The sequence below is a fragment of the Mesoplodon bidens genome (genome assembly GCF_964165515.1).
Source record: "Mesoplodon bidens genome assembly, chromosome: 13".
NCBI lineage: Eukaryota > Metazoa > Chordata > Mammalia > Artiodactyla > Ziphiidae > Mesoplodon > Mesoplodon bidens.
Window position 1 is genome coordinate 24,578,569 of NC_138169.1, and position 128,476 is coordinate 24,707,044.

A 128,476-nucleotide genomic window follows, 5' to 3' on the forward strand; every position below is an offset into this window, starting at 1 on the left:
TTGGTTGTTAAATCTAGAGGCTTGGCCAGATTCAGGCTTGACTTTTTTTTTTTTTGTGGTAAGACTATGTCATGACTGGTAGTGTATACTTGTTGCATCATATCAGGAGACACATAATGTCTGGTAGTCCCTCTTTGTGATGTTAGCAGCCCTTACTGATCATTGTTTAGAACAGCAGTGTCCAATAGAATTTTCTGCAGTCGTGGAGATGTTCTCTGTCTGCACTGTGCAACACAGTAACCACTAGCCACGTGTGGCTATCAAGCACCTGAAATGCGGCTAGTGTACTGAAGAACTGAATTTTTTGTTTTATCTCATTTTAATTTAAATAGCCACATATGGCTAGTGGCTACCATATTGGACTGTGCAGATTTAGATTAGTTCACAGGGGTTGCAAAATGATATAATTGAAAATAACAATGTGTTAAGAGTTTAGAAACAATACTGCACTTCTGGCGGAATGGGAAAACAAAATTACAGAGAACATGGGGAGCAGTGGGGTTGTGGGGGACAGCTGGTGGTTGTAGGAATGGCAGAATGTTACAAGGGCAGAAGGTATTCAGGAAAAAGCAGTCCTGGAGCGAAGGGAGTAGGGAGAGAAGGCTGTAGGGTGAGATGTGGTTAGTTCTTGAGGGCCAGGTTTGGCTGTTATTTTGTAGGCAATAGGGAGCTATTGTAGGTTTTTGAGCACCGAGGTGACAGAAACATAATTTTGGAACATTAATCAGTCCGTTTTAGGTAGGATGATTCAGGGAGAGGAGAAATTAGAGGTCCAAGACTGGCTTGGTCTGAGGCACATGGAAGTGACACTGGGAGTGTCTGGCTGTGGACCAGTAGACCAGTTCCCTCAGGATGGCAGAGCCAGACCTTAAGGTGTTTGTCAGGGCCCAGGTCCTCATTTCTGAAGGCCCAGAGAGTTGATTGTGAGTCAGTCAGCAGGATCTGGCCTCAAGGACTGACCAAGCCATGGTCAGGTAATCAAACTGCAGACAGGAGACCTGGTACTAGAAACCCGGGAGGCTTTCTCCCTGCGCAGGCCTTTTCTGCCCTCCAGAACTCCCCTTGAGTTCACAAGTGATTTTGGAATGTTCTTTGTGTCCATGTAGAAAAGGTATCTCTGGGTTTTATCATTTCTATAGACCGCTGTTCTCTTCCTTTACATTTCAACTTTCATTTCTCAAAGTTACCTGAACTTCCCTGGGAGCAACCTGGGGGGGAGTTGTTTATCCTCCCACTCCCTGCTGGTGAAGACCATGAGGCTGGAGGTGGAAAAGAAGTGTAATGAGAGAGAGTGAGGAGGGAGAAGAGACAGACCTGGGTGCCTTGCTGTGGGGCAGAGGGAGAGGGAAGACTCCCAGGGGCCTTGGTTCCAAGGCTGCCAGTGCCTGGGTGTCTGGGAAAATACAGTGTAACCTCTTTCCATGTGCAGGGCAAATAAAAGCCTCACCCCTTTTTGCTAGCCATGAGGTGGCTTGTCAGGAGAGTCCCCTGGATCACCATCACTTTAATTCAATACACAGTTTTGTCTTTACTGTAATCAGAGCAGAGATTTCCTCAGAAAGTAAAGCCGACTGCTGAAGAAGGTTCCCAGGAATGAACAGAAGTCAGGCACATCGCCCACACTGCCCCTCAGCACTTTCTTCACACTCAGGACTTCAGGGGCCACCTGCCACACCCAGAGGAGAAAAATCTGACCTGCATCTGGTTTGGAGTGCACGGTCAGAGCAGGAAGGAAGAGGATTGTGCTCACCTTTGTGTACTTGAGTGCTAGGTTGAACTTCGTCCTTGGTGGGAGTGTCGTGATCCATTTCCTTGGGCCCCATCCCTGTCCCTTCCTGGTCATTTGTACACTTTTCTCATGACCTATATCTGATCTAAGGAAATAACAGTTGCCAAAGACCCAGCACAAGAGAATCAGATGGGAGGGACCTCAGGGACCAGCTGATGTGGCCGAACCTTAGTCACACAGAGGACCCCAATCCCCTCCCAAACCAAGTGAGGGGAAGTGGTTCTCTCAAGGCCCCTCAGCCACCTATCGGCTGCGAGAAACCAACCTGCTGTCCTAAATCCTGGTCCAGGGCTCTTCTCTACAAAGAAGAGTCCGAAGGGCAAATCCAGACCACTGGTACATTTCCTTTGACCTACATGACATTTTTAGAATTTGAATGTTACCAACATTTTTAAAAGAGGGAAATTTCACCTAAATACTTGGATTTTTGGCTTATCTTGAAAAATTGGAAGATCTGGTGTTTGGGGTTCATTTATGTACCTACTTGGCCTGCTAAGGATCTGCCACTGAGTGTCAGCTTGCTTATAGTGGCACAGACAAGTGGCTTCTCTGAGCTGGAAGCTTCTAAGAAAAGCCCACCCTCGACCCCCCCCAAAGCTATTTGTGGGTAAACCTGGTTTCTCCATATTCATATTCTTGATTCCAGACACTCTACTGAAAGAGCTTTCGACTGGGGATTAAGAGCCTGTGTTCCCATCCCAGCTCAGCTCCTAATGAGCTGAGCCATTTTGCGGTTCGAACTTGTCCCCTCTGGTCCTCAGCTGTCCCCATCGGTAAAATGGGCAGAGGGTCCTCTGTGTTGAGATCTCCAGCCTGCGCAGAATCACCCTCACCAGTTCGGGCACCCACAGAGGGCGCAGAGGCTAGGGGGCACCAGGGCCGCCGCAGAGCCCGAACCAGGGGGCGGGGCCAGGGACAGGGGGCGGGGCCTTGCGTCGGCTGGGCGGGGCGTCGGCGGGCGGGCCCCCGTGCCAGGTGCGGTTTGGTCCTCCCCGGGCGCCGTAGGCGGCACATCTCGCTCGCGCCCCGGGCAGAGGTCCTCGCGCGCCTGAGGCGGCGGCAGGAACTGAGCCGAGGCGCTGCTGTAGCGGCCTCCTATTCCCCATTTCCGCGCCTCTGGGACCATGGCCGAGCAGGCGGGTAAGGAAGGGCTGCGCCGTCCTGTCCCGGCCCCGGGGCGCCTGAGGGGAGCTGGCGGCCTCTCGGGGGTTTCGGACTGAGTGGACCCCCGTGGGTACCGGCTCCTTAGAGGGAGAATTTGGGGAGTGAGCACAGCGCTCCCCGAAGACTCGGAGGTTGTGGGGAGCGGGGATAGAGGGCTCGCGGGGAGGGCGGGCAGGCGGGGTTGGCGGCTTCCCGCGAGTTGAGGTCCTTGGGAGGAAGAGATGCTGGGGGGCCCCTTTTTTTGTGGACCTGGAGACTGCAGGTCCTCAAATTAAAACTCTTTCTAAGGAAGCTGAGGGGACCGGTTTCCTTTGGAGTCACAGTTTGGGGGAATATGGGGAGTACGGCATCCTCAGAGTTTGGGTAGGTTCTGAGGGTATGGAGTTACCCCGTGTTCTGGATTTTCTGTGGGAAATTGAGGAGAGTCTGAGTTTCCCACGGGATCCAAGGCTTCTGGAGGGTATCTTGGTGCCTGCGATTTCCTGGGTCTTGGGGTTCTTTGCAGGAAGTAGGGCATTGTGGGCTCCCTTGGGGTTTAGGACACGACTGGGGGTAGGGAGAGATTGGAGTTTCTTCCTGAGGCAGGTACGCCCCCTGGGGCTCTGGGCCCTCCCATGGCCCCTCTGAGACCAGAAAGGAATGTGACCAAACACCTGGAAGGAAGAGTGTCTAAGGGTGAAGGGTAGCTTCAGGGTTAGGTTGGCTGGGCCTGCGGTCCCCTCCCAGTCATCTCACACCACCCTGCAGCTTCCTGCCCTCCTTGCCTGTCCCCCAGTACCAGGAACTTTCTGTTTTCCAGAAAGTTGTGGGAAACACCCACCTGTGTGGGTGGCCCAGCCTCTAGGTCGACCAGGGTCAGCGTCCAGAAGCTTTCTAGAGCTGGCAGGAGGGAATAGTGGAGGAGGGAGGCTGTCCTGGATATCTGCCCCCGCTTCCTGGCTTTCAGCCTGTGGACAGTCACTTCCTCCATCCTGAATAAAAGGAGCAGGCCACCAGTGGGTCACTTCCTCACCATGGGAGCATGGGATTTTCTCCTCATTCTTAATAATAGGCTTTTAGAGAAAAAGGGCTAGGGGTAGACATTCTCCGTCCCTTCCTATTTTACTTTTTTTTTTTTAGTTTCCAGAATTCTTTGTCTCAAATGATTTCTGATTTTTTCTAACCTTTGAGTAACACAGGTTCCCTGTCTTGAACCTTGATTCTCAGAAACTTGCTAAAGATCTTAGAGTGCAATAGTGTTTATTAGATCTTTCTCTGAGTGAACCAAAAAGCTGTCTAGAGGCATCAGTGCCTCTAGATGCATTCGTTTGTACATTCTTCCATAAGAATATGTGTTGGATACTTCTGGGCCACACACTAAGCCAAGCGCTGAGGAGTATAATGATGAGCAAAACGACACAATTCTTGGCCTTTGTGGTGCTTACAGCCCTAGCGATGTACAGTAAATAATTGAGGTGACAGTTGAGATAAATGCCATAATAACTGAGATAAGCAGTTGAGATATGTGCCGTAAGATTGCACCAGGGGCAAGGGAAGTGGATAGGAAACACATTCCTTTATAAAGCAAGTTTATGCTGAGCCCTGAGGATAAGTAGAAGCTGGTCCAGCTAAGAAAGGGTGAAGAACTTTTCAGGCCGAGGGAACATAAAAAAGCCCTGAGGCAGAAAGGCATGTGGTGCCTTTGAAGACTGAGAGAAAGCCAATACGGCTTTTTTATGGATGAGGAGACTAAGGTTCAGAAATTACTTGTTCAGGGTTCCATAAGCCAAAAAAATAGCAGTGGTCAGAGTTCATATTTTCTAGCTTCAAATTTGGTGCATCATCCTCTCTGAATCACAAACACCAGAATGAGGTTGCCCATGGAGTCAGAGAAGGAAGCGGAACTTAAACTTTTACTTGTTCTTGAACACAGTCAGAGCTGTGTTCTGAGACAACTCAGATTCCTGTGTAACAGGAGAATCAACAAAGAAATCAAATATTTGCTGAGTACCGGTGATGTCTTAGGCACTGGGCTGGGCCAAGTGTTACCTGTTATAAATTTTAACAGATGCTAGAGATAATGTAACTCTCCTCATTTTACATGTTAAGAAACTGAGGACTAGGGAGGAAAATGGATTTGTCTAGGGTTACTCAGCTAGTGGTAGAGCCAGGACTAACCTAGGACTTGTCCAGTGCTCTTTCCAATATTCCAGGGTCCTTGAGGCATACAGGGTCTGGCACACAGTATTTGTGGAAATGAATAATACGTGGTTTGTGCCTTTGAGAAATTCGCTATTTAGAGTAATTGAGGAAAAAATGAACAAATCAAGGCAAGCTATTATAAGGCCTATAGGTGATAACATTAGGAAATTTCAAAGATGAGGGAGAACTTTATTCATACATTTATCCCACAAATATATATTGAGTTCCTACTGTGTGCCAAGCACTTCTAGGCCCTGGGGGATACAACAGGGAGCAAAATAGATCAAATCCCTTCCCTCGTGGAGTGTATGTTCTGGTGGCGAGAAACAGACAATAAGTAAATACATGAATATCATATGTCAGGGATAAATGCTCTGAAGAGAGATGAAGTATGATAAGGGCATAGGTGCGGTGGGAGGTCAGGGGAGCCTCTCTGGTTGATGACATCTGAGCAGAGAAATGAAGCAAGGGTGTGAGCCATTTGCATATCTGGGGGTAGAACATTCTGGACAAGGAATAAAAGAGAATGAGCAAAGACCCTGAGCCAGGAATGTGCTTGGCATGTTTGAAGAACAGCAAGGTGTCCAGGGTGGCTACCAGATTTGGTCAGGGAATGCTTGAGGGAGGTAAGATTTGAGAGGTCTCAGGTAGGTTAAAAAAAAAAGGGCAGGGGGGTTTAAGGGGTAAGGAAGAAAACTGTGGGAGTAGGATTGCAAAGGCAGGTGAGTTTCAAGATCTTCACAAGGGGTGGTGAATTAATATGTGTGGTGGAGGCAAAGATTGGGAGGTGTGGGAAGTGAAAGATAAGGCTGAGAGGGTGGGTGAAGCCATACTGCAGAGAGTTTAATGCCAGGCTTGTAGACTTTTCTGATCTGCAGCAGAGACCATAGGTTTAGAGGCAGGGAGAGTCATGATGTGGGCATTTTGTGTTTATACTATCAATCTGGCTTTGGTGGGCAGGATGGATTGGACAAGGGTGAGGAAGAGCACCAGTCTGGAGGTGGGTGCATACAACGGACCCTGAGCTGAGGTTGTTAGTGATAGGAATGGAGAAGGAGGCACTGACCAGAGGAAAATGCCTCATGTCATGGGCAGGGTTGTGTGACTTGAATTGCTCTGGATATGGGATGGAGGGAGCAAGGTAGGGTCCAAGAAGACCACAAGGTTTTAAAGCTGAATAGAAACCCATCATGTTCAAGAGGCAGTATTAGGCTTTCCACATTCCTGGTGGGTTGTCTGCCTCTTCTGGAGGCTATGCTGATTTCCAGCCCAGGACTGGCCTCTGATCAGTGCAACCTGGGATTGGGGGCTTGGGCTCAGGCATACTAGGGAGGGGTGGAGCCCACCCCCAGGTATCATTTCGGCATTTCAATGAGAGGGCGTGGAGCTGTAGCAGTCTCTTACAAGTCTATATTCTTTCCCACTCCTGACCTTCCTTTATACAGTAGCAAGAATTAGACTCTTACCTATTAATTCACATCCAACAGTAGCTAAAACACGAAACCATTGCTTGGTTCTATTAAAGTACAACTTGAGCGTCCATCCTGGGATTCTATTTTGTCAGATCTCTCTACTTGTAATTTATTTTTCCAGTAAAGAAAGTCTAAAATGTAGTGGAAGACAGACTTTGGAGTAAGCAGACCTGTGGTCTAATCCCAGCTCTAACACTTGTTAGTTGAGCAGTTCAGTTTCCTTTTCATTAAAATGGGAACAATAATAGTCCTTTGATACTAGTCCTTATTTCATGGAATCTTTATATTCAATTAGTTCATGCTTGCCTAGTGCTTAGGACACTGCCTGGCATATAATAAGGACTCAAAGTAGTTTTTTCCTGCCATTGACAATGGGTTTAGAACTGCCATCTGGAATTATGAATTGGTTAACTAGTTCTCTGATAAAGAGATTCTTTGTAGGCCTTCCCCTAGATTAGAAAATGCCTGCTCATTCACAGCTAAGTAAACTTATGGTTGGAAGTGAGAACCTGAGTGCCCGAAAGCCGAAAGTGGCAAGAACCATCTGTCTTGTTTGTTTCTCTACCAAGTGTCTTATTATTCTACCAAGCTTGCCCTGCCCCCAGTACCTGGTTTGTCCCTCTCTGACGTGTGTTATTTTTTTACGTATCCTTGCCCCTCATACCCATGAGCACTCGCCGAGGGCCCCATAAGTTCGTGGCCTAGTCTCTGTCTTGCACATGGACACATAGAAGACATTTGCTGAATTTGTTTTGAAAACATTCCCATCAGATTTTAGAGGCTAATGTATTTAATAGCTCAGAGTTTTCCCCAGCCAGTCGCCTAGATATACATGAAAGAAAGAAGAAAAGCTACTCACAATTCAGTTGCCAACTAAGTGCCAGGCACTGTGGGAGGTATTTTCAGGTAATATGTTATTTCTCTTAATCCTCTTGGTAATGCTGTAAGGTGGGTGATAACCTCTTTTTAAAGATTAAGAGACAAGGGGGTGAAATAGGTAAAGGGGATTAAGAGGTACAAACCTCCAGTTATAAATAAGCCACAGGGATATAATATACAGCGTAAGGAATAAGGTCAGTAATATTGTAATAACTTTGTATGGGGACAGGTGGTTACTAGACTTTTTGTGGTGATCATTTTATAATGTATGTAAACATCAAATCATTATGCAGTACACCTGAAACTAACATAATGTATGTCAACTATATTTCAATTATTAAAAATTACTGACAGGAACTGGGGGAGAAAGTTATTTGTTTACTTTCTTAAAAAAAATAAAGATTAAGAGTCAGGCTCAGAGAGGTTAAATAATTTGCACAAGGACACAGAGCCAGGTTTCAAACCCAGATCTAACTATGGTTCTTCTGCTTGACCCTTACAAATTTTTCCTAATAAACTAAGGAGTGGCAGAAGAGAACAACAGCAAGAATTAAAACCTCTGAGATGCCTATGTCTGTGCCTTGACCTGAAAAATGAGAGGCCCCTGTTTTAGTGTCACAGGCTCTCAGAGTTAGGAGTAATTTGATCCCTCCTTTTATGAAGGAAGAATCTAAGTTCCAGAGAAGTCCAGGAGCGCCTTTAAAAATCATCTAATCTTTCTTCCTTAGACACTCCCTTTGGTAATATTTGATGAGCTAGTGAGGAGGAAAACTCTTTGGGATACAGGGGAGAATATCTAGAGGAATGTTAATGATTACTGTTAATCTTGTTGACAGTCACTTCATTCAAATGTGATCTCTTCTCTCTTGGTTGTTCCATACCAGTTGCTGCCCTGCCCCTCTGCTTCCTGCTTTATCCTGGAACAAGTTGGATTTATATACCTGACCTGCCAGCTCCCAGGGGGCACAACAGTTACTGTACTTGTTTTGTGCTGCACTGAATTGGCTGGGTTTTGTTCCAGGTTCTCATAGTCTAGTGGAACATGAGAAGCACCAACGATTTTTTGTCTCAAGTGAAAGGATAGGATCTGTGCATGTTGGTTCAGGCCAGGCTTTATGGTCTCATGAGCTCTCAGTGCTTGGGGATTTCTCACCACTTTGAAGCTGAAAAGGACTAGTTTGCAGAAACCCAGTTCTTAGACCAAGATTAAGGTGAATGTAGTGTCTTGTGGGAAACTCACTGGCCCTGAGCTGGGGTACCAGGCTGAGCTCTTCCATGGAATAACTGAGCCCTTTCAAGTCTCAACTTGTCTGAGGCTGCCTAGGGTCATAAAAATGCAACAGGTCTGGTAGTCTCAGAACTTGGGTTTGAGCCCCTCCTGGACCAGCTTTCTGATGGTTAGACAACTCAATTCTTCTCCAAGCCCATTTTTCTTTCAGAAAAATGAAAGGCTTAGGTTTGAGTAGATGATTTTTAAAGGCCCTTCCAGCCTTACCATCCTGCTACCCTAGTGCATACCCCAGTAGAGTCACAGATTGTTTGAGGCTCATGTCACCAATTATTAAGTTGGGAGAGAGAAGGGTATAGAAGCTGAATATATTTTATACCAGCATTCAAAAGATCCTGAAGGTGAGAAACTTTGTAATGAACCATTTGTTACAATTCTCACCTTGTTTGCATCGCACACTTAGCACTTCTTAAAAGCAACAAATCCCAATAATAACCATGAAGGCATGGTTTTCTGATTATTAAACACCTGACTAGGGCTCCGTATTGTTTGAAGCTGCTGGGGACATTTACTTAGTCAAGCTCCCTTTCTAGACTCTGACAATCAGTAGCCACTGTTGATAAGTCTGCAAATAGGAGAGGTAAACACAGTTGAGGGAGAGGTGAACAGCCTGGTACAATGAGGTATTTTCCTAGAGGAAGACTTTCCCAGCCAGACTGGACCCTAGATTGGTCTTCCACTGGGCCTCACAGAAATCTCCAAGACTGTGTATTATTACATTTCTCTTACATTTCCTAGAATGGAGGTTGTAAGAGAGTTAGGATCATTGACTTTTAGGGCTGTGTAAGGGAACTGAAGAGGCCAAGAGTATTTTTGAAGAAAGTCTGGGTTTGGGAGGCTGAAGGCTCTGGGTGAATAGCCTCGCTCGGGTACAATGTGACAGACTGAGGCATGTGCGTCTACATGTAACTTTACTTGGAGGTAGTCACGGGGGAGCCAGGACACATTCCAGGTGAATCATCGCTGCTGACCATTGGAGCTTATCTTTGGAAATTACCTTTATAGCTGGCAGTTGGGTCCAGTTTTTCAGTTGGATTTGCCACACAAAGAAGTGTCAGTTCTGCACCAGACTTCATGCTAGGCCCTGGAGATCTGAAGATGATCAAGATGTAGTCTTTGCCCCTTAGAGCTGGGGGCGATGGATGGTGCAGAGAGGAAGGGAATAAAGGAGACAGAAACATAATGAACTGTAGTTATAAAACAAATGATATAAAACAGGTAATACACCAAGTGAAACAAACACTTCCTGCCTTTGGGGGACCATCAAGGAAGGATGGAAGTCTGATTAAGGGAGGAAAAGGTGGGTAAATAAATATCCTAAACACACAGAGTAGCTATAGGTGTGAATGTTAGGATACAAGACCGTGAATTTGTGTGGCAGGAATAAAAAATAAATCAAGATGTGACTAGAGCATTCGTTTGTACAGCAGGTTGAAAGATAAAGGTTCTTTGGGGCCACCTTGTGGAGGGCCATCCCTTCTTTCAATAAATGTTTCTTGAGGGACTGTAGTAGGCCAGGGACTGGTCTTAGTTCCTTAGTCCTTAGGAGCTAACAAGAGCCAGCTTTAGTGATGAGTGAGGAGTTTGTATTCCTGCCTCAGGACCTTTACACAGATCTCCCCGCCATCCCAGTCTCCAGTGTTACCCTTTCCGCCTCCTTTTGCCTGGTTAATTTCTATTCATCCTTTAGAGCTCAGCTTGGAAATTACTTCCTTAAGGAATATGTTCTTGTTTGCCCTACCCAACCCCATTTGCTTAGTTATGAACTGGATATCTTCTTCCTACCACTTGCCCCAATTATAATGAAAATAATTATGTTATTGTTTAATATCTGCTCTATGTTTAATCTCTCTTGTTTGCTGCTCTTTCCCGAGCATGGTGTTAGACACATAGTTGGCATGCAATAAATACTTGCTAAAAGAATGACTGAAGCGTGTCCATTGAATTTAGCAATAAGTGGTCACTGTTGACCTTGGTGAGAGTTTCAGAGAAATGGTGGGGGTGGAAGTCAAACTGCAGTGGATTGGGCAGTAAATAGGAAGTGAGGAAGCGAAGGCAGTGATGTGTAGACAACTTTTTTTTTTTTTTAATTGAAGTATAGTTGATTTACAATGTATCAGTTTCTGGTATACAACAAAGTGATTCAGTTATATATATATATATACATATATGTGTATTCTTCTTCATATTCTTTTCCGTTATGTTTTATTACAGGATATTGAATATAGTTCCCCATGCTGTACAGTAGCTCCTGTTGTTTATCTGTTTTATATATAGTAGTATGTATCTGTTAATCCCAAACTCCTAATTTATCCCTCCCTGCCTTTTCTCCTTTGGTAACCATAAGTTTGTTTTTTATTAGACAACTTTTTTTTTTTTTTTTTTTTTGCTGCGCCCCGTGTCTTGCGGGGTCTTAGTTCCCTGACCAGGGATTGAACTCACATCCTTGCAGGAAAAGTGCGGAGTCCTAACCACTGGACCACCAGGGAATTCCCTATTAGACAACTTTTTTTTTTGTTTGTTTGTTTGTTTGTTTGTTTTTGCGGTACGCGGGCCTCTCACTGTTGTGGCCTCTCCCGTTGCGGAGCACAGGCTCCGGACGCACAGGCTTAGCGGCCATGGCTCACGGGCCCAGCCGCTCCGCGGCATATGGGATCCTCCCAGACCGGGGCACAAACCCATGTCCCCTGCATCGGTAGGCGGACTCTCAACCGCTGCGCCACCAGGGAGGCCCTAGACAACTTTTTAATATGTGTGGCTGTGATGTGGGGAAGCAAGGGTGGTAGCTAGAGGAGAAAGTGGGGTCCAGGTTTTTTTTTTTTTAATGGGAAAGACTTGAATTTATTTAAATGACAGTTGGAAGGAGCCAGTGGAGAAGGGAGTGGTGGTGGAGACTGTCTTCTGAGAGGTGGGATGGGGTGGAGTCAACAGTTGAGTTCTGTAGACATTGAGGAGTCTGGGTGAGCCAGCTAAGACTGTGCAGCACACCAGGAAAAGAAGCCAAACAACTGTACTCGGGCTGTGCTGAAGGACAGAAGGATTGGAGGGACATTTCAAAGGTGGAACCAGGTGGCTATGAGAGGAGGGAGTAGAGGGTCTTGATTTTTGTGCCCCTAGTGCCTAGCACAGAGCACATAAGTTACATAAGTGTTGAATGGTGTTGAGTCCCTCAAGACTAGAGGGGGACTTACCTGGTGGCGCAGTGGTTAAGAATCCGCCTGCCAATGCAGGGGACATGGGTTCGAGCCCTGGTCCGGGAAGATCCCACATGCCGCAGAGCAACTAAGCCTGTGTGCCACAACTACTGAGCCTGTGCTCTAGGGCCAACAAGCCACAACTACTGAGCCCACGTGCCACAACTGCTGGCACACGGGCGCCCAGAGCCTGTGCTCCGCAACAAGATAAGCCACTCCGGGCTTCCCTGGTGGCACAGTGGTTGAGAGTCCACCTGACGATGCAGGGGACACGGGTTCGTGCCCCGGTCCGGGAAGATCCCACATGCCACGGAGTGGCAAGGCCTGGGAGAGGCCACAACAGTGAGAGGCCCGTGTACCGCACAAAAAAAAAAAAAGGAGAGAAGCCACACCGATGAGAAGCCCGTGCACCACAACGAAGAGTAGCCCCCACTCACCGCAACTAGCGAAAGCCTGTGCGCATCAACAAAGACCCAACGCAGCCTAAAATAAATAAATTTATATTAAAAAAAAAAAGACTGGAGGGCAGGGCAGGCTCTGGAGGGTGTGGCCATAACAAGTTATCTCAAATATCTTCACAGTGGAAAGTCCTGATTCTTTTTGAATTTTGGAAACAACCAGAGGTCACTCAGAGCCAAGTTGTTGAATTGTTGAGTAAGTGGGTGGTCAGGTCAGAGACTATTCCTTGCTGGTTAAAAAGTAAAAGCAAGCAACAAGATGTGGCTTAAAATAATGAGATTTGCTGGTAGCAGCCTGAAAGCCCTTTCATGTAAGAGTTCCCAAACTCTGGTACTTCCAGAATTTGGAAGATTCATTTGGATATCTGTGTTCATTAAAAACCCTCTCACTAAAGGGAACCCTCTTGCACTGTTGGTGGGAATGTAAATTGATACAGACACTATGGAAAACAGTATGGAGGTTCCTTTAAAAAACTAAAAACAGAACTACCGTATGACCCAGCAATCCCACTACTGGGCATATACCCTGAGAAAACCATAATTCAAAAAGAGACATGTACCATAGTGTTCACTGCAGTACTATTTACAACAGCCAGGACTTGAAAGCAACCTAAGTGTCCATCAACAGGTGAATGGATAAAGTAGGTGTGGCACATATATACAGTGGAATATTACTCAACCATAAAAAGAAACGAATTTGAGTTATTTGTAGTGAGGTGGATGGACCTAGAGTCTGTCAAACATAGTGAAGTAAGTCAGAAAGAGAAACAAATACCGCATGCTAACACACACATATGGAATCTAAAAAAATGGTTCTGATGAACCTAGGGGCAGGACAGGAATAAAGATGCAGACATAGAGAATGGACTTGAGGACACGGAGTGTGGGAGGGTAAGCTGGGACGAAGTGAGAGAGTAACATTCACATATGTACACTACCAAATGTAAAATAGATAGCTAGTGGGAAGTAGCTGCATAGCACAGGGAGATCAGCTCGGTGCTTTGTGACCACCTAGAGGGGTGAGATAGGGAGGGTGGGAGGGAGGCGCAAGAGGGAGGGGATATGGGGATATATGTATATGTGTAGCTGATTCACTTTGTTATACAGCAGAAACTAACACACCATTGTAAAACAATTATACTCCAATAAAGATGTAAAAATAATAATATAAAAAAGAAAACCTCACTAATTCACTGTCTCACCCATAACCCAGTTTGAATGAGTGTCTCAGACTTTTCTGCCTTGGAGTTTGTGAGGTTGATGGTGCACTGTCCGGCCACTACCACCCAAAAACCACAAAGGCCCCTCCCTCTTGAGAGTCTAGGAAGTTTAGATACAGGAGGTGATACATGTATGGGAGAGGAGCGGGTGGGTCGGGCTTTAAAGCCTTCTGCCAGCTCATTTAACTCTCCTCTGGGCTATGAGGACAGCTGTCTGTGTCCTGGCTGCCCCAGAATGCCGCCAAGCAATCCTGAAGTGCCCGAAGCCGTGCATTGTCTATTCATGGCCCCTGTGCCTGTAAAACAGGGTCCGGTGACTGTCACTGTGCCTGTGGCAGTCTGGAGTTACCCAGAGAGAACAAAGCCGCACACACGGGGCGCACAAGGGAGTCTTGTAACAACCTTGTCCCGCTTTCTAGGGCTGAGTCAGGTACCACAACTTGATCTCAGCTGCCCTTTTATTTCAACAAGTTAACATCTGAGCCACACCAGGAGTATTGTGCTCTGTCCCTTTTGGAGGGATGTGGACTGACTCTGTGCTACTGCCCATGCTATCTCTCAGCCTACACAGCTCTTCCCCATCCTTTTTCAGCCTGTAGTAAATCTTGTCCATCTTTCAAGGCTCAGCTTTCCCTGCAAAGACTTTCCTGGCTCCCCTGAGTGGAATGAGCAGGAGCTAGAAAGAGCACAGGCTTTAGAATGGGGCAGACCTGAGTTGGGATGCTAACTGCCACTTGGCCTTTCACCCCCAGCCCCAAGCTTCAGTTCCCTCATCCGTTAAATGAATATAATAATACCTGTCTCACAGGATTGTTTTGAGAATTAAATGAGATTCGGTCTGTGAAAGCATCTAGCACAGTTCTTGGCATATAGGAGGGATTAAATGTTTGTTCTTTCCCTTCTACCCTTGTAATTTCTTTCTCTGAACTAAGATAGCACTTTGCTTCTACCCCTGAAATAACATCTCAGTGAAAAAGTACAATATGGAAGAATGTTTCTTTTCCAGTGGATTTCCTCTTTGAGGAGCAGGGGTAATTTATCCAACAGCCTCCAATGTAGAGCTTGGACCCATGGGTCCAACAAGAGGACCCATGATGTTGGTTGAATGAATGATGGACCCATTGGGGTGATGGAAAATCTGCACAACCAGGGCTTTTGAAGAGTAGGGAAAGGCAGCAACACGTGTGACCTAGAGAGGAGAAATTTCTGGGTGCTGGCTGGGGACCATTGTAGGAAAGGCTGACCTGAAAAGAAAGACTTTGTTCATTTCATCTACTCAGAGCTATAAGCAAGGGCTGAAGGAAAGGAAAAGGCAGGTTTTGTTTCAGTAGAAAAAGGAACAACCAGAACCGTTTTTTAAGAAGTCTCATTTTAAAAAATGAGGCTACTTTTGAGGCCAGGAATTCCCTGTGGTGGGGAGATGAACAGCCGGATGAGCGCTCACCAGGGATCTTGTGGAGGAGGGAACTGTGCATCCAGCAGAGCATCGCCCAGCCCTTTCAGTATGAGAGTCCCGTTAACTTGGTCTTCTTCTACATGGTAGGAATCCCATCCCTGCACCCCTGCTTCTTTGGCCTCTGAACCCCCCCTTGGTTTTGTGTGCAGGTGAAGATGCCTGGAGGTGTCGGGGCTGTGGAGACCATGTCGCTCTGAACCAGAGGTTGTACAGGACTGTCAGCGAAGCCTGGCACAGCTCCTGCTTCCGGTAAGTGGGTCCACACCCCTGTCTTTGCCAGTGCACTGCGGGCCAGTCACTATTTCATCTTCTGGAAAATAAAAAACGAGCTTCCTACTAGAGAGTTTCCATTTTGGGGGAGCTCAGGGAGCAAAGGGATATGCCCAGGAAGAGCACGTGAGCAAACACCAGGTGAAAGTAGAAGAGCCACACATAGGCCAGGTGCAGCTAGAGGTGGGGGGTTTGGGATGGGAGGAGACCTTTCCGGGATGTCCCAGCACCCTCACTTTATAGGTGAGGAGACCGAGGCCGAGAAAGAGCGACTTTCCCACGCCTGCACTGCTGATTACGCAGTTGCCTCAAGGGTTGTTCGTAGTGCAGCTGGCAGAGCCAGCTCCTCTTCACCACGGGATGCCTCCCTAGTTTCCTGCTTTTTGTTATTAACTTTATTATAGCTCTTAGATTATTGTTTGGAGGCAGCTCGGTTTCTTGAAAATAACACAGACTTTAATGTCAGATTTGTTCCTCTTCTCTGAGACTCTGTTTCCTCATCAGGAAAATAAAGGTGTTAATCATCTCTGTCACAGACTTGTTGAAATTGAATGAAGTTATATATGCCAAGGATCCAGCTCATGGTAGGCACCCACTGAATGGTTGGAATCCTTGAGAGTGGGAGCTTGTCTTTGTATTCTCTAGAGCATAACACAGCGCCTGGCCTGCAGTCATTCCTTGTCGGAGGCTGGGTGGGCATTTGTGGCCCCCCGTGGTCTGAAGTGGCAGGGCTGTGCTGAGATCTGAGAATGAGACAGACTGTAGATGGGCGCCATGTGCTGTAAACTCCAGCTCCCACACACAGCTCATGTTGGAAAGCATCCCCTGTGCTGATATCAAGAAATTTAATTGACCTTTAAGCACTTGTCTCCACCCAGGGAATTACGTGGGGGGTTGGCCTGAAGAGCTCTGGCCTCTGGAAGAGTTGGAACATTTTTCTGCCCTTTCAGCTCTAACTCAGAGCTCTCCAGTCTTCTCTGTGGATCTGATTGCTTTGGTTACTCCTCCTTGGTTACCCTCAGGGAATTTGATTCTACTTTTACTTTGCCTTTTAGTAAGATAGGAGCAGAGTATCAGAGCTGCAGGGGCCTCTGACTAGTCTTTTCATTTCACAACTGAGGCAAACGAGCAGCATCAGAACCCAAAGAGTTCCCAGACTGAGGCTCTCCTTGGCCTCCAACCCGTACGGTCGTATTTGTTCCTGCCGTTTTCCCATTGGTATGAATATTTTCTAACCAAAATAAGCAGGAATGGGTAGAACAAGCTAATCTTTGGGATTTCTGGATTCTCCTATAACTAGAAGAACCGCCTACTCTATGATACAACTCCTTCATATCACAGATGCGAGGCCTGAAACCAAAAAGTCAAAAAGTTAGGCCATGGATGAAAAGAGCTGGCCCTAGAACTGAAGATGCTAGCTTCTTAGAGTGCACTGTGTGTGTGTATAAAAGAGACAGACACACAAATACATGCTCATAAAGAAGTAAGGCACGTTATCCTGGTGGGAAAGAGTTCAGGCTATGGAAGAGACTGGTTTCAAATCCTGCCTTTGCAGTTTATTAACTGACCGTAGGTGACTTCCCTGAACTTCAGGTACCTCATCTGTAAAATAGGGATAAGAATAGTACTCATCCCACAAGGTTGTTCAGGAGGATTAAATGTGATAACCTATGTAAAGTCCCTAGCATAGCATCTGACACATAGAAAACCTTTAATAATAAGCAGTTGTCACTTTATGTTATATTGTGAATGTGTGTCTACATACACCTACACGCATACGTGTATTTCTCTTAACACACTCATTGGTCATCTGATGTGGAGCCTTGGGGATTAAGGTTAACTTTGAACCACCCTGGCACAGTTAAATCAAAGATCATGCCTGTGGGGGAAGCAGGGCATCTCGGTTCAGTCTCTTATTTGCAGCTTTGCCTCAAGGATGGAGTTTTTCTGATCCAGCTCTACTGAAAGGATGCATCTCCTGACTCCTGAGCTTTCCCATGAAAACTGGATGGCATGGAGCCCTCAGATGGAGCCTGGTGATTTGCCCTGGGGAGGCTGGCTGCTTTGGAGCCAATTTGACTTTTTCCCAAATTGGAGGAATATCTTCAGGGCTGGGAAGTATTGTACTTGTCTGGCCTCAGAAACGACCTGGGTTCTGAGGAGCCTGAGGCATTAGCCTGAATAGTCTTTTAAGGTCTCTTCCACCCCAGCTTATCTGTGATTCTCTGATGAATTCAGAGTGTCTGGGTGCAGGCCTGCTAGAAGCAGGACCCTCCTTCCGTGCTACCCAAAGTAATTCATTCTTCCTGACTCCATTCCAGCCTCGCTCTTACCCAGCAGGGCTCCAGTTACAATAAAGGAAATGACTTTTCTTCTCCCCTTCCCCCATACCTTTGTTTTCCTAGTCACAGGGTGGGGCTGGATATTGAATGGAGAAGTTGCTGGGGTTTGGCTCAAACTCCTCCCCTCGCCTTCTTACACTAGCCCATCCCCTGTCTGCAGCCACATCCGTAATCTTGCCTCTTGCCTCCGATAGCCTTCCGCCAGATTCTCAGGTGCCCAGACAATAGGAAGCCACTTAAGGCTGGGACCTGGGGCTGTACTTTGGAGGCCAGCTAACGTACCTCCTGGAAGTCCGTAATTGTGCTAGTGCAGTTGGGCGCCCAGCCAGGATCTCTCTGATCTCTGGATGCTTGGCTGACCAGCCCTCCCGCTTCCTCTCCTCAGCCTTCGCAGCGGGCCTGTTTGGACTCCGTACCTCTGACCTTCCTTCTTGATCAGTGCCATTGGTTCTAGAGCTGGGGCCATTCTCTCTGAAGCTCTCAGGAACTGGCTCCCTCTCTCTGGGGGAGGCCAGGAAAGCAGCCGGACTGCACATTGTTTGTAGTTGAGGTTAAAATGAGAAGCTATGAATGGTGACCTGGTCCCTTGGCATGTTGGCAAACCAGGGAAACTTGATGAGTTTTCTGACGATTGTCCTTGATTGTCCTTTCCCCCTAGTCAGAGGTGTTTGGCCAAGGAGGAGAGATTGTGGGAGGAGGGAAAAACTGCCTCTATTAGTCTTCATGGCCCCTACCTGGAACTCTGTTGTTTGACCCAATTCCTGACAGCATTATCACAGGGGAAACTCCACCATTCTTAAGGCTCCTGGGAACTTTCAGGGCCTCCTTTCTCAGGATCGCGAACAGCTTTCTCTTTGGAGAAGTGTTTCCTAATGGCGATGCTCTGGAAAAGGGATGATGCAGATAGAAAGCTGTTGTCACTTCATCAAGCTACAGACCATTTCCTCTAAATTTGTGACTCCAGGAAAGGCCGGTGAAGAAATCACACACGTAGCGACCGAGACTGTGGTATACTGGGCTGGCTGACGACAGTGTTTTCTGCGGTGCTGAAAGCTGTGCTCATTTTCTCATGCACACCCCCATCCAAACAAGAGCAGTAAAATGATAATTACAGTAACAGGTACCATTTATTGAGTGCTTACTCTGCACCAGACACTGTCCTAAGCATATGTCATGTACATTATCTCATTTAATTCCTACAACAACCTAATAATGGTGGTACTGGTCTTACTTATTTTACAAATATAGGGAGATGGAGGTTACTTGCTACAGTCACAGAGCTAGTAACTGGCATAGTTGGGATTTGAACCCAGGCGTCCTGACTCCTTGCTTACCAGGGTCTTTTCATTCCTGACTAGGGCAGTCATTTACCCTCCCTGAGGCTCGGTTTCCTCTTCTGTACCTTCAGGGTGAAAAGAAATCACCCTCCACACACTGGTGGTATTGGTTGGTTCAAAGGCTTCATGAACTCTCTAGTGTCAATAAAAGTGCTGTTAAATTTCTCCTGGGTCTCTGGCTCCTGGCGTGGGAGTCAGTAGAGCAACCCTGCCCTCTGCTGTTGTACTGTTGGTGTTGCTGTCCCGTTTATTGACCCAAAAGCCTTTGATTCTAGTTTGTCTAGTTTATCTCTAAGGAAACAGCCAGCCAGCAGGTCATTAAGGCTGGCTTCTGGACAGGGGCCTGGGGCCTGCCCCTCAGAGAAGGGGAAGGACAAACACCTGGGCCGTCTTCTGCCCCCACAAGGGACTCCAGCATGAACAGAGTGGGACTTCTAATATGTAGCAGCAGCTTGTGACCTTCAATGTGCCTTAATCCTGCTCTGTTCTTTGGAAAAAGAAAACTAAGACCCCGTAGAAGCCCCACATTGGCTGTCCAGGGCAGAGATGGAGGGGGTGGGGGTGAGGCCAGGGATGGACGACTGATAATTTACTAAGCATTGTATTGGGAATTGCACTTAGATTATCTGATTCAACCCTCATGGTAACCCTACAACCCCATTTTACACAGGAAGGCCCAGAAAGGTAGAGTAACTTGCCCAGGGTCACACAGAGCTGACACTCGAAGTAGGTCTCTCTGGCTCCAAAGAAGGGTCTTCTTTCCACTGTGACTCCCACGAAAGAACAATAGACCTGGAGTCAGAAGACCTGGATTTGAGCCTTAGCTGAGCCAGGCCAGCTGTGTAACTGTGGGTAAGTTCCTTAGCCGTGATGAGCCTCAGTTTCCTATCTGTAAGATGTGGTGAAAGTAACCCACCTCATGAAGTCGCTGTGAGGATCACAGAGGTAACAGATCAGAGAGCACTCTGAAAACATTAGGATGGGGTGATGTAAAGGGTCAGCAGCAGCACGTAGCAACACTGTGCTCCTGAGCCGTTCTCATTTCATTTTGAGCATCATCTACTGTTTTAAAGCACCCAGTTAGCTGCTGTCGGGGACACAGATTGGACCTACTGGTCATATCTCCCAGTTGGCTCCCTCAGACAGCTGAAAAACAGGTCAAAACTTGGAGCGTTCCTAATAATGGGCTGTAGTCTGGCTTCCATTCTGTCTCTCCCTTGGAACATTCCCTTGGGGGTGTCCCAGAGGATAGACTCAGCGGTCCGTCCACTGGCCACTCTTCAGTCCTCATCTTGTATGGCCTCCCGAGCTGCCCTGAAGGTAGTCAGGTGAATCAGAGTTTGCAGTCAGGCTGCTTGAGTTTCCATCCCAGCTCCTCATGAGTCACCGCCTTAAACTTTCTTTGCCACAGTTTCCTCATCTATAAAAGAGTGAAATGGTTCCCACCTCAAAAGGTTGTTGTGCAGACTAAATTTGAACATGTATTCGAAGCCCTCAGCAGAGTGCCTGGCCGTAATTAAGACTTAATATATGTTAGCGTTTATTATTAGTGTCTCGGTCACTCTTGAAACGTTCCCTTCCCTTGGCTTCCCTGACATTCCATGCCCCCCTCGTTTCCTCCCACTTCTCTGGTCATTCCAGTTTGCTTACCCCCCTCTATCCAGCTCTGAAACATTGCCATTCCTCCAGGTGGGCTCACTGTTCCCTCCCTGGGCAGTCTTACCCACCCCCATGGCTCCTGTCCTCCACACGCTGATGACCACGTACTCCACATACTGATGGAATCGGTGTGCAATCCAGACCTCTCCACTGAGTTCTAGACTAGCTATCCTGCTGTCAACTTCACATGTCCATTCGGAGGTCTTGCAGGCATCTCAGACCCAGCTGGGCCTTCAGTCTACCCCCCAGAACTGGCTCCTTTTCCATTGTAACCTGTCCCGTTGAATGGCGTCACCATCCACCCACTGCCCAAGCCAGAACCCAGGTGTCCTTCACGATACCTCTTCTTTCTCATCCTTATATCCAAGCCTGTCAGTTTTATCTCCAGATTATACTTTGAATGCGTCCACGTCTTTCCATTTCTCCTATCACCACCATGTTCCAGGTTACCATCATCCCTCACCTGATGACCACAGTAGCCTTCTAACTGTCCATGGTCACTCTGGACCCCCAATACATTCTCCACAGAGCCGCCAGAGTGAGTGATCTTTAAAAAGAAAAAAAATCTGGGCTTCCCTGGTGGCGCAGTGGTTGAGAGTCCACCTGCCGATGCAGGGGACACGGTTTTGTGTCCGGGTCTGGGAAGATCCCACATGCCGCGGAGTGGCTGGGCCCATGAGCCATGGCCACTGAGCCTGCGTGTCCGGAGCCTGTGCTCCACAACGGGAGAGGCCACAACAGTGAGAGGCCCGCGTACCGCAAAAAAAAAAAAAAAAAAAAAAAAAAAATCTGACCACTCTCTCATCTCTCTGTCCTCATACACTTCAACGACTCTTCAGCATTCTTGGATAAAGGCCAAAGTCCTTTCTGTGGCCTGTAGAGTTCCCCATGGTCTGACCTCACCCCATAGCCTCCTGTTTCCTCTACTTCAGCCTTGCTGCTCTTCACAGGTCCAAAACTCGCCCTTCTTCCTTTTGACAAGGCCTTTGATCCTGCTGCCTCTGCCTGGAATGCTCTCTCACCCTCCTTTCGCCTAGTTAACACCTGCTCATCCTTCAGGTCTTTACCTGAATGAGGAACTGATGTCTCAGGGAAATGGTTACAGAATAGGTTGTGGCCCCTGTTTTATGCTTTCATAGACCTTCCCTTGAAGCTTTTTTTGTGGGTTTAATCTCACATTTATTCATTTGCTCATCTCCTTAGTGACGTCCTGAGGTCTCTAATATGCTAGCATAACTTGGTCAGGGACCACAGGGTTTTTTGCCCCTTATGTGTCACCCCTGAGCACATGTTGGCATGGGAGGCATATTTGTTGAATGAATTGCCTGGGGTGGCCAAGAGATGTGATGAAAGTGAGGCCTTTCCCTGCCCTTCCCCTTCCCCACATCCTTCCCTTTAGCAGCCACCGTGGCTGCAGTTACTGTAAATGGCAGGGAGAAATTGGTTCCGGACATTGGATTATTTGGGACAATTGCCTACAAGTGTCGAGTGAAAAGTGAAAGATTTGTCTTCTGCCCCCAAAGGAGCCAAAGAGGCTGACCCAGGAGTCCTCCTGTCCAGCAGCAGGTCTTGAGCTGTACTCTGTAGGTACAGTCCAGACAGGAGCAAGCCCTGGAGAAAGAGAAATGTTCAACTATGGCCCAAACTAGTTATGAACTGTCCTGAAATCTGACAAATCCCAATTATAATCGCAAGTTTTTAAATTTATTTGTTTTTCAAATTTTTAGAAATCTTTGAAGGATGGCATTAGCTAAAGATGCCCATTGAGTATAAAGTGGGGGAAAAAAAGTATCTGTTACTTGTGGGTGATTTATGACAGGGAGGCGGTGGATGGTTTGGCGATTCCCCAAGAACTTGGAAATGAAGTTTGTCCTCTGGGAGTTAAACTAGTTGGATCTGTGTGTAACAAGAGCAGTATTCTGTGGTAGTTAAGAAAGACTCTAGAAGCAGATTGCTTGGGTTAGAATCCTGGTCCTGCCATTTATTAGCTGTGCACCTTGGGTAGGTTACTTACCCTTTCTGTGCTTTGTTTCCTCATCTATGAAATGGAGAAAGTAGCCTAGTGCCTGCCTCGTCATGTTATTGTGAAGGGTGAGTGAGTGAAGCCATGTGTGGCCCTGGTGGGACCAGGGCTTGCAGAGTGAGTGCCCATGACTGTTAGCCATTTGTTAGTAGCTCCCAGGGAGCCCAGTGTCTGCCAGGGCTGAGTAGTACATGAATTGGTGATTGTTACATATCTAAAGAAGTAATGATTTTTTTTCAATTAAAAATTAGTTTAAAAACCAGTAGAATAATGAGTGGCCAACAGTGAAAGAGTAAGTGAAAAGTCAGGCAAAACTAGAAGTATGCAAAACTAGAAGTATGTCCACATAGAGATACTGAATCTGGGTTTAGTCACTAGAAGGACGTTCTTTGTTGTAGGCGGGGCTGGTTTGGCTAGCTCATGGCTGCCAGAACGAAATTTCTCTCCATGGCTCCTCATTTCCCTGTATTTTAAGTCCATGCTCACAGTGCAGCCTTCTGATGCCTAACAGCTTCCTGGGATTCTTGATGACAGGAATGATCAGGGAGCAGCACCTGTGCAGGGGATGTGATGTTCTGATTTCAAGTGCCAATTCATAAATGGACAGAGGTTAATAAATGGTTAGGATAGAAACATCCTAGAATGTCTGCACCTCTCTGGATACTATGAAGTCCTGTTCCGGGACCTAAAAGGTAAAAAATGAGGCCTGAATTAGGGTCCTGGATTCACCAAGGTGACCCTAGCCTTGGAGAGGTCTCTGGGTGTTCAGCCAGTCAGCATTTCTCTGACCACGGCCCTTCAGCATTGACCTACTGGTGTAGAATGTTTTGCTCACCTAACTCCTTGCTCACCTAACTCCTTCCTCTTTGCTCACCTCTAACTCCCTCCTCCTCCTACAGAGGAAGAAATGGAAGCCCAGAGATGTTTAATGGCTTGCCTTAGATCACACAGCAAGTTTGTTGTCAGCCAGGTTAGATTTTCAGGTCTTCTCTGCCAGACATTTCCCGGAGATTTGTCAAGGTATCGAAAGCACTCTTTCCCCGTGCAGTCAGGGGAAGAATGTGTAAACACAGCATTTGACACTGAATGTTAAACATTCAGTTTTCTAATATTAGTGTTACAGAGCAACAGTGGATAATTATCTACAAGGCGTTGCGACCCTGTTCTTTTACACCTCATGCAGGCAAATCTCAGGTGTTAAAAGGACCACCTCGGTGGAGACGTGGCCTGAGGATGAAGCCGTGGTCTGCTGTTAGTGAACACTGGTTGGCCAGCAGGCTTCAGTGGACGTACACACAGCCAGCTGTGGACTTGAGACAAATGTCTGTTCAGGGAGAGGAACTGGCAGCTAAGGACCAGCGCTCTCTTTGGTGTTTCAGACTTTGTGTTTTCTTCATTGGGAGCCTCTGCTTGCTTAAATACCTCTGATAACTCCTCACCACCTGTGGGTGACCTGGCTCTTGGTGGTCTGCCGTGCCCTCTTCCCCCATCCCAGCCTCCTCTCTGCTCGCTCTTCACATGCACCCTGGGCTGCGGCGGATGGACCTTCCCCTGTTCCGCCTCAGTGCTTTTGCACATGTTGTTCCTTCAGGTGGAATGCCTCTTGTCTGCCTGGCGATCAGCCTGTTAGACTCAGCCGATGCAGCCAGTCCTCTGTGGAGAAGCCTCCCCAAATACACCCACACTCCTCCCCACCAATCAGAGGAGGCTTTTTCTCTCTCTTTGTTACTCTCCTTGTATAACCTCAATCGTGGCCCTGTCAGTATCTGTTTACACGTCTAACATCACACTCGGAGTATGAAATTCTCTGAGTCCGGAGCCACATCCAGTTCATCTTTGTTTCCCAGAGCTCGGCAGAGTGCCAAGAACGCAGCGGGCACTCAGTGCTTGTTGGGCGAATCATGTTTTTATCGAACAACCACCTTTCTCTTTTGACACTTGGATAAAGCCCTTCCAGTGCACATCATCCCCATATCTTTGTTCTGCAGTATCCTCCCAGGCAAGAGCTCTTCTTCTGAAATGGGGGCATAGAATAAGACCTCTGTCTATAAATGTCATTCTGGAGTCTGAAACCAGCAATGCTGCAGCCTTGAGGGATGGCATGCCTTATGCACTGACCAGCCCACTGTGCTAATTTGCCTTGTAGTTTTCCCGCAAGGGCTAGAATCCCTCCTCGCTTGGGCAGTGCTGGAAGGGTGCTAACAAGCTCTCTGTCTCCACACTCCTCCCTATTACCAGGGAAAACCTCCCAGTACCTCAAGCCAGGTTTGAATCAGGGTGGTTTTCTTCTACGTGTCAGTCACCTTCTGGTCCTGCCTTGCTGAGGCGGCCTGGTGGTGATCCTGGTTAGAACAGGGTGTGCCCCACTCCATTCCCATCAGTAGCACTGACTCTTGCAGCAGCACTGGCTGTTTTTGTTGTTGTCAGCCCTTGCGTTTTGTTTTGTTAACTTGTTTCAGTTCCAAAGGCTGCCTTTTCATGAGAAGACCCTATATTCTGGAGTCACCTTTTCCCACTGTACCTTGAGCAACACTGCGGTGTCAGTGAGGAAAAGACAGAGGCAGCTACTGTGTGTTACATGTGAGTAAGAACAGCGCCAGGAGGGTGGAAGTCCCCAGCGAGCCAAGGCTGTACAGAATGTCAACCACCAAACATTTCTGTACTTAAGCTGCATCCAGAATAAGAAGATGAACAAGCTGCCTTGCAGTCATTTCCTCATTTGTAACAAGGGGATGCTAGTGATTTGTGCTGCCTGCTTCTCAGGGTTTGTGTGAGGGTAGAGTGGAATCAAGTGGAAGAGCACACAGGAAAGAGGAAAGCGGTGGTCTCAGCTTTCAGCCTGCATCAGAAACACCGGGGCTTCTATAAAATGCAATACTTGGGCTCGCTCTCAGCAATTAGTATTATATCAGCCTGGGGTAGGTCCAGGAATCATCACTTTCAACAAGCTGCCCAGGGGTGTCCGATGCCGCAGTTCTTTCGACCAAACTTAAAAACACCACTGTAAATCAAATAGCAAGTATACAATAGTTATTTGAGGCAACTTTAGTGTCTTGGACCTGGAATCCAAAGTCTTGGGTTAAATCCCAGCTCTGCCAATTCCTAGACCTGTAACCTTGAATGACCTTCTCTTTGGACTTCAGTTCTTCATACATAACAAGGAGATGACATCCCAACCTCACAGGGTTATGAGAATTAAATGAAAGTGTATGAGAACAAGCCCACCCCAGTGTGGGGCTCATAGAACTCGGTCAACGTTTTACAGAAAGGAAGCCAAGTGTCCACGACTTCTGGGACGTGGTGTCGTGTTAACAAACACGGGGCAAAAGACAGTCCTTGGCATCCAGCTTAATCAGGTATCCTGGAAATCTGGAGAGAACCTTAGAGATATAGTCCAATCCCTTGAAACTCGGAAGGGAGTGTAGAAATCCCAAGATGTATGAGGGTACCCAGGCACATGAAATGTGTTTAGATTTTCAGACTGGAAAAATTATTTCCTAATATTTTGAAGGAAGAAAAAGCGGGGAGACCTTATTGGCACAGCAACAGTTAGTTACTTTTGAGAAACCGTGGAGATGGGGTAATACCCCAAGTATAGTTTGTTCCATACCTGCCGTGTACCAGGCGTTGGGGATCTAATAGTAAAATAAGAATGGAGGTCACTAACTGGCCCAGTTTTCAAAAAGGAGGAAAAAAGGAGATCCTGGAAAAAGTGAACTTAGAATTCTTCTGACTTGACTTCTTCACAGAATTCTGAATGGGATTTTGTGGACAAATTCTGGTGGAATTCTGTGGAATTTTGCAGATGATGGAATAGGTAGACAGTGAGCATTTAGGAATGGGGCTGATCACGAGGATTCAGCAGTGGTGGATCAGTCATGACTTGTTAGACCTGACTTCATGTTTTCACTGGGTTGTTGGTCACGAGACCCTCTTGATTTCCACAAGGCAATTGCTTTCATGATATCCTGACAATAAGAATGTGGGCAGAAAATCTAGAGAAATCAGATGTAGGAGTTCAGCATACCCAGCACTTCGGGGCCCTGGGTAGGTGTTGGAGAGGCTGGATTCCTGAATGCCTCATTAGGGTTCCTGTTGAGGAAGGGGCATGGGATTGGAGGTCAGCAAACCTAGCTTTTAATCTCAGTTCTGCACTTCCCCGCAGTAACCTTGGATGGATTACCTAACATCCCTTGGCTTCCCTTGCCCTGTCTGTGCTGTACGTATTCCTTTCGAGGTTGTTGCAGGGACTAATGTGGGTGATGAGCATAAAAGCCCTTTGTAAATTGAAAACGCATTGTAAACCTTAGCTATCACCACTCTAGAAGTTGCTCGTAATGGGGGTCCTGAATCATTTACTAGGCATCTGCAAATATCAGGTGTGGGCCTGGTGTGGGCCTAGTGTATTCGATCTGGAGGTAGACAGGTACAGGCTCCGAGCCCCTCCTGTGTGTGATGTGTTGGGGATGCGTCAAGGAAACCCTTTCCAGAGGACACTGAGTGCTCTTTTGGAGGTGGGCCTGGAAAAAGGAGGAGACAGAGGCTTCCCTGGTGGCGCAGTGGATAAGAATCGCCTGCCAATACAGGGACATGAGTTTGAGCCCTGGTCCGGGAAGATCCCACATGCCGCGGAGCAACTAAGCCTATGCGCCACAACTACTGAGCCTGTGCTCTAGAGCCCGCGAGCCACAACTGCTGAGCCCATGCTCTGCAAGAAGAGAAGCTACCGCAATGAGAAGCCTGCACACCGCAACAAAGAGTAGCCCCCACTCACCGCAACTAGAGAAAGCCTGCGTGCAGCAACGAAGACCCAATGCAGCCAAAAATTAATTAATTAATTAAAAAAAAAAAAAGGAGGAGACAGTTACCAGCTGGAGATGGAGGAGGCTGCAGGAGCTAAGAGAGCAAAGGCTTGGGACTGCCCAAGGAGAGCCTACGTGGCCGGGTCAGGAAGTAGAGTGGGGCAGGAGGTGGCCAGAGTGGTGACCCCAGGAGGGAAGCCGGAGAGACAGCCCTGGGGGTCCCGAGTGCAGGGCACCCAAGCAGGCTTTGCCTCTGGACAGGAGCACTAGGAAAAACACGTGAGAAGGTGTTTATTCTAAACCATGGGACTCTTTTTTTTTGGCTGCACTGGGTCTTTGTTGTGGCACGTGGGTTTCTCTTCATTGCGGTGAGCTGACTACTCTAGTTGTGGTTCACGGGCTTCTCTAGGTATGGTGCACGGGCTCCAGAGTTCACGGGCTCAGTAGTTGCGGTGCACAGGCTTAGTTGCCCTGCAGCATGTGAGATCTTAGTTCCCTGACCAGGGATTGAACCCGTATCCCCTGCATTGGAAAGTGGATTCTTTTTGTTTGCTTTTTTTTTTTTTCTCTTCGTTGCTGTGCGCGGGCTTTCTCTAGTTGCGGTGAGCAGGGGCTACTGTTTGTTGCGATGCATGGGCTTCTTATTGTTGTGGCTTCTCTTGTTGCGGAGCACGGGCTCTAGGCACGCAGCCTTCGTAGTTATGGCAAGTGGGCTCAGTGGTTGTGGCTTGTGGGCTCCAGAGCCCAGGCTCAGTAGTTGTGGTGCATGGGCTTAGTTGCTCCGCGGCATGTGGAATCTTCCTGGGCTGGGGCTCGAACCCGTGTCCCTTGCATTGGCAGGCAGATTCTTAACCACTGCACCAGAGAAGCCCAGAAGGTGGATTCTTAATCACTGGACCACCAGGGAGGTCCCAGGACTTTTGTTTGTTTTTGTCCATTTATCATTTTAAAAAGCAGCACTTAAGTGTAAGAAAAAATGTAAGCAGTATCAAAAGGTAGAAAATGCATGCTATTTCCTCCATGCTGCTTGTCTCACTACCCTGAAGAGAAACCAACAGCCACATGGTAGAGTCTGCCAGGTGGTCTCTAAGGATTACATGCATAGACTTTGGAAACGGTGGGATCATACTGCACACTCTCTCTAATACCTGGATTTTTCACGTAACCCCTTACCCAGGACAGTTTCTGTTTCAGAACCCTAGGGTCTACCTCATTATTATTATTTTTTTTTAAATGTTAATTAATTTATTTTTTGGCTGCATTGGGTCTTAGTTGCTGAATACGGGCTTTCTCTAGTTGTGGTGAGCGGGGGCTACTCTTGTTGCAGTGTGTGGGCTTCTTATTGCAGTGACTTCTGTTGTTGCGGAGCACAGGCTCTAGGCGCGGGCTTCAGTAGTTGTGGCACATGGGCTCAGTAGTTGTGGCTCATGGGCTCTAGAGCACAGGCTCAGTAGTTGTGGCGCATGGGCTTAGTTGCTCCACAGCATGTGGGATCTTCCCGGACCAGGGCTTGAACCCGTATTCCCTGCACTGGCAGGCGGATTCTTAACCACTGCACCGCCAGGGAGGCCACTACCTCATTATTTTTAACATCTGCGTAGTATTCTGTCACATGGAAGTGAGATTGCATGTAGCCCATCGCTGCTGATGGGCACATGGATTGTTCCTCATCTTTCAGCATGAAACCATGCTGGACACAGGTCTTGGCACGTTTGTAGGAATATTTCTCTGGGCAAAATTTCTAGCAGTAGACTTGCTGGGACCCTCATCTGACTGCTGCTGTAGTATGGAAAGTGAGCTGGAATTGAGGGGGAGCAGAGGCAAGAAAAACAGCAGATGGGGAGGACGCCACTCCCCTTCCAAGGTCCCCGAGCTCCCGTCCCTGGATGGAGTCCTCCCGGCCAATAGAGGGCCCCACACGGACACAGTTCCTTGGGCTTCAGGTTATCCGACCAGAACTGCCTTCTGAGAAGAGGTTGGGGTGATTCATTCATTCACCACTGCTCCCCAGAGCACTCACTTGGGGCCGCTGGCCCTGAAGGCTGTCCTTGCCAGCCTCGCAGCCGCCTTGAAGCCCAGTGTCTCAGCTGGTTCCGAGGAGTCGGTTTGCTGGGCTCTCCGCCAGGTTTCCAACTTGTGAAATGTGCAGGAGATTAGTACCTCCCCTGCCATCTTATCCCGTCCGTCACTGCCAGTCCAAGGATCCCTGCAGTTGCCTCTGGCAGCTGCAGCCTCTGAATCCTGTGCCAGCTGCTCTGGTACCTAGAAGAGCAGCTTTCCACCCAGAACCAGTATCCAGGGGCAGGGGTTGGAAGTACAGCCTCCATTGTGACCTCCCGCCTCCCAGTTCTGGGGGGTTTGGAGCCCTTTGAAGTTGGCCCTGAGGAGCCACACTCTTGGGTCTGATCGGCCAGCGGCTTCTCACGTCTGGTGGTTTCGCATCCTTCACGGATCCTCCTGCGGTCTGGATTTATGGGGGTCAAGTGGACTCCACCTTGGAGGGGCCTCCACTTCAGGTCAGCACTGGGGGAGGCGGCCGCACCTCTTCCAGGGGGAGGCAGTTTTATGGCACTGAGAGGTCCTTACACTAGTTACCCACACACCCACCCACCCACTGAGTCCTTTGTGAGGGGAGTAGGGGGGATGGAGAGCGCCTGCAGCCTCCTGCTCGCATTCCTAGACACCGACTCACTGCACCCGCCGCCACTGGAACAGCAGAGCTGTGTGAAATGTCAAGAGGAGTTATGCTCATGGGCTCCCTGGCCCCGTCTCTTTGTGGCTTGCATTTTCTTCCATCTGCACTCTGTTCATCAGATGGAAATCAGAGGGTGCAATTAGAAGATAATTTGCTAGTTCCAGACTTAATTTGGGGCCCCCTTCTTGCCTGATCGAATTACAGGGGAACATAATAGATTTTTGGTGAGAAATAGTTGGCTCTGTCGCTGGAAGAAAGAGAGCTCCCAGCTCTCAGCTGGGCCGGCCTTTCGGTATACTGTGTGTTGTTCCCCCCACCCTTCCACTCTGCCCCACCTCCTCTGTGGCTCTTGTGTGGCCCCCAGGCAAGGATCCTGATCCCCTCAGGGCCAGCTCAAGAGGTTTAAACTCAACTTGAGGCCCAAGGAAAACAAGGAGCCCTCTGCAACCTCATAGGGCTGAAAAACATTGAAGCTGGCAGCTATTTAGAGACCTCACCAAGGCCGAGACAGAGGCAGCGACTTGCTGAAGGCCACATAGCTAGCCCATAGTGGTAGTAACAATAGTCTTAATGATATTAGCAGCTAACATTTATCAACCCTTAATGTGTTCCAGACTCTGTGCCAAGGGCTTATGTGCAGTGCCTTGTCGTATTCAAACCCAGACAGTCTGGCTTCGGGCCCAGGCTGGGCTCCAGCATAGCAATGGTAGAGCTCAGGTTTGACAGCCTGGGTTCAAATCCTGGCTTCACCTCTCACGTGTACAACTGGGTGACCTCAGGCAAGGGATTTAAACTCTCAGTACCTCTGTTCCTTCCTCTGTAAAAAGGGGGAGATCACAGGACTGCCAGCTGGTGTGGGTTAAAATTCACTTATGCTTGTAATTGCTGCATGTAGGGCTTGGGACCGGGTGAGTGAGGGTGAGCACTCATCCAGCGCTCACTGCCTGCTGGCTGCCTCTGGGGCTGGAGAGTGCGGTCTGTGTGGCAGGAGATAGACGTGGCTGAGTTCTGCAGTAATGCCAAGGGCTGGTCTTCATGATTAGAGGCCGGAAACGGTGTGGTTGAGTGTGCTGCCTGTGGAGCAGTGGTCAGCAGACTAGCCCACCGCCTGTTTTTGTATGGCCTGTGATTTTTACATTTTTAAGTGGTTGAGGGGGGAAAGCAAAAGAATATTTTGTGGCACGTGAAAGTAACATGAAATTCAAATTTCAGTGTCCATAAATAAATTTTTATTGGAACAGAGCCACATCCGTTTGTTTACATTTTATATATGGCCACTTTCATGCTGCAGTGACAGAGTCTGTATTCGTGTAGGCCTGCAAAGCCTAAAATGTTTGCTGTCTGGCCCCTTACAGAAAAAGTGTCCCAGCCCCGGCTCTTACTGGATTTGAAACCCAGCTCCCCCACTTACCAGCTGTTTGTCTTCAGGCTAGTGACACAACCATTCAAAACCTCAGTTCCATCATCTGTTAAATGGGGGTGATAACATCTACCCTGTAGATTGGCCATTTAAGTATGATAGATAACAGATGCAGAGCATTTAACACAGGGCCTGGAATGTCCTAAGTGCTTGATAAATGCTAGCTTATAACAGGGTGCAAACACCCTCTCATATCACACTATCCCTGTTCCCAGTCAGTAGAGGAATGGGAAAAGGCTCCTTTGACACCCAGCCACCACCTTCGCCACAGGCTTTCCTGTCACAGTGACAGGGTGACTTCAGTGGAGAGGAGTGTGTGCCTGGTGGGAAAGAGCTGGTGTCGCTCCCTCAAGTCCGGCAATGAGGTCTGGACGTGCCTACGTCTTCTGAGGGCTCTCCCAGTGGTGGGCCCTCGTTTGGTCAGTCCTGCAGCTGGGGCTCTTCAGGCAGGCCCCACTTCAGATCCCTGAACAATCATCCCCACAGACACCGTGGGCCTTGTCCTCCATCGTGCCCTGTTTTTCAGTTTGAGAAGCCTGGTTACCATGGACACCGTGGAAGAAGCACCACTGCCTGCTGAGGCCGACGGCTGGCATTCTAGGAATTAATGAATGAAAGAAGGAAAGAGAGAGAGAGGGGGGGGGGACAGGTGACCTGGGATACAGGCTCTGTGCTCCTCCTACTTGCAGGAGGGCTTTGAAAGAGATCTTTCCCCTTGAAGAGGCAGAATGAAGCTCAGGGCTGAGACCTTCAGCTCTAGAGTCACATAAGTCTGCATTTAAATCCCAGCCCTGCCACTGACTAGTTTTTTGGCCTCGGGTAAGTTACCTAATCTCTCTGTACCTCACTTTCTTTGTGTATACCGTTGAGATAACTCCCATGTCAGAGAAATAAGAGTGTCATAGAAATAAGAGTGTCATACGGTGCTTGCCACACGGAGAAACAGCAGGCGTCAGTTAACACCCTGGACCTTGTTTCCTCATCTGCAGTGCAGCTCTGCCCAGAAGTGGAGTGGCAGTCTCCAGGCCAGGCAGAGGGAAGGAATGAATGGGGACCCTAGTGCCAGCACCAAGTAGATGCCAGCCGAGAGCAGACAGCCCAGAGGGCAGCTCTCTGGACCTGGGTCTCTGGACCAACCTCTCCTGCCAGAGGGGCCCCCCTTTAGGAGGTGTGGCTTGGCCTGGAGCTGGTCTCCTGTGCTTTTCTTCACCTCTGAGCAGAGTTACCGCCCTTTGGGCAGCTCTTCAGGTTGGGGACACTTGGGGCAGATATGCTCACCCCCTCTCCTGCCCTGCCCTTCCCCGAGCTCAGGGACGGACACCCAGCCAGTCCTGGTTATTGTCTGCGGCGCCAGCCTGCAGTCTCCCTCCAGCTCAGCTCCACCCCTTGCCTGCAAGGTCTGTTTCCTAATAGCTGCTCCAACCACACACCTCGTTCCGCGCGGAGCCCCTCCCCTTCCTCCCTCCTTCCCCCGGCAGGGGTGGGGCTGGAGAAGAAGGCTAACTTGACAGCAGCGCCTCTTTCCTGGCTAGTCACCGGCCCCTGCCCAAGAATCCTTGTGTGTGTGTAGCCTCCGCAGAGAGGTGCTTCTCCCGAGTCCTGAGGGGCCATCCAGCCTCCAAGAACTGGGGGGCAGCATCCCAGCCATGAGTCCCTGCGGGTCTCTGCTGGGGGGCAAGGGGCCCGGAGCGCTCACACCTCTCCGGCTCCTCCAGAGGGAGAGGTGAGCCGGGCAGCCAGCCCACAGCCAGCGGTGCCGGAGCCCCGGGCCTGTCATGGTGGCCGACTGCCGGCTAGAGGCCCTGCCAGACAGGTTTGCAGCTGAGCTTGTGTATCTGATGTGGGAAGAAGATGGGGAGTTACTTGTCCGTCCAGGCTTACTTCACCTCCAGAGACCCCTTCCGGTGAGTTGGGCCCCGAGTCCCCTTCCCATCTCCTCTTTGGGCCCCTTGTCCTGAGGGGAGGGCAGATGCCTCCCTGAATCTACTTCTCAGATTTCACTTGTCCTTTGACCGTGTGTCAGGCAGAAGCCAGTGGAAGCTGCTTCCAAGCAGAACCAGGCTGGCGAAGGCTTCCCCCATGTGCTGGGAATGGGAGGTGAGGGGTGGGCCCCGAAGGCAGCTCCTGGGGAGCTCGGCCTCTCCTTCCTTCCCAGACACACCTGGAAGAGCCTCTGAAAGGTGCCGCCGACCCGGCCTGCTCTTGGTGTTACTGCTTCCAGGGGAAGAGCACAGCTAGGGTGCTGTTCTTCCAGCTCTCACACGTCTTACCTGCAGGCTGTGCCGCCTGCCCAGGAATTTGTCCCAACAAGCAGGATGGGCAGGTTTTGCCAAACAGCATGGAAGCTGGCGAGGCCTGGGTGTGGGCAGCCCAGTCCACGGTAGGCACTCTCATTATACACATTTGTTCTCTTAATGGCAGGCACTTTTGCCTCTGGCCTTTAAGGGCTCCTGTGCTCCCTATGAGTGCGGTTGCTGGGGAAAGGCCTGGGCAAGTGAGACTGGGGCAGCTGGCTTTGGAGTATCCTGAGCTGTGGGGCTGGCCCCCATGCCTGCCAGGTCCCCAGGCCTGAGCTGCTGTGGGGCTTTTCAGAGGGAGATGTGGAAACTTCCTCTCTACCTCTGACCTGCCTTTCTCTGCTCTCTGCCCTACCCCCCCTCAACAGAAACTCCCCAGGGGGGTTCTGGCCCTCTGGGTCCCTCCAGAATGGAGCCATTCCTGGCTGGGGTGGGGCTTGTTTTCATTCTTTGGGAGCAGCCTGTTGTTCCAAGGTCTGCCTCCCCCTCACCCGTGGTCCTGGTTGACTTCTCCGTCTGGCTTCCCCAACCCAGTCCCTTGCCCCTAACTCGCTGCTGGGATACGTAGTCAGGTGGCTGTGCCCTGGGCAGAAAAGCAGAACACCATGCGGTTTCTGGGAATTACTGGACCCTGGTAGAGTGGTGGGAAACCCCTGGATTTGAGGGAGGGGGGAGGGAACTGGTCCTCAGGGCTGACTCTTCCAGGCATCCTGCTATGCACTTTATCCTTTGATCTCTCAACAGCCTCAAGACGTTTTGTATCCCCATTTTACAGATGTGGCAACTGGTTTCAACACAGTTAACTTGTGGGGTCTCTCTGGCCTGCCTCATCTGTCTTCCTGAGTTTCTTCTCTCATCCTCAGGAGGCTGCACCTCCCCCTGCACGTATCCCCCACAGGATCGTTCTCAGGTTTGCTTTCCTCTTGAAGCAGAGAGAGAGCAGAAAAAGGGTCCCCGTAGTGTGCCTGGCATATGAAGGGATGGCAGAGATTCTCCTCTGCAGAGCCAGTGGGAATTGATCTTGAGTTGTACCATGTGGAATCAAGATGCCAAGTGTTTGAAGTAGCCACTGGGTTAAGCCAGGGCCTCATTAATCCCTCTTACTCTTAATCCTGGATAGGCAGCTTGGGGGAGGGGTTGTTCCCTTAGAAGCAGGAACATGTGCCCCTTTTAATCTCCAGGGACAAGACACAACTTCTGAGGAGCTAGAACAGATAATGAACTCTCATCCTGGACCTCTGAGGGCCAGGCCACTGAAACCACCCAGGTCTGCCTGTCCTTTATCTTTTTCTGCCCCAGCCCCTCTGGGCAACCTGACAGTCCTCCCCCCAACTCTGTTTGACCAGCTGGAGTGGTGCGGGGGGGACGACTGACTGACTGGCCATAGACCCTCTCTGCTGCCCCCTCCCCCAAATGGGAGGCCACATTCCTGAAGCCACTTCTGAAGAGCTAGCCACACACGGGGCTCTGTGCCCCACAGGAGGGACCACCCAGACCCTCCACTCTCCCAGGTAGCAGTCTCATCAATCACCACTGTCCCTGCCTGGTCAGAAAGATGCTTCTGCCATCAGCCCTCTCCTTTACTACAGGATGCCCTCATGGCAGCCCTCTGATGCCTCCCTGGGCCTCAGTTTCCTCCTCTGCAGAGCATAGGGACTGGACTTCCTGGGCTCCTGAACACGACCCTTGCCAGATTCATGGAACAAAGTCCTTGACCCCAGGCCTTGAACACACAGGAGTTCTGGGGCTCTGGTTGCAAGGAGAGTGACGCAACCAGATTCCACGGGGACATGATCTGGTGTGACAGTGCGCAGGGGAGGGAAGAGGGAGCTGGGGATGAAAGATGTGATTTCTGTGCCCCCAGCACCCCTGCCTGGCAGGTCGCACTCAGCAGAGGGCACTGTCTTCCGCTGCCAGTGCCACCAGCTTGGGGGGTGAGATTCAGTTACAAGTGTCCTCCCAAGTAAGAAAACACCTCAAATTGGAATTTACAAAAGAGGTAAATTAAGGAGTGACTTTTGTCTGACATCTTTAAAGGTTTTTTCTTTTTATAGCTTTTCCGTTTAATGCCCAACATTGATTTAATGGGTTTGGTTTACACATTGTCTCTTAAAGAAAACAAGTGCATCTTTGTATTCTAAAGCAACCCATGTTTAAAGGGAGAAACTATTCTTAACCCAGCCCAGCTTAGCAGTAACATTTGGCAGCCACCTTGGGACTCTTTTTCTCCTCATCTGAAAAATGAAGGACTTGGATGAGGTGAATGGTTCCCAGATCCGCAACCTATGTACCTCCTCAGAGACACACAAGCTCTTTTCCATTATTTCCAAATACCGGAGGCTCTACCCTTAACTGCAGCACGACGGCACAAATTGCTTGAAACTATTACAGCCTTCCTGGCTTTTGATTGGAACTGAATCAATGCACTCTGGCAGCACTTATTTCTTGCTGATCAGAGGCTCATTATGTGTTTGGTTAATTTTTTCAAACAGGATATCAACATATCCATAATAATTACAGCTTAATTGACAGCCTGTTTCAGTCTACAGGGTCTGCAGGAAGGAGGAGTAATAAAGGGGTCTGTGGTGGTAGAACGCTGGGCTCTGATGGACCGGAGTCTCTAGGCCCCTGTTCTCTCCGCAGCCCCTGGGCCTGGGGGAGGCGTAGCATCCCCAGTGGTGACTTTCAGGCAGGGGCAGAGGCCTGCCCGCTCTCCCATCCACTCCAGTCACAGCTCAGAGGCAGGGGCTGGAAGAAGCTTCTTCCCAACAGTTTCCTGCTCATTCAGAGGCTAAGGATGAGCATCCAACCAGGCCCTCAACCAGGACATGGGAGGGCTTGTTCTTTAACCTGTGTAAATCCACTGTAATTGTGGCTGTGTGCTGCTTTTACCACATAAGGTTGAAATTTTACCTGTAAACATTTGGTCTGGAGAATTTGCATGTGACTGAGAGCCAGGCCTCTGTCTTATCTCACTTGGCTTCTCCCAGCACCTTGCCTATTTGGTCTTGCACACCCTAGATGCACAGTAACTATTTCCTAATTGGTAGGAATTGATTATAATCAATTGATTTCTAATGGGCTAGATGAATAATTCATTTTGGGACCGTCTCTATTTCCAGAAATCTGTTTGGTTCTGGGCCAAGAAACATGTCCGTATTGCTTGGGCATTGCAGGGCAAGGGGTCTGTCTCCTTTTGCCCTTGGTGTTGTCAAATTAAAGACGGAGGTGGGAAAGTGAACTCTTTGTGGGCACCAGCTGTGGGCCAGGCTCGTGCTAGGCATTTGTTTCTCATCATCTCTAGGCATTTAATTCTCATCATCACCGGTGTGCAAATGAGGACACTGAGGCTCAAGAGTCATGAAGTAACTGACTTTATGTGACACAGATAGTAAATGGCAAAGAAGGAATATGGACCCAGATCTTGAAAAAAGTTATTTGTGAGACTCTTAAATATTATTTTTTTTAACCGGTGTGTTCCCTGCTGACTCAAAAGGCCTCAGCTTGGATCTGAGCTGCCCACTGAACTGACCATCAGGGTTTGGTCCACTTTGTACCCACCCAGGCTCTCCGTAGTGCTCGGGAAAAGTTCTGGAGGTTGTCAAGGCGTGTGGACTGGAGGGTTTCAGCTCCACTCACTGACTGGGAGAGTGTGGTGGCTGATGCCTCCACCCCAGGTCTGGGCTCCACCATCAACCCCACCACCTCTGAGATGGATGCCCTCTGGCCTGCAGCCAGGACAGATGTTAACTTTCACTTGAAACTTTAAAAAATTGAAAGCTGGGAAAAAGCCTTGGCTTTGGGGAGAGCATATTGTGGCTGTAGCCCCTGAGAACCTGAGGTGGGATTCTTTTGAGTCGCACCTTACTTTCCCAGAGTGTGTTTTGGATTCTTTTCTTAAAAGGCAGAGTCTGCTGGGGACCAGCCTGCTGGGGACTCAGCGGAGGAGGAGAGTCGCTGTGCCATTTAACTGTTGGGTCCTTTTGGCTTAAGGAGGAGTGTCAGCAGGTGTTAACACTAGAAGGAACGCGAGCTCTCAAGGCTCCAGCCTCCGTGTTTTCAAAGATGCAAACCCCGAGGCCCAGCTTAGTGCACGTGCTGCATCGTCAGGTGCAAGTGCACATTGGTTCAGATCCCAGCTCCGTCATGTGTGTACTGGGCAACTTTGCAGAAGTGACTTGACCCTGCTTTTCAGTCTCCTAGTCTGTGAAACAGGGATAATCCTATCACCTTGCAGGGTGTGGTCAGGGTTAGAGATCATGTAAGGCACCTCATAACAGCACCCAGAGTATGGTTAGCATTCCTGTAACAGGTCACCATAGCTGCTGTTAATGTCTAAGCTAGGACTCTAAGTCTACCCTGGCAACTTCCCCGGTGGCCTGGAACCACTTGTGTTCTGTGACAAAGCAGCATGGGGACCCACAACCAGTCCTCCTATCAGCTGTTCACCTTCCTGTTCTTCAGAGACACCTGTGGTGACTGACTTTGGCCATGCAGCTGGCTGTGCCCGTCAAAGGCATTCCTTGACACAGATATGTGCATCGATGGTGTTGCTCTCTGGCCAGGTGTTCTTCCCAGGAGGCTGGCGTGGCTGTCTCCTGCGTGCCTGCACTCGCTTCTCTCCCTGCCTCCTCTCCTGGGCCTGGCCAGGGCTACTTGCAGCAAACAAAAGCAGGATATTGGCAATGGAGAGAAGGACGTGTTTGGTGCTCCTGTGCCCCGCGGCACACATACCATTGCGAGGGTGTGACAGGGCCCAGGCCTGCAGTTGGGTGCAAATTCGTCTGCATCAGCTTTTCTCCCCTGCATACAGGAGAGGGGTAGGGCCTGGTGACCGTGAGCCTTGGAACTCTTGTGCTCCCACCTGGACTGCTGGTTCTTGCCACTCCCACCGTTTTCACTTTGGAAACATTTGCTAAGGGCTTACTCTGCCAGCCCTTTGCAAGGTGCTGAGCCTACTGGGAGTAAGTGGGACACTGTTCCTATCCAGTGAAGGAGGAAAGCAGATACCCAGAAACTTTACATCAGCAGGTGGCAGCAGGAAGGAAACCCCTGCTTCTGGTGCTGGCCCCGTGTGAGGCACCTCACAGCCGTCCAGAACCTAGTTTAATCCTCACTGTTACCCCGAAAGTAGGTGGTGATGTTGCCATTTCACAAATGAGGAGTAAAGCAGCTGGCCTAGGTCACTTAGGGGGAAAGTGGTGCTGAGACTTGAACCTTCGATCATCTAGGGAAAAGTCTAATCCCCTCATTTTACAGGTGGGGAAACTGAGCCCAGAGAGGGAAAGGGCATGTAGTCTCTCCTCCCAATTCAGAGCTTATCCAGTGTGCCTTTTTTTTTTTGGCTGCGTTGGGTCTCCGTTGCTGCGCATGGGCTTTCTCTAGTTGTGGCGAGTGGGGGGGCTACTTGTTGCAGTGCGCGGGCTTCAGTAGTTGCGGCACGCGGGCTCTAGAGTGCAGGCTCAGTAGTTGTGGCGCACGGGCTTAGTTGCTCCGCGGCATGTGGGATCTTTCCAGGCCAGGGATCAAATCCGTGTCCCCGGCATTGGCAGGTGGATTCTTAACCACTGCGCCACCAGGGAAGTCCCCCAGCATGCCTTTTATGTTGAGAGGAGTTGGAGCTGCAAGCCCAGGACAGGGTCTTCTCCTCTACCTCCTATAATTTGTGGTCCTCACTGAGCCCTTCTGGGCACTTCATATTCTTACTCTTCACACCAGACCCAGCTCTCAGGACCCTGAAGTTCAGCATCCAAAGGACAAGTAGGAAATGCTAAAGGTGGGAATGGCTGGTGGCAGAAGCCCCCATCGTGGCCTCTCACCCTGCATTGTTAATCAAGTTTTGATTAGAATTTCTCTTCCCCAACTCATTATAAAGCTCTTGGAAAGCAGAGTAGGGAACCTTGTATATCTATCTTTTCTATCTGCAGTGCTTGCCAATTTACTCCCAAGTTACTATAATAATACATTTGCCTTGCCCTTCACAGTTTGTAAAAGGCTTTCCTCTTGCATTAACTTATTTAGTCTTCATAGTGGGTCTTTGTAATAGATGCTGTGAGTCACGTTTTGTCAATGAGGAAAAGCTACTGAGAGAAGTTGTCCAAAAGCCACCCAGCTGATGGCAGTAAGGGGCCGATAATGTGAGCTTCCATTATCATCATCATCTTTAACAGCAGTGAACACTTACTGAGTTCCTACTGCACTAGACCTTTTATAGAAACTGTGTATACTTTATCTATTTATTTATTTATTTAATTTTTGGCCCCGCCGCGCAGCTTGCGGGATCCTAGTTCCCCGCCGGGAATTGAACCCATGCCCCCTGCAGTGGAAGCACGGAGCCCCAACCCCTGAACCTCCAGGGAAGTCCCAAACTGTCTACACTTTAATACAGATTATTTTATTTTCGCAGCAGTCTATTTTACAGATAAGGAAGCTGGGTCAGAGAAGTGAAGTCACTTGCCCAAGATGACATAACTAGTAAGCAGCAGGGTCAGGATTCAAACCAAGAGGCAGCTCCATCCTGCCTCTCAGAAAGCAAGGATGTGGCCAGTGTGGGTGGTGTGAAGCTTTGACGACAAGAACAGAGAGTCTGTTAACTAGGAAGAAAGAGGTGGGATGGGCTTGTCAGGCCGAGGGGCTCTTAGCACTGGGCGCCAGGATCAGACGTGAGGATGAGCATGTCTGTACAGACATGGCCCAAGAACACCCCCCAGCCTGACCGAAGGTGGAGCGTCACGGTGACTGGAGCAAAAAGGAGGCCTGGGGCTAACATGCATGTATTACACAGTGCCAATGGGGTTTTGGTTTTTTCCCCCAATATTTTATTTTGAAAATTCTCAAATATATAGAAAAGTTGAAAGAATAGTTCAAAGAACACTCATGTATCCGTCACCTAGGTTCATCATTTGCTAACTTTAAGCCACTTTGTACACACACACACACACACACTGTTTTATTTACTTATTTTTTACTTAATATTTAAAAGTCAGTTGAAGCTTCCCCTTAATTATTACTTTACTATTTTTTCTTCTACAAATTCTTCTATATAGCCAAAGTATCATTATCACATCTAAGAAAATTGACAGTAATTTTACAGTATAATCTAATGTATAGTCCAAATTCAGATTTCCTCTATTGTTCCAAAAATGTCACTCTCGTCTGTTTTCTTTTTCCGTCCAGATTCAAATACAAGGTTTAGGTATCGCATTTGGTTTCTGTGTCTCTAGGCTTTTTTAATCCCTGGGCCTTAACTTTTTGGAAGAGTAAAGAGCAGTTGCCTTATAGAATGACCTCCCCTTTCTGGATTTGCCTGACTGTTTCTTTATGCTTAACATATTTTTCTCAAGCATGCTACATGATAAAACTGTTATATATAGGATGGATAAACAACAAGGTCCTACTGCATAGCACAGGCAACTATATTCAATATCCCGTGACAAACCATTATGGAAAAGAATGTTTTTTTAAAAAATGTCTATATGTGTATAACTGAGTCACTTTGCTATACTGCAGAGATTGGCACAACATTGTAAATCAATTATACGTCAATTAAAAAGATTTTTTTAATTAAAAAAAGAATGCTACATCAGTGATGCTGTTGGTAATGGGTGGGTTTTTGAGCTTCTTTGATTCGTCGAGATAGCTGTCTAGACCAGAGGTTCTTAACAGGGGCCGTGAGTAGGCTTCAACCCTTGATACACATGTACCCCATACCTAAATTCTATGCACATTTTCCTCCTATGCACATTTTTCCAGGAGAGGCTTATTGGCTCTTATCAGATTCTCCAAGGGCTTCAAGACCCATAAAGGTTGAGGTCCCCCAGCGGAGGCAGGTCATACAGAGCTGGTTTCTGGGGTCCTGTTCACTCAGACTGGCTTCTGTTGGGAAGATAGCAGCAAACTGTAACATTCCCTTGTCCTGGCTCTGGATCAAAGAGGTCCCTCCATTTTGTTCTTACACCTGGGAGCCAGGGGCGGCCCGTGTAGCGTAGTTCCAAGGATCTGGGAGAGTTTCTGTTCTCATCTTGCCTTTCAGATGTTCTGAATGCCAGGATTCCCTCACCAACTGGTACTACGAGAAGGATGGGAAGCTTTACTGCCACAAGGACTACTGGGGGAAGTTTGGGGAGTTCTGCCATGGATGCTCTCTGCTGATGACGGGGCCTGTCATGGTGCGTGAATTCCTCCATCTCTGCCCCTCTTGGTCATCAGAGTCCATTGTCAGTACCTCCAGTTCCCCGTGGCCATTCATCTTCTGGTCTTCCCATCAGCTGAGGCCTCTACCTTTATTTATTCAGTCATTTAACAGATTTTTTTTTAGTACCCATTAAGTGCCAGGTAAGGTCCTTCCCTCAAAGACTTAACAGTCCAGTGTTGGGGTGGGTGGGTAGGCAGGCAGGGAGGAGACACAGTACGATGGCATGAGGGCCTTAAAGGAGAGCATGAGCCTTTCTAGTGGGGATGATTACTTCTGGGAACCTGTTCTCATGGCTGAGACCGAAAGAGTTTTTTGCAATCTCAGAAATGACAGGGAGGCACCCATCTGACCCTTTCTCTGGAAGCGTGAGGGAGGGGAGTGCCAAGGTAGATTATGACTGGGGTCTGTAGATCCTTGATGGGAGGTCCTTCACCCACCCCTACCTTCACTTCAACAGCAGTGACAACTCACTTCCTCCCCATGTGTGTCTACCCTTTTCCCCACCTACTCACAGGTAGCTGGGGAGTTCAAGTACCACCCAGAGTGCTTTGCCTGTATGAGCTGCAAGGTGATCATTGAGGATGGGGATGCATACGCCCTGGTGCAGCACGCCACCCTCTACTGGTAAGATGATGGCCCCGTGTCCATCCTTCCCTACAAGAGTGGCCAAGAGAGAGGGACAAGTGGCACTGTGAGTTGGGCAGAAAGATTACAGGGGTATCAGCATGCTGGATTCCTATCACAACAATGCTCTTAACCAGGTCTGAAAGCTGTGAGCAAGATGAGTAACGTCTCTGCCCTCTGTCCTTACCTACTGGGAGAATAACCACACTGCTCTGCAATCCTCCCAGAGGAAGAGAGTGCCTGGGAGGGCGCTCTCGGAGAAGGATTCCAGAACATTAAAGGCAAAGACCCCTTAGAACTCACACAGTCCAACTGCCTCTGTCGATAAAAAAAGTCAGTCTGAGGCCCAGTTCTTAACTTGAGGCAGAGGCAGAGTGAAGAGAGCCCAGGCCGTCTCTCCCCCAGTCCCAGCCCACCCCAGAGAACCCAGGCTGCTTATTCTTGCCAGCTGGAATCAGGCAAGGGCAGTGAACATGGGGCTATGGATACTGTTACTTGAAGCCACGTGGGGGCTTCCAGGTGGGGCTGCAGGTTCTCAGCCCCCTTTCTGCTCCTCCCGCAGTGGGAAGTGCCACAACGAGGTGGTGCTGGCACCCATGTTTGAGAGGCTCTCCACAGAGTCTGTCCAGGACCAGCTGCCCTATTCCGTCACACACATCTCCATGCCGGCCACCACCGAGGGCAGGCGGGGCTTCTCTGTGTCCGTGGAGAGTGCCTGCTCCAACTACGCCACCACCGTGCAAGTAAAAGAGTGAGTGTCTGGGGCAGGGGTTCTTGAGCAGAGCCCACAGATGGGCCTTGAGGGGATCGGAACCCCAGAGTCTTAGCAGAGCTCCCCACATCTTCATCTCGTCTCTTCCTCCTGGGCTCACTGTGCTGTCACCGCGCCTGGGCCTTGGCACTGACTGTTCTCCCTGCCTAGGCTCCTCCCCACCGGATACTTAACGCCAGAATCGCTCACCTTTCACGTGTCAAGTTTCAGATCATGTTTGCTCTTTGAAATTATCTGGCTTGGTTATGTTTGTTTATCATGTGTCCTCCTCACGAGTTCCTTCTGGAACTTAGTCTTATTCAATGCTGCGTGTCCAGGGCCTGGAACAGTGCCTGGCACATAGTGGGTGTGCATGGATTATTGTTTCGTTGGTTGAGTGAGTGAATGGAGGAAGGAGGAGAAAGAGGTTAAGACTCCATCCTAGGTCCAGGCCAGCGACCAGATGGGGGAAGAGTCTGTCTGCCTAATAACAGTAATGAGGCACTGTGGCTGCCAACCCTGCAGACGGTGACTGTGCACTTACTGTGTGCTGGGCACTGGGTGCTCACAGCAGAGGGGGGAGGTCCTGGGGTTGGGGGAGTGAGGTGAAGTCTGCTCTAAGCCTAGAACTGTGTTCAGGGCTGAGGTGGGAGTCTGTGGCTGTGTCTGGGGTAGATTGGGTGGTTGGGAGTAGCCAGAGGGGGTCTGTTAAGTCATGGAGGGCCTGAATTATGACGACTTCAGCAGGTCTATTGAGGGATTTAAACAACTAGGTGACACAACCAGGTGACCATTTTAGAAGGATGGCTGCCGTGGAAGTGGGACGGGAGAGCAGCAGGCCTAGAGGTGCAGAGACCAGTTAGGAGGCGGAGGCAAGATCCAGGCAAGGGATGTTGGTCACTGTGGTGATGGAGGATTCTTCAGGATGGTGAGGGTTGGGGGGCAGTGAGGGAACCCCACATGGGGAGGGTGCTGTCCAAGTTTCTGGCTTAGGCCTCTGGGTGAGTGGGGGTGCCCTTTACCGAGACAGGGCACCCTGTGAAAGGTGTGGCCTTTCCCTGTGAGTGGCCTGGGCCTTGGGGGCCAGTAGGGGCCTGGAGCCTGATGAGCCCTCTCTGCACAAGAGAAATTGGTCAGACACTTTTTAAAGATGCCTTCACCCCGCCTCAACTCTTGTCTGGCCCAGGGTCAACCGGATGCACATCAGTCCCAACAACCGCAATGCCATCCACCCTGGGGACCGCATCCTGGAGATCAATGGGACCCCCGTCCGCACACTCCGAGTGGAAGAGGTACAGTGTGTCCTATGGGGGTGGGACACGGAAAAGACCCTCCAGGAGATCAGGCCATGGCCTTTACCTTTTCCCACCCCCAGTCTATCTCTTTGTCTTGCCAGTGAGCCTGTGACCACTAGTGACCTCCTCTGTCAGCCTGGCACGTTACCAGAGCAGCAGGGATGGCCTGCCAGACTATCAGAGGGCACTGTGTGGCTAGTGGCAGCTGGAGGCCACACTGGGCTTGGGTCATCTGGACTGACGGTGGGTGGCCTGCAATGGGACAGCCTGTGGAGCCAACCTTACACTGCTCTTGGCCACAGGTAGAAGATGCAATTAGCCAGACGAGCCAGACGCTTCAGCTCTTGATTGAACATGACCCCGTCTCCCAGCGCCTGGACCAGCTGCGGCTGGATGCACGGCTCTCTCCCCACATGAAGAATGCCAGACACTCGGACACCCTCAGCCCCCTGGACACCAAGGAGAATCTGGAAGGGACACTGAGGAGACGCTCCCTGAGGTGCCACTTCCCGCCCCGGCTCTGCGCTGTCCCATGCCCGGCCCTCGGACGACGTGGAGCCGGCTCTCAGAGGCCAGCAGAGTTAGGAAGGGAACCAGCTGGCCAGGGACGGGCTATGAGGATTGTGCTGACCCAGTTCCCCCGCCCCAGGGATCACAGTTCATAGCCGGGACCCAGCTGTCTGCCAGGTTTCCCTAGAAACCAGAGGGTCAGGCTCTGTCCACTGAACTGAGCTGGACAGGAGGCAGCAGTGCTGGACCCCAGAGGATAGCATGGCCTGTGGGGGAAGCGTGGGGCTCAGAGGCTGGAGAAGGGGCACAGATAGGGTTAATAAGTGTAAAGACGTTGAAAACTAGAAAGCAAGAGGTGAATTAAAGTTGTTTTAGGTTTTCAAGTAGGGACAGGGAATTTCCTGGCGGTCCAGCGGTTAGGACTCCGAGCTTTCACTGCTGAGGGCCCGGGTTCAATCCCTCATTGGTGAACTAAGATCCCACAAGCTGCGAGGCATGGCCAAAAAAAAAAAAAATGTCATAAACATAGTGGCTTTATTGCTCTAAAAATCATACACACTTATTATTTTAAAATTCGGGAAATGCAGAGAGGTACTACAAAGATGTGCAAAATATCCGAAATCCCATTTGCTTGTTTGGGGTGGTACTAGGCTGTCGCTCTAAGCCAGTCAGGGCTTAAATCAGGCAGGCACGGAAGGCGGTGGATTTCCATCAACAGTGCTGTCAGCTAGTAGAGTCTAGTCCATCGTTCCAGGTGAGAGATACTCAGGGTTCCCACTTTGAGTGTGATTTTACCATGCTTAAATGGGCTGCAGATGTCTGCAGCCCCTAGATGACACATCTGTCTGATGTTAGAGTCCCCTCCCCCATCACAGCACCCTAACTACAGACATTGGAACAGACAGGGCGGACCTGAGGTTCCTGCTTCTAGGCTTTCCTGGCGGGTCTCTGAGGACTGCCCTGTCCCTACCCTCATCCTTCCTCATCATCAGGCGCAGTAACAGCATCTCCAAGTCCCCTGGCCCCAGCTCCCCAAAGGAGCCCCTCCTGCTCAGCCGTGACATCAGCCGCTCAGAATCCCTCCGCTGTTCCAGCAGCTACTCGCAGCAGATCTTCCGGCCGTGTGACCTGATCCACGGGGAGGTCCTGGGAAAGGGCTTCTTTGGGCAGGCAATCAAGGTGAGCACTGGTGGCAGCTGTACCACCTCTCTGCCCCCCAGCCCTCTCACCTTCTTTTGGGGATTTCTCATCACATGGCCTCCCTGATGCCCTGCAGGATACCAGACCTCACTCCTGGCTGCAGGTGATGGTGTGAGGGCCGCACCCCTGCCCTCCCAGGCCACCAAAGGGCAGCATTGCTGCTGAAGTGAGCTTGGTGGACCTGGAGCCCCGGGTGGGGACGAGCTCTCCCGTGGCCCTCCCGCCTCCAGTCAGTGGGTGTCTTTAGGTGCCCAGAGGCCTCGATGCTGGGAGTGGCTCCTGCCTCCCTGCTGAACAGTCTTGGGGACTAACCTCTCTTTCTCTCCTCCTCCTCTGCTGAGAGCTGGGAGGGGGGGTCAGGTAAGCCATGTGTCTCAGCCTTCGGGGCAGTGGGGCTGGAGAGCTCACTCCCGACCCACCCAGCTCCCTGGTGCATGTCTGTGGCACTGACCCTCCTGCCCCCAGACTCCTTTTCCCCTAGGGGACACGCTTCTGTGTCAGGTGACCAGAGACCCTGCTTGGCTTGGCAGCAGCGCACCCCCGCCGCCTCCTCCCTCATGTCCCTTTTCTGGATTCTTGCTTCTCCTCTGTGCATGCCCAGCTCTCTAGGGAGGAGGGTGTGCTCCCCTCTTAGTCCCCCGGGGCCCGTGCTGTGTGTTCTACACATGAGCTCTGTCAGTTTGATCCAGTTACTTCAGTGTGTCCTCCAGGGGATGGGAGGGCCAGTTACATCGATTTTCACACAGTTCCCCAGAACCACCTCTGGTCTCTGCACCAGTAACAGTCACCCTCCTTTTAGGTGACACACAAAGCCACTGGCAAAGTGATGGTCATGAAGGAGTTGATTCGGTGTGACGAGGAGACACAGAAGACTTTCCTGACTGAGGTAAGACGGGGAGTGTGGGGGTTAGGAGTTTGATGTCAGTGTTGGAAGATGGAAGTTGTTACTAAATAATGATTTCAATCCCGGCTTTTGGCACCAAAAAAAAAAAAAAAAAAAAAGATTTCAAGAGGAAACAGTTTAGAGTCACTTTCTTAAGGCAGAAAAAATCATTTAGAGGAACGTGCCTGCCCCCTCTAAATTACAGCATCATTATTTGTGCAACAAACACTAAAGACAGCATGAGCTGGGTACAGCGAGATGTGGTTCAGAGGAGCTCGTGGAGTGTGGGGTGATGGACATGAACACAGACCAGTTCAGTGCAGCTCGATGCTGTGACCCCACCTGAACGCCGTGCCGAGGGAGCCTGGCACCTTGAGTGTTGACACGGTTCTCCCACCTCTCTCCATTGCTCCACTGGGTGCTGCCCTCCAGGCCTTGGGTCCTCCTACTCCAGTTCCCCTGATGCAGCTCCTAGAAAGGAAGGGTCCCAGGGGTGAGGCCTGGGAGGCCATCCCCATCCACCTGGGGCCTTCTTCCACAGCACATGAGATAGGAGGTGGGAGATGCAGGTCACATTTGTCAAGCTGACTCCCTGGAGGGAAGGGGTGAGAAAGAAACCACCCCCCCTCCTTGGCCTCCCCTCCTGCAGGTGAAGGTGATGCGCAGCCTGGACCACCCCAACGTGCTCAAGTTCATCGGCGTGCTGTACAAGGACAAGAAGCTGAACCTGCTGACGGAGTACATCGAGGGGGGCACGCTGAAGGACTTTCTGCGCAGCGTGGTGAGCGTACCACCCCCAGAGTTCCCGAGAGCCTTGGTGGGTTGTCTGTGGGACACCTGTGTCACCACTACTCTGGAACCGTGATGGCCAGAGAGGCCCACTGCTTTGCCTACAAAGGGCTGTGCTGGGTGGGGCTGGACACAGGCAGGGAGGGTTTGCTAGCAGATCGTGTTGACCCATGGGGCCCGGACCACAAGTGGGACAGGGCCCAGAAGCCTCTGATGGGCATTCCTCCATCCTGTAGGACCCGTTCCCCTGGCAGCAGAAGGTCAGCTTTGCCAAAGGCATCGCCTCTGGAATGGTGAGTCCTGCCAACAGCCCTGCCAGCGGAGCAGGGGTATTGGGATTGGGGGGTCAGGAGAGGTGCAGGAATGGCGGGCAGGCACTGAAAGGCAGAGACCCTGTCCTGGGCAGCCTGCATGGGCTGGGTCCTTCACCTGTTTATCAAGCTTCTCTCTGTGCCAGTGAAAATTGCCCACAGCTGGCTGTTCTCAGCTTACAACTCTACTCTCAAAGAATTCCCAGTCTTCAAGAGCAAACAGGGTATGGGCAAGGCGAACTGGAGAAGCAAACTAGCACGAGACGGCCTGGCCCTGCTGTCACAGGGGCGTCCAGGTGCTGAGGGCCCTTGGAGAAAGCAGAGAACCTCACTGCCCAGGAATTCAGAGAAGCGGGAATTGTGTTCTAGTTGAGCCCTGAAGGACGGGTCAGAATTGCATGAAAGTTCCTCTTGGCAGAGAGGCCCCAAGGTTGGGGTGATGAGAGCAGCAAAGAGCTGGGAGGAGAGAGGAGGAAATAGTCTGTTTCACTGGGAAAGAATGGTGCCAGTCACAGCGATGGGGACAGTGACAACTGCCGAGTGCTTTCTCCAAGCTGGGCACTGAGCTGAGGGACTAGCACCCCTCATGACAGCCCTGGTTCCAGATGAGAAGCTGAGCTACACAGGGATGGAGCTAGGAGCTTGGGTCAGTTGGTCTGACCCCCCAAACCCGAGATTTTAATGGCTGCTGTTCCATGTGGGGTCCATGAAGACGGTATTAGACAGGGGGGACATTAAAATCCCTGCGTTTAAGCTAAGGAGTCCGGACTTTATTTAGGAAGCCAAAAAGACACACATACAAGATTTTTAAGCAAGAACATTTCGTGACCAGAGCTGTGCTGTTTTGAAGGTGACTCTGGTGTGGTCAGTAGGTTGGCAGGGAGTTGGGAGAACTCAGGGCAGGGAGACCTGGGTCGGGAGTCATGAAACCTTTCAGGTTTCTGAATTACAGTGGGGCTGTGGGACCAGGAGACTGGGAGGCAGGGTGGAGTCAGAATGGAGACTGGTTGGTAGTGAGGGAGCAGGGGTGGGGGGAGGTGGGCCCGGGGCACCTTGAGGTGCCTAGAAGAACAGTGGTGTCGTTTACCAGACTGCCGGGGGCGGGGGGGGGGGCGGCGGGAGTCATGGTCGGGAAACGGGTTTGGGAAGAGCTAGGATAGGCTAGGCATCTGCTGAGGCTGATGTGCTGGTGGTTCGTGGGGGTGAGCAGTGAAGAGAAGGTAGCTTTTGACATTGAGGAGGCCGGAAGGAATAGACAGGAGTCTCGAGGGCAGGTGTCTCAGGAGAGGCATGGGCAGCCTTGGAGGAGGGGTGGCAGGCAGGTCAGGAAGAGCTCCCTGGGCCTGTGAGCAGCTCCAGGAGCCCAGGGGCTGGAAGCAGTGCTGTGGGGGCTGCAGGGGGCTGGGGGGTGGCTCCTTCCACTCTTGCTGGAGAAGGGAAGGAAAAGGAAGTGGCTCCAGGGTGACAAGAGCCAGAGGCGGAGGCCTGGAGGGGGGAAATAGCAAGTAGAGACCAGCTTGGAAACGTTTGGATAGGAAGAGGGAGAGGTCAAAGTGAGAGCACCGATTCCTCACCACTAGACCACAGGGAGCAGGGAGGGTGCTGAGTCTCAGGGGAGGGGGATGTCGGGAGCACAGAGCCAGCTGGACCAGGAGGAGGCCACTTGCCCTTTCACAGCAGGAAGGATCCAGAGTGGCTGAAGCCAGAGACTGGGGTGAGGGTGGGGGTGTGAGGGGGCAGGAGCAATGCACCCAGGTGGGGCATCTAAGTAAAGTGGGTAGAGGGGATGGAGTCTTGCAAGGGCCAGGGCCCAGGGGAGTCGGAGACTTGAGGAGAGAGCATCCACTGGGTTGGGTCAGTGAACAGAGGATGGGCAGGAGATGGTGTCAGGGAGAGGGGAAGCCCCGGCGGCCTTTGGCTTTCTGTTGGCGTTGGGACAAGGGAGTGACAGCAGGAGGGCTCTGGAGTCCGGGTTGGTTCTGAAGCTGGGTGGGGATGACCTGGGAGAAGAGCAGGTTCTGTGGCCCCCAGTTTCAGAGTCACCATCTGGTTGATTAAACTGCCCATTGGCCTCAGCTCATACTTCTGTTCCAGGCCTATTTGCATTCCATGTGTATCATCCACCGGGATCTGAACTCGCACAACTGCCTCATCAAGCTGGTATGTCCCACCACTCTGGGCCTCCCCAGGGCAGTCCTCCTGGCCTTCTTGTCACCAGGGAGACTGTCTCCTATTGCTTTAGACCAGAGGTATCACCTAGGGCTCCTATCTTGCCCCTCCTGCTGTCTCCAATGCCCTCCTCTGTCTTCCACGGGCTTCCTAACACATGCAGACGAATCCCACCTCCTCCCAGTAGCAGCTTTGAAATCCTTTGGTTAGAAGGGACTTGAGAAGTTCCTTAACTGTACAGAGAGCCCTGTCGCTTTTCCTGGTTTTGCCCTGTGATGGTGAAAGCAATTCACTGATGACCCTGTTTTACAGCCTTGGCACCTAAAGCCTCAGCCCGAGGCCACAGAGCTAGTAAATTCACAGTGACTGGTTTGGGGCCAGCCTCCGTCCCCCTTGCTGGTCAGCTTTGGCTGTTACAATGTTACTACTCCTGTTGACTTCCAGTGTGGCTTCCTGGGTGTCCACTTACTGGCCCTGGCTGTGCCCTCTGGACTTACACCAAACAGTCTTAATCCCTTTTCCACATGACTGCCTTGTAGCTGTTTGAAGAGCTTATCTCCCCTACGTCCCCCCACTGAATGCCTCCACCTTGTCTTTTTCTGTCTTATCCTGGTTCTAGCCAGGGTCTTTCTGGGAACAAGGCAGGATGAGAAAAACACAAAACAAAAGAAATCCTCTGTCCTGCCTCTGAGTTCCACTCTCTGGGTCCCAGAACCTTACCCCTCCAGGCTCCAGCGCCTCTGCTGAGAACACCCCCAGGCCTGGGGAGCCTGCTCTGTGCAGAGAGCAGACAGTGAAAAAACAAACGCCAAGCCCCGTTCGCTAAGACACCCCTTTGCTACACTCCTTTTCTCCCCTTCCCAGTGGCTGCTTTTGAGAATGTCCCCACCAAGTGCTAACCTGGCCCTTGTCCTCCCAGGACAAGACCGTGGTGGTGGCCGACTTTGGGCTGTCACGGCTTATAGTCGAGGAGAGGAAGAAGCCCCCAGTGGAGAAGGCCACCACCAAGAAGCGTACCTTGCGCAAGAGTGACCGCAAGAAACGCTACACGGTGGTGGGAAACCCCTACTGGATGGCCCCTGAGATGCTGAATGGTGAGTCCTGAGGCCCCAGAGGGGAGGCGGGGCCGCATCTCTCCTGGGGGCTTCAGGGGAGGCCTGTGAAGTGTAAGGCCAGGTACCCAGAGCTGAGGGCTAGATGGTTTTTATCCCCTGCCAGGCTGGACCTCATAAACTCCTCCCTCCCTGAGCTCAGGCCTGCGAGCTGGCCAGTGGCGCATCCTGGGCCCACGCTGAGGTCTGACTGTGGCTTTTGTGCCCCAAGGGTAGCTGAGAGCTCAGGCTGTTTATTGCCTTTTCTTCTCTCTCTGTGCTGAGAACTGAAGTGTGGCGCCGCCTTGTGGATAATGCTCAAACCAGCCAGAGATGCTCACTGGGATTCTTGAACGGCACAGGGCTGTGAGGCCTCAGAAATGGTCTGATACACCCTTTCTGGAGTCTGCAGCCCAGAGAGGTTCAGGAATCTTCCCAGGAGCACACAGCAGGCAATGTCAGGGTCCATATGAACCCTGGTCCAATTCTCTTTCACTATCCAATGCAGTTTCATCCTGGGCAGTGTTGTTTCTCAAGATCTCTCCAAGGCAGCCCACCCAGGACTGAGGAAAGGCGATTTTCAGATGATGTCTATCCAGGGCAGCCTTGGGGCATCCCCACAGAACCTATTCTAACCCTGTTTCTTGGCTGTAGCCTGACCTGGCTCTAGACTCAGTGCAGAGCAGAGAAGGGACTAAACCTAATAGCCTGCTCTCCTGTGTTCCCCAAGGAAAGAGCTACGACGAGACCGTGGATGTCTTCTCTTTTGGGATCGTCCTCTGTGAGGTGAGCTCCGGCACGGAGGCTGGGCCTGAGGCAGCAGGCCCAGCAGCTCGGCCCCTGGTCAGAACCGGGGCTCCTCCTCCTCCTAAGATGAGTAGCTGCCATAAAATCAGCACCAGTGGAGGCTTGTGTAGTTTATCACAGATCTGTTGACACCTTCGAGTCTCACTGGTGCCGTGAGAAGGATTGGGCCGGGCTTATTCAGGTGAGGAAGCTGAGGCTCAGAAAGGGGCAGTGGCTTGCTCTTGGTCACACGGCCAGTAAGGGGGTGGGCGGGACACGAAACTTCACCAGGAAGGGCAGGAGGTTGTCCTTCTAGCTCTTGGGCCAGATGTAGCCTTTCCCTCTGTGCCACCTTCCCCAGGCACTCGTGCTTCCCCCACCCTCAGCCCAACAAGGAGAAGCAGCCACTCCAGGAAGCGCTAGCCCGTGTGGCACATCACTGGGCTCTGTGGGGTGCAGAGTGAGTCACGGAAAGAGTCCTGCCTTCAGGAGCTTAGCTCAGTCTGTCTTGAAGCACTGAGTCGAGTACGTACATTCAAAGGCTTCTGTGCTTCCTACGGAGTGAGATGTGGTAGAGGAGATAAGAGGGACGGTTGGAATAATGAAGGAAGGTTTTTAAAAATATTGTTCTCTAACAGAGATCACTTGAGCACCTACTATGTACAAAGCACTGGTCTGGCGCCAAAGGGTTTCAGACTTGAATCAGACCCAGCGCCAACCTTCTCAGGGCCTAAACTCTGACAGGGGACACAGACAGAAGGGGACAGAGCAGGGCAGGGTCGGGTGTGTAGAAGCTGCCCTTCCAGAGGCCAGTTGGGAATATTGTGCTTCTGCTGCAGTGAGACCTCTTCCAAACCCTCCTCAGTAACCACACTCTCAGTCGAGAGACAAGTCTGGATTAGCAAGATTTGGAGAAACGGGGGAGGTGGAGCCCTCCAAGCTCGGTTTTTACCTCCCTCTTCTGACCATCCTTCCTGTCCTGTCCACACACCAGCATGGCCCTCCCCTGCCATGCGGCTGCACGTCAGCAGCCCATTCCTGACCACTGTCTTCCCACCTGCAGATCATCGGGCAGGTGTATGCAGATCCTGATTGCCTGCCCCGAACACTGGACTTCGGCCTCAACGTGAAGCTCTTCTGGGAGAAGTTTGTCCCCACGGACTGCCCCCCAGCCTTCTTCCCCCTGGCCGCCATCTGCTGTAGACTGGAGCCCGAGAGCAGGTTGGTATCCGCTCCTGTCCCCCAACCCGCATGGTCCTGGGATGCTCGCCCCTGCCTTCAGCCATCCCCAAGCCCTTCCCAGGAACTGGGGTGGCAAAAGCCTTGAGTTCAAGGATGGCTGTCGACCACCAAAGCCGCCTGACAACCCTGACATGCCAGTCAAGGGGACGGGAGACGAGGGTATCATAGCAAGTGACCTGGATATAACCCAGAGACAGCTGTTAAAAGAAACTTTTAACAGCAGGAAATTCACCCAAACCTACACCATGCTAACAGCCTAAGTGTCTCCATGTTTCCATATTCCCACGTCCATGTCCAAATACATATGTTTTGTACATTTATAATGTCAAATAGAGAAAAGTTTTACATTTTGCTCTGCATTTTGTCACTACCCAGTATTCCAGATTATCATTTTTGTTGACTGTGAAATTCACTAGGAGACTATGAACACATAATATACATAATGTAGATGTTCAGGTTTTTCCAGTTTCTCCTTACAATAGGTGTTACTACTGTGAGCATCTTTATGCGTTTAGCCATTTTCTTCCTTTAAAGAAATCTTTTAAAATTACCTTTATTCTTCTCAGGTTATAGCTTTCATTATTACCAAAGTTATTCTGAGTCTTTTTAAGTTCATGCATTAGAAAACTAGAACCTTTGTGCTTCTGCTATCAAAAATTATGTTTCTTTTAAAAAACAAATTCAAACATTACCAAAATATATAGGACAGGAAGTATACGTTTTCTATAATCTCCTGAGCAGTGTGCCCCTCAGCACTCCCCACTCCCCAGCTCCATCCCCCCCGCAAGATAACCAGTTGGTACATAACCTTTATTTTTAAATGATTTCCGAAGGTCCACTTTAGACTTGGGATTTGCTGGTGGGAGGCTCTGAATCTTGTTCCTTCATGGACCAAAGGACCAAAATCCTTCAGTCACACCAGAACAAGAGGATGAGGAGAAAATGTTAAGCCACACAATATTCGTTTGCTAATATCCCTTCTCAGTCATTCTAAATGTCTGTCTTTAATTCAGACAATATTACTGAGTGCCTACCACGTGCCAGACGCTGTGCTCATAAGCTCTGGGATGCTGCAGTGAACAAAACCAAGGGGCCTGCCCTCCGGGGACTCACATTCTAACAAGGGGAAGTGATAAACAATAGATATGACAAACTGTGTTGCATATGAGGAAATGACAGATGCTATGGAAAAAGGGGTCAAGCCGAGGAAAGAGGATTGTTTAGGGTGCAAGTTATAATTTTTAACACGGTGATAGAGTAGGCCTTGCCAAGAAGGTGACAAGATATCTAAGCAGAATCAAGGAGGAGGTGGGAGAGTAAGCCTGAGGTGTCGGGTTTCAGGGCAGCTGAGCTGTCTCCAGGGCACTAGGAGCTGGGAGTTCGCTTTACTCCTTGGGAAGGGCTACCAGAGTCTATGAAGTGCCCCTCCCGGGGCAGATCCATTGATGTGGAAACAGTCTGAGGACTGGAAAGGATCTTTAAAAGGGTACTTAGTCCAGTCCCACCTGTGATGGTTGCGTTTTCTCCAAGACTTGGGATGGTCTTTTTTTCTCCTGGACTTGCTTTTTCTGAGCTGCCAGACCAGCCTTCTCCCAGTGTTATTATCTCTCACCTTTACAGCAACATCCTACGCAGTTACACGACCCCTGTTTCTCACAGAGGTACACCAAGGTTAAGGAGCTTGCCCAAGGTCAGACACCCAGGAAGCAGTGGAGCCGCAGGCCTGGGTGCCTTCTATGCCACCCTTTCTCTCCCCCCGCCACCACCCCCGTATCTCACCTGTCTCCAACTCCTTTTCTTTCTAGACCAGCATTCTCCAAACTGGAGGACTCCTTTGAGGCCCTCTCCCTGTACCTTGGGGACCTGGGCATCCCGCTGCCTGCAGAGCTGGAGGAGCTGGACCACACTGTGACCGTGCAATATGGCCTGACCCGGGACTCGCCCCCCTAGCCCCGGCCCAGCCCCCTGCGGGGGGGCGTTCCACAGCCAGCACTGCCCCCTCTGCGCCCCATCCCTGCTGTGGGCAGGGCCTTCCGTGCTTCCTGTGGATTGGCAGCTTGTTTAGAAGCAGAACCGGCCATCCCTACTACCTCCCCAGGAGGCGAGCGGGTGCAGCACCGGGGAAGCCACCTCCACAGGCTCTGGGGCCTGGTTACTGTCTGTAAATCCAACACTCGCCTGAAAGCTGTGAAGAAGAAAACAAACTAACAAACCAAAAAAAACGCCTGGTCCCCGTGCCAGGAGGAATCTGTTACTCATGACCACGCGGGAACTCCCTGGCAGTGGATTCCGGGAGGCTCTTGCTTACACTAATCATTGCAACCTGGACCTGCTGGGCAGGATCCCAGGTGCACCTGCCTGTGGGCTCTGAAGCCTCTGGTCCAGCTGGTGCAGAAGGACTTCTCATGGGAGCGTGGCGGAGTGAGCGGCCATCCAAGGATGTGAAGTGACAGCGGTGCTACCCCCTTCCACGCCACATCCCGCCCTCCCCTGGGCAGGGTCAAGGGAGTAGGTTTTGAAGGGTCCCTTAGTCGGTTTGTAGTGGGTCCGGCCAGGAGTCAGGGGAAGGGCTGGTTTCTGTTCACCTCCCGGGCCCAGGGGCCACATCAGCTTGAGGGGGAGCTTCCCCCCGTGTTCTCAAACTGAGCTGCTGGAGACTGGCTGGGAACTTCCTTTCTGCCTCCCACAAGCAGGCAGCCACAAGTGCAGGAAGAGGCTGGGGCTGGAAGGAAAGAGGCCCTGCCCACTAGAAAGCTCTAGTATCCTGGCTGCTGTCACTCACACGCTGGTGGGCACCTCAGGAGCCTGGGATTTTGCTAGGTGGGTTCTGGAGGACAGTGTGGCTGGTCGCAGGCCCAGAGTATGGGGCGGGGTGCTGGGAATCTCAGCAGTCTCCCGGCCCTGTCCTTGTGGCAGCCGATGCTCACCCCTCACTGTGCCTGATCCAGGCAGCAGCTTGGGTGGCAAGAGGTGGTGGCAGAGTCCCAGAGCGGAGGTGCTGGGGGGGACATCTCCCCGAGCCGGGCTCTCTGGCTTCTACCTCCTATGTTGGCTGGCCCAGCCCATGAGCTCCTGGCCCCAACCTCCTGAGCCACAGCTCACAGCTGTGGGTGCTGAAAAGCCCAGGGGACACCCTCTATCCTGGCTTCCAGAGCTGGGGTGGGGGTCTTGAACACAGGTAGATTTGCCTCCCCATAAGTGTGACCTTGCCCCATATTTAACAGATTAGGAGTGGGTTTGGGATCTTACTGCAATGGTGGTTATATTGGGGGTGGGGGGAGGAGGCGGGTGGGAGTGATGCAGGAGAACGGTTGCTGTTCAGACTATCTTGTTATATCTGTGGGGTGTTATGTGAAATGCTGTACATAGACCTGATGAGTTGTGGGACTAGATGTCACCTCTGGCCAGAGTTTCCTTGCTGTCTAGACCATACTTAAGTGTGGAGTGTGCAGGTTCGCTGTAGGGTTGAGCCCTGGGCTCCCGGCAGCAGGAAGGCCAGCATTGTTTGGCTGGTGGTGCCTCAGTGGTCCCCACAAGTGTGTGGGGGGGTGGGCCCAAGTGGGGCCATCGAGCAGACCAAATAAATTAAGGAGTTAACATAACCGACGATGCTGAGAGTGAGAAAGTGACTTGCGGCCTGGTTCAGGGAGATGCACGTGGAGGGTGTGCTGGCCACTTTGACCCCACGGCGGGGACTTCTCGTGCCCCCCACCTCTGATTCCCCTCCTTACACAGACACCAGCCTGCTCCAGAGAACATGCACGACCCACCTGAGGCAGCCCCGGCCTTGCAGCAGGTCTGACTCTCACCTCCTGGCTAAGTCATCCCTTCAGGGCCATATGCCGCTGCCCTCTGAAATCTGTGTGCTCCCATAGCCAGGCTATCCTGGAGTCCTCTCTGCAGGGCTGGGTGCCACCTTCATTAAGGGAAGAAATGCATGCAAGTCACCCCCACCACTGGTGTTTCCCTGCAAGTGCTCAAGGGGAGACCTGTTTCTCGCTTCTGCACATGGGGTCTGTCGTGGAGGGTGACGGCTGGGCAAGATGTTGCGATCTGGCTTGTAGGATCCCGGGCACACTAGGCATCCACATTACCCAAAGGTGATTTCTCCAAAAGCTGGACTCCAACTGAAGGGCAGGATCTGGTTCCTGGAAAAACTGATGCTCTAGGGTGCCCCTTGCTTCTAGAAATATAGAGCAGTGTCTGGGTATGGGCAGAGGTCACCCTAAGTGTTCCGAGAGGCTGAGAACCTACTGCTAAATCCCTGCTAAAAAGCCCAATGAACTCCCGTTGGTAGCTTCTTCTGGAGCCCGAGGAGTCACCCCCACAGGGACCTTCCACAGCCCAGAGCTGCTCCTGGGAGCCCGGAGACTCTTTCCCCATCTGCACACCTATCCCTCCTTCGGCTGCTACAGCACCACCACCCACCACCCCGTCTCCAGCCCCTGCCAGGGGCTGCCTGGATGTTCGTTTTAACTATCTCCACCTCGGAAAGAATGCTGACGGGGAGAGGATTTGCGGTGACCAGCCTCCTTTGGGATGCCACACACCCTCTTTCCTGCAGCTTCGACCTGAAAAGCTCCTGATGGTGACGCCCAAACACAGAGGCTGCAGTTCCCAACCATCCAGCTGCTGCCGCCTCCTAGATGCAGGGCCCGAGTGAAGGACAGAGAGCCAGAGCTTGCCGTGCAGGTGTTGACAAGGTAACCAAAAACTTCCCAACTTTTGGGAGAAGGGTCCTGATACCCCACAAAAACTTGGCAATATGGAGTCATCTTTTTTTTATTTTATAAGTCAAATGCAGAGCAATTTCCTGCACTTTATAGGCAGGTGTCAAAATGAGGTATATAAAACATGTACACAGAGAAATGCTTTTATAGAAAAGTAGAAACCAGTAATGTTCTCTTCTGCATCACTACCAACAAGGGACAACCTGAGGCCTAGGTCCCCTCAGCAGATCACTTCCAGGAACAGCCTGCCGGAGAGTCTGGGCCCCACTAACCCCTCTCCATGTGAGGCAGTGGCAGGGCTTTGGGAAGGAAGCTCTGTGGACGGGAAGCAGTGCTAAGGCCTCTGAGTGTGATATCAGGGCCTCAGGGCTGGCCGTGCTGGTAGCTTCCTCTGTGACCCTGAATGTCAGTTTCCACTTCTGGCCCCTGTCCAAAAGGCTTCGGGAACCCTAAGGTCCCTTTCAATGGTTCTATGATTATTTTACAAGTTAGGGGTTGTGGCCCTCACCCTATTGACCCCACAGGAAGGCGCTGGCCTGGAGGCTACAGAGCCACCTGCAGATTTGGGCCTAGGCAGGTGCCAAGTCCTGAAGCCCCCTCCATCACCCTGCCTCCGAGTGGGTTTCCAGGTTAACCTCTCAGAAGCAGTTCACAAGGCCTCACCCACAGTGTCATTCCCGCAGGTTAGCTGGCTGCTGTCTCACCCCTGAAGAATGAAAGGTCACTGTCCACCCCGAAGAGAGACCGTCTGGGGCACCCCAGGTCCACTTGGGTCCTGTGGCCTGAGGCAGCTGCAGATCCTTCTTTACCCTCTTCCTAAGTGGAATGTTCAGTGCGATTCTTCCCTTCCTTTCCTTTCAAAACAGGAAGAGTCCCTGGGCCCAGCCCACGGTTGTCAAGGCACATCACTGCCAGCAGCCCCCCGCCTAGATCCCGTTCTCAACCCACAGTTCTGACTTTGGTACAGACTCATTTCCATTTCTCAGAGGTCTGCAGGGAATTGCATCCCAAATATTTAAAAAACTAAGTATCTTTTTTAAACACCGCCTCTCGACCTACATGACCTGAACTGTGAATAACAGTGTGTACCACTCAAGCCCAAGGAGAACACATGGGGAGGCAGAGGCTGAGGCCATCTTGGACAATAAAGCACAGAGGAGCTGGGGGAGCTCCCTGTCCATGCCTGGTTCAGTTCCAGGGCACTGGAAGCCCCTGTTGGCAGCACTGCTGCGGGGACTGCCGCTGCCTCCATCCATGGGCAAAATCCTGCTCCATGGGATGGAGAAACAGCATTGGTAGGACCCCACCCAGCCTCACCCTCAGCCCACAGTGCCACCTGCTTGTCTTAGGATTCACCAAAAACAAACCAAAAAAATAAGTGGGGGGTTTTTAACCACAACAAAAAGTGTAGATCCTCCCAGCTGTAGGTGGGTAGGCGGTCCTGCACCAGTGTCTGCATGGGCTCCTGCCCATCATGGGGGACTCAGGCGCCTGGAGTGCCCGCCTGGCCCATGAGGGGGGCACTGCCCTCTTGAAGGTCAACTGGAGTCTGGCTGGCGTGGACCACAATGGTCTTCTCATCCACGATCTCACAGGTGGGGTTGGTGAAGGCAGACAAGGGCAGGGTGATTCGTTGCATCTCCCTCTCACACACCTTCCGTTCATGCTGCTCTTTCAGGTCCTTGCCCCTGGCAGGAGAAGAGGGAAGCGTTCAGGCTGTGCCTCCTGCACGGCTCTGCTCCTAAGGTGGCATCTTGAGGCCCAGCAGGGGCAGGGGCTGGCCATGGTCACAGCCAGTCAGTGGCTCATGGCCTAGATTTCCGTTCTGCCAGACTGCCTTAACTCAGCAAGGAGCCCCTAAACCTCATCTGCATGAACCTCACACAGCTGCGGTGGGGCTCAATGAAGATACTGTGTAGGAAAGAGACTCTTAAAGCAAGGTGGGGTTTTGCTTTTTCAGCCCAAGGTGCCACAAGACCCAGAGAATTTTCAGCCCTCACCTATAAAATTGTCCAGAAAACTGACCTGACTAGCCTGTTCTGAGACATCTTATTCAAAATTTCCAGAAGCTGTGAGCCCTGGCTAGAAACAGGGATCATGCAGGGGCCAAAAAGGACTCTGAGGGCTGCTCAGGTCAATGGGAGACAATGACCACGGGACCCTGAGTTTTCACAAGCCTTCCAATTCTCATGGTGCTCAGTGACCCAATCAGGCCCTGGTATTGCCCCATTTCACTCACATGAAGTGCTCGCTCCATGCTAAGAGCTTTACGAGTGTTATCTCACTTCATTCTGAACCCTAACGATTAGGTATTGTCATTCATTTTATAGATGAGGAAATAAGTCCAGAGAAACTGAACTCTCCGAATGACATGGTGGGCTCAAACCCAAGTCTGTCAGACTCAGGCTGATGCTCAAGAGAAGTTCTGACCCGATCAGGGTCACCCCCAAAGAAACAGTGGGGCAGGGACTCACCCACCCAGTCTTCCAGCTGCACATGTTCTGCCCACCCCATGGGACCAGGCCACCCCCACTGCAAGCCAAAGGGCTTGGTGTGTGCCTAGCACACTGCACACCAGAACCAGCTCCCAGCACACAGGTCAGCATCGTCTGACACAGCAACTAGACACGTGGGCTCAGCTGTCAGAGGAAATCTTCCCGGAAGGAGCCCACCCCAAAGAGGCCTTGAAACAAGTAGCCAATGGATGACTTGGTGCAGCAACACAGGCCTGTTTCAAACTCCCTGGGGAGACGGCCAAGATCAGATGGATTACACAGCCATCACCATGTGAGGTGCGATGACAAAAGTGTCCAGAGACTGGAGAGTAACACTGAGAAAACAGCAGGGGCTGGATAGGGAAGAGCTGGCACAGGTACCTCATAACTGTCTTTAAATAAACCAGTTGTCTGTACTTGGGGCAGCCCAGCCTTGGCTGTGTGACACTTGGCCTCAGGGAGCCTTGGTTTCCTCATCTGTGAAATGGGGATAATATCTGCCTCCAAATAAGATAATGGATGGGAAAGCATTTCAAAAACAGTGGAACTGCTGTAAAACTCATAGGAGGCTGTTATGATTTGCCCTGAATACGACTTGACTCACCAAGCAACGTTATCTTAATCTGGGTTCCCAAGGGAACTCTCCTACTGACCAGCCAAGGTGAGTATTATTTGTGTGACCTCAGCCACTCTCCTTCTCTTGGGGCCTTCATTTCATCATCTGTAAAACAGGGAGTTGGCCTTGATAACCTCCACGGACCCTAACATTCTGTGAGATCCCACACATGAGATGTGCCCTGACTCCCTATTTCTCACTGTAAGGTCACAGAAGGCAAACCTGTAAGCTCATCTCCCTGATTCACCCTGGGTGGCCAAGTTTCTGAATGTGTAAGCCTGCAGCTCCTATGCATCCTCATCAGGCTCTGTACTGGACACCACCAACCCCCGCAGCAGAGGACCTCCCAGAGCACCCAGAGGGGCCATGGAGGGCCATGAGGACAGGGCGGTCTGGACCAAGTGCATCCCCACTCACAGGCTGAGATTCACTTGCCCCTGGGCACTGCTCATTGGTTACAGCTGCGGCCGCATCAAAGAAAACGCCTACCTCTGTAATAAAACAAAATGCTAGATTCTTCAAGTCTGCCCGTGTAGGGAGAAACTTGGAAGGTCTGGGTTTAATTTTATTAAGGGAGCCCCCAAGCCAGCAGAAGACCAAAAGGCCATTTACGAAAGAAGCAGAGTATGTGCCAAGAGTCTTGGGCCAGGCCTGAATTTCAAAATCTAAGGGGCTGGAGGAAGAGGGAAAGCAGGAACTCATGCTTCCTGAGGACCCACTAAGGTGCCAGGAAATGGCCTTCCCATCATCCAGCATGAGAAGAGCTACCTATGCACCTACTGGATGCCACACACTTTATACATGTACCATCTTTTTTCAATTTCCACCCAACTTTGCAAGACTGCAAATATCACCCACATTTTATAGAAGAAAGTGAGGCTTTGGAGTCTGACTCCAAAGCCCTGTTTTCCTCAGCTACCTCCTTTATCAAGCATCCAGCTGTGGTCAGCCGAGCTGTTGATAATGGTCAGGCTGCATCATACACAAGTCTTTAGGGCAGGGGTGGGGTCCCCAACCCCCAGGCCGTGGACTGGTATGGTCTGTGGCCTGTTAGGAACTGGGCCACACAGCAGGAGGTGAGCGGCGGGCAAATGAGCAGAAGCTTCATCTGCCACTCCCCATCGCTCACATTACCGCCCGAACCATCGCCCCCCACTCCACCCCCGTCTGTGGGAAAACTGTCTTCCATGAAACCGGTCCCTGGTGCCAAAAAGGTTGGGTACTGCTGCTTTAGGGGGAAAAAATCAATTTGGATTAATGGGGCAGAGTCGGGCTGGAAGAGCAGCCAAGGGTAATGAAGGAAGCAGGTGCTGGGACTCATCTGGATGACAGTGTCTTCCATTTAGAAGCCTCAAAACACACCCAACCCCACGTGCCTCCTGTTAATGGTACCTTTGAGTCCTGGAGGTGCGGTGGCTGCCCCCAGCCCCTTCTGAGGTCTGAGAGAGGCCAGCAGGCCTGCTGCACTGACCACCAGGTGGCTCAGCCCCTTCTCACCACCTTTTAGGGGTAGGGGGGGGGCAGCCAGGCTGTTGTCTGGCAGCCAGGAAAGAACAAAAGACTCACTCACTGACTCAGCTCCTCTCTTAAGCAGGCAGAGTGGGGTTGACTTACACTTTTTCCCTTGCCTTTGTATCAGAAAATAAATACTCCATCCAGAGCCAGAGCACAGACGCTGCAGGGGCAGTGGCAGGGGCAGGAAGCTGCAGACTGGACACCTGAACCTCGTGGCCCAGACAACCAGGACAAAGACCCGCCAGACTGAGCCCTCACCGCCCCCACCAGCCGCCCTGCCTCCCCTGAGAGGAAGCCTGGTACCTGCCTGCCCCTCACGGCCAGGGGAAAGCTCTCTCCCTGGCCTTGTGGGGAGGGGGATGGGGGGCTCATGGCTTGCAGTAATTCTATCCTGACTGCTCTGGGGCCAGGACCAGGAGCTGGGCTGGCCAGAGAGAGCAGGTGTGGACGGAGCTGCTGCCTGTGTCTGACATCCTCTTCGAGGGGGTGATTGGAGGCACCCGAGACCTCCTTCAGGTAACACGGGTTCCTTCAAATTATTAACTCTGAGCCACTGCTCCCTTCTCAGTCAGAAGCGGTGCTGTGCCACACTGCTGCTCAGGACAAGTTCCTCAAGGCAGCTAAGGTTAGGAACACCAACTGTCTGCCCAAACTACACTAATTTCATCCTCACAACAAACCTATGCGGCATCTATTAGGATCTCTTTTAGAGATGGGAAGGCAGATGCAGAGAAGTTTAATCATTTATTCAAGCAAATGGTGGATTTGGGATTTGAACCCAGTATTGCCTGCAGCCACCACCAGGTAATATTGTCTTTTTTTAGGCAACGTTAGAGCTGAGAGTATCATCACTAACCTCCTGGCCCTATTTTACATATGAGGAAATCAGAGAAGGTAAATGACTTGTCCACTGTCACACCCAGAACTGGGTGTTCCAGAACTAGATCCTGGTTCTTTTAACTTTTAAACCCAGCTATTTTATTTTGAAAGTTCCAATTTTTCCTACTGTCCTATGCAATCCAATGCAAATTGGCATGAAGTTCCTGGGCCTCACTGGACTTTTGGGAGATACTGGCAATCCTTAGACACACGTTATTGGCTGTGTAGCTTGGACACAGCACTTAACTTCTCTGGCTCTCAGCTCCTCACTGTAGAACGGTGTAAAAGTGGTCCTTCTAGTATGGTCCTGAGGCTTGGGCGTGATCATCAGGGAAGGGCATTCAGTGGGGCCTTGCTTATTAAGAAAGCATGCAATAAATGCTGGCAGCTAGTGGTTAGTTAACCTGATTGGTGTTGTACTGTTTACACATAATACTTAATGGTAATCTGGGGTGTGTGTGTGTGTGTGTGTGTGTGTGTGTGTGTGTGTGTGTGTGTGTGTGTGTGTGTGTGTGTGTGTGTGTGTGTGTGTGTGTGTGTGTGTGTGTGTGTGTGTGTGTGTGTGTGTGTGTGTGTGTGTGTGTGTGTGTGTGTGTGTGTGTGTGGAGTGGGGATACAGCCCCACTGAACAGACAAGAAACAAGAAACGGAGGTGCAGGGAAGTAGCAGGACCTGCGCTCAACAGCGCTTTCCAAAACACTCTGTTTTCTGACTCTGGGGAGAGATGGGGGCTGAGAGCTTGCCTCCAGCCCACATGCGGTTTCCTATTGTACAGTCTGTGCTCAGAGCACTTTTGCCAAGGGAAGGGGTGGTCCGATGGTTAGTGACGGGGAGTCTGGTGACTTGGTGCCTCGCCCTGAGTTTACAGGAAAATAAATACAAGGCCTTGGGGCAATCCTGTGACAGCCTGAAGGAACAAATCTAGAAGAAAAAGGCTTGGCTTCCTCATTGGGCCTGAGAACTAAGCTTGCAATTAAGGACGTTTAGCAGTCAGTTCACGCACCTGGAGGCCTGGACACTGTCACGGGATTGGAGGAGAGCCAACTGCTATCCAGTGGCTGAAGAAGGAGGAAATATTTCAACAGCTAGACTCAGCCAACACAGTTTGGGTCTGACTACGAACTGTAACCAGGGCCTCCCCATCATTTCCTCTGACTCTGTGAAATGACAAGCAGGTGCCCCTGGACCTGCCACATCAACCATACCACTGAGGGCAGCAACCTTGCACTGGGAGTCAGGAGGCACTCTCAGGTCAATACTTCCCCTCTCTGAACCTGTGCTTCCTGAATCACAGACGATCAGAGAAGCATTGGGGTCCGGAGAGTGCTAGTGCAGTACCCACGTATTACAGAAAAGAAAAATAGCTATGGTTTATGGGCCAGGCAGTCGCATGCCTCAGCTACAGCAGTGCCCTGGAGTAGCAAACAGAAGCAACTTGCCCAAAGTCACACAGATCGCTAGTTAGTGGTAGGGCTAAGACTTAACTCCACCAAATGCTAGGTGTGTGACCTCAAGCAAGGTACATATCCTCTCTTGCCTCAGTTTCCTAATCTGTAAACTGGGGGTAATAACAGCATTTACCTCATAAGGGGTGATTGCGAGGATTGAGTTAAAGTGTGCGTATCATTTGAAGCAGTGCCTGGCCTCTGGTAAACGTTCGCTACTGCTGCTATTGTTGTTATTATTCTTACCCAACACTTCCCCTTTTCCATCTGTAAAATGAGGAGGCTGACTACATTGCCCTAAAGACACCTCAGTTTATTTAATGCTGGGTGACCCACTGGGGCTGTGGGCTCAGACGTGGTCTTCACCACTGGAAAATGCAGGCCACCACATCACTTCCCTTATAGGAAGCCTTCCCAGACCATAGAAAAGAAACATCACACATACTCTGGACTAGAAGTCAAATCCCCTGATTTTGCCCAAGATTTTGTAAATAATTTTCCCAGAGTTAGCCAGTGCTGTAAAAATGGGCATAACTCTGGCTTATCATCATGCATCCGTCACTGGCTTTGAGAGCCTTTTCCACATGGCATCTCAGGGGACCTCTCAAAATAAGCATTCCTCCTTCTGCCATCCCAGCCACAGGTCATGTCCCTGAGTTTCCCAGGTAGCCTCTCTGGCTTTCTCATATGTGGTGTGGAGTAGCTAACAGACTCCCTATCCTCTTACTCACTTCCTTCCTCCTGTCCTAAAGGAGATCCCACTGCTTACGGCTCAGGACATTCAAGCCCCAACTGCAAAAGCAGTGGCTGGGAACTTTTTCGAGGAGCAGAATTTTATAACTCACAGAAAGAATTCAATCTCAGGGTCCCTGCAATGAGAGGCCAGCCTGATTTCTGCAGGGCCACTCACTTCCACACCAGGCACGCTGGATTAGACAGCAGGGAATGTGGTGTCAAAAGAGCTGGGTTTGAATCCAGCCAGTCCCAGGCAGTATAACCTTGAGCAAGCTTACTTCACCTTTCTGATGAAGGCTTCCTCACCTGTAAAATGGGGAACAAGAGCCCCTACCTCAGGAGGCTTTTGGGTGAGGAGTAAAGGCACCAAAAGAAAGGGTTTGTCCAAGGTCACCTGGTAAAGACTAGAACCAAGTCTCTACATCTTGAGCTGGTTTTCCTCTTCCAACACCTCACTTCCTTTATGGGTAAGAATGCCACAAAGGAGTCTGCTTTGACTTTGTGGACCTTCCTCTCCTCTCTCAGAGAGCCCAGAAGAGAAGCTACTGACCTCTTGTAGGTGTAACCGAGGACGATGCCAGCTCCAATGCCGATGATGATCACCATCATGGTAAGGCCCAGCACATAGCCTGCCAAAGACAGGACACAAGGTATACCATTATCTCCACCCCAGATAATCAGCAAATATTTCTCAATAAATCCCACAAGAACAGGGGTGGGCAGTCATACCCAGGGTTCCCAGGTCCTTTTTCTCCTTGGAGTTCACCCGCACCCGCTGGCTGATCCCAATCACTGGCTGCACGGCAGCGGCCTCACTCTGGGCAGGCAGGGTGTTGGCAGGAGCAAACACCTGCACCTCATCTCCTCCTGGCACTTCAGACACCTCCTCGGTTTCTGTTGTAGAGGTTGGCAGGCCCTGGAAAGTGGTCTCTGGAGGTGAAGTGGGAAACAGCTCTCATCAGAAAGTGTCTTTGAGTTTGGGGGCAGACGAGGGGGCCCACCTTAGAACGCACTTATTTCAAGACCTAGGGGCAAGACCAGGCCTAAGGGCTGCACCATAGCTGCGACGAGGCCAAGGTGAGGGGAAGGCTATGAGAAAGGGCCTCTCCTGCCTCCCACGTCTTCATATGCTCAAATCCTTGCTATCTTCCAAGGCCCAGCTCAGCTGCCACCTCCTCCAGGGGTCCCCCATCTATGCCAGGAAACAATCCATGACTCCTCTGAGCAGCTCAGGTTTGTTGAGCCCAAGCTTTATGCCAACCCCTATGTTATATGTTTACATATCCCATTTAATCCTAGAGAATCGTCTTGCTGCGCCGGGAGCCACAAGTCTGCACTATGGAGTCTAAGAAACTTGGATTCAAACCTGGACCCTGCCACTGCCTTTGGTAAATCGCTGAACTTCTCTTTGAGGCTCAGATCCCCCAAACTGGTTCTTAATGATGGGGGGGGGTGCTGTGAGCAGAGTGCCTAGCACACAGCAGACGCTCCACAAGAGGTCAGTAAACGCCCAGGGTCTCAGTAAGGGCGTGGACCCGAGACGCGCGACTCTGCGGCTCCCCAGGCAATGCAAGGGGCAGGGAGCTCGGCCGAGGGGCTGGGCCTCGCCGCCCACAGTTGTTTACTAGGCGCTCGCGGAGGATGAGCTCATTCCAGGCGGCGGCGCCGGCCAATGGGCTTCGGGCCCCGCGGCCTGGAGACAGCCCTGGCCAATCGGACGGCGCGGGGCGGGGCGGGGCCGGCCGGCGTCGCGCGGTCGCACGTGTGCTGCCGGCTCTCTGGCTCCCCCGCTGGGCGCGGGGTCCCGGGCGGGTACCTGGGCAGCGCAGGTCCTTGCAAGGCCGCTTCTCGGGAGCGCCGGCCTCGCCGCTGACGTAGCACCAGGGACCACGTGGGTCCTGGTCCGGGTTCCGGCAGTAGCTATGGTTGCCGGCGCCTGGGAGGGGAAAGAAGGCGCCATGGGCCGGGGCCGGGACGCAGCCGCCGCCCGCCCGCCCGAGGCCCGCCTCCCGGGATAGGCACTCACCCGACTCGGGGACAGATACCGGGCCGCTCTGCGCGTCCAGCCAGTTGAGACAGAAGAGGCCCGGTGCGGGCGAGGGCTGGTCAGCCCGGTACAGGTGGCCGTTGTCCCAGAAGCAGCCTGTGAGGAAGAGGAGTCCCCCGGACAGGACACTGAGTGGCGGGCAGGGGAGCCCGGGCCCATCCCAACTGGGAGACGCTACCCTCATGTGGAAAACCCCGCCTGCCTCGCAGGGTTGTGAGGGGCCGTCAAGAGAAGGGAGGGAGAGCGCGTGAAGAGCCCCCAGCCTGTGCCCGGCCCCCAACGCTTAGTGTTAGCTTTTTTTCTTTTCTTTGCTTTCTGTTTCGTAAGCCGGAAAGCACTGCACAAGTGCAAGGGGTTGCTGCTCTGGAACTTGTGGCCAGTTTGCAGGAGGGTGCTGGGGAGCCCTGGGTTCAGGTCTCTCTGTGGAGACGGTGGTAGTTTTCGGTCGGTGGGCAGCCGGACCCGAAATCCATCCCTGTGTTGTCATTCCATGTTACATAAACTCTGGTGTTCCCTTCTCCGCGGATGTGGCCACACTTCCACAGGCAACACTCCCTCCCAAGAGAATTCTACAAAAGCCTTGATTCAGTCACGGAAAAGAGAGCCTCAGACAGAGGGAACCAGCCTCATCGCTGCCTGGATGTGACTCCAAACTCCCACTCCCCTCAGCAGGAGAGCCGCAGGAAGGGGCTGGGGGAGGAGGGCCTGCGCTCTGGTGACACCGTGCAAAGCCCCTGAAAAGAACAGTACTTAGGAGTAGGGGAGATGAACCCCCAAGTTCCATCCACTCATGAGCCACAGGCAAGGAAAAGGAAAGAGAAAGTGGCTACTTGCCTTTGTTCTTAATGGCAAAGATGGAGCTGCAAGCTCCTGGCAGGGTAAGGAGAAAGGGGAAGAAAAAAAAAGGCTTTCATGGGACAACAGGAACCTGCTAAAAGCTTCGTTTCCTGTCATCTTCCTTCCTGCTTGGGAAATAGGGAGCTCTACCCTTTCTGCTTCATTAAGTTGCAGACAGGAAAGATAGTAATCTCACCTCCAGATCCATAGGCTTTTGCCAGGAGCATGTTGCTGAAGACGAGGATTGTTTGCAGCCAGGCCAACAGCATCCTCACCTCCTTCGTCCTGCAGGTGACTGACCAACCAGGGTCCAACCGGGGTCCCCTTGGCGGCGGCTCTGCCTCCCGTTCCCAGCCTTGCAGTCAGACCTGCCCTTGTTATGCTCTTCTGGTAAACAGCCTCTCTTTAGAACTGGGAGCTTCCCAGCCAGCTTGCTGCAGCGAGGTGGTGTTTTTTTTTTTTTTTTTCCCTCGGCTGAAAGGCGCCCCCTGGGTCCTAAGCCTCCTATGCCAGGCTCATCACTCTACCCTGAGTCAGGAGAGGAACTCAGCCAACCGAAGAGAGGCAGAAAAGTTCAGCTTGTGCTTAGCAGTGGTTCAACTTGAGACCTGCACTGTCTGCATCCCCGGGGCCTTTCATCTCTTCTGTTTCCATTTGTGTGAGTACAGAAAGAATCATTTTGTCAAGAGGCATCACGGGGCGGGGGTGGGTGGGCAGGGAGTTTAGAATCACAGTGACTAAGGCAGAACCACTTAGGGAGAACATGCTAGCTACACAACCAGGAGGAACTTGAGACTGTGGATGGGGCACAAATCAGAGCATCCAGGTGGAAGCAGCTCTTTATACCCATTCTTGAAAAAAAAGGGCCTTTGTAGCTTATACATGTTTATAAACACTGACTCTTTTTTTTTTTTTTTTTTAAACAGTGTAACTTTGCCAGGGTCAGATCAGTCACATACCTTTGCTTATATTTGGGGTTTGGGGTGTCATATATAGTAGGAATAAGTAGGAATACAGAAGGGGTCTCTTTAGTTGGAAACACATGTCTTGCAGACACATTGGGTTATCTGCTCAGCTATATTTAATAGTCTGGCCTTCCTACCAGCCCTGAGTTCCTATAGAGGAAGTTAAGTAAAATGTTTGCCTTTCCCCCGCCACCCCCACCCTGTGGGAATTCCATCTGCAGCCGTTTATATCCGTCATTAAACCTCACCACATCCATAGGACTGAGACCTTCTGGAGTTAGGCAACACAGCTCTCTTCCTGTTTGGCTGACAGCTCCAGTTCCCAGGCAGCCTCAGTAAACTGAGAGATAGAGCAGAGTGATTTGCCAAGATTACCTTGTGACTCAGGCAAATCTCAAAATAGAAATGGGAGACTGTTTGGATCTGAGGGCTTGCATCTTGCAGGCAGTAATTTAGGGAGGAGGGAAAAGAAAACTTTACTACATAAATGTCAAAAGTTTTCTCAAGGAAGAAAGCTAATGTCAAACCAACTAATCTGAAGTGAATTTGGATTCACTACACTCAGATTTCAGACATGGAAAGGACAGAAGGATACATTTAGTTTACTCTTTGGAGATGTTTGCTGACAATGTTTGATTCCTTCCATCCATTAAATAAGACTTGCTGCTTTGTTTTTGCAATCACTCTCCTAACTCCCCACACAAGCTTGTGATCCTCTGACTCCTGACTTGGTGTCCACTGGGAATCACACCATATGGAGTCTGTAAATTTACTCTCACACCCACACATATATACACAGATACGCCAAAATCTTATAACTTAATAATTCTAACATAATATTCAGGTGTCTTTTTAACGCTTTTATTAATTTTACAAAAAAAGAACCTCCTACAACTACATGCTAGATATAGTTCTTTTTTTCCTTTTAATTTTATTTATTTATTTATTTTTGGCTGCATTGGGTCTTCGTTCTGCGTGTGGGCTTTCTCTAGTTGTGGCGAGCAGGGGCTACTCTGTTGTGGTACGCGGCCTTCTCATTGTGGTGGCTTCTCGTTGCGGAGCACGGGCTCTAGGCACGCGGGCTTCAGTAGTTGTAGCATTCAGCCTCAGTAGTTGTGGCTCGCAGGCTCTAGAGCACAGGCTCAGTAGTTGTGGCGCATGGGCTTAGTTGCTCCGTGGCATGTGGGATCTTCCCGGACCAGGACTCGAACCCATGTCCCCTGCATTGGCAAGCAGATTCTTAACCACTGCACCACCAGGGAAGCCCTAGATATAGTTCTGGATACTGAGAATATATCTACGAACAAAATATTTTGAAATCTCTGCCTTCATGAAGCTTACATTCTAGTTGAGAAAGACAGATGACAAATCTATAAAATGTCAAGTGGTCTTAAGTGTTATGAAAAAAAGTGAAACAGGGTAAGAGGGAGAGAGTAACAGGGTGGTATTTCACTTGCTAAAGAAAGCTTACACTATTTTCAGGGAACCAGTAGGATATTTCTTCAGGGAAAAGACTGAAGGGGAAGGTTCTTTGCAGTTTTCCTTGCAGATCCTGAATACTCTTACACCACTGCAAGAGATCTATGATGCATATTTTGTTTCATTACATAAAATACATTGGCTTGAGAAAATGAGAATGCAGTTCTAATTTCCGAGAAGCAGGGGGTTCTTTTGGATCCCTCAGCACCTAATCTGTTGCCTTTGTATGCAGTGAGTGCTCAATTATTGTCTGATGAAATGCTCCTCCTTAGACTTTGAATGGCTACTTCCGCTGGATTGTAATACTCTTCCTTCTGATTACAATAGAGACAGGCTGTACTCAGACCAGCACTTGTACCATTTTCAGTTTATCTACTGTGCCTATGTACGGGTACCAGGACTTCCTCCTCAGAAGCCCAAAGCTTCTTTACCTGTTGCTGTTATCATCTAATTTTTCTGTTTAAAAAACTGCTATCTTCCCTAACTTACACACTTTGATATAACAGCAAAACCATATTTTGTGCCGTGTGTCTTTTGAGGAACAGCACTGCCTGGAAGAGATATAAGACAGGCCAGAGGAGATTTTTATCAGCTTAGTCATCTCTGCTTTTTCTCCCTTATAACTAAGACATTTATCAGGATGATTTGATTTTTTTTGAGAATGACGGACTTGTTGCTCAATCCTTCAAAGACATATTCTGTTATAACCAGTTCAGTACCTTCCTTCCTCAAGGAAATCAGATCAAGTTCAGAGATGTGCCTGTCATCATCATTGGTGATGTTTTGGTCTTTTTCTTAGAATACAAATTTGAACTTTGCTTCATGTGTTAGTGCAATATGTCCATATTTTATGGCCTATAGTTATTCTAAACCTCAGATTTCTTCTGAAAATATTACTACAATAATAATGTGATACAGCACTACCCAAATAGTCACTTTGGATTGTTTATATCCTGAAGACAACGTTGTGAAATATAATCATATTTTACTATTTCAGAGATGTTTAACTGTTGGTTTCATATGAAATCAGTGCTAATCCAGAGAGACAAAGCTGTACAGTTAACTCAGGAAAGAGCCTCCAGAGCATTTCCCAAGAAAGCTGGACAGTTCATTTTGAACTTAGAAGAGCTCTAAGGAAGCCATAACGCTGTTAAAAGGCTTAAGAATCCTTTTGTCAGCAAAAGGGCCAAGGTGTTGGTAAAAAATTCTTCGTGGTAAGATCTAATGAGTTGACTCCCGATATTCTCTCCATATTATGTGCTGTGGAAGTGGCCACTGAGATTTTGCTGAGAGATATTTGGGTGTACAGTTGCAAACTGGGCAGGAGATGGTTTTATGAAGTTTGTTAAGGAAATCATAGTCCAGCCAAAAGATCTAAACTTCAAGGCCATTTCTAAAGTATGGCCTTCAGTGAGTTAGATTATGTCCATATTGGTACATAGTTAAGTGTTTAATAAACGTTTGCAATAAAGGGAAAAAGCAGAGTATGTGAGGAAAAGAGTCTAAGCCAGCAGAGAATAGTAATTTTTTAAGGGTAAGCAATAAAACAGCCAAGAAGGCTTGTGGATCACAGGCTACTTTCAGAAGCAAGACATTCCATGTTGGGGAGATGGGGGGCCACAAGAGCAGGGAACTTGGGAACATCAATCACATCACTGGTTTTGGGAAATAAAGGGAAGAGTAAATTCCTGAATGAGAGCTGATTTTGAGTTAGAGGCCAGTCTTAGAAAACATGGCTTTCACATTGAGGAAACAGCCTTCAGCGTTGAAGGGAGAGAAGTAGAGACCATAAACTTAATTGGCTGGTAAGACTAGGCTGGCGATGTTTAACGTAAATTAACTTGGTAAGCTACAATTGTGCTTCTTTTGTTTTTTTGTTTTTTTGTTTTTTTTAAATTTATTTATCTTATTTTATTTTTGGCTGCATTGGGTCTTCATTGCTGCTGCACGCGGTGCTTTCTCTAGTTGCAGTGAGGGGGGGACTACTCTTCCCTGCCATGCCCCGGGTTGCAGAGAACAGACTCTAGGTGCACAGTCTTCAGTAGCTGTGGCTCGCAGGCTCTGGAGCGCAGACTCAGTAGTTGTGGCACGCGGGCACAGCAGTTGTGGCACGCGGGCACAGCAGTTGTGGCTCACGGGCTCCGGAGCGCAGGCTCAGTAGTCGTGGCACATGGGCTCAGCTGCTCCGCAGCATGTGGGATCCTCCCGGACCAGGGCTCGAACCCGTGTCCCCTGCATTGGCAGGCGGATTCTCAACCACTGAGCCACCAGGGAAGCCCTGTGCTTCTTTTGGAAGGGAATTTAATGTCCTCCAATCTCAGTAAACTGGATCTGCAGCTTTCAAAATTTATCAACACCCAGTATGAGCTTTAGCACAGTTATTTAAGCAAAAGAAACAGTGTAATTAAGAGTGCAGGCTTTGGGAAGACCTGGGTCCCAGTCCCAGCACTACAGTATGACCTTGGGTAAATTACTTAACATCTGTAATTCCAAGTTTCCTTAGCCTCTGATTATAGGGGTTGAGAATACAGGCACAAATGTCAGGATTCAAATCCCAGCTCTGTCGCTTACTAGCTGTGTCATCTTAGGGAAGCTACTAAACTCCCTGACTCAGTTTCCTCATACGGAGGGAGAGAGAGAGAAAAATAGTACGTACATCTTTGGATTGTTGACATTCATTGAGCCCTGAATAATTGTTAGTTTTTAATAATGTGTCAGTTTTTGTGTCAGTAACCTCTGACTTAGAAGTACTGAGCACATTTGCTATCTTCCAGAAACTTGCAATCTGGTTATAAAGATCAGGCTAACACGTATGAAAATAAAAGCAATATAGGGCATTTATAAGTAGGTGTTAAAGAGTATGACACAAACAATAAAGGTTTATTGATTCACTGATTATTTATTAAATGCTGTGCACAGGCAGGCACTAAGCCGAGTACTGAGGATATAACAGTGACCCTAACCAGGTCCTTGTTCTTGAGAAGTTCACAGTCTTGTGTTAGAGCAGGTACCAGTGGACAGGCAAAACAACACAGAGAAATCAGTGCTACAGTAGGGATTACCATCGGGGGCTACAGGGGCTCACAGGAGGGGCATATAGCCTAGTTTCAGGAGGTCAGAAAAGGCTTATCAGAAAAAGTAAAATCTGAAGGGCAAAGAGTTAAGTGTTCTTTTTCGTTTTTTTTTGGCTGCGTTGGGTCTTCATTGCTGCACTCAGGCTTTTTCTAGTTGTGGCGAGCAGGAGCTACTCTTCGTTGTGGTGCGCGGGCTTCTCATTGCAGTGGCTTTTCTTGTTGCAGAGCACGGGCTCTAGGTACGCGGGCTTCAGTAGTTGCGGCACGTGGGCTCTAGAGCAGTGGCTCAGTAGTTGTGGCGCACGGGCTTAGTTGCTCTGCGTCACGTGGGGTCTTCCCGAACCAGGGATCAAACTCGTGTTCCCTGCCTTGGCAGGTGGATTCTTAACCACTGCACCACCAGGGAAGTCTGGAGTTAGTGTTCTTGGCAGGTCAGACGATGTGCAGAAGCCTGGCAGTGGAAGCTGTCACCGTGGCTAGTGGAGCTTTCAGGGTGGTGATTAAAGTGAGGCCAAGGAACAAACGCATGAAGCCAAAGAGGGAAACACTTGCTGACCAGGTTACGGAGGTCCCTGAATGTGGACTTATCCTGAAGGCCATGCAGATCTAGTAGAGAGTCAGACTGTTCTCTTAGTGAGTTGAGTCAGGCCACAGTGTGGAGGATAAGAGGAAGCCAAGTCAGAGCCAGAAGACCGCAAGGAGACCGCTGCAGTGATCTAGGTGAGAGAACAGTGGCCCTGGACCCAGAATTGAGTCAGGTCACCTGGGTTTGAATCCTGCTCTGCCACTTAGTAGCTGTGTGACCTCATGCAAGTTACTTAACCACCCTGTGTCTCTGTTTCCTAATCTGAAATGGGAGATGATAATAAAATTTACCTTAGAGACTTGTTGTGAGGATTAAAGCACTTAGAACACACCTGTCCAGCTCATAGTCTGTGCTCCGTAAATGTAGGCAGTGAGGTTGAGGAGAGGCAACGCATTGATGAAGAAGAATGAGCAGGACTCTGTGACCGAGGGGGTGTCGGGAACAAGCAGGAAGACCTAAGGAGGCTGGCTTTGGTGTGGGAGCTCGTCAGGTGGTGGTGCCACTCGCTGAGATCAGGAACCGGAAGAAAAGCAGGCTGGGGGAAGGCTGAGAAAATGTGGCCAAAGGTGCGTAACTGGCAACCAGGAGAGTGTGGGTTCGGGAAGCTGTTTCAGGAAGGAGTGAGGGGCCCACATCGCTAAACGCTGCCAGGAGGGTCAAGTAAGAGAAGAGCTAAAAAGAATACATTGGGGACTTCCCTGGTGGTCCTGTGGCTAAGACTTCCCTGGTGGTCCAGTGGCTAAGACTCCATGCTCCCAATGCAGGGGACCCCGGTTCGATCCCTGGTCAGGGAACTAGATCCCACATGCTGTAACTAAGAGTTCTCATGCCGCAACTAAATATTCCCCCATGCTGCAACGAAGATCCTGCGTGCCGCAACTAAGACCAGGCGCACCCAAACAAATAAAAAAAAAATTTTTAAAAAGAAGAAGAAGAATACATTGGTTGTAGCAGCAAGAAGGCCATCGGTGACTTTGTCAGGAAGGATTTGGGGGCTTGGGGGCTGGGGCTAAATGAATGGATTATGGAAGGAAAAGGAGATGATGAAGGGAGATGTGAGAACAGACAGCTCCTTCAGGAAGTTGAGTGAGGAGGACTGGGGGTGGCTGGAAGGGTCATGGGCAAGGCAGACGCTGGACCCAGTGAACTGTCAGGCGGGTTTCCAAGTGGTGGTGCATCCATTCTGTCAGTAGCCGTGCCAGGGAGGTTTAGAAGGGGAGCTGATTTGGGGATGTGTCAGGGGTCTGGCCTCTGTGGTTTTGAATTTGACATAGGGGCAAGGGGTGCGTGTGGAAGTGCCCAGCAAGCAGTTTGATATGGGACCTGTGTTGGCTGACTGGACAGGAAAAACCTGAGTAGGACCCAGGTGAGGGGGGATGAACTAGGAAGCTACTAGAACAAAGGCAGGCTGGCAAGAAGGCACAAAGGAGCTTTGGGTGCAGCCTTAGAATTCATGAGCATGGTGAGGGTGTGTGAACTCCATGAGGCCAGGTGCTGGAGGTGAGGAACCAGGCCTCAAATCCAGACTTCAGAGCTTATCAAGAGCATTAGCCATGAACAGGGGAGGTCAGAGGTGGAGCCCAGGAGCTGTAAGCTGTCAGGGAGAGGGAGCGGGAAAGGAAAGGCCTGGGTTTGGAGCTGGAGCCAGTGACCTTGGCCAGTTGCTAGGCATAGTCTAGGCAGTCATATGGAGTGATGGGCTCTGTGGGCTGACTTTAGGGAGGCAGCACTTTTTTTTTTTTTTTTTTTTTTTTTTCTTTTTGCGGTATGCGGGCCTCTCACTGTTGTGGCCTCTCCCGTTGCGGAGCACAGGCTCCGGACGCGCAGGCCCAGCGGCCATGGCTCACGGGCCCAGCCGCTCCGCGGCATATGGGATCCTCCCAGACCGGGGCACGAACCCGTATCCCCTGCAACGGCAGGCGGACTCTCAACCACTGCGCCACCAGGGAGGCCCGGGAGGCAGCACTTTTGCCGTAACCTTTACTGTGTCTTCAAAATGTAAAAACATTCATCTGTCTATTTCAGGTGTGCCAAGCCCTGATCGTGGTGTTTGCCATGAATTACTTTTAATTTATATGTGATTGTAGTTAGCATTACAATACGTAAATCAGGTATTTATCTGTTAAATCTATCTTGGATGTGGGAATAACAAGGTAGCTGGGAAAATATCAAAATTCAAAAGGTGGGGCACTTCCCTGGTGGTCCAGTGGCTAAGACTCCACGCTCCCAATGCAGAGGGCCCAGGTTTGATCTCTGATCAGGGAACTGGATCCCGCATGCCGCAACTAAAGATCACGCGTGCTGCAATTAAGCCCCGGTGCAGCCAAATAAATAAATAAATATTTTTTAAAAAAGACAAAATGTAGATACTACATTTAAAAAAAAATTCAGGGCTTTCCTGGTGGCGCAGTGGTTGAGAGTCCGCCTGCCGATGCAGGGGACGTGGGTTCGTGCCCCGGTCCGGGAAGATCCCACATGCCGCGGAGCAGCTGGGCCCGGGAAGATCCCACATGCTGCGGAGCAGCTGGGCCCGTGAGCCATGGCCGCCGAGCCTGTGCGTCCGGAGCCTGTGCTCTGCAACCGGAGAGGCCACAGCGGTGAGGCCCGCGTACCGCAAAAAAAAAAAAAAAATCAAAAAGTAGAACAATTTGAATCCTGGTATTTCACTCCACTGTTGCCGTTCATTCTCTCAGTCAGCAAACAGTTGTTGAGCAGCTTCTGTGTCAGGGGCCGCTCTTCCTTTTACCCTCAGTTCCCTCCTCTCCCTCTCCCGTTCTACACCATCATATGCACTGTTCTCTTCACCCACCTTTTCCCACAGGTAACTCTATCCCATCTCCTCTTAAGAAATATCCTTTAAAGAATTTTTACGTCCGGAAATATTAAAAAAAAAAGTTGTAATATATAATCTTCAGACTCTTACAGTAAAATGAACCAAGAAGAAGAAAAAATCCCAAACACGATCGTAGAGTGACTGTGGCTGGAAGGAAACGCAAGGATGAGGGGCATGAACATCTTACTACGGTGAAGCCCAGATAACAGAACCGTGCGTGTTAGGGGGGAGTCGAAAGTGGACTCGGTTTGCCCCCGTCATGGCAAGACCCTGACTTCAACGATAGGAGGTTAAGTACCAGCTTCAAACACTCAATGTGTTCTGTGAGTTTCCAGTGATATTTCTACCTGGCGCTTTCTTCTACATTTACCTTAATGGCTCAGCTGGAACTCAGCCATCACCACTTAATGATCTTGAGTTTTATGCAGTATTGGCAGCAGCTCCTTATTGTCCTGATATTAGAAGTAGAAATTCCACCCAGTTGCAGCCAGGCTGTTGCTACCCAGGCAGTGGAGGGGCATTTCCACTTTCTAGGAGCTTGTCCTTTTCAACACTGAGAGGCCTTTTGTCACCTTCACAAGTCATCAGATTTATGAGAAACCTTCCCATTCCCAGAGTGGCTCTGCCATCAGCCATTTTACTCTGCTTTTTACTCTGACTTTCTTCTCTCTTGGCTATAGTAGGAAAATCTGCTCCAATAAACATGACATTGTTAATATATGTAAAGCATTTAGAAGAATGCTTCATATGTATTAAGAGCTATTATCATTAATATTATTGTTGTTACTGCCGCCATCTTGGATTAGAAGCTGAAGCCCAGCCGAGCCTCTGATTTTTCTCTGGTTATGCTGGGTGGCTTAAGAAAATCCAAATTATCTAGAAATGGGGTAGAAAATACTTGGTTTCCTCTCCATTTTGTGGTCATGGTCAGCCCAAAGAGCCTTAAAAAGATCAAAGTATTATCACTGTAGTATATTTTCTTGCTGGAGCTTTAACATCCCCTGTCTGGATTCCTGACTTGGCAGTGGGATGGATAACCCAGAAATCTCTGCATAGAATGATGCACAGCCATCCAGTGTTTACCAAACAGTAGCTCGATGTGGGACAGTAATAAACATCATAACTCACATTATTGAGCACTTTAGTATGTGCCAAATAGTGTTCTAAGTGCTTTTATATATACTATTTCATCTATTCTTCATAAAAATCCTGTGTGTAGGACTATTATCCTCATTTTATAAATGAAGAAACAATCATAAAGAGGTTAGGTAACTTGCCTAAAGCCACAAAGATAAGTGGAAGAGCCAGGCTATGTACCCACGCAGTCTGATCCCATAGCCTTTGCTAATAACCACCTCACTGTGCTGATAAGGAGAACCCTGGATCTGAGATGGTCCAGTTCTGATCTCAGCTCCTCAACTCCATCCTTTAACAAGTCTAATGATCTTGGGGAAACTACTCAACCTTTCTGAACCTGTCTACTCATCTGTAAGATAGGGATGGTACACTACACTGGTGCTCAAGATGGAAGAGGAAAATTGTGCCTCCTTGGGGTCCTAGTCTGGGGTGGAGAAGAGGACTAACATGGGACCAAACCATTACAATATAATATAAGAAATGCCACTGTAGAGGAATGTACAGAGAAAGGAACATCTTCCAAGCTGGGGCAGGGTGAAGTCAGAGGAGCTTCAAGCTGCCAGTAACGTTTGTGTTTGGTATTGAAAGACAAGATGGGGGAGCTCCTTGGCAGTCCAGTGGTTAGGACTTGGCGCTGTCACTGCCAGGGGCTCGGGTGCTATCCCTGGTCAGGGAACTAGGATCCCGCAAGCCGCTCAGTGCGGCCAAAAAAATAAAAGAAAGACAAGATGGGATTGAATGAGGTGGACAGAGGGAACAAGTTTCCAGGCAGAAGGAATAGCATGAGTACAGGTGCTGGAACCTGGAAGAGCTTGGCAGTCTGTGTTCAGGTAACGGCTAGAGGATCGGTTTGCAGCTGGAGATTGAGGATGAGGTAGGAACTGATGGTGGAGAATACATTGCAGAGCGGGGCACACAAGCCTTCAGATGTCAGTATGTCCTGCGCCATCAAGACAGACACTTTTTTTTTTCTTTTTTTTTTTTGCGGTACACGGGCCTCTCACTGTTGTGGCCTCTCCCGTTGTGTAGCACAGGCTCCAGACGTGCAGGCTCAGCGGCCATGGCTCACGGGCCTAGCCGCTCCGCGGCATGTGGGATCTTCCTGGACCAGGGCACAAACCCATGTCCCTGCATCAGCAGGCGGACTCTCAACCACTGCGCCACCAGGGAAGCCCCAAGACAGACACATTTAAAAACAAAACTTAATGAAATTAAGTAAATTTAACAAAAAAATGCTCTACTTTTTAAATTGAATGATAATCCAGGTACCATAAAATTCACCATTTTACAGTGTACAATTCGGCAGTTTTTAGTGTGTTCACAAGGTTGTACACCTCTCTAATTCCAGAACATCTTCATCACTCCAAAAAGAAGCCTACTACCTGCTAGCAGTCACCCCCCACCCCCATCCTCCCCGGTCCTCATCCTCCGGCAACCCCTGCTCTACTTTCTGTCTCTATGGATTTGCCTATTCTGGACATTTCATATCAATCACACTAAGTTTGACCTTTTGTTTCTGGCTTCTTTTACTAGGCATAATGTTTTCGGGATTCATCTATGTTGTAGAGTGTACCAGTATTTCATTCCTTTTTACGGCTGAATAACCTCCTTTTGCATGGTTATACCGCATTCTGTTTATCCATTCATCAGTTGGTGGACATTTGGGTCGTTTCCACCTTTTGGCGGTTATGGATAATGCTGCTATGAACATTCATGCGCAGGTTTTTGTTTGATACCTGTTTTAAGTTCTTTGGGAGTGTATACCTGGGAGTGGAATTGTGGGTAACTCTGAGTTTAACCATTTGAGGAACCTACCAGACTGTTTCCACAGTGGCTGCACCTCTGCATCCCACCAGCAGCACGAGTTCCAACTTCTCCACGTCCTTGCTAACACTTGTTATCCCCCCACCCCTTTTTAAAATTATTGCCATTCTAGTGGGGAAAAGTGACATCTCATTGTGGTTTTGATTTGCATTTTCCTAATGACTAATGAAAAGATGTTGAACATCTTTTCATGTGCTTTTTGGCCATTTGTTTACCTTCTTTGGAGAAACGTTTATTGGCAGTCCTTTGCCCATTTTTTAATTGGTTTGTTTGTATTGTAATAGTTCTTTATATATTCTGGATAATAGACTTTTATCAGATATCTGAGATATTTTCTTCCCATCTGTGAGTTGTGTTTTCACTTTCTTGATAGTCCTTTGATGCACGAAAGTTTTTAATTTTGATGAAGTCTAGTTAATCTGTTTTTTCTTTGGTTGCTTGTGCTTTTAGTGTTATATTTTGTGGGGTTTTTTTTTTTTTGGTGTTATATTTTGCATGTGTATATATAGCTGTCCCACCACCATTTGTTGAAAGAATATCCTTTCCCCACTGAATGGTCTTGGTACCCCTGTCAAAAATCAAATGACCATAGATATATGAATTTATTTCTGGACTCTCAATTCTGTTCCAGTGATGTATATGTTTATCATTATGCCAGCACCATATTATTTTTATTAATATAACTTTGTGAATGCTCTCCTTTTATTACCCTAGATGTGCTTCTTTTTTTTTTTTTTTTTTGTGGTACGCGGGCCTCTCACTGTTGTGGCCTCTCCCGTTGCGGAGCACAGGCTCCGGATGCACAGGCTCAGCAGCCATGGCTCACGGGCCCAGCCGCTCCGTAGCATGTGGGATCTTCCCGGACCGGGGCACGAACCCATGTCCCCTGCATCGGCAGGCGGACTCTCAACCACTGCGCCACCAGGCAAGCCCTAGATGTGCTTCTGATATGTAGTACATTTGTGTATTGTGATTAGTATTTTGTATTTTCATTTTTTTTTGGAGCATGTACTTTTGTGTGGATCATTTATATAATTAGTACCCTTGTCATTTAAAATAATTATGAAGTGTTTGTTTTATTGTCTTACTGTGCTGGCTTGCTTTTGTCAAACTCTTATGTCACCTGTTTTCTGGGTTGGTTTTTACTCTTTTAGATAGCCTTGTTTGCACTGTTTTTTCTGGACCCAGACTCATTAGCTATCAAGCCTCACCCCCTGGATGTCAGGGAATGCTGGCTGCGTTTTTTAATTCATGCTCACAGAAACTTGGACCACTCCCACCTGCCTCAGCCCAGACCCAGTACTTCCTGCCAGTTGTGAATTGAATTTCTGACCTCTTTCTTGAACCAGAGCTCTCCAGAGGTCAGGAGTGGCACCAGCCTTAGGATCTGCTGTATACTTTTTTGTAAATTACTGTCCCTGAGATGTCATACTGATGAGGAGACACATGGGAAAAAACTATCTTTTGAACTTCTCTCATGCTGCCAAAACAAGCACCTACAGGTGCTGTTTCCATATGTAATATGTCCCTGTCTTTAGAAAGGAGGAGCTCCCAGAGAGAATAGAACTTGTTCAGGTTGCCCAGTGACCACACAGTGCTACTAGGAACAGAATTCGTCCCTCACTCCCATGGATTCTCATCTCATCATCCTAACCAAACACTCCTTTCCTATTGGGCAACAGAAGATAGAATTTACAGATCTTCCCCAGGGGAGATCTTGAGTTTCTTCTTCCCTGCTCTTGTGAATAACCAGGTAAGGAGACCCAGTGAAATGACTTGCACGCATTGTGCTGCTCTTTAACAGATCAAGGTCATTGGCTCTGGCAGCAGACCTGTGAGAGGAGGGGCAGGAGAGAAAGTCCACAGCTTCAGGGTATCCTGAGCTCTTTAGGGATTTTGGATGAGCAGAGATGCCCAGTTTTCTCCCATAACAAATAGGGTATCTTCTGTGAAACTTGGCTCTAGCAGTTATTGACCAACTTGTTGGTATATATAAACTTTTCCTATGGGAATTTTCAAACAGATGCAAAAGTCGAGAGGATAATGTAATGAATTACCAGGTACCTGTCACCCAGCTTGTGGAATTATCAATACATGGCCAATCATGTTTCATCTCTACCCCCTTTCCCTCCCTCTCCCCACTGGATTATTTTAAACCAAAATTAGTATATTGATCAAGTTTTCAGTTTCTACTTACTCTTGAAGCGGTTTCCCTCAGATGTTAGGATGTGAGCTCTCATTTAGATTGCTTTTAGCAGCTTCATTGGGCCCGTCGTTCTCTCTCTGGCAGTGTTGTTGTACTGGCAGAGTCACAGGAATTTTTTGGCCTCAAACTCTGTTCTTTTGTGCCTCCCACTCCCGGTGTCCTGGGAACCTGTCATGCCTCTTCCCTGTGATCCCAGTGCCTGGACCTCCTCTCATCAGCTCTCCCAGGTCGCTCACCCTTATGTTGGAGGCTAAGAATTTCTCTGTATGAGGGTCTAGGCTGGCATGTAGAAGGTGCTTAATAACGAATTGTTGATGACTGACTGGATGTATTCTGTTTGGCTTTCCACTCACCTGAACCTCACACTCAGCTGTTTTAACAGTGCACTTGGTTTTTGTATCTTAAATGAGGAGGAACTTACCTGAGCCTCACCACCGCTTCTGTCCAGCTGCAGAGTCTGGATTTTCCTGGCTCCCCCTGCTGGCCACTCCTGGTGCAGCTGCATGTAGGTGCCTCTGGTGGCATAAGACTGGAGCCAGAGCCAGGTTCTGCCAAGGGAAAGTAGAACATTGTTGTGAAGTGCCCAGGCTAGTCCAGGCAGGTCTCAGGAGGAGAAGAACAGCTTGAGAACCGTTCTGGGAAGGGCAGCTTTCTGGGTAAGGGACAGGGAAGGTGGGCCACTGCCCACGAAGTCAGGAGGGCAGGGTTGAGGCCTCAGCACTGGAAGACCACATGGGCCCGTAAATGAGCTGGTCGTTGTGTGGGGATTGGGGCCTATACTGACAATAGAGGTGGGCTCCTTCTCCCCTTAAGACAAAGCAGCCTGGGGTCAGACATGGTCACCAGGCAAGCAGAGGGGCTACAGAGTTTTATCTCAGCCTCCGTGAAAATTGAGGCCAGGAGGGTGGTGAACGTAGGTGGGAGCATCCCCAGAGTTCACGGTCTCATGTGGGATACATGACCCCACCTCCTAGCTCTTAAGACAAGTAATGACTCTGTGGAACTCTGGGTGCATGTTTCTGTGGGGGCTCCTCCCTCCACTGTCTGTAAATATAATAAATTCCCCACACCTGTCCACCCCTTCCATCACATTTCTTGGTTATTTACATGTATTTGTCTTTTCCACAGCACAACTTCCCAGAAAGCGGGCTGTGGCAGAATGCATCTCGCCTGACTCCAGCCAGCTGCAGGTGTCTGGAAGAGGGTTGAAGATGGTCAGATGCTAAGGGCAGAGCCCCTCTTCTTCTCTCCACCCCCAAGCCCCAAGTGCCAGGGTAATTGCACGCTGAGCTGAACATGGAAAATAGGCTTTTGTTCCCTTTCAGGGTATAGCGTTTCCCCAATACACAAGGAAGGGAACCCAATCCAGAAGAACCCCAGGGCATAAAAATTGCCATTGGACTTGGGCAGGTATAACTATGAAGCAGTCCTTATAATGAAATGTTTGGAAGGAATTGATTTCTGTGCAGAGTGGTGGGGATGGAGCGGTGGACAGTGTACTGCATTCTAATGGGGGAAGGCAGACCATACACTTATATAAGTATACAGTATGTCAGGGGTGCTAGGTACTAAGAAGGAAAAAGAATCAGGAGAAAGAGATAAGGTAGGAGTATGTCGTTTTAACTTTGGTGGTCAGGGAGAACAGCCCTGCTGGAATGAGGCAGCAAGCCCTGTGACTACCTGGAGAAAAAATATTCCAAGCAGGGGACAGCAAGTGCAGAGGCCCCGAGGCAGGCACGTGCTTGCTTGTGAGAGGAACAGCGAGGAGACCAGTGTGTCTGGAGCCAGGCGAGGGAGGGAGGGTCAGAGAGAGAACCAGGGGCCAGGTCATGAGGGACCTTGTACCCCTCGGTGAGGGATTTGGATTCGCTCTGACTGAGACGGAAAGCCGTCAGAGGGAAAGCCGTCAGATGGAGCCCAGAGTAACATGAACCAACTGATGTCTAAAAAGACTCACTCTGGCTGCTGAGACTGATCATGGGGAGGCAAAGGCGGGGAAGGGGGACCAACTGGAGGACAGAGAGAAGTGAGGTGGCCTGGATGGGGTAGTAGCAGAAGTGAAGGAGCACTTGACTTGCAGATACGGTTGAATGGACAGCCAGCAGGGCCTGCAGGTGGAGTGAATGTTGGGTGTGAGAGGAGGAGAGAGCCCGGGCTGCCTGCAGAAGCCTGGCCTGCATCCCCAGGAGTATGTGCTACCCTTTACTGAGGTGAGGGGGCTGGAGAACAGTAGGTCTGAAGGAAAATTCACCAGTTCTGTTTTTACGTTCTGCGAGTGAAGGTATCCACTTCAAATAACAGTAGATGTTTCAAAGAATAGGCTCCTCAAAGGAATAATAATAGCTAATGACATTTACATTGTGCTTTACAGTTGACAGTGTTCCCAGTCATGTTATCTTACTCTTTTTCACGTCACCCACATAAGGGAGTGCATTTTCTTTCCATTTTGCAGGTAAGAAAGCTGAGATTCAGAAGGGTTCTGCACAAGAGAGCCAATTTTTGGATGCTACCACACAGAGAGAGACAACAGCCAGTCAGTCTTGAAGAGCAGCAGCCAACCAACAGAGAGATGGCCACTTCCCCATGGCCTCCCAGTCCCTGTCCACAGCCCCGCCGCAGACAGGAGCAGGGGGGATGTGGCAGAGGACAGACCGCCTTCCGCCACCCTCCACTCAGGCCACCAGGGCCATGGCCACATCTAGCTTCCCTGGGAGTGGAGGCCGAGAGCTTTGAAGGAGAGCTTGACCTGGACATTTTTTTTTTTTTTTTTGCAGTACGCGGGCCTCTCACTGCCGTGGCCCCTCCGCCGCGGAGCACAGGCTCCGGATGCACAGGCCCAGCGGCCATGGCCCACGGGCCCATGGGCCCACGCAGCACGCGGGATCCTCCCGGACCGGGGCATGAACCCGCGCCCCCTGCACTGGCAGGTGGACCCCCAACCACTGCTCCACCAGGGAAGCCCTGACCTGGACATTTTTGAGCTTTTTTTTTTTTTTTTGCGGTACGTGGGCCTCTCACTGTTGTGGCCTCTCCCATTGCGGAGCACAAGCTCCGGATGTGCAGGCTCAGCGGCCATGGCTCACGGGCCCAGCCGCTCCGCGGCATGTGGGATCTTCCCGGACCAGGGCATGAACCCGCGTCCCCTGCATCGGCAGGCGGACTCTCAACCACTGTGCCACCAGGGAAGCCCGACCTGGACATTTTTAAGTGAGTATTTTTATTCATATAAACATTTTAAATGAACCTGAAAAACCAGAAGGAGACTATTCTAATTTCTGAAAGTAGTTGAGAATCTATGGTGTCCGTCATTAAGCTACCCAGTGAGAAAGAGGGCTTAGACATGGTGTTACTAAGGGCAGTTACTGAAAGATATAAAAAAGGATTCGCATTTATATAGGATGAGATACTCCAATAAACCAGTTGCAAGTGCATTTTCTTCCACTCTTTTTCCATGCATCTTTTTAACATTGTTCAGATCTTACCACCTAGGCAATTTTATTCTCTCATAACCTGCTGTTTTCTCATAACCACTTTTTTTTTTTTTTTTTTTTTTTTTGCGTTACGTGGGCCTCTCACTGTTGTGGCCTCTCCCGTTGCGGAGCACAGGCTCTGGACGCGCAGGCTCCGGACGCGCAGGCTCAGCAGCCATGGCTCACGGGCCCAGCCGCCCCGCGGCATGTGGGATCCTCCCAGACCGGGGCACGAACCCGTGTCCCCTGCATCGGCATGCGGACTCCCAACCACTGCGCCACCAGGGAAGCCCTCGTAACCACTTTTAATATAAACATTTCCCTCTGTGATATTGAACATTGTTGTAATCATTTTTAAGTGGCTGTATATTAACCAGCTATTTAGGCTGCTTTCACATTTTACGTACATCTTTGTGTCTTAAGCTCTTTAGTATCACTTTGTTAGATAGCTTCCTACAAGTAGAATTACTGGTTTAAAGGATATGAACATTTTTAGACTCTTGATAAATTCTAACAAATTATTTTCCAAAAAAGTTCTGCTATCAGTACAGGAAAGTAAGAGTGAGCCCTGGAGCCAAGATCTGCTGACTCTAAATCTCAGGCTTTTTATTCTGGGCTAGATATATGAACCTTGATTTTCTTATCTGTGAAATGGGGATGACTGCCCCAGTCACAGTCATGAGAATCAGAAAAACCGTGTGCTGAATAAATGGGAGGGAGTTACTATTTTAATGAGAGAAGATTTGTTATTTAAAGCTGGCTGCAGGGACTTCCCTGGTGGCGCAGTGCTTAAGAATCCACCTGCCAATGCAGGGGACATGGGTTCGAGTCCTAGTCCAGGAAGATCCCACATGCCACGGAGCAACTAAGCCCATGCACCACAACTACTGAGCCTACGCTCTAGAGCCCACAAGCCACAGCTACTGAAGCCCATGTGCCTAGAGCCCATGCACCGCAATGAAGAGTAGTCCCTGCTCGCCACAACTAGAGAAAACCCGCATGCAGCTACGAAGACCCAGTGCAGCCAAAAATAAAATTAATTAATTAATTAAAAAATAAAAGCTGGCTACAGTGGTCCTCTTAGGAAAATGTCTTTGTTCAGACATTGGAGCATGGTCTGCCCCGACCAGCTCTTCTTCACTGTCTGATTGCTGGCTGACTTTTTCTAGCAGCTCCTACACAGTCTGAAATGGCCCTTTTCTCCCTTGATGACATAAGGCACTTGTCACTTTGTCAGCTGGTATTTGGACTTCAAGAGCAAGCTTGCCCACCTCCTCCCTTCTCTGAGCACCCCCCACCCCAGTTTCCTCCACACCCATCCCTACATCTCCGAGTCCTAAGCATGCTCCAGGGTCCTGCTCTAATGCCACCACCTTCTCAGACCTTCTCCAAACCATCATAGCATTTACTTTCCCTCCCCTCTCATATCACGTTCTCTCTTGTGGTTCAGACATTTGTTTATGTGTATGTCCCATGTCCTGTCCTGCTTTGTGTGTTTAAGCTCCTTGAGAGCAGGAATTCAGTCCTTCCTGGCACAGTCGCCCACTCAGAACATCTGTCAAATAAATCAGCAGCTGCTAAGTGCCAAGCACTGTTCAAGGTTTTGGGAATACAGAGACGAATTATCTTTGCACGAACCCCGTTTGCCGCGAAACCTGGCCTCATATGGGGAGATAGATCCATAAAGCATGATGTAAAAGTAATATGTGCAGAACAGGGAGCTGGCACAGAGGAGATGGCACACAGTGATGGGGCCCTGGGACCCACAGTCAGACAGTTCAGGATTCGGGTCTTAATTCTGCCACTGCACAGCTGTGTGACATGGGCAATTACTTGGCCTCTCTGGGCCTCAGTGAGATTAAACAGTACCTACTCCACAGAGTTCTTGATGTACGTGAGGCCCTGGCACAGTTCGTGGCACAAAGCAATGATGTGAGGATGAAAGTTGCCTCCTCCTGGAGTGGGCGGGGAAAACTTTGTAGACAAGGGGCCATTTGAGCTGAATAAGATGAATAAGAGTTCTTCAGGGAGACAGGAGATAAGGACTTTACAGGTGGAGGAAAGGACATGAAAAAGCAAATAGTTTATCATCAGAGAAAAGCTTAAAAAAAAATAAACACAGGCCCTGCCACGTGTGGAGTTTGTGCTTCTCAATGTGGACACCAGGACATCCAGCAGGCTCAGGGCACAGATTCAGATTCGGAAGAGGAGAGAATCAGAAGAGAACGAATGCCCTTGAAGAAGGGAGAGGTGAGGACAGTCTCGCAGGTCCGTCCTCAGAGCCGCAGGCCTCGGCCTCTGCCCAGTGTGGACTGGCCCCGGGTGGGGCACCAGGCTGAGTGCAGGCCACAGGCTTTTCCTGAAGCAAAAGTCAGTGATTTTCCTGTTGTGGCATCCACAGCGATACAAAAAGCTTTATTCAGAGGTGCCTACCTCCGCACTGCCTTGTCTTCAAAAGAGTCTTGTTTTCTTAGGACAGATTCATCTCTTAGATGAATGTTTGGCGTTTCCTTTCACATGGTTTAGCGAGAGATGCAGGTCCAGATAGACATTCTGCCCCCCTCACTCTCCCCAGTGAGCCTCAGGGTCCAACAGGCACCTCGGGAGATCCCAGAAGGGTCAGGCTGGTGGCCACGAAGAGAAGGGCAGAGGTGGGGTGTGTAAAGACTGGAGTCCTGGAGGCCTGCTGCCAGGTGCTGGGCAGCTGGCATGGTTATGGGAACTGGAGGGAACTGGCGGGGCTCTGGGGATAACTTTAGGGCGAGTCTGGCCTCACCACTCAACATAAGAGAGGGCACGCCTGTGGAATTTCTTCCTGCAAGGCACTCAAGAGAACTGAAATTCTGAGGTCACTGCCAAAACTGGCAGCTCTCACTTCACCCCTGGTGCCTCTGAGCACAAGCCTTCGGGGAAAGCCAGGAAGAACGAGAGCAGACAAGAACAGGACTCAGTCACTGACCTCATTCCCCACTTCTCCCACTCCCACATCTGCCAGCTCCCCACCTACCCTCTTCCCTCTGTCCTGCCTCCTCTGCCTCTGAACCCAAAAGAGACATGAATGAAAACAAAATGACCAGAAAACTGGGCAGGCAGTTCTTGTTCTGGGCGCGCTAGGCTGTCCTTTGTGTGGGCTCTGTAGTTCCTTAGAACGACCTTGTTTGGGGGACGTGGCATTGCACTCTGCAGGGATCAATGGATTGATCGGCAGACCAAGAAATCACAAGCTCTGGGTGTCGGATCCATTTTACTCACATAAACCGTGAGCTTATGTCCCATAGGCTGGGACCCGAATCTGGGGGAAATCTGAGCTCTGAAGCCAGGAGAGGCCCGCCCGGAGAAGCAGAAAGAGAAGCTGGTCTTGAGTGGTGGTTGGCAGACTCGGGCTCTACAGGAGCCAGCCTGCACCTGGTTTTGTACAGCCGCTGAGCCTTATATTTTTAAATGGTTGGGAAAAAACTCAAAGGAAGAATATTTTGTAACACATAAAAAGTATATGACATTCAAATTTCAGTGTCCATCAATGAAGGTTTGTTGGAACCGAGCCGTGTCTCTGCCTGGCTACTCCTGTACAGCAGAGTGGAACAGCTGTGACAGTGGCCACACGGCTCACAAAGCTGATGATGTTCACCCTCTAGCTCTTTACAGAAGAAGTTTGCCTGTCCCTGCTCTTGTGCATTTTTGTGCGGGTGTAGTCTGGTGGAGGAGATAATAATGTGGGCAAACTAAAAGGGAGCTTTCTGAGTGTTTCCTGATTTGCTTTACAGGTACCAGCCTGTGTAATCCTCACAGCAGCTGCGAGAAGAAGAGCTGCACCTGCCAGAGCCCACCCAGTTAGAAAGAGGTGGTGCTGGGATCTGCACCCGCTGGCCATCTCTGGAGACCACCATGAGACAGGGCCCCTGGTGACGGCCCGGGGAAGGGGCAGGTGCGGCGACGTGGAAGGTCGGAGGAGGGCAGAGGCAAAGAAGGCCATGGAAACAGTAAGACTCAGATGCACAGGGCTGTGAAGGAAGAGCCTTCCAGGTGGAGGGTGTTCCAGGGTAAAGGCTCAGGGCTGGGGCCAGGTGGGACTTGCTGAGAAGGGGAGGGTCTAAGTGTGGAGCCGAGAAGCAAGGACATGCCCCAGTGCAGGGTCGCAATGAAGACGCAGCTCTGGGCCTGGGTTCAGATCCTTACTGTACCACTCAAAGCCATGTGTTTGGGGCAAGTTGCTTAATTGTAATAACAGCACGTACCTCTTTGGGAGATTGGAGGGCAAACAGATTTATAAGTGTAAAGTGTTTAGAAGGGTGCCTGGCGCTTAGTACCATTGTTATTATGCTTATTGTTGTTAAGCACAGGATGTGACTGCAGGTTGGCCCAAATAAAGGCCTGATATTTGAAAAACAAGAGCACAAGTGGGGGCTTGTGCTTGGGGCATCCCTAGTAGAAAGTGTGGGATTGGAGCAGGGAAATCCAGAGGAGGCAAGCTGCTGTGGAGAGTTTGTTTTGGGGACCCCCACAAGGCTCTGGAGAGAGAAAGGCAGAGACTAGAAACAGGGGGCCAGGGAAGGGGCCAGGGTTCCTTCACACCCAGAGGATGCACTGGATGTGTGTGATTCAGCCTTGTTACAACCTTCCAAGTCTGTGCTGTTGTCCCCACTTCACAGAGGGGAGGCCAAGGCTTGGAGAGTCGCCACAGCTGTAAAAGTATCTCAGAAGCACCTCCTGAGACTGGCCACAGGCCCACAGGCCCCGCCCACTCCCGGCTGTCAGTGGTCATGTTTCTTTGTAACCATATGTTCCGGAGTCCCTTGGTGCCATGGGACTTCCCTGTGGGTAATCACTGCCCTGGGGAGGTGAGGCCAGTGCTCCTGACTTGGCCCAGGCCATGGGGCAGTGGCTGGACAGGCTTCCTGGTGTGACAGGTCTGCCCAGAGCAAGTCGACCAGGCTGCTGGTGGTGCCAGGAACACCTTCATTCAGTGGGGGCCTAGGGTGGCTCTGGAGCCGAGAGGGTCAGTCTCAGGATGAAGAGTGTGTTCACTCACTCAGCTCTCTGGGCACTCCCTCTGGCACTGACCCTGACTTCCTCTGTGGCTTTTTTCTGCTGCCCTGTGCTGGCCCCTGTCCTGGGGGACTGGGAGAGTAGAGAGCCTGCTCTGTGCCAGCCACAGTAGTGGGCATTTTCATGGGTATAGAGACACTGTTACTGGAACTTGGGAACAGAGGTTCTGGAGTCAGAGGACAGACCTGAGTTTGAATCCTGGCTCTACCCGTTCCTATGTGATGGGGGTGGGAGTCGGGTGCGGTAGGGCTGGGGTAGGGTGAGGGTGGGGGCAGGGCAGGGATGCTTCCACCTCTCAGCCTGTTTGCTCATCTGCAGGAGGGGGAGTAATGGAACCCACCTCACAGGCTGTGCTGAGAATTAGGCACAGAGCTTAGCTCAGGCCTTAGTCTTCACAGCCTGTTTTCCCGGTGAGGAAACCGAGGCTCAGAAATTTGCCCAGGGTTGTGGGTGGGCAGATGGTGGGGGCTGGACAGCCAGAGCTTAGGGCCTTCACCTTTGACCAGGACAAGAGGAGCCACCCCGCCGTTATGCACCACGTTCTGCACAGCTTTTCTCCCCACGGCCCGAGGAGCCCGAGGAGACGCCAGGCAGGGGGCCAGGGGCCTCTGCTTGCTGCCCAGGCCTCAGTGAGTAGTGCTTGCTCTGTCGTCCCACTCCTGCCAGGTGACAGATACTGTGGATAGGTGCCTGCCTGTCCACAGACGTGACCGGGGCTTTTGTGGGGGCATGACCGAGAATGTCTCCAATGCAGACCTTGGTTCAAGGCCTGGTTCTCTGCTTTAATGCCCGCTGGGTGTCCCCAGCTGGCAGATTCTGTAGTGGTCACAAGGCTGCCCGTCCATGGGGCCTCAGCATTCTGGGCCTGCCCTTTCCTCTGACACTCACCCCAAGGGGCCCAAAGCCTCCATCCCACACGTTCCACAGAGCCCAGCAACTTACCCAAGATTTCATGTAGATGCTTAGGGTTTAAAAAAAAAAAAAAATTCAGCTGGGGGAAGTGTGGAAGGCGGGGGCAAAATAGCTGAAGGGGGATTAAGAGGTAGAAACCTCCAGTTATAAAACAAGCCACAGGGATGTAATATACAGCTCAAGAAATATGGTCAATAATGTTGTGATAACTTTTTATGGGGACAGGTGGTTATTAGACTTATCCTGGTGATAGTTTTTTTTTTAAGACTTTTAAATTTATTTATTTATTTATTTATTTTTGGCTGTGTTGGCTCTTCATTGCTGCATGCGGATTTCTCTAGTTGCAGTGAGTGGGGGCTGCTCTTTGTTGCGGTGCGCGGGCTTCTCATTGTGGTGGCTTCTCTTGTTGCGGAGCACGGGCTCTAGGCGCATGGGCTTCAGTAGTTGTGGTGTGTGGGCTCAGCAGTTGTGGCTCGCGGGCTCTAGAGCACAGGCTCAGTAGTTGTGGTGCATGGGCTTAGTTGCTCCGCGGCATGTGGGATCTTTCTGGACCAGGGCTCGAACCCACGTCCCCTGCATTGGCAGGCGGATTCTTAACCACTGTACCACCAGGGAAGCCCTGGTGATGGTTTCTTAATGTAGGCAAACCTCAAGTTATGCAGTACAGCTGAAACTGACATAATGTATGTCAACTATATTTCAATTAAAAAAAAGACATCCAGCTCAGTCTTTGCCTTTAAGCCAGAACAATGTTATTACTAATATTAATGTGGGTCTAAATCATTTTGTGCTTTGTTTGCTCCTCCCGGTCTGTTTATTTTTCTCCCCTTTGTCACTTTTTTCTTTTCTACCTGTTTGGAGCTTAAATGCTGTCTCTGTTAGTTCGGGATTTCCCTCGACACCCAGGCTGCCAACAGTCTGCCCGAGCCCTCGTGCTCTGACTCTTGCTCCCATTAGTTCTCCATTGCGCTTACTTCTTGTCTATTTGCTGTTCTCTTTCCCCTTCTCCTCGTACATTCACACGAAGGGTACAGCAGCCTTTTACTTAACCCCTGGGTAACAGGGTTAGGGGGGACTCAAGTTGCTGAGCTACTTAGAGCCGCCCTGAGAGTTTTCTCCCTGCCCACATCCCCCATTAGGTCCTAGCTTCTTTGGTCCTCTCTGGCTCCAGGTCTCCCTCCCAGAGTCCCACCCCCGCCTCTCACCAGCCTGGACCACCTACCTGCTCTCCCGCCATCACTATCCCTCCCTTGCCTGTTTCTCTCCTTGGATGTCTCCCTATCTGAACTCTGTGGTTAAATTTGCTTACTGGTTCCCTCTCTCCCTTTAAGCTCCACAAGGGTGTCCCATGCACCACTGTACCCCAGGGTCTGGGGCACAGAGCAGTGAAGACCAGGAGAGCGGGTGGGTGGATGGTGGCAGCTGAGTCTGCAGGGGAAGCACCCACCTGTCAATCCCAGTGGGACTGGTGCAGTGAAGAGGAAGAGAGGTCTCCTGGGATCCCACCTCACCTAGGTGCAGGGGCACAGACTGCCCACCCTCTGGGTCCCAGAGAAAAAACCAGACTCAGGGGAGCAGGCAGAGTAACGTACTAACATTTTTAATACAGTCTGATCAGATCAACTCACATCACAGGGTCAGCCTCGGCTTGCTCACATGTGATACAACCGAGGTGTATGATGTCCCCACCTGCCAGCTTTCCTGCCTTCCAACAGCACTGAAACCTCCTCCCTCCATGACCAGACTGGCATTTTTAAAATTTTGCATAAAACTATTTCTTCCATAGACTCCAAACAATCAACTAGCCAAGTTAATTATGGTACATCTAAACAAAGTTTAATCCTAAACCCTAACGTGTGACTGCGGTTTACAAAGAGCTCTGTATCACCTGGGATAGCTTTCAGTAGCAATTCACTACAACTGGTCCTAAAAAATAATAACAATAATAATAATAATTAGAGAATTAAAACCCAACAGCAAGTTGAATGGTTAAAATCACCTAAGAACTGAAATTTGGGGTAGGAGTGTCCTCGATTGCTAAGCTTGTCCTAGTGGCAAAATGTTAGCCTTCAAGCGGGGCTCAGGAAGGTCTGGGGCCCTCCAGGTCAAAGGTCAAGCTCAGTGGGCTCTCAGAGGACACTCACCCCATGGTCCACGGGATGCTGTAGACTTCCAGCTTCCTTAAAAACAGTTGGGCATCAGCATTGTGTAAGTGGGCGGAGACCCTATTGTGGTATCTTTTGAGGGAGATGAGAAGGGGGAATGAGGGATTAGAGAAGGGGCAGGGGACCAAAATCACCGAGGTCCCAGAATGCTGTCAGGTGCAGGTGTGGAACTGGGGTCACTAAGACTGAGCACCAGGAGCTCCAGCTTCCGCCCGTTAGAGAAACCAGCCCTGGTGTTGCCTTGGAGGCCCGTGTAGTGTTTTCTGCCCTCATCCCATACCGGATCTCGCAGATATTTCTGCCGAGTATCAGATGAGAATCTATTTCTAAAGACCATTGGGGGTTAGGGGTGGGTGACAGGGCTGGAGGGGGAGTTAAAAACGAATAAAAATCTCTCAGCTACAGAACCCAAAGACACCACTTCCCTCCGCATTCACAGCATTTCTCAGCGGTCCCCGGTGGCCGTTTCTGCGGGGACGCAGCATCTGCCTCACTTGCCCTCAGGCCCCATGGGCTGCTGGTCGACCTCGGGATCTACCAGAGATGATGCAAACGCCGACTGAACAATCTGAAACCCAAAGGACTCGAGGAGAGACATGTTCTGCTGGGGAGAGAAAGGTGAGCCAAGGGCAGGGCCCAGGTCCCCCAGGGGGCCCCCGAGGGCCCGGACATGCACCTTCTGGATGTGTTTGTTCAAGTAGGACTTGGAGCGGAAGAAGCTCCCGCACTCGGGGCAGGGGTACTTCTTCTCCCCGTCAGACTCCATTTTGTTTTTGGGGACCGCCATGTCACAGGAGAAGGATCCATTGGTGCTCTGTTTCTCGGGCGTCTTCAGGTCGCTGGCATCCGAGAGGTCACCGTAGGAGTCGGAGCTCTCAATCGGATCCTGATGTGAGCATTTCTGGCCTTCTAGGAGGAAACAGAACACAGAGGAGCGGTGAGGCCAGGCTATGGGGATGCCCCCTCGGAGGGGTCGCCAGGGGCCAGCTCACAGGCTCGTGGAGGGCAGCCGATGGCCAGCCACCGCCCAGCAGAACCCACAGAGGTTCAGCTGGTCAGTCAGGGAGCCTGGCGTGCCTACAGGGGTGAGACAGCAGGGCCTGGGGCTGCCAGCCTCCCTCGCCGCAGACTCTTCATGCAGGCGCACGTGTACTGCTCACCACCATCTCGGCCTGCTTCAAGGAAGGGTATGGAGAGGGGACCTCCTCTGTCTCCACCCAGGACAACCCAAGACCCCCAGCTCCTAGGCGCTCTCTTGGGTGCCTCTGAGGGTAAAACAGCTGTTGTGATGATGCTGAGCAGGTACGTCAGTGGCCTCACCTCTGCACCAGACTGGCTGCACCCTAGCAAGGCAGAACCAGAGCCGTGGGCTCCTCAACCCAGGCAGACCCTATCGTCGGCTGAGTCAGAGCCAGTCCTTGACCCAACGCTGCAAACACAAGCCCTGCCCTCACTGCCTCTGCCTGCCAGAAGCCTTCCAGGCCAAGTTGCCAAAGCACACAGCTTAGAAGGAACTAAACAACTCAGTCGGCCAGCTGTCCCTACGCAGGGCCGAGAACAAGCTGGTCCTCGAGACAGCCCTCACTGATCTGCCTTGCCCGGCCCACACGTGAATCCTCCACAATGAGCTCCTTCCTGCCTGGGTTCAGAGCGCCATGCCAGAAAGGGAAGTCTGTGATGGGAGCGTGGAGCATGCCATCTCTGCCATCTGCCAAGCCCCTGGCATCATCCCCAAGGCAACAACAACTTGAAAAACCACAGAACAACCCGAATCAACAAGTGGAGGTGGGGCCTAGGGAGCTCTACGCAAACCAAACTCGGAGTCGGCACCATGCATCTCACAAACGCGGCCAGAGGCTCTCCGGAAAGGGCTGGTCACAGCAACCAACTACCCCTACCAAGGGGGAAGCCAGACCTTGGCTCCACCTGCCCACAGGGTCAAAGGAGAAGAAAGCATTCAGCCACAGCTCCACGCCATCCTTAAAGGGCCACAGGCAATGGACAGGCCCAGAGGCTCATCATGCAGGGCTCCTCTTCCTGCCCTGGGCCCGGGGCGTCCCTGCAGGGCTCTGGACGTGGGGGCTGGCCAGGAGCGAGGAGGGTGCTGGGGAAGAGGAGGCGGGGGCTGGATCTCGGCAGGGCCCTAAAGCCTCACTCACCACCCTGGAGTGAGATTCCCCACTGTAACTTTTGTCCTGGAGGCCACTGCCACTCAGATCTCGAGCCTCCTTGAGGCGGCCAGCAAGCCGGCAGCCTTCACGCCTCCCCACGCCCGGCCCAGCGCCCCCACAACACAGCCTGCGCAGAGAAGCAAAGTGCAGAGCAAGGGGTCGCTTGCCTTTGTTGCCATAGGTCCTGGCGCAGTGGAACGCTGCTCCCCCATTCGGGATGGGCTCCTGGTGCCTGGAGACCTGGGGAAGGGGAACACCGTGGTGGGTTTTAACATGGACCTTTAAGTAGGAGGCAGAGGAGAAACCTAAACAAGACAAAAGGAGATGAGATCCCGCAGCCGGCACACAGACACCTCTCTGCTTCCCCCACGCCTCTCCTCTGGCCGCACTGGCTAGCACTCCTAGAAGGGGCCCCTCCTTGGCTCAAAGGCGCTGCAACCACAGGAGCCACCTGGCTCAGGAGGGAGGGTGGCACTGTCCTCGAGTCGGCTTCTCTGCAGAGCCCGCTCTGCAAGGCTGTGGAGGCTGCCTGGAGGGATGGCCTGAGATCCCACTCCGGCCAGGGCCAGAGGCCAACTGCCTTGGCTCGCTTGGCACCTCAGTAACAAGTGGTCTGAACGGATGGTCCACAGCCCCAGACCAGCTGCAGGGGCCACGGCTAGAAATGCTGTCAGGAGAGTACATGGGGCTCCAGGGCAGCCACGGGACTCCAGCCGGCAGAATGCTGCTGAACATGTGTGAAGGCAAACCATCTGCACAAGAAGCCAGACGGAGGCAAGATGAAATCCCAAAGAAATGCCTCCGGGAGTCCCCCTTCTTCTACCTGTTAAGACATGCTCTATTTTGCAAACTTTCTCACCTTCAGAATAACTGGGTTTAGTAACTGTTCAGACCTTTTGAAGAACAATGAAAATAGGAAGTTATGTTAAAGGGGGTGTGCAGTCATCTCTTATTCACGGTGGTCTTCTTGGTTCGGTTTTGGAGGATCCAACAGGTTCACTTAAGGAAGAAGAAATAGGCACAATCCTTGTCTTTATTTTGGGGGAGGGGCAATCCAACCTTCTGGGATCTGCTCCAGACCCACCCAGATGCTCCAGTCAGTTTGAGCCTCGAGATGCCTTGGGCTGGGAAGAGTGATCTCGGGCCAATTTCCACAGCAGCCACGAGTCCAAGGAGATGGAACCAGGTGGGCCAAAGGATTTCCACTTGGGTTTCCGCAGGAAGGAGCTGGGACATCAAATCCTCCCACAGTCAAGGATCCGAAAGTGCCTTCGGCAGGAACCAAAACTTTTCGGCAAAAGGCCCACTTGGGGCGCTATGCCTAGATGGTGTCCCTTTAGTCCACTCCAGATGCAGCTGACACATCCTCGGGTACTTTCGTTCCCTCGTTAAATTACAGTCACGGGGTAGCAGTGGGATCCACTACTAATGGGCTAGAGGCTGGAGAGTACTGTGTAATGTCTGCACAAGACTTGTTTGAAAAAAGTCTGAATTGGCCTGGGCTTTCAAATGCTACTGGAACTACAATAAAGGTCACCTTCAGAGAGTGACAGAGGTGTGCAGGCCCAGCGCACTGCATGCATCGCTCTGTGCTTTGCAGCCACATGTACAGCTGCTAAATGGCAGAGCCTGGACTCTAACCCCAGGACCACGTGCCACCATGTGGTCCTTCACCACTGGGCAGACTCTCTGATAGTCTCTGTGTCTTGGTCCTGGCCCTAGAAACATCCTTTCAACTTTTGCAGTAGGCTCCATTATCACCATTTACATTCCTGTATTTCTCGGCCATGTTGGTGGATTAGAATGAAAGCTGCTGGTAGACAGGCTGACCTGTGGGAATCTTATTCAACAAACATCCCCCCGATGGTAGCAGCTGGTGGTTCTGGAGGGAAATGGGGGGCTGGGTGAATCTTCCTTCTTTTCCTGACAAAGAAGACCCTCCTGGACCAGATGCTGCTGTCCTGCCCTGCCTGGTAGAGCACGATGTCCTGCACTGTGACGAAGTCGTCTGCCTGGGGCCAAGCAGGGGACAGACTGACTTATGAGGGTCCCATATAAACACTCCTCAGAGGGAGGCTGTGGTCAGGAAGGAGCAGATGAGACTCACAGGACAGAGGATCTCAGCCCTGCCCCATGGATGGCGCTACGGCCCTGGCAACCAACAGAAATATCAGGACTTTCCGACTGATGCGATGATACCACTTTAGAAGGGAATTTTTTTCTTTGTTTTTTAATCCCTTGCGGGGCCCTCTGAAGTGGTTTGAAGCACTCTCCACAGTGCACCAGGGCAGGGCCACTGCAATCAAGAGGGACGGGAAAGGAGGGAAGGAGCACCAGGAATATTTACTCCTTGTGGGAAGAGCTGTGCTGGGGAACACAGCAGATGCTCAATGAAAACTCACTGTTTTCTCCCGAAAAATGGTCTGGGGACCACGTGGCAGGGTCCCCTTGACGCTGCCCCAGCTGCAGACTACTTACTATCTATAGCAAAACCACATGGCGAGTGGTAGGCGTGGATCCACAGTTGCCACCTAAAGCCCAGAATTTAAACACAGAGCAGCTCAGCAGCCAAGTTTTGGGGTAAAACAGAAGCCGAGTTTCTGTGAATGTATCTTTGAAGCCAGACACATTTGGCCGGAATTCTAAACTCACCTGCCTGTTCACCACTGATTAACCAAGAACCAAAGAGGAAGCTTTATAGAAGCATCAGAGTGATGGGGACACTGAGCACACACGTGACTCCACCACCACCGACAGGCCACCCTCTCTCACGCTCCAGATACGGAGAACATGCTACCACGAGGCTACTGTTTCTCCACTGCATTTTCTTGCCTGGTGTGCTGTAATTCATACTCTGGAAGCAAACCCTCCTTGGCAGCTTCCACATCTGTGCAGGGGTCAGGGACGGCTTTCTTGTCCACACCTGGGTGGGGCTGTGCCCAACTGAGCCGTGCTGGAGTGGGGGCACCAAGTAGGCTTGGGTCAGCTCAGTCCAGGGGACGGCAGGCTGTCTGCGTCTACCACTGGTGCTTGCCTCTGGCTGGAGAGAAGGCTTTCTCTACCCTTTAAGCAGATATTTGAGTGCAAGTGTTGTCTCGGTCAAAGACAGATTCCCAATACGCTTTCCTGCTCCCTCCCTCACACCAGTACATACACATCTACACAAAGACCCTGCTAACAGAAACTTAAAAGAAGGGAAATCGTGGCAATCTACCAGGTCCTTCCCACTGTTCAACTCAACTGATTTCCTCAACTTGAACGTGGGAAACAGGCTTTTGTAGCCATCATACTCCTCCCACTGCAAGTTATCTTCTCTGCAGATGGGATGGTCTACATCCTGATATGTCTCCAGGACAAAGACAAGGTCATCTGTCTCCAGTGTGGGGCTGGGCCACCAGCTGCATCTCCTCTCTCCCATTCTTCACAGGCAAGAGTTGTTTGTGTGGCTGCAAGTAGGCAGATGGATGGGTGGTTAAGCTGATTGCTTAAGAATTGCTGGGACTGGAGGATCTCAGGGCACCTGGAAATTCATCTGATCCTGCCTCACCAGCTAACCGGCTGGCTGAACGTTAGCCTTTGCTTGAACCCTTGTAGAGAGAACATCCATATATTCCTGCAGCTCCTGTAGTCACAGCCTTGAAAGGACGGCCCAGAGCTCCCTGCATTCTGATTCCAGTGTCTCAGTGTCTTTGGCGGCCTATCCTCTTCCTGGAAAAACTGCCTTCCCCTTCCTCTTCTTTTTTGGAGGGGAAGGGAGGCGTCTTTTCCCATTTCTGCCGAAGAAATGAGTCCAGAGGTAGAATCCTGCTCCTTCTCTTCTGATGAAGACCAAAATTGTTTTCTCTTCCTTCTGAGGATCCAGGGTGGTTTAGACTAGAGCCCTCTTCTGTCTTCTTGGAGGAATGGGACTTCCTGCTCTGACTCTGGGACCCAAAGCTGGGTTTTTCTGTTTTAGCTTTTGGTTTTTTTTTTTTTTTGGCCATGCCACGCAGCTTGTGGGATCCTATTTCCCTGACCAGGGACTGAACCCAGGCCCTAGGCAGCGAGAGAGTGGAGTCCTAACCACTGGGCTGCCAGGGAATTCCCCCAAAGCTGTTTTGCTTACGACCCAGATCTAGCGTTGGATTTTCTGAGGAAAGGTGGGCTCTGGTTCTACTCTCCCGGCACCCCCACCCCAGCCACGTGGCCTGTGGCTGCTGTCCAAGTCCTCTTTACCAGACCAGGGAAAACAAATCCTGACGTACAATAGTTGTTGGCTTTGCCACATCAGCTGTCTCCTAACTGGGTCGACTTTCCCTGATATTCCCGGCTGCTCGCAGCTTTTCTTTCCTCCTGAGCGGGGCCCACAGGGGCTGTGGCCCTGGGTCCCCTACTCAGCTCCCCGCCACTCTGTAGTCCAGGCTTTATCTCAGTTTCCTCATTGGCGTCCTCCTCCGCCCTAACTGGTTTACCACCTCTGGTTTCTGACACCAACTCTCAGGCTGAGAACTTCAACCCTGAAACCCCGACAGTACGCCCACTGACAGCACCGTTGCAGCAGGTCTCGAGTTAGTTGGGGACGCGGTCAGGAAGCCATGGGATGAAGCGAAACAAGGAACCATCTCTTCCTAGAGCTGGGCAGCCACAGCCTGATAGCTCTCTCCACACACAGCCCCACTGCTAGCTCCCCGGAGGAAGCTCCTGCCAGAAAGGGCTCTATTGACATATCAGAAAATAGGACAGATGCTTAAGCAGCTTTTCTGACCACCTCCCTGCTCCCACAGCAGGTTTCCTGGTGGTACAAAGGTTGACATCGAATGGCCTTCAAGGCAAACCCCGGGTGTGCAGTCCCCGGGAGGAACCCAGCTCAGGGCACCAAGAGGACACCCAGCCACTCAGCAGACTCCCTCCACCAGCAACCTCAGGGCATGTGGAGATAGCACAGGACTCAAAGTTTCCAGCCAAGGACTGCAGGGGGGTTGCACCTGGTTCAAATCAGAGTGTCAGCGAGCTGTGTCTTTCCTGACAGTTACAAAGTGTAAGGAGGGCCTCCCAAGTGTGCTTCTGCTTGCAGGGTTCAGAGAACTTTCACCTACCTTGTCTCCTGGGATCCTCACAGCAACCCTGTGAGGTGGGCAACGGGGATGTTCTCAACCCCGTTCAGAGATGAAGAGACTGAGCCTTCGAGAGGGGAAGGGAGAGTTCAAGGTCACACAGGAGGGTGAGGTGGGAGGGGCCAGCTAAACCCTGGGTCCCCTGCCTCCTAGCTTAGTGCTCAATCCACTAAGCCACACTCAAGACTTCCAGAAGTGTTGCGACAAGAGTGTCCCGGGAGATAGGACTCTCCAGCCACGTCCCCGCCTGGCCAAAGCAAGCGCACCATGCAGAAGCATCCTCACGCTCACCAGACAGCTGCCCCAACTCCTTCAGCAGATAAGGCGCAGCCTCCTCCACTGACGCTGCTTGCAAAACACGAACCTCAGCCCTTCTAACAGCCAACGAGCCCTGGCAGAAGCTCAGGGACAGGCCAGACTTCATCCAACACCACACCAGGGCCACAGATGCCACCTAGGCCAACCTCAGCCGCAAGCACGCTGCCCTGCTCAGAGCACCTGCCACTTTCCGCTCTCATCAAGGCCACAATCTACCTGGGCCTGGGCTCTTCTGACCATTTGTGCTAGAAAGTTTTGGCCCTTGTCCATCTCCAGACTCAACGTCCTTACCTGGCTGCTGACTTTCACGTGCCAGTGGATCAGCCAGCAAAGCTCTTGAGCAGGACCCCTCATTCTCCCACCTCTTGAGGCCTAATGACTCCCACCAACCTCAGTAGTTCAGCGCATCCATCCTGCCCCCTGGGCAGCAGGTGTGTCATGGGCCCAAGCCTGGGAACAACACTCTCTGCTGTTCCCACTTGCTGAGCCCCTGGCAACTCCCATTCCAAGCACCCCAGGTTTCTTGGAAAGGAAAGGGTGACAAACAGCTAGCTGGGAGATAAGATGTTTATCGCTCAGTGGGAAGGGAGGGAGGGCTGGCCGTGCAGAGTGGAGCCTGAGGCAGGGTGGTCAGACACCCCCCGGCCTCCCACACGGGCTCAGGCCCATCCCCTGGACATGAGGAAGTAGCAGGAAGATTACCTCGGTTACAGATACTGCAGAAGTTGCTGGGCCCCTCGCTGTGCTTCTTCAGGTGGTCTGCCATGTACGCTGCCCTCAAGTACTTCCCGCATACCTGGCAGGGCACCTTGTCTTCATGACAGGCCAGGTGGGAGCGCAGACGGTCTCGGGTGGCAAAAGAAGCATTGCAGGTCTGAGGGCAGAAAGGAAAACGGGGTGAGGTAAAAGCTGGCGTCCACACCCGAATCCGTACCGAGCACACTGTGGCACAAAGCCATTTCCGGCCAACACAGGGACTCCCTGTATAAAGAGAACTTCAGAATGCGGCCAGGCTTCCTCCCCAGATGCCAAGTAAGCCGCTCCTACTCCCCATGGTCTTCCCCACAGGACCCCTGAGCTAGGATCACTGGTTCCCACTGGCCCCCAACATGCACATTACATGGCAGGCTGAGTTCTGCAAAACAAAAGAGCTAGGGGTTTTCATTCTTAAACATTTAAGAACTGATGTTAGTTGCATTGGCTGTAAGTGAATTTACAGAAGAGCTATTGGCATATAAACGGAACAGTCTTCACCTTCTCCACCCTGGGTTTCCCCTGGTTGCTTTATACAAAGAATCTAATTTACTCACTTTATTCAAAAGCAACATTAATCGTGGCCACAGGGAAATGGAAAGGAAAGGCAGGACAGAACACAGAGATTACTCTTCATAGTATCCGTGTGCGTTTGTATTGAGAAAGCAGCCCATAAAGTGACTGTCAATTTTGCGAATGTGAAAATTAGCAGAGAGTGAGGGCCGGAGGCTCCGGGGGCATCTGCGGAACCCCAGTGCTGGTGCCAACAAGGATGGCACCACCCTGCACTGACCAGTGCCCCCCCACCGTGCCAGGCAGGCCCCAGACTCCACCTTCAGAGGCCTTCATCGCATGCAGTGCATCCTCACGGTGGCCCTCGAGGCAGGCCGTGGTCTCACCCCACCGGCCAGGAGCTGCAGTCAGTACCACACCCTGGGAAGGCAGACCCGGGTCCCCTGACTCGGTCTCAGCCCTGGGTCTACCCCCAACATCTCTCCCCCAGCCCGGGCCTGCATGGCTTCCCAGCCTTGGAGGTCACAGAATGTCGGGAAAGCCCTCAGGAGAGTTGAATCTGGTGACCTTCACTATTTTGGATCCACGGATGTGTCTCAGGAGTTCTAGTCAAGGTTGACTCATTTCTTTTCTCTGTACCTGTGTTTACCATTTTAGAGCCACAAGAGAAAGCAACATTCACCTTTAATTGCATCACAGACCGAACGTTAACCCATTGAAGACCCGCCACCCTGTTAACTGGCTAGAATGGAGGTGTTCCTGTGGCTCCACTGAACAGAAACAGATCCCGAGATCCTGAGACCTTAAGGTAAGCGTCTGAACACTGTCACCACGTACAACGTCTATCTATTGCTTTACTGTACAATCAGAGCGAGAAACAAATGCATTCGATGCTGTGGAGGTAGAAGACACCATGGTTGCTACCCCAACCCCAAATGTCTGCATCAGGACCAGCTGAGCTCTTCTTAGTCGTTATCTTTTGAATAAATGTTACATATTTGAATAGAACAATTTATGCTAATAAAATACAGTTGACCCTTGAACAGTTTTCCACGGTTTGAACTGACCCTTGAACAGTTTTCCAGGGTTTGAATTGAACGAGTCCACTTATACGCGAATTTTTTCAACAGTAAATACTACGGTAGGTGGTACACCATCTGCAGTTTGCTGAACCCGCGGATATGGAACCGCGGACGTGGAAGAATCGCATACACAGAGGGCCGACACTAAGTTGTATGTGTATGTGTATTTTTGACTGCTCGGAGGGTCGACGCCCCTAACCTCCGTGTTGTTCAAGGGTCAAGTGTACTGCTTTCATGTTTTATAGATTGAGTTTATTCATCTGACAAATGAGGGAGCTAAGTTTAGAGAGTAATTTGCACAAAGCACAGGGCTCAGCTACTAGAGAAAGCAACACCCTGCCACAGCAGGGCCAGTGCCCTACCAATCCTCCTGGCCACCCTGGGGTATTCCCCTCCTCCCCGATTTACAGCCGGGCAGACAGAGGCCCTGAGAGGACTCGGGGCAGCTGGACTGAGAACCAGCTCCTGAGCATGTGTTCTTACCACCTCCAGCCTCAGCAGAGGTAGCTTCTGGTGAAAGGTGTGGATAGTTTTTATCAGTGTACTTGGTAGCCAGGGCTGTCCTGATAGAGGTGACAGGATCTGTGCAGGGAAACTTGAGCACTTAGGTGATTCAGAAAGCACCATGGGTGCTTGGTCTCATGGCCACAGGTGGGCCCCCCGTCAGGTACCTTGTGACCCAACCATAGGCCACAGTGGGTGGAAAACTGAGTCTTCCCCCAGCCCCACCAGACTGTAAACCAGAGTAAGGGGTGCCATGAACACCTGCGGGAGAGAGGGGTGCACCTGTCGATTTATCTGGGGACGAGAGCTGGCTTGGCCGGACAGCGACTTGAGGACCACCGCTACAGTGACGAGAGGCAGGGTGGTCTACACTGCAGAACTCAAAGGAGCCAACCACAGACCAGGTGTTAAGAAAATGCAGCTGAAAGCGCACATTCAGGATCCCACCTTCTGTGGCCCCTGGGAGAGGGTGCCACTAGAGGGATGAGATGCCTTGTTTTGCTCGCCAGCTTTCTTTTGGGATGTGTCCCTTAAAGCACTGCCTGTCATACTTTGCTAACGAAAGATAATGGACAGCCAGACTTCAATTATCCACAAGTGGATTATCCATTTGGGGGATTAGCTAAGCAAAATTAAAGCTGCAGACCAGGCTGAGTCCTCCCGCCCTGTCCTCCACTGATTATCTCTCAAGGAATGAAAGCAAACTTTAGCCTGAGCAAACATAATTAGGAATGTAAATCTGCTGCTGGGAAAACAAAACAAAACACAAATGCAACAAAAACTATTACTGTGTTACAAAGCCAAGCTGAAATGGTGGTTGGCTTCTCTGTGCCAGGATTGACCCCTTGTGGCTGGAGTACCCAAGGCTTTCTGGAGGAACTGTGAAAGTGCCCAAGTCCGAGTCTAGGCCTGCCAGAAGTTCAGACAACACCAAACATAAAAGGCCTGGTCACTTAACCCAGGAGAGAAAGGAGAGAAAGGCTGAGGAGAGAGATGGATCTCAAAGAAGGGGGTGCCCGGAACCTCCATGCTGGGGCCACTCAAGAGAAAAACACTTCCTGTCCTGGAGGCAGGGAGAAGGCAGAGGGACCCTGACGGGATCAGCATCCCCATCGATCGCCGGTGGTGCTGGGAACCGACACCTCGCCCCAGCCCTGCGCACAGGCAGCCTGCTATTGCTGGAGGCACACCTGCAGGGTCCTGGCCCAGCCCCCACAGAGGTTCATCACCACTCAACACTGAGCCCCAGCCAGGCTCCCTTCCCTCCCTGCCAGTTTCTCCCCATCCCAGACTTCCGAATGCTCTTCTTCCCAAGGGTTGAACAGCTCAGGAATGGGGCCTCAGTGGTACCAGGGACACCAGTGCACACCTACTCTTGGTGGCCTTTGAGCCTGGCAGCCTCAGGGGGTATCTTAAGTAGTCTTTTCTATAGCCTTAGAAAAGTCTGAGGGCAATGCATGTGGGCTCAGCACCATGGGCCTTGCTGGCCCCCTTCTTCTCGAGGGTGTCAGCTCCCTTATTCCCACTTCAATTCCTAATGAGTTATCCCTCCAGCCCAAACCCTCCAACTAGCCCCCGAGAAGTGGGGCCACTGGGAGCAATGGGAGAGGTCTGAGCTGTTCTAGCCTCTCGGCTTCAGGCTGAACTCCATCTGGGGTCAATGTCCCAGCCCACAGCACTCACAGATCAAGCAGCATTGGGGCATCTGAGCCATCTAAGGACACTGAGGCCAAACCCCAAGGAGACTTGCGTGTCACTGCCAAGCCTGAGCCCCCATGCCCCCACGTTCGGAGGGCCTTTCCCCTCAAGGTGTGGCACCCGTCTCTTAACTGGCCCCTACTGTCTCCTCTCTGGCATCAGGAGGGACCGAGAGGTATGGCTCATGCCCAACTCTGCCAGAGGCTAAAAGAACCAACTCCCAGAGAGCTGTCTCTTCACCTCTGATACTTTCAGCAGACACACCATGCAAAACAGATGCCCCTGCTGTTTAACAAAGCCCAGGCACACCTGGCCAGCCAGCTCAGAGCCTGAGAGGCAGCACGTCTTCACCTGCACCTGCCAGGTCACTGTTAGGGGAGTTCTGGCTGTGGGGCTGGAGGCAAGGCCAGCAGGATTGTGAGAGTGTGTGTCGGAGGGGCAGGGCAGGAGCAGGCTCATACACCAAGGGACAGTGATGTCAGTGTTATGACACAGACCAAGGACAAAACACACAAAGCCTCAAACGTTAGAATGAAAACTTTTATCATCACTCCTATTATTCCCGCAGAGCCCGCGGGGGCTGAAGGGCACACCACTGGGATCCGATGGAGGTCTACATCTGCTTTATCAGCACCCAAAGCCATATATTGGGATGACCCAATGTAAAGCTACTGGTTAATCTAGTTCCTGAGCAGACCTGCTAATAAACCTCAAAACCACAAAAGTCTAATTCACAAGCCAGAAATGAAAGCGGACCTGTGTGAGTGGGAAGGGACGAGGGCAGCATGGTTGGCCCAGTTGGAGTTGCACCGGAGTCTCCTCTCCTCTGGAGGAGGATTCACTCCCAGAGTCGGGGGAGGAGTGGCCAGGCCCCATTCTAGAAACCCCTTAGGGGAGGTGATGCCAGGGGAGGGGAAGCATGTAAAAGCCGGTGGCTTAGTTCCTAGGAAAGCATCAACCTTCAGGCAAGGACAGACACCCAGGGGTACCATCTGCTAAAGAGGGAAAACAAGGCAAGAGAGCCCAGAAAGAAACGTGGAGACCATGGGGAGGACCAAGGAAGGAGCCCTTTGCTACCCCTATTTGGGGTCCTTGAGCTGGGAAAGAGTCCAAGTCACCCAGGGAGGAGCTGGGCATAGTGGGCAGGGACCACTCTCCTGGCCTCTCCCAAAAGCAGGGGGCTCAGACCACTGCCACTGCCGTTCCCCTCCACAGAAAACCCTCTCGGGAGGCCCCGGCTAGCCCACAGGCCACTGGGTAAAGGCCCGGCTGCCCTCTGGGGCAGTCCAACCCTGCCTCAGATAGCCCGGCGGGGCTGGGCAGAAGAGAGCGTTGCTGGAGGGTGCCGGGCCCAGGTTTTCGAGGGCTGGGAAGGATTTTTTTAGAGAAAGGGAAAAGGCGGTGTCAGGAACCGAATGGGACGACCTCCACAAAGCAGGCTGGGCAAAGTCCCATGATGGCAGGTCGCTAGGAAGAGATTCCAGGGGCGGCAGGCCGCTGCTGCTCCCAACCCACACCTGGAAAAAGGGCAGAGAGTGCAGGTTACCCCCCCAGGCCACCGGGCATGCCCCCACTGCCCTCTGGGCTCCTCCTACTCTGCTGGGCTGCTCAGCACACTACCTGGGAGAGTCAGAATGTGCTCCGTGATGAGAGACAGAGGGAGAGGAGGCAGCGAGGCACAGGCGCATCCCAGCAGGCCCACCCCTGGTCGCCTGGCCGTCTGGGAACACCACCGCACCTGGCCCCTGGGGGCTCTCTGCCCCACCTACAGCACGTCCATCCCTCCCTATTATCGGTCTCCCCAGACCCTCCTCCTTGCCACCAACAGGATAAAGAGAAAGAGGTCACCCCATCAGACATTGCAGTAAGCACCCCACAACTCTGTTTCCCACTCAGATGGTGGGAACTTGGCCCAGGAAAGGGGGGACGACCAAGGAGAAGATAGAAGTGTGTTTTCCACCCACACAGGAATGCTCAGTGGCCAGGAGAGGAAGCTCAATTTTCTGGGCATCACAGAGCCCCCAGATATTGTTCAGCAGACAAACCAAGGGTGAGAATCTTGCCCAGCCTCCCCTACCTACTGCTACACAAAGAGCTCTCAAGGACAGGAAACCACCTCGCTTTCCAGTTCTCAGAAGCCCTTGGCTGTGTGCACACGTGGCTCAGGATGGGTTAAGCAGGTGCCAGTGATCGCACCACTCCCTGCCTCCTTCACCCCCACCCCTGCGGCCTGGTGCCCTGAGCTGAGGGGACCCAGAAGGAGCTCCAACTCAGGTCAGGCTGCCAGGCATACAAGGGGAAGAGTTGTTGGCTGGACCACCAGGAGCCCTTAAGAAGCCATTCCCACCCCATGGTGGCCCCTGCAAACTGCTGGGAACCAGAAGCCGGACCCAGTGGGGTGCCAGTGCCCCCAGGACGACACTTGTGCAATGTGGCCCACCATCCAAGGAGCTGGCAAACGCCAGGAGAGGAAAGCCAAGCAACAGAGCAAAGACAGAGACGGGTTGGGAACCAGGACCCAGCGACCAGGAAGGAGGGGACATCAGCGGTGGGAGGGAGGGGGCTGGGGGAGAACAAAGGAGAAGAGCAGACAGACGGTGGGGGGACAGAGGGGGAGGTGTGCACAGCGGTGGTCAGCCAGCCAGCCCAGCACGCACAGCAGCTGGCTCACGGCCGTAGCTGTGAGGACAGCAGCATTCTCTTTCAGCCCATCCCTGCCCCGGCCCAGCCCCTACCTGACACTTGTGAGGCCGCTCAGAAGTGTGCACCTGCTTGATATGTCCGTTCAAGTGATCAGGCCTAGAAAAGAGAAACAAGAGAGACTTTAAAACAAGACCTTAAGAGAGGGGGCTACAAACTTGGCCAGACCCCTGCCCCCACAAGGCTGGAGAGGACTCCCTCACCCCACCCCAGCATGACAAAGAAAAGTCACCACCCAGCTCTGGCTCCTGAGGCCCAGGCCTCTCTGCCCTGGATTTCTCTAGAGGGGGAAGGGGAGTGAGCGTTTGTCTCTGACCTTGCCTACCCGCCTCCCCCCACCAGAAACTCAATGATTTCTAGGATCCAAGGAGGGGGCTTTAGAATGAGACTGGGCTGCCTTGCTGCAGCCTTTCCGGGAGGGGGTATGTGTGATTCATTGTCCAGACTAAAGCCCCTTAGAAACTCAGCATTCCCCTCCCCCAGCCTCTCCCACCACAGCAGCCAATGAATGCCACCCGGATGGAATTCAGTCCCCAGAGGCCAAGGGATGAAGCCTTAAGCCCCCAGCTGGGCTGGTAAACCAGATGCCCGACAGAGCAGGTGGGCAGGGTCTGCCTGACCGGTAAGACTGGTTCCTGCTTGGGGCCCCTCTGAGGGAGTTCTCCATCCCTACGTTCATACACACAAGGCCCTCAGTACCCAGGCAAATTAAAACGAGCCTTTTATTCTGAATATTCTCTTAAAAGGAAAAACAACCCTCTGCTTGCAGACAAGACTTCAGTTCCTTATCAGGCTCACTAAAAAGTCAATCTAAAACGACATCCTGCCCTCCTTCCTCTCTGTCCAGTGAACATAAAGGGGATCTGTGGGTTCAGGTGGGCTCTGGAGCCACCAGGTCAGAGCAGATCAAAGGCTTCGCTGTTCAGAAGAGACTCTGGGTGCCCAGCTCTGTGCCCCATGATTCCGGGGCTGTGAGAGGCAAGGCCGGAGTCTACTGACCCAGGATAGCCAGTGCTGTGCGGGGGGACATGGAGGCGTGGGAGCGTAAGGAGTCCCAGATGCACTTGTTTCAGTCCCTCCCCCGGCGGCCATTCAAGCGGGGAAAGTCGCTGGAGGAGCCTGGCCTCCCGCCCCCAGAGGGGGCCCCTCGTCTGGTGCCGGAAACACAAAGGGAGCCCAGGGAGAAGAATGGTGAGGCCCGGTGGCTGCGGCCTGAGGAATCCGGCCCCTTCCCACAGGCCCCAAGGAAGAGAGACGGTAGGGCACGCCTAGTGCCAGAGAACTTCCCTGAGGGAAGAGAAAGCAGCTCTTGGCCACATCATCTCAAAATCAGGGCCGTTTACACTCTCCCCAAACCTGACATGGCCCTGCAAGGTCAAGTGAGCCCCCTGCAAGCCTCACACCCCCAGCTCTTGGAGAGGAGCTATTCCATGAGTTAGGAATAGGACAAGTCATGGGGGGTGGGCACCATTCCTCACCTGGAGAAGCCTTTCCCACAGCTCTGGCAGATGTAGGGCTTGCCCACGGACCCATCGTGGGACCGCACGTGGTAGGACATGCGATCTTTCCTCTTGAACCGCAGCCCACACACGGGGCAGGAATAGGGCTTCTCCCCCGAGTGGGACAGCTTGTGCCGATTGAGATGGTACACGTCACGAAAGATCTTGCCGCAGATCTCGCAGGCCACCTGCTTCCTGGTCCGGCTCCTCTTTCGGGGGCCGTCGGGGTCCTCAGAGATGGGTAGCCCATTCTCACCCAGCCTCGGAGGAGGAAGGTCGATGTAGCCCAGCTGGAGGCTGGTGACACCATGCTGGGCCTCGTGCTGCCGGAGCCGGTTGGCATCAGTGAACACCTTCCCACACAGGCCACATGGAAGGATGCCTGCCTCCCTCAGGCCCCCTGGGGACCCGAACATTGAGTCCAGCAGGTTGGCCTTCCTTGGGCGGCCCCGGCCTCGCTTGCCAGTCAGGGGAGGGGCACTGGATGCCACATTGGGGAATGGGGAAGTCAGCAGTTGGGGGGACAGGGGTCCGGCCACCATGGGCAAGCGGTCCACCCCAGGTAACACAGGCAGGGAGGCTTGGCTCGCAATGGCTGCACCAGCCGCCCGAGCTGCCTCCTCCTCAGGCTGCATGCTGCCTGCGATGCCATTGCTGTTGGCTGCCAAGGCTGCCCCATTGGTCATGTCCAAAGGGAAACCCAAGTCCGAGGTCCCAGGGGGACGAAACAGCATGATGTCGGCCCGGGCAGGGGGCACCAGGATCTGCACATTGGACTGTTTGATGACTTCCTGGCAGATCTCAATGACCGACCTCATCAGCAGAAACTTGGCGGCCGTCATAAGCTCGGGGAAGCTCTCCAGGCGAACCACAATGCGGGAAGTGTAGGCGAAGTCCAGGATGTCCCCGAACACCTTGGAGCTGATGGTGTGCATCTCCAGCTCCCGGCTGCCCCCAGCCCCGCCGCCCGGGGCCGCCGCTGCGCCCCCCACGTCAGCGGGACCCCCGTCCGCAGCTCCGCCGTCGCCCAACTGGGCGCTGAACACCGACTCAAAGTACTCGCTGCAGGCAGCCAGCACCGCGCGGTGCGCCGGGAAGCTCTCGTCGCCCACCCGCAGGAGCACGTCGCAGAAGCGCCCGCCGTTTTTGCGCTGCTGGTTCAGGTTGTGCAGCATCTCCGTGCTGTGTCTGCTCACCTGGTAGGTGTAGCAGCCCGACGGGCCGCAGGAAGCGTCGTTCACTCGCTCCATGGCCGCCGCCCCCTCCCCACAAACCGGGCCGCGTCACTTGCCAGCCCCACTCCCTTCCCCTAGGCAGCAAGAAGCGGGGTGCAACGAACGTGTCTACACTCCCCACACGTGCCGGCCCGGGGCTCTGTAGTCTCGCAGGTGCGCGGAGCGCACACGCCCCCTGCCCGGATCGGACTGTCTAGACGGCAGGGCACACCACCTCCCACATAGCTGCCCCCACCCCTGCTGGATCGTGCACTCCTCTCTCCTCTCCGCCCGCCCGCCTCCCCTTCTCGGTCTACCTCCGGGGGGTACGCGAGCACAGAGGTGCGCCCCTCCCGCAAACGCGCCTGCCACCTCCCCTCCCGCCCGCCAGGCGGCGCCGGCGCGCAGCCAAGGGGGCGCGCGCGCGCGCGCGCAGGGAGGAGGAGGAGGGGTTTGTCGCGCAGGCGCGCGCGCCGCGGTTTTTCCCGGGCCCGCTGGGGGCGCGCGCTGCGTCCCCTGCAAAGCGCGAGCCGGGGCGGGGGCGCCGGAGCGGAGGAAACAAAAGGCTAAGGCTAAGGCGGCGGCGGGGCGCGCACCGGGGCGGCAGCGCGGGCCGGGTCCCGGAGCTTGGCGGGCGGAGTCGGTAGCGAAGGCTGGAGCGGGCGGGCGGCGGCAGCGGCAGGGCGGGCCCTTTCCCGGGCCGAGCGAAGGCGGCGGCGGAGCGGCGGCGCTGCGGCCCCGGGCTCCGTGTGTTCGGAGCGGAGGAAAGATGGCAGCGGCTGCACTTCCTCTTGCACTTTCACCCCTGGGGGGAGGAGAAGGAGGGGGCGATACCAACAACACCCCCCCTCCGCTTGCAGAAAAAAAAAAGAAACGGCGAGCTTGGCTTGGGGGGCCCCCGGCGCCCCCGGCCCTGCACGTGCGCACCCGAATCCCTGGCCCGGACCGCCCAGCGCTGCAAACTTTCCACTTTCTTTGTGCCGAGCGCCCCCCCCCTCACCCAGCCGAGGATGCACGTCCCCCCTTCCCTATTTATACACCCCCCCCGCAGCTCCGCTCCCCCCCGCTTCCTGCCCCCCCTCCCCAGTCCCCTGCTCCGCCAATGCTAGCGCAGACTGAGCCCCCGTCCGGCCCCCGCCTCGCCACCCCGCCCGCGGGGCCGGGGGCTGCAGTCTCAGCCCCCCCGGACCAATGCAAACGAAGCGCCTAGCCAGCAAACCAGCTCCCACTGCCCCTCCCTCCCCGCCAAGAGTGGCGGAGAGCGGACGGGGCGGGGGGTGGGGGGAGACCGAGGGGCGCAGATGTGGGCCCCCCAGCCAGCGATGTGCACCCGTAAGTCGAGCGGGCGTTGGCTACCCTTCGGAGCCCCCCTTCGATGCCCGAAATCCCCAGAAGTCGCCTGCAAGCGCCTCCCCGCTACCAACCCCAGAGAGGGCTCGGGGTCCTGGCTGGGGGCAGGCCGAACCTTCGGAGCTGCTTCTGGACCCCGCGCACTGACTGAACCGAAGGGGCTGCGCGCCCGGGAGAGCTGGGGATACGAGGCCATCGTCCACCCTCTCCCCCAAACCGCCACACGCCAGGCTTTGTGCCCCAGGGAGCGGAAAGTAACCAGCTCGGGGAGGCGACAACATAGAGGCAAGGGCGATGGGAAGGGGCAGGGATCCCCGCGCACCCCAGGGAAATGGAGCTACTGGACCCTCCAGGGAGCACCCTTTGGCCTCCTGAGATCGGGAGTATCCCCGGCGCCCGCAGCCCAGCGAGTCGCCGAGCTCTCGGGCCATGAGCCCCGCCGGCGGGCCTGGGCGCTTTGTCCCGGCCGTCCGGGAGATGCTGCCGCGCGCGGGTTGGACACAGAGGTTCATCTGCCTGGGAAGAGCTGGCGGCCGCTGCCAGGCAGCCCAACTTGGAACTCTGGGCTGCAGGCACCGCGTGTGCGGGCGGGAAGTTCCCACAGTTGCAAAGAGGGAGCGAAGTATGTGTTCCAAACTTTCCACGGTTCCAAACTGAGCGCTTCCATTAAGAAAAGCGGTATGCGGAGGAAAAGCATTCTGGGTATTAGCATGCAAATGAACGGGCCAGGCTTCCAGCTCCGCTCGGGATTCCCACCGCCGCGCGCCTTGCTTGCGCAGAGCCACGCGCGCCCACGGGTTCCGGGAGTGGCGCCGCGGGAGGACCAGAGTTCGAATTCGATACCTCTGCTCTCTGGTTGCGTGGTTTGGTGACGGTCACTTTGCCTCTCTGCTCTCTGAGCCTTAAGTTAAACACAGTTTCCTAATATGTAAACCGGGGACAGCAACACCTGTCTCTTGAAGTGGTGAGGTCTGTACAGCACATAGTTCTGGGCTGGGTGTCTCTCCTTACACAACTCCGCCCTTTCTAGGTCGCAGCAGGTGCCAAATGCCTGTTGGAGAAAATAAATGATGAAGCTTAGAGGACTGAGGGAAGTTTCCCGGACCCGGAGCCAGGCGATCTGTGTTCTAAGCCCAAGCTAGCTGTGCCACCTCGGGCTAGTGCCCTAACCTCTCTGACCCACAGCTCAGATTCTTTGGTGGATTCTGGGAACGGGCAATTTTTGTGTTTGAGAGCAGCCACAAAGAAAGAGGGATCTGGGGCTTCCCTGGTGGCGCAGTGGTTGAGAGTGCGCCTGCCGATGCAGGGGACACGGGTTCGTGCCCCGGTCTGGGAGGATCCCACATGCCGCGGGGCGGCTGGGTCCGTGAGCCATGGCCGCTGAGCCTGCACGTCCGGAGCCTGTGCTCCGCAGCGGGAGAGGCCACAGCAGTGAGAGGCCCGCGTACCGCAAAAAAAAAAAAAAAAAAAAAAAAGAAGGATCTGATTATTGAGGGCCTACAGTATACACACAGACTCTCTCCAAGATAAATATATTCCCATTCTACCAATGAAGAAACGAAAATGAATGACTTTCCCAAGGCCACACAGATAGTGGTGGAGCCAGAAATCCAACCGGTTAACCCGGGTGTGCCCCTTCCTTGCCAGTGGCTTCTGAACCCCCTCAGTGTCAGAACCCCCCACATGAACCAGGAATTGGTTTTCAGTCTGCCGTGCTTAGAAAACAGGGTGCTGAGATGTTCCTCCCAGAGGGGTCACGCTGTGAACGTGGGTTCAGAGTGCTCTCAGATCACTGATCCACAGTGCTCTGAGGAAAACAGGGAAGATGCACCAGCCCCATTTTGCAGAGAGGAAGCCTGAGGCTCGGGGAGCTTGAGTGATTGGCCTAGGATCCCACCATGAGGAAGTGGCCAGACACAGATCCAGATCCCAGTCCTGACTGCAACTGGGAGCTTTTTCCTGCATGTCATCTTGGCGGTGTAATTGTGTGGGAGGCCTGTGATGATCTCCCAATTTCATCTATAACTGAACCTTCTGTCTTGCCTCTTAGGCTCTTTCTCTTTCTTTCTTTTTTTTTGGTAATTGAGGTGAAATTCACATGACATAAAATCAACCATTTTAAACTGTGTAATTAAGCAGTACTTATTACATTCCCAGTATTGTGCAAACAAGACCTCTGTCAAGTTCCAAGACATTTCCGTTTCTAAAAGAAAATTCAGTCCCCAATCCTCACTTCCTCCAGCCCCTGGCAACCACCAATCTGCATTCTGTTTCTGTGGATTTACCTGTTCTAGATATTTAATATAAATGGAATCATACAATATTTGATCTTTTGAGTCTGGCTCTTTTCACTTAGCATAATGTTTTCGAGGTTCATCCACGTTGTAGCACTGTTATTCCTTTTTACAGCTGAATTCCACCATATGGATATACTACCTTTCCTTTATTCATCCGTTGATGGTCGTATGGTTATTGTGAATAGTACCACTATGAACATTAGAGTACAAGTATTTGTTTAAGTATCTGTTTTCAGTTCTCTTGGGTATATACCTACCAGTGGAATCGGTACCGTATGATAATCTATGATAATTCTGTGTTTAACTGTTTTCCACAGTGGCTGCACTATTTTATATTACTACCACACACATCTTTTTATGAGCAATTTTAGAGCTGATCAAACCTCCCATTTTATGAATAAACATGCTGAAGCCCAGAGAGATTAAGTAACTTGCCCAAGGTCACACAGCAAGGTTCAGACTAGAACCAAACTTTCCGGAGTTCCTAGCCTTCCACCCACTAAGAGCCTCCCAACCTCCTTCGAAGACCTGAACTACTTGCCTGAGCATTCACTGATTTGACAAACCTGTCCAGTGAACAACTAAGTTAACTGTATTATGAAGCTCCTTCTCTTCCCTCAGCATCTGTTGAAAGAGCCCACCACCATGTTCCCAATTTCCAGGCCGCACCTTGACAAGATGCAGAGCTCACAATCCCTGCGTCTGCCTCCTGCTGCTGGCCTGGCAGGCCCTCTTCTGTTGCCATGGAAACCACGCACCTCCGTTTTGGCAGTGCACCAGCTGGACAGCGAACTGAGAGCATCCTTGTCTCCCAAGCTAAGTGGAGCTTCAAGGTTACTTGCTCACTAGATCCGTATTTATTGAGCACCTACTAAGCACCAGTTCTTCGGATTTTCTAAAATTTGTTTGTTTTAGATGCTAAGGATACAGCAGTGAACAAATTAGATCATGGACCATGCCCTCAAGGAGCCCACAGCCTAGGGGAGGAGACAGACAAAAAAAAAACAAGGACATGAAAAAGCCTTCTCCTGGCTCTCCTCCCCCATTCTTCAAATTCTCCCATCCTTCCAAGCCCTGCTCAAACCCCACTTCCTCTGGGGTATCCTCTCCACAAGCCCAGATCCAAGTGATAACTCCTCTCATCTCTCACAGTGCTTTTTTTTTTTCCCCCTGATCACAAAAATGATATGTGCATTGCAGGAAAATGTAGACAATGCATGAAAACACAAAGGAAAAAAAAGATTCCTTATAATTTCATCACCAAGAGTTAAGTGCTGCCAACATTTCCTTCTGGTCTTTTTCCCCTTCTACATATGTATAATTTTTTTTGTTTTAAATAATTGGGTCCTATTTTATATACTGCTTTATAATCTTGCCTCATAACAATATATTTTCTTCCCAACATGTTTCGGTGTTCCTGTTTTGCAACAGGGGGTTAACAATAACAGCGAACATTTATTGAACACTAACTGTCAGGTGTGGTGCTGAGAGCATTACTTGGTTTACTCTCTGTGATTCTTGAAACTCCCCTGTGAGGTACCTACTCTGGGGTTCTCATCTTACTGATAAGGGCACTGGGGAACTGCCAGATGAGGAAGGGACAGGGATGGCCGAGTGTGCATAAGACAAAGTGGCACCTAGACCCCGGCCGCTCCTGGGGCCTTCCCCATAAACCCAGGCTGCCAGGCTTTGGTTGAGTGATTGGCCATGAGCCAGGGACCCAACAGGAGGGGGTGATGGAGGGGCATCCTCCTTTCTGCCGGACAAGAAGAAAGCACCCTTCTCACCTTTATCAGTCTTGCTTAGAAGGCCTGTGACGCCAGTGCGCTTCCTTTGCTGACTCTTCAGTGCTGGGCTGTGTTTGGCTTCCTAATAACAGTAGGAAGGTCATTCATTGAGCCATCATGGCACCTTGTGCAGGAGCGGAGCTCAGGGTTTGGAGCCAGACAGACAGTGTAGCTTTGGGTGAACTGTGCCAGAAGTTTAGTGCCCCCAGCCCTCCTCTGAGGATAGGCTTACTGCCCTCTTTTTATAGGTAATGTAACTGGGAAGTTAGATGGTTCGTCCAAGCCTGTGCTGGTGGAGGGTGGGGTCCAAGTCGAGTACAGCCCTCCCTGAGTCCAACAGCCAGTCTCTTAACACCGAACCCTGGGCCTCTTTTCTTTCTTGACTATTGGGTTTCCTTTGTGACTGGGAAGTGTGCAAATCATCTGCCTGTTCTGGAGGCCTAGCTTTCTGAGCTTCACTGAGGATCCTGAAAGAGGCCCAGGAGTTCCTGCCTCCCCACCCCCACCCGGCTTATCTCGACCCCACTGTGCTGTGGTCTCCAGGGCCTGACACGACCCTATGGCCCGTGGTTTATCATCAAGCATATTTCCTGCCTCTTTGTCACCAGCAGGACTTTCACTTAATCGGGAACAAAAAAAAGCAAAAAACCTTTCTTTCTATGTAATTGTTTTATTTTTTCTATATGCAAATCTATGAGGATTTTCTGTTTTGTTCCTAATTAACTGAAGGAGAGTTATGGTGCCCCTGGTGACATGGGGACAAGAAACATGGCAGATGATACTGTCTCACGTGCGCACGTGTGCACACACACGTACGTGAAAGACAAGTGGCCAACCAAAGAAAATTGGCTTCAGAAGCCAGAGAAGGAGTTAATACCCTTAACATGGAAAGAGTTCTTAAAGTGCAATTAAAAAGTAAACATCCCCCAAATTAGGGTATTTGTTTTACTGCTTTTTTTTTTGGCTGCATTGGGTCTTCATTGCTGCTCACGGACTTTCTTCAGTTGTGGTGAGCGGGGCTACTCTTCGTTGCAATGTGCGCGCTTTTCATTGTGGTGGCTTCTCTTGTCGCGGAGCGGGCTCTAGGCACGCGGGCTTCAGTAGTTGTGGCGCGCAGGCTCAGTAGTTGTGGTGCACGGGTTTAGTTGCTCCGCGGCACGTGGGATCTTCCTGGACCAGGCATCGAACCTGTGTCCCCTGCACTGGCAGGCGGATTCTTAACCACAGCGCCACCAGGGAAGTCCCTGTTTTATTGCTTTTTAAGCATTTTGTGAACTTGAAATTTTTCAAAATAAATAAATTAAGTAAAAAAAGAACTCCACACTGCACAATATTGTGAATGTAGTAAATGCCACTGAATTACGTATGTCAAAATGGTGAGTTTGGGGAAGGGTGGGGGGAAGAGATAGGGAGTTTGGGATCGACATGTACACACTGCTATATTTAAAATGGAGGGCTTCCCTGGTGGCGCAGTGGTTGAGAGTCCGCCTGCCGATGCAGGGGACACGGGTTCGTGCCGCGGTCCGGGAAGATCCCACATGCCGCGGAGCAGCTGGGCCCGCGAGCCATGGCCGCTGAGCCTGCACGTCCAGAGCCTGTGCTCCGCAACGGGAGAGGCCACAGCGGTGAGAGGCCCACATACCAGAAAAAAAAATAAAAATAAAAATAAAAATAAATAAATAAATAAATAAATAAAATGGATAACCAACACGGACCTACTGTATAGCACAGGGAACTCTGCTCAATGTCTTGTGGCAGCCTGGATGGGAGGGGAGTTTGAGGGAGAATGGATACATGGATATGTATGGCTGAGTCCCTTTGCTTTGCACCTGAAACTATCACAACATTGTTAATTGGCTATAGTCCAATATAAAATAAAAAGTTTTTTTAAATGGTGAGGTTTTTTTAAAGGAACCACTTTTTAAAAATAAATTTATTTATTTTTGGCTGCGTTGGGCCTTCGTTGCTGCGCGCAGGCTTTCTCTAGTCGCGGCGAGCGGGGGGCTACTCTTCATTGCGGTGCGGGGGCTTCTCATTGCAGTGGCTTGTCTTTGTTGCAGAGCACAGGCTCTAGGCGCGCGGGCTTCAGTAGTTGTGGCACATGGGCTTAGTTCCTCCGTGGCATGTGGGATTTTCCCAGACCAGAGCTCGAACCCGTGTCCCGTGCATTGGCGGGTGGATTCTTAACCACTGCACCACCAGGGAAGTCCAAAAATGTTGAATTTTATGTTATGTGGATCTTACCTTAATTTAAAAAAAAATTTTTTAAGAAAACCCTAAAGGAAAAAATGTGCAAAGGGCACAAGGAAGCAACCCACAAAAAGAGGAAATGCAAATGGCCTATAAAAACCAAATACTATTTCCAGTGTACTAATTGCTCTCTGTTTAAATGTGGCTTCCCCAGACACCATAAGTAGTTAACTCCTCCTATATTTCCAGTAGTGCCCAAAGCTGCTCCTTTCCCCTTTTCACAACACCTCTGACACCAATACTTGTCAGGGTAATAATTACTCCTTGCTGCAAGGGCCCAAGAGGACGCTTATACCCTGCTGCTGAGAGGGTACATTGGTGCAACTTTCTGGAAAGCAGTCAAGGGCAATATGTTTTAAAAGCGTAGGAAATACACTTACCCTTTGATCCAGCAATTTCATTTGTTGGAATGAAATGATGAAATAAGCACAGCTGTGCTCTAAGATGTATGTTCAGGAATAGGCTTCCCTGGTGGCGCAGTGGTTAAGAATCCGCCTGCCAATGCAGGGGACACAGGTTCGAGCCCTGGTCCAGGAAGATCCCACATGCCGCGGAGAAACTAAGCCCGTGCTCCGCAACAAAAGAAGCCCACACACTGCAAGGAAGAGTAGCCCCCGCTCACAGCAACTAGAGAAAGCCCACGCACAGCAACAAAGACCCAATGCGGCCAAAAATAAATAATAAAATAAAATAAATAAGTTTATTAAAAAAAAAGATGTAGGTTCAAGAATGTTCACTGGAGCACTGTTTCTAATCATGAAAACTGGAAATCATCAGTTGGTTGCATAAACAAAGGTGATGGTGCTTGGGTTGAGTTAAGCTTTTAGCTGGAGATTCCATGGTAATATGTGGCCCAACCACCAGCTCCTTTTGAGCACTCTGTGTCAGCACAACCAGACTATAAGGCAGGATGGTCCCTGGGTGGGTCACTCCCGTTCCCCAGCCCTTGGCACAGGACACAGATCCTGACGCACCCTCGGTGCTCAAAACAAAACATGTTTGTTGAACTGAACTGACCTCAATGGAGAGACCACAGGGTGACTTCCCATGGATCTCCATGCTGGTTCTCTATCTCGGGCTTTTCCCACATCACTGACCTCCTCTGAGCCTCAGTTTCCTTACCAACAAGCTGGCTCAAAAAAGGTAACTCTCATTATTATGGCTTGCCATGGTGGTGGTCAGCCTGGCTTGGATGCAGCCAAATTCTACACAAACGGAATCTTGAACTAGTACTGATTCTTGGGTGAAGTAAGATGAAGAAAGAAAAAAGATTCAATCTATCATTTTTATTTTTGTTATTCATTCTTCCCAAAAAGGATTATTTGGAAAATGAAGAAGAGCAGAAAGATAAAGAAAAAAAAATTACCCACAGCCCCATCACCCAAACAGAAGTACTAAAATGTTGGTGTATTTTTGTCTAGGCTTTTTCCCCCCCATTTTTTTCTTATTGTGGTAAAATACACATAACATGAAATTCGCCATCCCAACCATTTTTAAGCGTACGGTTCAGTGGTTTTAAATACATTCATAATGTTGTGCAACCATCACTGCCATCCATCTCTGTAGCTCTTTTCATCTTGTAAAGCTGAAACTCTGTACTCATTAAACAATAACTCCCCATTCCCTCCTCTTCCCAGCCCCTGGCGACCACCAATCTACTGTCTGTCTCTATGATTTTGACTACTCTAAGTGCCTCATATAAGTGGAATCATACTCTATTTGTCTTTTTGTGAGTGGCTTCTTTCACTTAGCATAGTGTCCTCAGGGCTCATCCATGTTGTAGCGTATGTCAGAATTTCCTTCCTTTTTGAGGCTGACTCATATTCCATTGTATGGATAGACCATATTTTAGTTATCCATTTATCCATTGATGGACACATGGGTTACTTCCACATTTAGCTATTGTGAATAATGCTGCTATGAACATGGGTGTATAAATATGCTTTTTTTCTATTCCAATGCATAGGTTTTTTAAAAAAGTGTTACTAATGAGTATATACAATTTTATCCTAATTCTTAAAGTACCAGTATAGCATGAATACACTGCATGTTACCACTGGGGCTGGAGGTAGGTATGTTTATGGGGCAGCTTCACCTCTTACCTTAAACGTTTCTGGAGTGTTTTATTTTATTTTTATAGTGAAAAGGGATTACTTTTGTAATTTGAAAAGCAATGAGGAATCCATAATATCATGAGTACTTTTGAAGTCATTACATAAACATTAAAAAATAAAATAAGTACATATTTTCACTCCCTGCAGAGTTTCCTACTGCGTGGATGGTAGTACCTTTACTCTTTAATCAGTTTCCATGTTGGAAATTTAGGTTGTGTTCTTTTTCTTTTTCTTTGCTGTTAGAGTCAGCACTCAGATGAACATCTTTGCACATCAAACATAGCAGAAGTTTTTAAATGATCAACTGATTTTGTACGTTAGGCTGGAAATAGAGGGAGACAGTTTGTCGGGCCAATGTGCTTTCACAAGGTGTTTTTTATTGGGGAGAGGGGTGGGATATAAATAGAATTTGGGCAGGGGGCTTACAACAACAGAAATTTATTCAGAAGTCCAAAACTTAGATTTTAAATTATTTATTTTGGCTGCACCAGGACTTACTTGCGGCACGTGGGATCTTAGTTGTGGCATGCGAACTCTAAGTTGAAACATGCATGCAGGATCTAGTTCCCTGACCAGGGATCGAACCCAGACCTCCTGCATTGGGAGCATGGAGTCCTACCCACTGGACCATGAGGGCAGTCCCCTAGGACTTAGATTTTAAAATAAGAATTATCATGTAAATTACCGGAGTTTAGCTAAATGAGCCTTACCTCCACTCTGGCTCAGAAATTTGGGGCGTCAATCCAAACTGGTTAGTGGTGACTCACCTCAGTCCTATGCTGGGGTGAGGGGTTGGGGGCGGGGTGGGGGGGGACGGGACACCTGCAGAAGCTTGCAATCCGCCGTCCACATTTACAAAACCCCTGCCAAGCCCCTTGCGGTTCCCTCCTAGGGCGACTCCCAAGCTCCCCGTCTGTGCAGGCCTGACATTGTAAGATTCATGTGCAGAACCTGGAAAGTTGAGGTGATGGGGTAAACCCACATCCTCAGGGCTTCAGGTCTCCCTTGATTCTGAAAACCCCTTTCTAGCAACTGAGGTACAGAAAATAGAAAGAGCATCAGCTTCTTGTCAGGCAAGGAGGCCTGAATCCCCTTCCAGCTGTGAGATTTGGGGTCAATTTACTTTACTTCCCAGAGCCTAGGGGGTTCTTACGGAGATGAGTGAGAGTATTGTTATGCACATTGTAAATGACTAATCAAATGGTATCTATTTTGTTGATGTCTTTGTTGTTGTTGTTGTTACCTGCAATTCAGTGTTAAATGCCCTGATGAGGGAAGCACGAGAATTAAAACTCATATCAGGGATGATGGAACTCAGCCTTGGGGTGCCAGGGCAGGCTTCCTACAGGGAGCCATGGTCAAATGCTGAGCGGTAAAGAAGGAAGGGCCCAGGGTGTTTCACTTCTGGCAGCTGGACCTTTCTGAGTGAGAATATAGCGGGGATTCCCAAACCTGTTGGGATGGGGGTGGGGTTGGGGGGGTTATTTGAGACTCTGGGAACAGCAGCCTGGCGGGAACTGCTACTTCACTCTGCGAGAGGCACCTGGCATACAGTAGACCCTCAACCTTCACGGCAGGCACAGGGATTGCTGGTTTTCTGGTTCCTGGCTTGTGCTCTAAAAGAAACACAGCATTGGAAGTCGGACCTTGGAAACTAGCTGGAGTCTCCAGTCTCTGTGACCTTAGTTAAGTCCCTTCCCCTCTCAAGGATTCAGTTTCTTCACCTATAAAACCAGAGAGTTGACCTAGATCAAGGGTCTCAAACTCACATGCCTCCAGGGGCCAGGCTGACTTGGTGAGGTGTGTGAGGTGAGCGGGAACTCCAGGGTGAGGCAGGTGCCACCACACAAGGGCAACCAGGGTCCAGCGGGTCGTGGGAATAAGGGCCCAGTGTCATCAGGTCTTTCCATTTTTCATGAGAATCTAGAAATCTGGAAATCTCCCATTTAAAAATGTGTGTCAAGTAATCCAAAATTTTTAGTGAACATTGTGCTGCTGAAACAGGCCAGAGGGCCGGAGAGGGCCCCCAGCCCCCAGTTTATCATCCCTGGAGTGGGTCCTTTCAGAGGAATCCCATTACTCACAGTTTGCCATTGGATGTGCCTAGAAATGGCTCTTGGAATTCCCTGGTGGGCATTTCTCCCCCAGTGGGATGTAATATATGATCTTGGGCCAGGAGGTCAAATGCTTTGAGCCTGCAGGCTGTACTCCCATCTCAAAGGCATTCTGAGATGGGGCCTGGGCCTGAAACAAGTCCCTGGTTGCCTCTGAGAAACTTAGAGCTTTCTTAGAAATTCCTAGAAACCCAGCAAAACCTCCTATCCTTGAAAGGCTCATCTGATGCACCAGATCCAGTGTGGCCGGCAAATGAAATGTGGTCAGTTGGAACTTAGATTCACAGGATGTAAACCTAGACTGAGCCTTAGGTATCATCTACTTCAATCCTCCTTTAACAGACCCCAAGTGGGAAGCAATCTGCCCCAAATCCAAAGGGACCCAGATCCCTGCAAAAGGGACAGTGGTCACTCGTGAGCACGTAGGAGCCAGACAGGCCAGGGTTTAAATCTTGACTTTGTCACTTGCCAACTCCTTTTCTTTTTTTTTTATGTAAATTTTTTTAAAAGTTGGACTTTATTTGGATGACCAGTATACCTTAACATTTGGGACTGTTAGTCTAATGCAGATTCGAATTTAGAGATGCCAGCTCCTTTTTCTAGATAAAAAAGTCTGTTCCATAATCCACTTCTGTTTCTTGCCTCTCTCGACACCTTTGCTTTTGCTGTCCCTCTATTAGGAATTCCCCTTTCCCTATATTTTTCTCTTCTAGAAAAACATCCTTCTTGTTGTTCAACAGTCAACACAGATTTCAGCTCCGTTGTGAAGACTTTTGTGCATCTATTCATTTGTATAGGTAATACATTCAAAGTTCATATGGAATAAAATCTTTTTTCCTTTTTTTTTAAAGATTTTCTTTTTTTTTGATGTGGACAATTTTTAAAGTCTTTATTGAATTTGCTACAACATTGCTTCTGTTTTATATTTGGTTTTTTGGCTGCAAGGCATGTAGGATCTTAGCTCCCCAACCAGGGATCGAACCTGTACCCCTTGAATTGGAAGGCGAAGTCTTAACCACTGGACCGCCAGGGAAGTCCCCATCTGTCTTTCTTTTTTAATTGAAGTGTAGTTAATTTACAATGTTATGTTAGTTTCAAGTGTACAGCAAAGTGATTCAGTATATGTTCGGTATGCATATATTCTTTTTTCAGAGTCTTTTCCATTATAGATTATTACAAGATATTGAGTGTAGTTCCCTGTGCTATACAGTATGTCCTTGTTATCTATTTTATACATAGTAGTGTGTATACGTTAAGAATGAAGTCTTTCTTGATCTCTAGCCTTTATTCCAGTATCTTTTTTTTTTAATTTATTTTTGTCCACGTTGGGTGTTTGTTGCTGTGTGCGGGCTTTCGATAGTTGTGGAGAGCGGGGGCTACTCTTTGTTGGCAGTGCGCGGGCTTCTCATTGCGGCTTCTCTTGCTGCAGAGCACAGACGGGCTCTAGGCATGTGGCTCGCAGGGTCTAGAGCACAGGCTCAGTAGTTGTCGCGCAAGGGCTTAGTTTCTCCGTGGCATGTGGGATCTTCGGGGACCAGGGCTCAAACCCATGTCCCCTGCATTGGCAGGCGGATTCTTAACCACTGCGCCACCAGGGAAGCCCTATTCTAGTATCTATGAATTCTACTATCATTAAACTACCACAGTTCCCAGTGTGGGGTCTTGCAATGAAGGGGGAATGGTTGTGAAAATTAAGATTCCTCTCTGGGATGAAATACTATGCAGCATTTGAAATGAAGTGGAAGGGACTTTGGAAGTGGAAGCTCTTTTGGAAACAAAAAGCAAAGACGTATTCAAACTAGCTTAAGTGAAGAGAATATGAATTTACCAGAAGGGCACTGTGACATCTCACTGAATCCAAAAGTAATGGGTGCTTCAGGAGGCCTAGCACAAGGCATGGGAGTCCTGAGAATCAGTTAGAACTCTTTTGGTTGCAGGTAACAAAGTCAACTCAAGCTCTTTAAATAAAAAAGGACTTCACGGGGCTTTCCTCGTGGCGCAGTGGTTAAGAATCCACCTGCCAGTGCAGGGGACATGGGTCAGGGAAGATCCCACATGCCACGGAGGAAGATCCCTGGTCAGGAAGATCCCCCATGCCATGGAGCTAGCTACTAAGCCCGCGAGCCACAACTACTGAGCCCATGTGCCACAACTAAAACCCACACACCACAACTACTGAAGCCCACACGCCTAGAGCCCATGCTCCTCAACAAGAGAAGCCACCACAGTGAGAAGCCCGTGCAGTGCAACGAAGAGCAGCCTCCACTCACTGAAACTAGAGAAAACCCATGTGCAGCAACGAAGACCCAATAGAGCCAAAAATAAAATAAATAAATTTATTTAAAAAAAAAAGAACTTCACCTGAAAGACCCCACTGTGTCTCCTGGAACCCACAAGCAGGAATGCCAGCGGGCCCAGAAGGAGGGAGAGGAGCACTTTGGGGACCAACGAAGGCCTTTCTCGCCATCATTTGTCACAGACATGCTTTTCCCAGGCTGCGTGCAAACCAGATTCTCTGTTTCTTTGGTCTAGAACATGTCTGCTCCCTAGTTTCCAAATGCCACATGTGTAGTTCCAGACATGGAGAAATTCCTGGGGGAAGGTCTCACTGGCCAGACTTGGATCTGCTGCCACATGGGTCCAGTCAGCTGTGGTCAAAGGCAAGATCACATGGTGCAAATATGGCTGCCAGGAGCCAGCCCTCATCTCTTCTTTCTCCCAAGCAATCTTGCCCTCTACAGATTGGTTTTCTCTATCTATACAGGCACATGGCACAAGAGGGCTACAGTATGGATCCCAAATTTTGTCATTTTCCTCATCCCAGTCACACTAGAAACCAAGCAGAACTGCTGAACCCCAATGCTTAGTCCCTTGGAAAGAGAATTGGATGAGCCCAATTCAGGTATCTTATTCACCCTGGTACCATGCCCTGTGGCCAGGAGAAAGGAAAGGGTCCTGTCCTAACAAATGGCTCCCCACTGTGGGGAGAGGGCAGTTCTCAGAAAATGTGGATTGTTATGAACTGATCAGATACCTTACAAGATGAGGGGTTTTCCTGGTGCAATTACATCGTGTCATAGCTGCTAAGCTGCTAAGCTTGAAAGCATCTTCACAAATGAGGGGCTAGCTTTGCTATGTTGCATTGAAACACCAGAAAAACTGGGGCATCTTTTCCTTTTAAGGACATAAGGATGAGAAACCTTTGTGCACACTGACTAATTCAGTCTGGCCAACATATTGAGTATTTACCTTGAACTAGACACTCTACTGGGCCCTGACCACCCAAAGACGATCAGATATCATCTCCACTCAGTAGAGCCTGCCCCTGCCCCCAATACTGTGTTTATATTAGTCAAGTTCATTTAGAAATCTGTTATGTCCGACACAGCCTGCTTTGCAACTTCCATCTGACTGCATTAGGAGGCACTAAATTGCATGAATTCATCTGAGAGTTGAGATCACAGGAACTAATAATGTACTTGATCTTCTTACTTGGAATCATCATTTTTTAAAACAAAAATATTATGAAGGCCATTGATGGTGGTGAAATTAATATCCGGTTGGGATTTCCCAGGCAGCCGCAGAGCCCTGTCATTATGGAGCAGAATCTGGGCCAGACACACTCGTGATCCTCTCCAGTGTCTGCCTTGGCTCCTCATGTTACTAATGGTTCTGCTGAAGGCATGAGAGGAACACACTCAATGCAGGATGCATACCCATCTGGATACCAGTCCAGATCCTTCCATTTATAAGCTGGGCACTGTGGGTGGCTCATCTCCCCTCTCTGAGCCTCAGAGAAAAGGGTGCAGAACCAGGGACTCGCTGCTGCAGGTTCTGGGTGGAGCCAGGGATTTCAGTGAGCAGCAAAAGGAAATTTGCACATATTGCTTCGTTAGATAGTTTCTGAATTAACTACGGACAGCTTACGTATATCTTATGATTTTTAAAACAAATTTTAAAGATTCCGAGTAGAATGGACAAAGACAAATTAAAAAAGAAAAATTGATGGGACTTTCCTGGCAGTCCAGTGGTTGAGACTTCGCCTTCCAATGCAGGGGGTATGGGTTCGATCCCTGGTCGGGGAGCTAAGATCCCACATGGCTTGTGGCCAAAAAACCAAAACATAAAATAAAAAAACAGAAGCAATGTTGTAACAAATTCAATAAAGACTTTTAAAAAAATGGTCCACATCAAAAAAAAATCTTAAACAAAAAGTTGAGCATCAGCTTTTA

General features: G+C 50.8%; 3 protein-coding genes and 1 long non-coding RNA gene across 12 annotated transcripts; 2 read left to right on the forward strand and 2 right to left on the reverse strand.

Annotated features, from left to right (window-relative positions):
- Positions 1-2,818: 2,818 nt before the first annotated feature.
- LIMK2 (LIM domain kinase 2) lies at positions 2,819-57,397 on the forward strand. 3 transcript variants are annotated; one of them, XM_081252512.1, is made up of 16 exons: positions 2,819-2,929; positions 15,251-15,350; positions 41,979-42,114; positions 42,655-42,764; positions 43,327-43,515; positions 44,702-44,807; positions 45,113-45,309; positions 46,313-46,499; positions 47,320-47,406; positions 48,053-48,184; positions 48,429-48,485; positions 50,598-50,663; positions 51,592-51,766; positions 52,494-52,549; positions 53,613-53,770; positions 55,597-57,397. In XM_081252512.1, the coding sequence occupies exons 1-16, from the start codon at positions 2,914-2,916 to the stop codon at positions 55,739-55,741; spliced, it is 1,917 nt and encodes a 638-aa protein (XP_081108638.1). In that variant the 5' UTR covers positions 2,819-2,913; the 3' UTR covers positions 55,742-57,397. The 3 variants fall into 3 exon arrangements, with proteins under 3 accessions (XP_081108638.1, XP_081108640.1, XP_081108639.1); XM_081252513.1 differs by lacking the exons at positions 2,819-2,929; positions 15,251-15,350 and adding an exon at positions 33,130-33,553; XM_081252514.1 differs by lacking the exons at positions 2,819-2,929; positions 41,979-42,114 and having other exon boundaries at positions 15,280-15,350.
- Positions 57,398-58,567: 1,170 nt separating this feature from the next.
- PIK3IP1 (phosphoinositide-3-kinase interacting protein 1) lies at positions 58,568-69,501 on the reverse strand. Of its 2 annotated transcripts, XM_081252815.1 has the most exons (6): positions 69,287-69,496; positions 68,233-68,349; positions 68,023-68,142; positions 66,936-67,136; positions 66,757-66,835; positions 58,568-60,209 (listed from the first exon to the last, which is right to left on the reverse strand). In XM_081252815.1, the coding sequence occupies exons 1-6, from the start codon at positions 69,357-69,359 to the stop codon at positions 60,005-60,007; spliced, it is 795 nt and encodes a 264-aa protein (XP_081108941.1). In that variant the 5' UTR covers positions 69,360-69,496; the 3' UTR covers positions 58,568-60,004. The 2 variants fall into 2 exon arrangements, with proteins under 2 accessions (XP_081108941.1, XP_081108942.1); XM_081252816.1 differs by lacking the exon at positions 66,936-67,136 and having other exon boundaries at positions 69,287-69,501.
- A 156-nt stretch (positions 69,502-69,657) lies between these two features.
- On the forward strand, positions 69,658-104,678 carry LOC308627097. The gene is made up of 7 exons (XR_014017348.1): positions 69,658-69,748; positions 84,323-84,468; positions 85,647-86,401; positions 90,429-90,644; positions 92,217-92,339; positions 95,227-95,405; positions 104,293-104,678. It is a non-coding gene; the product is annotated as an uncharacterized lncRNA (long non-coding RNA).
- Positions 95,278-113,321, reverse strand: PATZ1 (POZ/BTB and AT hook containing zinc finger 1; the record flags this gene model as incomplete). 6 transcript variants are annotated; one of them, XM_081252810.1, is made up of 5 exons in its annotated part: positions 111,098-113,321; positions 109,655-109,718; positions 103,072-103,243; positions 97,126-97,263; positions 95,278-95,693 (listed from the first exon to the last, which is right to left on the reverse strand). In XM_081252810.1, exons 1-5 carry the CDS (start codon positions 112,366-112,368, stop codon positions 95,278-95,280), a joined length of 2,061 nt encoding a protein of 686 aa, XP_081108936.1. In that variant the 5' UTR covers positions 112,369-113,321. The 6 variants fall into 6 exon arrangements, with proteins under 6 accessions (XP_081108936.1, XP_081108935.1, XP_081108938.1 ...); XM_081252809.1 differs by having other exon boundaries at positions 95,278-95,696; XM_081252813.1 differs by having other exon boundaries at positions 95,519-95,696; positions 97,126-97,198.
- Positions 113,322-128,476: the final 15,155 nt, after the last annotated feature.

Excerpts from the sequence above, each read along its gene's own strand:
- PIK3IP1 (XM_081252815.1), bottom strand. The coding sequence starts at position 69,359 with ATGCTGTTGGCCTGGCTGCAAACAATCCTCGTCTTCAGCAACATGCTC. Across the intron at positions 66,836-66,935 it reads AAAGGACCTGGGAACCCTGG|GCTATGTGCTGGGCCTTACC; the intron begins GTATGACTGCCC and ends TGTCTTTGGCAG. Across the intron at positions 60,210-66,756 it reads CTCGGTTACACCTACAAGAG|GGGCAAGGACCTGAAAGAGC; the intron begins GTCAGTAGCTTC and ends TTCTCCTGCCAG.
- LIMK2 (XM_081252512.1), top strand. Across the intron at positions 44,808-45,112 it reads GCACACTCCGAGTGGAAGAG|GTAGAAGATGCAATTAGCCA; the intron begins GTACAGTGTGTC and ends TCTTGGCCACAG. Across the intron at positions 47,407-48,052 it reads AGAAGACTTTCCTGACTGAG|GTGAAGGTGATGCGCAGCCT; the intron begins GTAAGACGGGGA and ends CCCCTCCTGCAG.